This window comes from Balaenoptera physalus (assembly GCF_965194825.1).
Source record: "Balaenoptera physalus genome assembly, chromosome: 5".
NCBI classification, from domain to species: Eukaryota; Metazoa; Chordata; class Mammalia; order Artiodactyla; family Balaenopteridae; genus Balaenoptera; species Balaenoptera physalus.
The window spans coordinates 137,293,782-137,437,960 of record NC_138884.1 but is presented as its reverse complement, the minus strand read 5'-3'; the positions used below and the strand labels follow the sequence as shown (position 1 = coordinate 137,437,960).

At 42.1% G+C, this 144,179-nt stretch overlaps 2 protein-coding genes and 1 pseudogene across 13 annotated transcripts in view; 2 read left to right on the top strand and 1 right to left on the bottom strand.

Moving 5' to 3' along the window:
- The window catches only part of SCLT1 (sodium channel and clathrin linker 1), a 232,580-nt gene extending 199,003 nt beyond the window's left edge, over positions 1–33,577 (top strand). For both annotated transcript variants that reach the window (XM_082462157.1, XM_082462156.1), the window contains exons 19-21: positions 20,970–21,048; positions 29,340–29,435; positions 33,291–33,577. In XM_082462157.1, the coding sequence (XP_082318283.1) occupies positions 20,970–21,048; positions 29,340–29,435; positions 33,291–33,353 (238 nt within the window). In that variant the 3' untranslated portion in view covers positions 33,354–33,577. The remainder of the gene's footprint in view (positions 1–20,969; positions 21,049–29,339; positions 29,436–33,290) is intronic.
- An 11,878-nt stretch (positions 33,578–45,455) lies between these two features.
- Positions 45,456–102,530, bottom strand: JADE1 (jade family PHD finger 1). 10 transcript variants are annotated; one of them, XM_082462131.1, is made up of 11 exons: positions 102,337–102,530; positions 84,925–85,002; positions 75,262–75,347; positions 72,029–72,186; positions 69,934–70,121; positions 67,168–67,379; positions 64,031–64,198; positions 62,704–62,820; positions 58,591–59,112; positions 53,017–53,134; positions 45,456–49,340 (listed from the first exon to the last, which is right to left on the bottom strand). In XM_082462131.1, the coding sequence occupies exons 2-11, from the start codon at positions 84,974–84,976 to the stop codon at positions 48,430–48,432; spliced, it is 2,532 nt and encodes an 843-aa protein (XP_082318257.1). In that variant the 5' UTR covers positions 84,977–85,002; positions 102,337–102,530; the 3' UTR covers positions 45,456–48,429. The 10 variants fall into 10 exon arrangements, with proteins under 10 accessions (XP_082318257.1, XP_082318259.1, XP_082318262.1 ...); XM_082462133.1 differs by lacking the exon at positions 102,337–102,530 and adding an exon at positions 102,026–102,143; XM_082462136.1 differs by lacking the exon at positions 102,337–102,530 and adding an exon at positions 102,099–102,120.
- Positions 102,531–117,353: 14,823 nt separating this feature from the next.
- Positions 117,354–121,045, top strand: LOC309660975 (hsc70-interacting protein pseudogene; annotated as a pseudogene). Its single transcript has one exon. The product of its transcript is annotated as a hsc70-interacting protein pseudogene (transcript).
- Positions 121,046–144,179: the final 23,134 nt, after the last annotated feature.

The window sequence follows — 144,179 nt, the reverse complement described above, 5'->3', positions numbered from 1 at the left end:
CAATTCTTATCATGATCTTTTCCTTTCAAGTTTAAATGAAGTGTTGTTACTACTTTTCCTTCTGCTGTTCTAGTTCAGCATAACACAATTTTTAATAAATTCACAGTAACTATATAGGGAAAGAATCCTTCGTTGAATGCTCTTATTAAAGACAAGAAAAAAGAACTAGATTTTTCCAGCTATCACCTCTCCTTCTGTGGCAATGTGGTATGATCTTTGTTCCACCGTTTTTTTTTGTTGTTTTTTTTTTTTATCAGCTGAGATGACAGCTAACCTGACAGCCCTAATTCTTTTTTTTTTTTTTTTTTTGTCTGTGTTGGGTCTTCGTTTCTGTGCGAGGGCTTTCTCTAGTTGTGGCAAGCGGGGGCCACTCTTCATCGCGGTGCGCGGGCCTCTCACTATCGCGGCCTCTCTTGTTGCCGAGCACAGGCTCCAGACGCGCAGGCTCAGTAGTCGTGGCTCACGGGCCTAGTTGTTCCGTGGCATGTGGGATCTTCCCGGACCAGGGCTCGAACCCATGTCCCCTGCATTGGCAGGCAGACTCTCAACCACTGCGCCACCAGGGAAGCCCCTGCCACCGTTTTAATTAAATTTAAAAGAGCCCATGTCCTGTGACATTTTTGGTAGATTGAGGAAGATGACTTAAAATGGTTATCAAAAATAAGTAGGTCATTTTTTACATGCTTTGAATGTTTAGATTTAGTTATATTCTTTAGACATCTTTTTAAAAGGAATAATTATGCTTAAATAATTGCTTAATTAATAAATAATTAGGCATAAATAATTATGCTTAAATAATTATGTTAAATATTTCTTGGTTATATAATTTTTATAAAATTATTAAAATGTGAGAAAATATTTTCTAAAATATATAAAAGGTTTAATTGTATATATTTAGGATTTTGCATGGGAAAAATCCGGTTTGCATAGGGTATAGTTAACCTTGCGTTACGTTGGTTGTTTAAGCCACGGGATTGAAAATGGAGGTACATTCCAATATACTAAGAAAACTTTTGGCATGTCTCTACTATGTCACTAAAATTGTGTTAGCATGCTCTGACATGTCAAAACTAAAATGTTGTCTTTCAAAGTAGAAAATATTTTCACAAGATTTTGCATTAAGATTATTTCCTTTCATGAAAGGATTATATATTTAATAATGTTGAGAAACAATATAATATTTTTAGTACATAAGGAGGCAGCACGGTATTACAGATAAAGAGCACTATCTCAGGAGTCAGTCCAACCTGAATTTGAACCCCCCAAAGGCCCAACCCTGTAAACCCCATGTGTTACTACAGGCTTTATTTATATGGTAACAAATTTAAGGTATTAACTTTAACTTTATGCCTGGCGTGTAAAATATTTAGGAAGCAAACAGCAAACACTGTGCTTAGGGAATAACCTTTATCAATACTAAGAGATTGTTGTATTCAAAGTAAACCAGGATATAGTGCATGAGACCTGTGTATGAGAAGCATACATGCTTATTTCATTTTTAATTGTACAAAAACATTACTAGTTCTAGAAAGCACTAGATTTTATACAAGATTTATATATATGAATTGTATCTCCTTCCTCTTTGGAGACATAAGTAACACTGAGGACTCTATATGAAATCAAGTCAAAATTCTTTTTGCAATAAAAAAGTAGCTACTAAAGTATTTTCACTGACACATCTCTCCTATTGGTCGTAATACAGAATTACATGGCAGCCACAATAAATTTATATTTTTTGAAGTAGAAAATTAAAATTTATACTTATTCCAATGAAAAAAATATGAATATGATGGTCTACGCTAGACATATTTACGGCAGCATCCTTATTGGGCATTAGCAGTTTGATGTATGCTGTGTTGTACCAATAGTACACCAGCTAACTGCTAGATGGTACTTCTCTGTCTCTGGGGAAGGATTCATTTGCTCTCCACAGAAATGGTTTTGTTTTTAGAATGATTCAATGATGCAATCCCAAGTCTTCAACCCAGTTAGGTCTTTTATTAATAATAAATTGCAAAATAAACACAGAGCATACATTAAAAATGCAAATGGCTAATTTTATGCATTTGACTCTCCCAGTAAGGATTTCTCTGTATGTACCATGAATTTATGCATTCTACCATTCATGTAAAAAGTGTTTAATAGCTATCAAAAATGAGCTTTTTCATGGTAGGTCCCAGCATCCTGCTTCCCAACATATTATTATTACACCATATTAAGCATCAAAGTTTTCTTCCTGAAAATCTGCCCTTTAAAAACTTAGTGCTAGTCTGTCTCACCAAATCTTGAAAACACTTGGCTGTTTTTCTCTGTCATCTCTACTTCATAGCAATTAAATTCTTATAAATTGGCTGTTATCTTGTTTACTGTGTGTCCACCTATTTACTACAGTTAGGAGTATATTAGAGACTAAATCAAATACTAAATACCAGGATAGCCACAAAACACTTAGGATGGTAGAGTCCTCTCTGGACTAGTTTTGCTGGCTTTGGAAACCTCTGCTCCTTCCAACAACTGACAATTAAATATGATTACCAGGTACTTGTGATTTCTTAAGATCTACCCATAAGCAAGTATAGCCATAGTTAAATGTAACACAAAATGATTAAATAAAATAATTTTCCTACAGAAGGAAGTATTTTATCTTAGTATCAAAAAGCTTAATGTAAGAAGCTTTTTAAAAATTTGAGCTCCTCTGTGGTATCTTCTTTCAGTTTGAAGTTTGTTTTAATTTGTAAAATTGTATTAATTCATCTCTAATTATTTCCTCTTAGTTACTCTTTTATCTTGAAATGTATACAACACAGAAAATTTTGAGCTTCCAAGAGGAAAGCATTTTAAAGCTTACATATTAACATGTAACATCTATAAATGTAATATAGCTGTACTAATCTTACTTGAATGAGAAACTATTGTTATTTTTATAGATTAAATTTTAAAACTTCTTATGGGAAAAAAATGAGATGAGATTTGCCCTACCAGATATCAAAATATAGAAAGCTGTATGGTGGTATTGGCACAGGAATAGATAATTTGAACAGAACACGGAAAAACAAACCATGTAAAATTGGAAATTTTGTTCATTATAATATGGCATTTCAAATCAATGGTGAAAAGTTGATGTTGGAAAAATTTTAACTCATTTAGTATACTCTTTATTCACTATACAAAGTAAATTACAGATGGATTAAAAAGCTAAATTTAAAAAAAGTATTAAAAGAAATAAGATTAATTTTATTATCCTAGAATGGAAAAGTCTTTCTAATCAAAACACAAATCCAGAATGCAAAGATTGATTAATTTATTTCACCATAAAAATTAAAATTCTGTATGAAGAAAGATGCTAAACAAAGATAAAAGACAGGGGCTTCCCTGGTGGCGCAGCGGTTGAGAATCTGCCTGCCAATGCAGGGGACATGGGTTCGAGCCCTGGTCCGAGAAGATCCCACATGCCACAGAGCAACTAGGCCCGTGAGCCACAACTACTGAGCCTGCGCGTCTGGAGCCTGTGCTCCACAACACGAGAGGCCGCGATAGTGAGAGGCCTGCGCACCGCGATGAAGAGTGGCCCCCGCTCGCCGCAACTAGAGAAAGCCCTCGCACAGAAATGAAGACCCAACACAGCCATAAATAAATTTTTAAAAAAAAGGAAAAAAAAGCATATTAAACCAAATTCAGCCACACCATACACTAAAGAAATGCAAATTTAAACAATTTTGCCAAGCAATTTAGCAAAAGTGTAAAAGATGGTTAACATGCAGCATCTGCAAATATATGAGGAAACAGGAATGGGGTATACAGTATTGGTGGAAATGTAAACTAGCAAATCCTTTGTATAAGGTAATGTAACAGTAGCTAAAAAAATTTAAACTATGCATATCCATTTGCAATACCTGGTATCAGAATCTGTCCTGCAGAAATGCTTGCATGTGTGTAAATGTGCAATAACATACTTGTCCCTGCCATCGGTCAGGCCTTTTCATATCTTTAACCATGGCTGTCAAAGTAGCCTGGATCACCCTGGTTTCTGCCATCATTTTTTTTTCCCCTCTGTTCCATCTTTCACACTGTCTCAGAATTATTTTCCTAAAAAGCAAATACAGTCCTGGCCCTGCCTACTTAAAAATTTCTGTTTTACTGTTGCCTATAGGTTTTTTACGATCTTTCCTCCCCCTGTTATCAGCAGTCTGCCTGTCCCTACTTCATGAAGGGCATGTCCCAGCCACACTGAACAGCCGCCCCAATAAGCCAAACATTGGTAAGGGCCAGCCCTTTTACCACTCCTAGTCTTCACTCCATTCACTCATCACATATTTACTGAGTGGTGGCACTATTCTTTAAGTACTAAGGATAACAGCAAAGCCCAAGTTCCCTCCGCCTTTCTTTTTAAGATATTAGAGTATTGATGGGAAAGTGGAAATTATCGAACAAATAAATACATACATATAAAATCAGATAATAAGTATTATGCAGAAAATTAAAATAAGCCAATGTGATAATGGATGGGTGGACACCTGAGACTGGTAGATGAGGAAGATCCTGTGAGGAAATGAACCTTAAGATCTAATGATGAAAAGGATCCTATCATTTAAATGTCAGGGGAAAGAGCTGTTCAAGCAGAGAGAACAGCTAGTGCAGTGACCCCAGGGCAGGAATACACTTGATGATTGAAGTAAAAGAAATAGTATGCTAAATGAAGGCAGTAGTGTAAGATTTAGGCAATGTATTACATAAAGTAATGCCAGCCACCACAGCAAACAATCTCAGGGGCTTAACACAACAAAGGTTTATTTCTTGCTCATATTACATGTCTAAGGTGGTTTGGCAGGAAGGCTCTGCTGGTAGAGGTTACATCATCTTGAACACATGGTCTTCTAAGATCACTGGAGCAGGGAAAGAGAGGAATGGAAGAACACTGGGTTTTAACTAACTCAGCTCTGAAGTGACTCACATCACTTCCTTTTACTTTCATTGGCCAAACTAGGCATATGGACCCAATCTAACTGCATAGGAGCCTGGGAAATGTAAATGGAGCACGTGGCATGTTTGGTGAACACTCTCTGCTGCAGACAGGGACCTGATCTTGTAGGGTTTCATTAGCCAGGCTAAAGAGCTTTAAGTGTGAGTGAAGGCCAGTGGACAGTTTTGAAAGAAGTCACCTGATCTGATTTTTTTTTTTTAAAGATCACTCTGTCTCCTGTGTGGAAAATGGAAGTGAGTAAAAAGCTGAGGAGGGACTTAGAAGGCTCTCACGAGAGTGTTAATAAGAGATAGTGGTGGCTTAAACTGAGAAGAAAGAGAAAGGTGGATTAGTTGGGAGTCTTTTTATTTTTAGAGGTAATAGAAGGTGCTGATGGATTGGATGTAGAGTATGAAGGAAAAGAAGGGAATCAAGGATGATTCTAGGGGTAATTGGTACATGCTGTTTCTTTCTAGGGATGTTCTTTCCCAACTCCCCACCTGAAAAAATTTTCTTCCTTCCAGGTACCCAACTCAAATATCTTTTTTTCTATAAAGCATTCTTTATACCGCTGACAGAATGCATCTTTCCTTTTCCTATACTCCCATACCATTCTGCTCATTCTTCTTTATGACATTTACTGAACTGTAGCATAACTATCATTTACATCCATCTCTTCTACAAAACCATGAGCTAACATCTTGCCTGGCATATAAAATTGTTCAATAAAATTGTATTGAATAAATGAATGAATGAATATACAATGTGTAATATTTTCTTCTCTTGTCCAGTGACAGGACAATTCATATATATTTATATGAATTATACAGCATTCGAGCCTAAGGAATTCTCTTCAGTCTCTAAAACATTATTCTTGGCTGTATATCTGTAATGTTTGGCTGCCATAACTGCTTTTCTAAAATTTTTTTTTAGTTTTTTTTTTTTTATTAAATTAACAGAATGAGAGGCAGCTGCAGGTACTGGCAGATCACAAAATGCATAATTACTAAAAGTAACTGAAGCATATTATAGTATAATTCAACAGAAAAAAAAAACATCTGGCACATGCTATGTTAATTTGTCATAAGAGAGTTTCAAAGAAAGCATTTGCTGCAGCTGGCAGATCCATCATTTCCCTGAAACGAATAGTACACCTTTTGTTTTTAATTGTCTCGTATGATATAGAATAGAGCCTTATGTGATTTAATCTTTAGTCATCACTAAAGGATTTCATGCGTTGAGGAAATTTTCCCTTACAGTGTATCAACCAAAATATACATGGCCCATCCTTAACTTAAACTGTGCCTCAATAATAACAAAATGATCTAAGCAATTATAGTAATTAATTATGATGCCTGAGATATTGGCCCAAATTTCAAACTCTTATCCCTTGCCTTAAGGAACCATAACTTCTCTTATTTTATTTAAAGTATTTGTGGCATTTTCAAAGAGACTAGTGCATTGTAGGGAAAACTTTGCTCTTAACTTCATAACCGTACCTTTTCAGTTATATATATACCAGTGATATTGAGAATTGAAGTATGTTTAGAGTAGAAATTTTCTCTTTCAGCATGAGTTAGGATATCTATTTCTATGACAGAGACAAGCAGAAAAAGGCTAATTATTGTTATAAAACAGCTTCTAATGCTGACCTTTTTGAAATAATGTTTTTCCAGCTGTCTGCTGAACATTTCCGTAGGTACCTCACACTCAATATCTTCAAAACTGAACTCATTATTTCACACCTAGCCCAAGTCTTTGTTTCATCCTGTATTTTCCATTTCCATGTGTTAATATCTACCCACTTGCTCAAGCAAAACTCTAGATGTCATCCTGAACTCCTCCTTTTCCTCACACCCCTAAACATCAAGTATTACTAATGCTACCTTCTAAATAACTCTTGAATCTGTCCATTTCCCTCCAAGAGTTAGGCTATCAACATTGCTCACCTAAATTACTGCTAAAAGCCCCTAATTTACTACAGTCATATTTACTTACTATTTTTCCTGCTGTAATCAGCAAGATTTTCTGATGTTCAGATCAATCATGTCACTTCTCTCCTTAAAATACTTCAGTGCCTCCCCAGTGTACTGATGGTGAAGTCTCAACTTCCTATCAAGACATGTACGATCCTTGTATTTCCTTGTATTACCTTATACATATAAAATCCAAGCTGTATTTCTTTGTGATTCCAGCTTCTTCCTCTCTCATCCCCACTCCCATATCCTAGTAACACTCCGTTCCATTCATACGGAGCTTTCTTTCAGTTTCCTAAATTTATTATCCCTTCTTATTTCCTGGCCTTCACACATGGATTTGATTGTAACGTTCTTCGTTACCCTGTCTTTGTCCATCTAACTTCTATTTATCTTTCATGTATCGGCTTACGAGCCTACTTCCTCTGGAGAGACAGCTCTAATCCCCTGATCCTCCATATGTGTTCCCATAGCACTGTGAATTTTTTATAGCATTTACTACCTGTATTTTAAACCTCGTAGCTTTTCAGTATTTCTGGTAGTTCCTAAGTTTCACTGTGGCGGAGACTGGATCTTGTTCTTCCTTGTCTCCCGAGCACCTAGCAAAGGCACTCACTTCAGTATATATTGAACGAATGAACTTTGTAATTCCCTCAGTCTTATCCTAAGATTAAAATTATATGTTGTAAAGAAAATACACACATTACTTTGAAACTTTGAGTTCATTCTTCAAGTAACTTAAAATAAGCTTTCCATAAATGATTTCTATAAATAGAGCTCCGTAGCACATTGGTTTTTGTAGTAGTAGTCTCCTGAATTTATTACACAGTTTGACGGCTACTTTAAAATGTAATCACTGAATTATGGAATTAGTTGTCATATGAGAGCAAGTAGACGAAAACTTTGAAAAAGCGAGATATAGGATATTAGAAATGTTCTTTTTGAATGGACTAGTTAAGTGATTCTGTGGAATTAACTAAAATTTATCTAGACTAAAAACCACCTTATGTGTGCCAGGCACTGTTCTAAGCCCTGTGAATGTAGCTTCTCTTTTAGAGCTTTCATTCCAGGGTGGGGAGAGAAATAATAAGAAGGTAAACTAACAAATAAACAAGATAATTCTATGTATTTTAAATGGCATGAAGAAAACAAATGCGATGATGTGATAGTAACTCGGACAGGGTGGGAGCTGAAAGGGCTGGACCGTTTCTTAAAAAGTAGTCAGAAAAGGTGAGATTTAAACTGAGGCCCAAATGATAGAAAGAAATCAACTCTATGAAAAAGCCAGGAAAATATTCCAGGCAGATGAAAGAATAGCAAGTACGAAGGTGCAGTGTTAGGGAGTAGCCCCATGTAATTGGAGTATAGTGAGTGAGGAGAGAGAATGCTGTCAGGTTGAGGAACTAGGCAAGAATCAGACCATGAGAATCTTGTAGGCTATTTTAAGTAAGCTGTTTGTACTTACTTTAAGCAAGATATTTAAGTAAGTCTATTTTAAGTTAAAGTCCAAAGTGCAGCAGTAGGAAATCATTGGAGAATTTTAGACATTCCTAGGTCTTTAAAAGACCACTTTAGCTATTATGTGGAAAACAGACTAGAGAAGGGGCAAAAATGGAGTCAAGGAAACCAGATATTAGATTATGACAGTATTCTAGGCAATAGATGATAGTGGCTTAGAACAGAGTGTTGTGGGTGGAGATGGAGAGAAATGGGTAGTTATGAAATATATTAGGGAGGTGTAGGGTGGAACTCATAAGTCAAATATAGGGGATGAGAAAACGGAAGGAATCTAAGATGACGTCTAAGCTTTGACTTGAGCATCTGGGTGGATGGTGACGATGCCCTTTACTGGGAGGGAGGAAACTTGGGAAGGTGTGGATAAGAAGTAGTTGCCATTTTGAACAAGTTGCATTTGAAGTGCTCATTTGTGTTCCTCTCCAGTCATGGCCTAAATGAGATCACTTAGGGGGAATGTGCAGAAAGGGAAAGAACGAACCTGGGCCTGTGACCAAGGGTGCTTGAATATATCTAAAGCTGGCCTGTAACCTGTGGTACTTTTAGTTAACTGAATAAGATTTGAAACCTTAGGATGAATTTCCTTTTTTAGTAGTCAGGTCCTTTGAAGCCACACACGAAGTCAAGGTCACAGTCTTTGCAATTACTGACCATTCTGCTTCATACTCATTATTAAATTTTTTTCAGAGAATCTTCACTTTGCCTTTTAGATCTTGATATTATATAATGCCACAGATATGCTTTACTAACATCTCTTGTAAATGATTGGGCTTAAGGTAAGAGGCAGTGTGATTTAGTTGAGAGAACGTTTTGATTACAAGACTGGGTATGAAGCCCATTCAATCATTGCCTGACCGTAGGAACATTAAATAACTTTTCTGAGTCTTAATTTCTTTACCTATAAGATGAGAATAATAACTACTTTGCAATATCAAAGTAATAATAAGGTACAGTATTAATGTTCATGTGCAGTAGAAAACCCTCTTGGCTGATGTCCACTTCATTGTGGGCAACGTCAACCAGTGAAGTTTCTGTACAAAGCATGCTGACCAGGGCCCGAGACTTTCTCTGTGCCCTTACCTAGTCAACTTAGACACTCTGTCACTTGCTTTACAGTATCAGTGTGATTGTTCCCAAACCAGGTTATGCCAGTTATACCTGTTTTAGAAATACATAGTTTAATTAAATAAACCAGTGATATGTGAGTACAAAGAGAAAGTTATTGTTTCTTTTTAAACTGAATTGTATACTTTGGAGAATTTGCTGTTGAATTAAGTCTGGATAAGCAACGATAAAATAGAGGGAATACTGTAAAAATCTAGAATAATTCTGTATTTGGACTGCTTGCCAAGTGCCTTTAAATTCTTGTACCACCTTAATGAAAGCAGAAGTGGAAATAATTATAGATGAAACATTATGGATGTGGTTTGTGTAGGAAAGACATTCAACACTGGAACACTCCAATCAGTGTGCTCATAACGTTAAAAGAAAAAATTCTCTAAAAACTTTGTATATTCCAGGCAAAAAGCTCAGACAAAAATCCTTATCCTTCCTTAGGCCTCAGACCCCTTAAAAATCTGAGGAAATATATAGACCTTCTTCCCAGACTAGGTAAACACACAAGATATTGTGTATAGTTCAGGGTATTTGTGAACGTACTACCTGAAGCCTGTCCGTGGACCACAGAGGAAGGGCTCTTGCCTTCCACCTCCAGCTGAAGAATTGGATGACTTCCCAATGTTGATTCTAATATTTTTTTAATAGATACAGCATTAATTATTTTGTTTATAATTTATTTTATAAAATTTTACTTACACAGAAGGTAGTAAATCAGTTAGATTTTACAACTAATTTTTAAGTTATATTTTGTAGGCATGACTAGGATTTTCTATCACATACACATGAATTAATATAAGTGAACTAAAAATATTTAGGGCACTGCTGGGCTAAGCAATTCCCAGTGATAGTATAAGGAATTCCTTGTTCTTCTATAGTTACATGGAAATCGGTAGAAGATAATTTTACCTTAAACCTTATGATATATTCTGTAATATGTTAGAAATTATAGAGAACTTGGGTACAGTTCCTTTTGAAGTCTGTAATTAGTATAAAGTGCTCTTTAACTGCCATAATGTCATATAGAAACTGGAAATGTCATCTATCTCTGTACCTTCTGGCAGGCTACACTTAAATCATTCCCGATTGGTAAGGATGTTTCTGTTTTTAAAGATTTCCAGTGAAGAGATTGTATAGCTTTACTTGGCAAGTGTTTGAGTGTAATACCACTGTGAAACTTTCTGGAAAGTCTTATTTTATGTTTATCCTAAATTACTAATGACATAGGGAACTCTCAATTATATTCTCTAATGAAGAGACATTTTCTCATAGATAATGCAGAGTCAGATCGTCCTCCTGGGTCTTTCCGTTATCCCTGCAATGAAATATCCTGACAGAGAAATAAGGAGTTGCAAAGTACTGACAGGCAGGCTCTAGGAAAGCCTCGGGGGATAGAGTTGGTGAAATCACTTTTCTCTCCACCCTTTAATACATTCTAAACTTTCATTCAGGAGTGAGATTGAGGGAAATGCTTAACTGAAAAATTACCTTTTCTTAGGCACTTCAAATCCTTTGGAGAAAGTAGTAGACTATAAATAAATCTAGATAAATGTTTAAAAATTTTTATCTAAAGTATGTTTTGTGGTAGATTTCTCAGTAACTGTTGAGCAAATAGAGAATAAAATTTTCTAACTGCTAGGTTTCTTAAACCTGCAAATATTTATTAAATCCCTATGTGTAAAGCCCTGTGGTGTATACTGTGGAAACTAAAAACAATCCCCTTTTTAAAAGTTTCCATTATACTTGGGGGCCTGTGAGTATGTGTGTGTGTGTATGAGTGTATATGTATATAAACACATGTAAACCACTAATTAGAATTATAATACAGAATTGTTAAATGTCTTCTACATAAAATAAATATCAACGCTTTGATGCGAGAAGAGAACCGTCTGGATTAAAAGGAACTGGGAAGGAGGCATGGAAAGAAGAGGAACAAGGGTGGAATCTTAAAGAATGGGCAGAATTTTAACGCAAAATCTTCAAAAGAGGGTACAGAAAGTGATACAAACATGAGCCTAAAGATGATACATATATGATTTACTGGTGAGACGGTGAGAGCCTAACTGAAGTCGAAGGCTCCTATGGAGATAAGGTTGGAAAGATAAATTACACAGAAATTTGGAGGCATTTGAATGCTGTCTCAGGAATTTGGACTGTTTTGTCCGGTAGCAGAGAGCCACTGGAAATTATTGCTCGAGGAAACAAATTATTAAAGTGGTGCTTTAGAAAGAGAAATATGCTAGTGATGTGTTAGTTAGGGAAAACTGCTCCATCAGTTGAACACTTCTGTGTGCACTGGTGGATGCTTTACATACAATTTTTCACTTGATCCTGAGAAGCCCGAGCAGTTGGCTACTGCAGTAAATCTAAAAATTAAGTTATAAGAACTTCAGTTGTGATGGTAACACTGAGTAGTAATGCAGAATAGGGAATTCCCTGATTAGGGTTCTTCCCTGAAGAATAGGGAATTCAGTGGTTAAGACTTGGTGCTTTCACTGCCGTGGGCTGGGGTTCAATCCCTGGTGAGGAAACTAAGATCCCGCAAGCTGCGCAATGCAGCCAAAAAATATATATGTATACATATACACATATAAAGGAAATGAAGAATAGATGCAAAAAACACTGCAAAGGAAGAATCTATTTAGGGGCAAACTAGATGTTGCATTCAAGAGAAAGTGAGAAACAGAGTTGACTTTAAGGTTTTTAACCTAGGCAGTGAGGGCAGAGATGTTGTCAGTATAAAAACTGAGTAGCAGGATGAGAAGTAGGTTTTATCTTAGGACTTTAAAAAAAAAAAAGAGAGAGAGAAAAGTAGGTTTGCAAGGGGATGCAAACAGTTTGATGTTAGTCATGTTAAATTCGAATATAGGACTGAACCTTTAGGGAAGAAATCAGAAAGATGTAACTTGTCAGGTTTCCAAGTACATGTGTAAATATTTCTGTTCCTTACAGTTTCTAATACACACACTCACATATACATGCTCTTTCACTTATTCATCTAACAAACATTTAGCAGTTGCCTGCCATGGTGCACAGTACAGGGCAGTGGTGAAGAGCACAGACTTTGGAAACAAAGGGCCCGGTTTTTCAATTCTTGACTCTCCAATTGACAAGCCGTGTGAGTCTAGGCAAGTTACTTAACTTTATTTTTAGATGCATCTGTCTTTTAATTTTCTCATATGTAAAATTGGGGATCTCACAAGGTTATCATGAGAGCTAGATAAGGTAGTTTCCATAAAGCATCTAGAGCAGTGCTGGGCACAGAGGAAGCGCTGGGGGATTGTTTGCTGTTATTACCACCGTCACCAACATCTTCACTGTCTTGATGAATAGCAGTGTTGCTCGCTTTCCAGTGGGGGTGACAGCGCTTGAAACACGACAGAACAGATATTTACACAGATAAAAAGTAACTTAGAGTTAATAATTTGTATCTTTGTGATCTTAAATTTTGTGGGAAATTATTACTATCTAATAGTAATTATTAGGATTACTATTATTCAGATAAATTGTCATGGGTAAATGAATAGCTTAGGCATCAACTTATGCAGTAGGTGTTTTCTGATAAGGTTTTGTATAAACTGAGCTTTGGCTAACTTTATAAATACAGTCATTCTATCATCTTCCTCTCCATAGTACTCAAAGGTTATTTCTCATCAGCACTAATGTGCATAACTTTTACCTTTAATTACATTTGGCCTAGAAGACTGGCCACGTTAGTCACTTTGCTTTTCTTTGTTATGTTATGTTGAGGAGCAGCAGTAATTTAAACTACACAAGGTACTTTGAAGGAAGCACAGTCATTTATCCCGCATTATTATTACCACCAAAATAAAGCTAAGGTAGAACATTTGCGTTTGTCTGTCACGCAATCAGTGATAGATACTCAAGCTCCTCAAAGTCAGTGACATGTATAGATGAAGCCACTGAGTAGGAATAAGTCATTTCCCCTTAGTCTGTAAGTTCTGTTGTGGCAACGTCCATGTGTTTACCACCGCATGCCTTGCACTTGGCCATAAAGAATGTTCGTAGATATTTCTGGAATTGATTTGTGGACATTATTTTTTGTTCTCTTCTATGTATTTATAACAAACTGCTTGGTGATTTTAACAACTATCCACTCAAATATAGGACACGAGAGGGACTTACCAGGTTTTTAGGTTCACTTGGAAAAAATTCAAGGCTCATAATTGGAAGTGTTAATCTATCGATTTACTTTAGAAGCAGAAGTTAAGGTCAAAGGATAAAAACCAATCCTGAATTAACTATTTTAATACTCAGAAATTGATTTGATCTTTTTTAAAGTTATTTTAAAGACTACATTGTATCTGCTTCTAACCTGGGACTCTTGAAATTATCTTTAGCCAAAAGCAATACAATGCTTATATGTTGAACAACAACAGCAAAAAAGACAACATTTCTGTCTTCTGTGCATAAGATTATTCCAGCTAATAAAGCATAAAGGATATGAATGCATAAAATAAGGCAAATATACAACCAACCAAAATTTAAATTTTAATCCTGAATGTACTACATTGAAATGATGTTGAGTGATTAACATTACCTTAAATTTCCAAGAGTTGAGCCCCACTAAGAAGCACCATATATGAATCTTAAAAATAACAAAACACTGTATCTGTTTCACATGAATATACTTTCATTTTAATGCCAAATACTACCTCAAGATACTGATATTAAGGACACTTTGGCACTTTTAAAATATGTGTGTGTGAGTTTTTTGCTTTTTGTATTGTGGTAAAATATACATAATATAAAATGTACAATTTTAACCATTATTTAAATTGTGATGTAAAATTTACAGTCTTAATCATTCTTTTTTGACATCTTTATTGGAGTATAACTGCTTTACAGTGGTGTTAGTTTCTGCTTTATAACAAAGTGAATCAGCTATACATATACATATATCCACATATCCCCTCCCTCTTGCGTCTCCCTCCCACCCTCCCTATCCCACCCCTCTAGGTGGTCACAAAGCACCGAGCTGATCTCCCTGTGCTATGCGGCTGCTTCCCACTAGCTATCTATTTTACATTTGGTAGTGTATATATCCATGCTACTCTCTCACTTTGTCCCAGCTTACCCTTCCCCCTCCCCGTGTCCTTCAGTCCATTATCTACGTCTGCGTCTTTATTCCTGTCCCTCCCCTAGGTTCATCACAACCATTTTGTTTTTTAGATTCCATATATATGTGTTAGCATATGGTATTTGTTTTTCTGACTTACTTCACTCTGTAGGGCAGACTCTAGGTCCATCCACCTCACTACAAATAACTCAATTTGGTTTCTTTTTATGGCTGAGTAATATTCCATTGTATATATGTGCCACATCTTCTTTATCCATTCGTCTGTCTATGGACACTTAGGTTGCTTCCATGTCCTGGCTATTGTAAATAGAGCTGCAATGAACATTTTGGTACATGACTCTTTTTGAATTATGGTTTTCTCAGGGTATATGCCCAGTAGTGGGGTTGCTGGGTCGTATGGTAGTTCTATTTTTAGTTTTTTAAGGAACCTCCATACTGTTCTCCATAGTGGCTGTATCCATTTACATTTCCACCAACAGTGCAAGAGGGTTCCCTTTTCTCCACACCCTCTCCAGCATTTATTGTTTCTAGATTTTTTGATGATGGCCATTCTGACCCGTGTGAGGCGATACCTCATTGTAGTTTTGATTTGCATTTCTCTAATGATTAGTGATGTTGACCATCCTTTCATGTGCTTATTGGCAATCTATATATCTTCTCTGGAGAAATGTCTGTTTAGGTCTTCTGCCCATTTTTGGATTGGGTTGTTTGTGTCTTTAAAATTGAGCTTCATGAGCTGCTTGTATATTTTGGAGATTAATCCTCTGTCAGTTGCTTCGTTGGCAAATATTTTCTCCCATTCTGAGGGTTGTCTTTTCATCTTGTTTATGGATTCCTTTGCTGTGCAAAAGCTTTTAAGTTTCATTAGGTCCCATTTGTTTATTTTTGGTTTTATTTCCATTTCTCTAGGAGGTGGGTCAAAAGGGATCTTGCTGTGATTTATGTGATAGAGTGTTCTGCCTATGTTTTCCTCTAAGAGTTTTATAGTGTCTGGCCTTACATTTAGGTCTTTAATCCATTTTGAGTTTATTTTTGTGTATGGTGTTACGGAGTGTTCTAATTTCATTCTTTTACATGTAGCTGTCCAGTTTTCCCAGCGTCACTTATTGAAGAGGCTGGCTTTTCTTGCCTCCTTTATCAAAGATAAGGTGACCTTATCTGTGCATGGGTTTATCTCTGGGCTTTTTATCCTGTTCCATTGATCTATATTTCTGTTTTTGTGCCAGTACCATACTGTCTTGATTACTATAGCTTTGTAGTATAGTCGAAAGTCAGGGAGCCTGATTCCTACAGCTATGTTTGTCTTTCTCAAGATTGCTTTGGCTGTTTGGGGTCTTTTGTGTTTCCATAAAATTTGTGAAATTTTTTGTTCTAGTTCTGTGAAAAATACCATTGGTAGTTTGATAGGGATTGCATTCAATCTGTGGATTGCTTTGGTTAATAGAGTCATTCTCACAATGTTGATTCTTCCAATCCAAGAACATGATATATTTCTCCATCTGTTTGTATCATCTTTAATTTCTTTTGTCAGTGTCTTATAGTTTCCTGCATACAGGTCTTTTGTCTCCTTAGGTAGGTTTATTCCTAGGTATTTTATTCTTTTTGTTGCAATGGTAAATGGGAGTGTTTTCTTAATTTCTCTTTCAGATTTTTCATCATTAGTGTATAGGAATGCAAGAGATTTCTGTGCATTAATTTTGTATCCGGCTACTTTACCAGATTCATTGATTAGCTCTAGTAGTTTTCTGGTACCATCTTTAGGATTCTCTATCTATAGGATCATGTCATCAGCCGTGACAGTTTTACTTCTTCTTTTCCCATTTGGATTCCTTTTATTTCTTTTTCCTCTCTGATTGCTGTGGCTAAAACTTCCAAAACTATGTTGAATAATAGTGGTGAGAGTAGGCAACCTTGTCTGGTTCCTGATCTTAGTGGAAATGGTTTCCATTTTTCACCATTGAGAAGGATGTTGGCTGTGGGTTTGTTATATATGGCCTTTATTATGTTGAGGTAGGTTCCCTCTATGCCTACTTTCTGGAGAGTTTTTATCATAAACGGGTGTTGAATTTTGTCAAAAGCTTTTTCTGCATCTATTGAGATTTTAATATGGTTTTTATCCTTCAATTTGTTAATATGGTGTATCACACTGATTGATTTGCGTATATTGAAGAATCCTTGCATTCCTGGGATAAATCCCACTTGATCATGGTGTATGATCATTTTCATGTGCTGTTGGATTCTGTTTGCTAGTATTTTGTTGAGGACTTTTGTATCTGTGTTCATCAGTGATATTGACCTGTAATTTGCTTTTTTGGTGACATTTTTCTCTGGTTTTGGTATCAGGGTCATGGTGGCCTCGTAGAATGAGTTTGGGAGCGTTCCTCCCTCTGCTATATTTTGGAAGAGTTTGAGAAGGATGGGTGTTAGCTCTTCTCTAAATGTTTGACAGAATTCGCCTGTGAAGCCATCTGATCCTGGGCTTTTGTTTGTTGGAAGATTTTTAATCACAGTTTCAACTTCAGTGCTTGTAATCGTTCTGTTTATATTTTCTCTTTCTTCTTGGTTCAGTCTCAGAAGGTTGTGTTTTTCTAAGAATTTGTCCATTTCTTCCAGGTTGTCCATTTTATTGGCATATAGTTCCTTATAGCAATCTCTCATGATCCTTTGTATTTCTGCAGTGTCAGTTGTTACTTCTCCGTTTTCATTTCTCATTCCGTTGATTTGAGTCTTCTCCCTTTTTTTGTTGATGAGTCTGGCTAATGGTTTATCAATTTTGTTTATCGTCTCAAAGAACCAGTTTTTAGTTTTATTGATCTTTGCTATGGTTTCCTTCATTTCTTTTTCATTTATTTCTATTCTGATCTTTATGATTTCCTTCCTTCTGCTAACTTTGGGGTTTTTTTGTTCTTCTTTCTCTAATTGCTTTAGGTGTAAGGTTAGGTTGGGGTTTTTTTTGAGATTTTTCTTGTTTCTTGAGGTAGAATTGTATTGCTATAAACTTCCCTCTTAGAACTGATTTGCTGCATCCCATAGGTTTTGGGTCATCGTGTTTTCATTGTCATTTGTTTCTAGGTGCTTTTTGATTTCCTCTTTGATTTCTTCAGTGATCTCTTGGTTATTTAGTAGCGTATTGTTTAGCCTCCATATGTTTGTATTCTTTACAGTTTTTTTCCTGTAATTGATATTTAGTCTCATAGCGTTGTGGTCGGAAAAGATACCTGATACGATTTCAATTTTCTTAAATTTACCAAGGCTTGATTTGTGACCCAAGATATGATCTACCCTGAAGAATGGTCCATGAGCACTTGAGAAGAAAGTGTGTTCTGTTGTTTTTGGATGGAATGTCCTATAAATATCAGTTAAGTTCCTCTTGTTTAATGTGTCATTTAAAGCTTGTGTTTCCTTATTTATTTTCATTTTGGTTGGTCTGTTCGTCGGTGAATGTGAGGTGTTAACGTCCCCTACTATTATTGTGCTACTGTTGATTTCCCCTTTTATGGCTGTTAGCATTTGCCTTATGTATTGGGGTGCTCCTATGTTGGGTGCACAAATATTTACAATTGTTATATCTTCTTCTTGGATTGATCCCATGATCATTATGTAGGGTCCCCTTCTTTGTCTCTTGTTATAGTCTTTATTTTAAAGTATAGTTTTGTCTGATATGAGAATTGCTACTCCAGCTTTCTTTTGATTTCCATTTGCATGGAATATCTTTTTCCATCCCCTCACTTTCAGTCTGTATGTGTCCCTAGGTCTGAAGTGGGTCTCTTGTAGACAGCATATATACGGGTCTTGTTTTAGTATCCATTCAGGCAGTCTGTGTCTTTTGATTGGAGCATTTAATCCATTTACATTTAAGGTAGTCCTCAGTATGTATGTTCCCATTACCATTTTCTTAACTGTTTTGAGTTTGTTATTGTAGGTCTTTTCCTTGTCTTGTTTTTCCTGCCTAGAGAAGTTCCTTTAGCATTTGTTGTAAAGCTGGTTTGGTGGTGCTGAACTCTCTTAACTTTTGCTTGTCTGTAAAGGTTTTAATTTCTCCATCAAATCTGAATGAGATCCTTGCTGGGTAGAGTAATCTTGGTTGTAGGTTTTTCCCTTTCATCACTTTAAATATGTCCTGCCACTCCCTTCTGGCTTGCAGAGTTTCTGGTGAAAGATCAGCTGTTAACCTTACGGAGATTCCCTTGTATGTGTTTTGTTGCTTTTCCCTTGCTTCTTTTAGTATTTTTTCTTTGTATTTAATTTTAGATAGTTTGATTGTTATGTGTCTTCTTGTGTTTCTCCTTGGATTTATCCTGTATGGGACTCTCTGCACTTACTGGACTTGATTCACTATATCCTTTCCCATGTTAGGGAAGTTTTCAACTATAATCTCTTCAAGTATTTTCTCAGTCCGTTTCTTTTTCTCTTCTTCTTCTGGGACTCCTATAATTCGAACATTGTTGCATTTAATGTTTTCCCAGACGTCTCTGGGACTGTCCTCAATTCTTTTCATTCTTTATTTTTTATTCTGTCCTCCGGTTGTTATTTCCACTATTTTGTCTCCCCCATCACTTATCCGTTCTTCTGCCTCAGTTATTCTGCTATTGAATCTTCTAGAGAATTTGTAATTTCATTTATTGTGTTGTTCATCATTGTTTGTTTGCTCTTTAGTTCTTCTAGGTCCTTGTTAAACGTTTCTTATATTTTCTCCATTCTATTTCCAAGATTTTGGATCATCTTCACTATCATTACTCTGAATTCTTTTTCAGGTGGACTGCCTATTTCCTCTTCATTTGTTTCATCTGGTGGGTTTTTACCTTGCTCCTTCATCTGCTGTGTGTTTTTCTGTCTTCTCATTTTGCTTAACTTACTGTGTTTGGGGGTCTTCTTTTCGCAGGCTGCAAGTTCGTAGTTCTCATTGTTTTTGGTGTCTGCCCCCAGTGGGTGAGGTGGGTTCAGTGGTTTGTGTAGGCTTCCTGGTGGAGGGGACTGGTGCCTGTGTTCTGGCGGGTTGGGCTGCATCTTGTCTTTCTGGTGGGCAGGGCTGCATCTGGTGTTGTGTTTTGGGTATCTGTGAACTTATAATGATTTTAGGCAGCCTCTCTGCCAATGGGTGCGGTTGTGTTCCTGTCTTGCTAGTTGATTGGCATGGGGCGTCCAGCACTGGAGCTTGCTGGCCGTTGGGTGGAGCTGGGTCTTAGCGTTGAGACAGAGATCTCTCGGAGAGCTCTTGCCGATTGATATTACGTGGGGCCAGGAGGTCTCTGGTGGTCTAGTGTCCTGAACTCGGCTCTCCCACCTCAGAAGCTCAGGCCTGACACTAGGCCAGAGCACCAAGACCCTGTCAGCCACACGGCTGCCACGTAAGCAAATCTTCTCTCAAGATCCAACTCTTTTTGACAGATTTGTCAGTTCTCTAGATGAATTCATTTGTGAACTACTGACGTCCTAGTGTTACCGAGCCTGCTTGGTTTTGCCTGACAGGTAGCAACCAGAACGCTGAGTTGTCGAGGTTTGCAGCAAACAGAGGGCTTATTCAGTAGGCAGCCAAGCGACAGGAGAGCCAGTCTCAGATTTACCTCCCTGAAGACAAGGGCCTCAAGCTATTTTGGGAATAAAGAATAAAAAAGTACAGCAGTCTGAGGTGTGGTGAGTGTGAGGCACGCAGGGATAGGAAAAAGGTGCAGAAGTCATCCTTCTGCGCAGGCGTAACTAAGCTCGAGTGGTCTATTCTTGAGGGGTCCTCAATGCCCTCTTGCTGCAAATGCAAACAGGCTTGCCAGGAGTAGAATACTTTGGTCCTTGCCAGCCAAGAGATGGCTTTTTATCATGCAGAATGTTTCTCTGTTGTTATTATTATTGCTGTCTTCTTTCTCGTTTAGCAGTTTATTACAGGTTATACTAAAAGATACACATGAACATCCAGTGGACAAGATGCATAGGGCCAGGCATGAGAGAGGGGCACGGAGCATCTTTACCCTCTCCAGGCCCAAAACTCTGCCCAAATTTCCACGTGTTCACCCACCTGGAAGTTTCCCATTCATTTTTAAGTCAACAGTTCAATAGTTCTAAGTGTTTTCACACTGTTGTACAACCAATGTCCAGAATATATGTGTATTTTATAAAGAAATGAGTCGTTTCAGATATGGTCTATTAAGAAGCAACTTTTATTTTGCACACAAGATATTTTTGTTCAAAACATGAACATGTATCTCACTAATAAAGATTCTATTTTGTTAGATTTTTGAACAGTTATATTAATGGCTTTTTCTTCCATTCTTTTTTTTTTTTTTCTTTCCTCTCTCTTGATTAATAGGAGTGAGCTGAGTCGACAGAAACTTCATACCCAAGAGCTGCTTTCTCAGCTGGAAGTGGCAAATGAAAAGGTAACTGAGGTAAGATAATGACCCTCCTGGGAAGTGCTTTCTGCTGCAGCTTGATACACATGTTATAGAATTTTACCTGAGCCAAGTCCAAATTAATTCTCTACTTGGAAATACCATACGGATGTGAGTATTTCTTGTAGAAATCATACATAACCCTAAAAGTGCACACTTAATATAATATGAATAAAAGCTTTGAAAGTTAGTGATTCATCATATTTAAATGACAAAGATAGAGCTCTTATTTCAGTTTTACCAGTATACCTTGTGCTTTTTCAGAATTGTTAGGATCCCCTTTATTTCTGTGCATGTCTGACTGGTTTTTTTAATCCAATTCCTCTAATATTTTTTTTAACATCTTTATTAGAGTATAATTGCTTTACATTTTTGTGTTAGTTTCTGCTTTATAACAGACTGAATCAGCTATACATATACATATATCCCCATATCTCCTCCCTCTTGCGTCTCCCTCCCACCCTCCCTATCCCACCCCTCTAGGTGGTCACAAAGCCCTGAGCTGATCTCCCTGTGCTGTGTGGCTGCTTCCTACTTGCTATCTATTTTACATTTGGTAGTGTATATATGTCAGTGCCACTCTCTCACTTAGTCCCAGCTTACCCTTCCTCCTCCCCGTGTCCTCAAGTCCATTCTCTACATCTGCGTCTTTATTCCTGTCCCTCCCCTAGGTTCATCAGAACCAATTTTTTTTTTTTAGATTCCATATATATGTGTTAGCATACGGTATTTGTTCTTCTCTTTCTGATTTACCTCACTCTGTGTGACAGACTCTAAATTCATCCACCTCGCTACAAATAACTCAATTTGGTTTCTTTTTATGGCTGAGTAATATTCCATTGTATATATGTGCCACATCTTCTTTATCCATTCATCTGTCGATGGACACTTAGGTTGCTTCCATGTCCTGGCTATTGTAAATAGTGCTGCAGTGAACATTGTGGTACATGTATCTTTTTGAATTATGGTTTTCTCAGGGTATATGCCCAGTAGTGGGATTGCTGGGTCATATGATAGTTCTATTTTTAGTTTTTAAAGGAACCCTCCCTACTATTCTCCCTAGTGGCTGTATCAATTTACATTCCCACCAACAGTGCAAGAGGGTTCCCTTTTCTCCACACCCTCTCCAGCATTTATTGTTTGTAGGTATTTTGATGATGGCCATGCTGAATGGTCTGAGGTGATACCTCATTGTAGTTTTGATTTGCATTGCTCTAATGATTAGTGATGTTGAGCATCCTTTCTTGTATTTGTTGGCAATCTGTATATCTTCTTTGGAGAAATGTCTATTTAGGTCTTCTGCCCATTTTTGGACTGGGTTGTTTGTTTTTTTGATATTGAGCTGTATGAGCTGCTTGTGTATTTTGGAGATTAATCCTTTGTCAGTTGCTTCATTTGCAAATATTTTCTCCCATTCTGAGGCTTGTCTTTTCACATTGTTTATGGCTTCCTTTGCTGTGCAAAAGCTTTTAAGTTTCATTAGATCCCATTTGTTTATTTTTGTTTTTATTTCCATTTCTCTAGGAGGTGGGTCAAAAAGGATCTTGCTGTGATTTATGTCACAGAGTGTTCTGCCTATGTTTTCCTCTAATAGTTTTACAGTGTCTGGCCTTACATTTAGGTCTTTAATCCATTTTGAGTTATTTTTTTGTAGGGTGTTAGGGAGTGTTCTAATTTCATTCTTTTACATGTAGCTGTCCAGTTTTCCCAGCACCACTTACTGAAGAGGCTGTCTTTTCTTGCCTCCTTCATCAAAGATAGGTGACCATCTGTGCATGGGTTTATCTCTGGGCTTTCTATCCTGTTCCATTGATCTGTATTTCTGTTTATGTGCCAGTACCATACTGTCTTGATTACTGTAGCTTTGTAGTATAGTCTACTATAGTCTATAGTATAGTCTGTAGTATAATCTAAAGTCAGCGTGATTCGTCCAGCTCCGTTTGTCTTTCTCAAGATTGCTTTGGCTGTTTGGGGTTGTTTGTGTTTCCATAAAAATTGTGAAATTTTTTGTTCTAATTCTGTGAAAAATGCCATTGGTAGTTTGATAGGGATTGCATTCAATCTGTAGATTGCTTTGGATAGTACAGTCATTTTCACAATGTTGATTCTTCCAATCCAGGAACATGGTATATCTCTCCATCTGTTGGTATCATCTTTAATTTCTTTCATCAGTGTCTTAGAGTTTTCTGCATACAGGTGTTTTGTCCCCTTAGATAGGTTTATTCTTTTTTGTTGCAATGGTAAATGGGAGTATTTCCTTATTTCTCCTTCAGATTTTTCATCATTAGTGTATAGGAATGCAAGAGATTTCTGTGCATTAATTTTGTATCCTGCTACTTTACCAGATTCATTGATTAGCTCTAGTAGTTTTCTGGTAACATCTTTAGGATTCTCTATGTATAGGATCATGTCATCTGCAAACAGTGGCAGTTTTACTTTTTCGTCTCCAATTTGGATTCCTTTTATTGCTTTTTCTTCTCTGATTGCTGTGGCTAAAACTTCCAAAACTATGTTGAATAATAGTGTTGAGAGTGAGCAACCTTGTCTGGTTCCTGATCTTAGTGGAAATGGTTTCCATTTTTCACCACTGAGAACAATGTTGGCTGTGGGTTTGTTATATATGGCTTTTATTATGTTGAGGTAAGTTCCCTCTATGCCTACTTTCTGGAGAGTTTTTATCATAAATGGGTGTTGAATTTTGTCAAAAGCTTTTTCTGCATCTATTGAGATGATAATATGGTTTTTATCCTTCTATTTGTTAATGTGGTGTATCACATTGATTGATTTGCATATATTGAAGAATCCTTGCATTCCTGGGATAAACCCCACTTGATCATGGTGTATGATCCTTTTAATGTGCTGTTGGATTCTGTTTGCTAGTGTTTTGTTGAGGACTTTTGCATCTGTGTTCATCAGGGATATTGGCCTGTAGTTTTCTTTCTTTGTGACATCTTTGTCTGGTGTTGGTTTCAGGGAGATGGTGGCCTCATAGAATGAGTTTGGGAGTGTTCCTCCCTCTGCTATATTTTGGAAGAGTTTGAGAAGGATAGGTGTTAGCTCTTCTCTAAATGTTTGATAGAATTCGCCTGTGAAACCATCTAGTCCTGGGCTTTTGTTTGTTGGAAGATTTTTAATCACAGTTTCAATTTCAGTGCTTGTGATTGGTCTGTTTATATTTTCTCTTTCTTCCTGGTTCAGTCTCGGAAGGTTGTGCTTTTCTAAGAATTTGTCCATTTCTTCCAGGTTGTCCATTTTATTGGCATATAGTTGCTTGTAGTAATCTCTTATGATCCTTTGTATTTCTGCAGTGTCAGTTGTTACTTCTCCTTTTTCATTTCTAATTCTGTTGATTTGAGTGTTCTCCCTTTTTTTCTTGATGAGTCTGGCTAATCGTTTATCAGTTTTGTTTTTCTTCTCAAAGAAACAGCTTTTAGTTTTATTGATCTTTGCTATCGTTTCCTTCATTTCTTTTTCATTTATTTCTATCCTGATCTTTATGATTTCCTTCCTTCTGCTAACTTTGGGGGTTTTTTGTTCTTCTTTCTCTAATTGCTTTAGATGTAAGTTTAGGTTGTTTTTTTGATTTTTTTTTTTGTTTCTTGAGGTAGTATTGTATTGCTATAAACTTCCTTCTTAGGACTGCTTTTGCTGCATCCCATAGGTTTTGGGTCATCGTGTTTTCATTGTCATTTGTTTCTAGGTATTTTTTGATTTCTTCTTTGATTTTTTTCAGTGATCTCTTGGTTATTTAGTAGCGTATTGTTTAGCCTCCATATGTTTGTATGTTTTGCAGTTTTCTTCCTGTAATTGATATTTAGTCTTATAGCATTGTGGTCGGAAAAGATACTTGATACGATTTCAATTTTCTTAAATTTACCAGGGCTTGATTTGTGACCCAAGATATGATCTACCCTGAAGAATGGTCCATGAGCACTTGAGAAGAAAGTGTGTTCTGTTGTTTTTGGATGGAATGTCCTATAAATATCAATTAAGTCCCTCTTGTGTAATGTGTCATTTAAAGCTTGTGTTTCCTTATTTATTTTCATTTTGGTTGGTCTGTCCATTGGTGAATGTGAGGTGTTAACGTCCCCTACTATTATTGTGCTACTGTTGATTTCCCCTTTTATGGCTGTTAGCATTTGCCTTATGTATTGGGGTGCTCCTATGTTGGGTGCACAAATATTTACAATTGTTATATCTTCTTCTTGGATTGATCCCATGATCATTATGTAGGGTCCCCTTCTTTGTCTCTTGTTATAGTCTTTATTTTAAAGTATAGTTTTGTCTGATATGAGAATTGCTACTCCAGCTTTCTTTTGATTTCCATTTGCATGGAATATCTTTTTCCATCCCCTCACTTTCAGTCTGTATGTGTCCCTAGGTCTGAAGTGGGTCTCTTGTAGACAGCATATATACGGGTCTTCTTTTTGTATCCATTCAGGCAGTCTGTTTGTTTTGATTGGAGCATTTAATCCATTATCATCTAAGGTAGTCCTCAATATGTATGTTCCTATTACCATTTTCATAATTGTTTTGGGCTTGTTATTGTAGGTCTTTTCCTCGTCTTGTGTTTCCTGCCTAGAGAAGTTCCGTTAACATTTGTTGTAAAGCTTATTTAGTGCTGCTGAATTCTCTTAGCTTTTTCTTGTCTGTAAAGGTTTTAATTTCTCCATTGAATTTGAATTAGATCCTTGCTGGGTAGAGTAATCTTGGTTGTAGGTTTTTCCCTTTCATCTCTTTAAATATGTCCTGCCACTCCCTTCTGGCTTGCAGAGTTTCTGCTGAACGATCAGCTGTTAAGGTTATAGGGATTCCCTTGTATGTTATTTGTTGCTTTTCCTTTGCTTCTTTAATATATTTTCTTTGTATTTAATTTTTGATAGTTTGATTAGTATGTGTCTTGTTGTGTTTCTCCATGGATTTCTCCTGTTTGGGACTCTTTGCACTTCCTGGACTTGATTGACTATTTCCTTTCCCATATTAGGGAAGTTTTTAACTATAATCTCTTGAAATATTTTCTCAGTCCTTTTTTTTTTTCTCTTCTTCTTCTGGGAGCCCTATAAATCGAATGTTGTTTCATTTAATGTTGTCCCAGAGGTCTCTGAGTCTGTCCTCAATACTTTGCCTTCTTTTTTCTGTTCTGCAGTAGTTATTTCCACTCTTTTATCTTTCAGGTCACTTATCCGTCCTTCTGCCTCAGTTATTCTGCTATTGATTCCTTCTAGAGAATTTTTAATTTCATTTATTGTGTTGTTTATCATTGTTTTTTGCTCTTTAGTTCTTCTAGGTCCTTGTTAAATGTTTCCTGTATTTTCTCTATTCTATTTACAAGATTTTAGATCATCTTCACTATCATTTCTCTGAATTCTTTTTCAGGTAGACTGCCTATTTCCTTGTCATTTGTTAGGTCTGGTGGGTTTTTACATTGCTCCTTCATCTGCTGTATATTCCTCTGTCTTCTCATTTTGCTTAACTTACTATTTGTGGTCTCCTTTTTGCCGGCTGCAGGTTCATAGTTCCCGTTATTTTTGGTGTCTGCCCCCAGTGGTTAAGGTTGGTTTAGTGGGTTGTGTAGGCTTCCTGGTGGAGGGCACTGGTGCCTGTGTTCTGGCAGGTTGGGCTGGATCTTGTCTTTCTGGTGGGCAGGGCCTCGTCCAGTGGTGTGTTTTGGGGTGTCTGTGAACTTATTATGATTTTAGGCAGCCTCTCTGCTAATGGGTGGGGTTGTGTACTGTCTTACTAGTTGTTCGGCATGCCGTGTCCAGCACTGGAGCTTGCTGGTTGTTGAGTGGAGCTCGGTCTTAGCATTGAGACGGAGATCTCTGGGAGAGCTCTTGCCGATTGATATTACGTGGGGCCGGGAGATCTCTGGTGGTCCAATATCCTGAACTCGGCTCTCCCACCTCAGTAGCTCAGGCCCGACACCCGGCCAGAGCACCAAGACCCTGTCAGCCACATGACCTGGTACGTGGAGACTTTCCTGCCTTTTTGGAAGTCTAAGATCTTCTGCCAGCATTCAGTAGGTGTTCTGTAGGAGTTTTTCCACACGTAGATGTATTTTTGATGTATTTGTGGGGAGGAAGGTGATCTCCACATCTTACTCCACCATCATCTTGAAGATCCTCCTCCAATTTTGTTTTAATCCATCACAGAAGACATGTAGAAAATACTTTTTCCTACTGGAATATATTAAAACGTTCCTTTAGATTAACGCTTTAGAACTAAATATAGCAAGGGTTTATCATTTTTTTTCTTTGAAGAAAAAAATTTAAACAATTTCCAGATTATTATTAGAACTTTCTAGAACTCTAGTTCTTTGATGAGTAAACTTCGAAGGTATTTGTTGGAATTTCATTAACAGGTTGTATGGTCCACTAGCTCTCTGTGGCCTTCTATAGGAGCCATAGTGAAGTCATTACACTTCAGTTTTATAGCATTGTAAATTGACATGAGCCATTTAGAAAACAATTAAACAGTAGCCTTTCAAAAACTCTTTGATGCTGCTCCCACTTCCAGGAATCTGTTCTAAGGAAATAATTTAAAATTTTAAAAAATTTAAAGGGTCAACACAGTAATTCAACACAGTAATGTTAATTATTTTGGAAGATCAAAAGCAACTAAAATGATCAATTTAAAAAGAACAGTTGCATATATTATGATTTATCTAAGCTGGACTGTGCCTTAACCATTATGGTAGCAGCATAGTAAAATGTACATTATATATAGTCTGATTATAACTATGAAAATGATTATTATAGATGATGGCAGTTTTTCCTCAGGTTTTCCCTAGTGTTAATGATGTGTCTCTTAAATTTAAGACTACGTATTTAAACATCTTGGTAAATTGGAAAAGCCAATATAGTTCTCTTCATACAATTTAATTTTGCTTTTGGGCACAATAAGAAATAGAATAAGCACATTTTAGCAGGATACTGTTAGTTCAGTATTTTGTATTACTAGGCATGACGTGCATTCTTATCACTTCTATGTTATGACATGGGAACCATCTAGTTCAAAGAACTGTATAACAATTTAACATGTGCAAAATCTTTTTTTAAGGCTAGTAAGTATGGAGAAGGCTAATACATTTTTTAATTGATAGATTCTTTTAACTTGTCTGCATGACACCATATTGTGACAGATTTATATTCATGATGCCTATGTAGTTGCCTGAGGCTGCTCTAACAAAGTAATACGGACGGGGGTGGCTTAGCCAACAGAAACTTATTGTTTCGCAGTTCTGGAGGCCAGTAGTCCAAAATCAAGAAGACAGCAGAAATGGTTCCTTCTGAGGGAGAATCTTTTCCAGGCCTCCTTCCTAGCTTCTGGTGGCCTCGGGCATTCCTTGTCTTGTCGATAATGTTCTCCCTGTGTCTTCATGTGTTCTTCCCTTTGTGCATGTCTGTCTCTATGTCCAAATTTCCGCTTTTTATGAAGTCACCAGTCATACTGGATATGGACCCAACCTAATGACCTCATCTTAACTTAATCATCAACAAAGACCCTATTTCCAAATAAGGTCACATTCATAAGTACTAGGGGGTTGGGGCTTCAACATCTTTATTTTAAGGGACATAATGCAGCCCATACCAATGCCTTAATAATGCTTTTGACCCTAATACCTTCTGGAGTATACAAATGTATTGGGAAACATGTAGACTGATTTCTTCCCCTTTTAAATAATACCGTAAGCATATAAATCATTTAAGATAAGTCTAACTCTGTAAGAATCAGGATTTCTAGAATGAATATTTTCTGTTTCTTGACCTTAATAATGCGTACACTATGTCACAGTTCCCCTGGAAGCTTGTCTAGCACAGTGGTTCTAAATACGCTAGCAGACAGCATCGACACCACCCAAGAACTTGATAGAAGTGCAGATTCTCAGGACCATCCCACCCCTACTGATGCTCTGGTTGTGGGGCCCAGGTCTGTGTTCTCACACTCTCCAGGTGATCCCAAAGCAGTGATATAGCATCTCAAGGTTAACAAATCACAAACTGAAAGCCTTGGTCTTAACTTCAGATTCACTTTGCTTTTAGATTTAATTCACTTTCTTTGGTGGCATGTGGTGGAGGGTCAGGGGAGGGGAACCAGTTTAGTCATAATGTAAAACCAGCTTTGAACCTTGAAGTTCATGACTTGAAAAATGTAAATTTGGAGATATATTATCTTTGCATTTTGTAAGTGGTAAAATGATGTCCAGATTTTTCATTGATTATTCCATAAAACATCTCCGTGCCACGTATGGATTTCTAACTTGTTTGTCTTATATTTCCCCTTAATAGAATGAAAAGTTGATTCTAGAGCATCAAGAAAAATCCAACAGACTTCAGAAACGACTAAGTGAGGCGGAACAGAGAGCTGCTTCAGCCTCCCAGCAGGTAGGGCGCTTCCTCATTATCCCTGGATAACAATAGTCTGAGTAGAGTGGAGATAAGAAAAGTTCCTCAGAAGTTTCCAGAGAACTAGTAGTTTTATTTTCATTTGATTAAACTACTTAAAATTAGTCTCTTTAATGTTTAAGGTTGAAAAAGTAAACTTCAGAATCAGAAATAAACATCAGCCTCCTCCATTTGACACCTAAATCTGGAACTGCACTGTCCAATACGATAGCTGCTAGCCACAGGCAGCTGTTTAAATTTAAATTAATTAAAATTACATAAAATTAAAATTGAAATCTTCAGTCACACTAGTCAGATTTCAGATGCTCAAAAGCCACATGTAGCCATGGCTGTCATATTGGACAGCGTAATATAGAACAACTCTGTCACCCCAGTAAGTTCTACTGGACAGCACTGCTCTAGAATTATGTTCTGTCTAAAACTAGGCATGTATTCATTGACAGATTCGGAAGTAAATGACATTGCTTTGAATGTAGTGTTTCAAATTGCACTGTTTTTATTGCAGTTTTTAAGTGGAAAAAAATTACCTGGCTTATAGGTTTAACTTCATTTAATGCACATTTGTATATGACCATATAAATCTAAAATACCATATAAAAGTTGTCCAATGGGAAATTGAGTAAAAAGTGCAGAACATCAATGAAATAATAAGGGGCAATTACTCCTAATGCACACGTATCACATAAATGAAATGGGCCATTTGTTCTAAAGTAGGAGCAGTAGTCTCTCCTGTTAGGATCAAAATGAAAAGAGTTTAGTGATTATAAAGATAGGCTTGAGACAGACAGTTTAGATAGATAGAGAAAAACAAACCAAGTTACTATATTAATAATTATATAATATTTGGTTATAAATGTACTGTTTCAATCAAAATTAACATTATTCTTAGATATTATTACAGCAGTAACTAACTCTAAATACTGAATTCAGTTTGTGTTCATGATGTTTATAGATTTCTTTTTTGAAATCTACTTCTGATATGAACATGGCATAGCACTTAAATAAAATCCAATCATAATTTGCCCTTCAATTTTCCTCCCTCTTGAAAGTAATTATAGTTTTACCATGTAAGTTTAATTTCTTATGAAATTATGGATTACTGGATGAATTAATTAATTATTCAAGAATTCACTTATTCATTTAGATTATAAAGTAACAGGAGCCAAGGTGTACGGGACAGTATCTTGAGAGGAGGTGTTTTGGAGTCAGGCAGATAGCCTGGTGCCATTAAGTAGCCATGTGACTTTGGGCAATTTCAACTTCTCTAAGTCTCAGTTTCTTCCTGTTTAACGTAGGATAATAACACCTCCCCAATAGAGTTATTGAAAGATCAAAGGAATGAGCACATACAAAGCACTTAGCATAGTCATTAAGTGGTAAATAAGATACTTATATAGAGAAATTAAATTTCTATATCACAGTCTTTAAAGCTTCAAGTTTACCTTTTTCAAGGACTGTGGTAAAGAAAATGCCTACTTAAAATCAACTACCTGCACAAGGGTACAGTTAGAGAACCTTAACGATATAATCCAGTTGACCTCTAGTTGTCTCCTTCCTGACAGAATTAAACCTAAGCAGTCCAACAAAGATGTTTCTCCTGTTATTTAAACTCCCTAACGGCAGAGATTACACCATTCTCCTTGTGAGCCTTCTTTTTATTGTTTTGTCAGTAACCACTTCACAGACTTTTCCCTAAGTTTTTTTCCTTCCATTCTGTTCTCATTTGAAGATGGAAAGTAATCATTCAGCATTTTCCCCATACACAAAAAGGAATTTATTCCCTGGAGTTAATATTTTTTTCTATTTTAAATGTGTCCAAGTCATAAACTTTTTTATAAGACATATATTCAGTCTTTTTTAATCTTTACCTTTGCCTTCTCTGAATCCTTTCTAATTTTCCCATTTTCTTCCAAAAACTGGAAACTCCTGTTAAAAATAATATCCTGGGAAGGGCTTGATATTTAATGAAGTAAAGGCGTTAAAACAGGGATCCCCAACCCCTGGAACCCGGCCGCACAGCAGGAGGTGAGCAGCGGGCGAGTGAGCGAAGCTTCATCTGCCTCTCCCCGTCGCTCCCCGTCGCTCCCCGTCGCTCCCCATCGCTCCCCATCGCTCCCCATCGCTGACAGTACCGCCTGAACCACCACCCGCCCCTCCCCCATCCGTGGAAAAATTGTCTTCCACGAAACCGGTCCCTGGTGCCAAAAAGGTTAAAGACCGCTGCATGAAAAGATTATTATGGTCTCTCACATGTCATTCTTACCAGTGCAGCCCAGCATCATGTCATTGGTTCAGCACAAGCCCTGCAGTGTAGTCATTCAGTCACGCTCGAAATGTGCTGTTCTGATTAACTTTTTCTATATCTTCTTCATCCATCTCTGGACGACGGTTAGATGTTCCAAGTATATCATTCTAAACTATTGAATGCCACACTGTGTTCTTTTGACGGTATGGGATTTTAAAAAATCAGTATGGTGAAGCCCTTCTCTGCAGGACACAAAACCTAGAAACTATGAAAAGAAATTAATAAATGTGACTGTTTAAATTTCAGATTTCTGCATAGAAAAGTCGTAAAGTGAGTGACAAACAGAGAAAAATATTTGCAACACATATGACAAAAGGCTCGTATCCTAAACACACATAGCGTGGCTAATCAACAAAAAAAAGTGCTACAGTACAATAAAGTGAATAAAGGATAAAAGAGAGATGGCTTTTGAACATTTTTTTAAAATGCCCAACTCATCCTCACCCAAAAGGCAAATACAGATTTAAACTGTAATCACATATTATTTTTCACCTGTCAGATCATGAAGTTTGATAATACATTGTGCTGGCACTTGCATACATCACTGACATAAGTGTGTATTGGTACAACCTCTTTGGCACCCAATTTGGCAGTATCTCTCAACAGTTGTAAATGTACCTAACCTGTGACCCAGCAATTCTAAGAATTTATTCTGCAGGTGGTGTACTTGCACCTGGGCAAGTCTGTGCAAGGAAGCATGTAAAAATACTAATTGCAACATTGCCTATAATTCTAAAAGATTAAAGACCATCTAAATGCCCATCAATTGGAAACCAGTTAAACTATGGAGTACCCATACACGGGAAATTTTGCAGCTGTTAAGAGGAATAAAGTAGATTTAATGTGGAACTATTTCTAGGGTAGGTCATTTATCAGGAAAAAAATATGAAAAGTGTGTATAGTACTTTATCATTTTTTAAATAAAAAAGGGTGAGGAAATATGTGCATGTATTCTCACTTAGAATATTTCAAGAAATATACTTAGAAGCTGGAAATAGTGGTTTTGCCTGGAAAGAGGGATGTGGAATGAAGGACAGAGATGGGAAGACTTCCTTTATGCTGTATACTCTTTTGTACTGTTAGATATGTTTTACCATGTGTCTGTATTATCAATTCCAATTTAATATTTAAAGATTATTTTCTTATTAGACTTACTATGATCTGTCATCATCTTTTTATTATCAGCCCTGCATTGTGCTGGCTCACACTTAGTTTGTGTTCTAGCCTCTTTCCTGATTAATTTTTATCTAGATGTTTTTCATTCATTTGTAAAATATGTTTTGGAATTCTCAGTGTATCACTGAGCTATATGGAATGCCATATTTGACATGCATATCTCTAGGGTAATACAGGCATTTTAAAGTCTCAAGAGTAAAAGAGAAATGAACACAAAAAGCGACCTCTAACAAGATCCCTTACAATAAGATTATTTTCAGTAATTGTAAGTTGTGATGCATTATACTTTGTATTAGTCTAAGATTTTTCCATAGAAAAAGTAGCTACTTACTGATTGTTTATTTCAATTGCAGCTCAGTGCGATTACAGTACAGAGAAGAAAAGCAGCCTCCATGATGAATCTGGAAAATATTTAAAAATATTCATAGTTCACTCACAGAACTTTAGACTTGGGAAAGCTGTTGGACTAGAAGTTTATTAAAACGGTAAAACCTGCATAGAATGGTTAAGGCTTGTGTCGTTTTGCATAAGCATTTTCCATTCTGTTTTGAGGGTTATTGGAAAACAGAACAGCTTCCTGTAAGTAAAGAAAAGGTAATCCTATATTGAGTAGAGAATAAAGCCAGCTGGGAAGAGCTCATTGCCTTCATCAACGTGTCTATTTTTTAATTCCTCCTTTTTCCCTTGGAAGAGCGTAACAGTTTTCAAACTATGCTAATCATGAGAAAGAGTTTTAAGAAATTGCTAGAGTTTTAATATTTCAGGTTCCAGAATTTGAGAATTTTACATCTGTTACTCGTAACTCATTTTTAAAGTTCCCAAGTATCCGTTTTATTATTAACTCACATGTAATAAATTATGCACTTTCTAAAATGATGCTGTCATGTATTTTATTTTATTTATTTATTTTTTAATTATAAATTTATTTATTTTTTATTTATTTGATTGCATTGGGTCTTCGTTGATGCACGCGGGCTTTCTCTAGTTGCAGCTAGCAGGGGCTGCTCTTCATTGCCTTGCGCAGGCTTCTCGTTGCAGTGGCTTCTCTTGTTGCAAAGCACGGGCTCTAGGTGCACGGGCTTCAGTAGTTGCAGTGCGTGGGCTCAGTAGTTGTGGCGCACGGGCTTAGTTGCTCGTGGCACGTGGGATCTTCCCAGACCAGGGATCGAACCCATGTCCTCTGCATTGGCAGGCAGATTCTTAACCACTGTGCCACCAGGGAAGTCCCTGTCATGTATTTTAATGTATAATTGTAGTGATTCATTTTTACCTTACACGATTTTCAGTATTTATCAAATATTGATTTAAGAATTTGGGAAGGTTTTCATTTGCTTGTGGTTTTGGGGGTTTTATTTTGTTTTGTTTTTGCTATTACTCAAAGCAGTATTAATCAAATGGAATCTTAAGTTCTGAGACTGCATGGGCATTGAACTAGTGCAGTCCTATTGATTTTCATAGATCCATGTAGTTAGTTACTCTCTGCTCCTAGTTTGAACATGGTGTACCCTGCTTTCTGGTGACTAGGGTAGATGGGTTTGCATCTGGACAACAAGTTAGGAGACCGTTGCAGTAGTCCAGATAAAAGATAATGAGTTGAGTTTGAGGTGACTTGAAAATATGCATGTGTAAGTATCCAACCAGCAGTCAAAAGTTTAGGACTGGTGCCAACAAATTGGGATAGTCATGAGGTCTTTGGCGTGGAGCTGAGATTTGAAGCCGTGGAGTGAAGGGGCTTGCCTCCGGGCCTCGTGTGATGTACTGACTACCTCTTCCCCGCCATTTCTCATGCTGTATCCCTGATGATGGCCTTCTTTATCTTCCATCATTACGTTATCCTCCCTCCCCACATAGGGCCTCCGCACATACTTTACCATTTGCACGTTCTTCAGATCACTACTCAGACACCACTGCCTCCGAGAGCCTTCCCTAGCCTCCAGACTGGGTTAGGTCCCCTTGTTGTACTGCTCTTAATATATGCTATATTTCTTTCCTGTATAGCACTTACCAAAATTTGTAAATAACTGTTTTTGAAATTTTTTTCTTTAATGTCATCTCCTCCCCAGCAGACTACAAGCTCCTTGAGAGTAGGACTCAGGTTTACTATCATTCATCGTTGTATTCTTAGCACTCAACACGGTTCCTGGGACATGGAAGGTATTAAGAATTGTTTGTTCAAAAACTGAAAAAGAGTCTTTAAGGACAGGCCCTTAGAAAATGTCTTCGTTGGTTGAATGAGCTCAGGAAGAAGAGTCACTGGAGGAGACTGAATAGGAGCAGTGAGAGGCTGGTAACCAAGAGAATCCAAGATGACAAAAACTAAAGGACGGATGAAATCTGACCTTATAGGCAGGAGGGGGCAAATGGTTGCTAGTGTCAAATACAACGATGAGACCAAATAACACAGACATGACAGTTAAATGGCAGAGAGGCGCTTAGCTTATTTCCATTTCTTAAAGCATTTTTCATTTGATTCTCTAAATTCCTTCCCATGTCATTCACAGACTGATTTCCATGTAATAAGAGTTATGTTCGTATTTATGTTTATAGAATATAGTGTTTATTTTTTAAAACTTTTAATTAGAGGAAATGTTAGAATTATATCTGACCAAAAAATGAGACTGTAAGAGAAAGCACTTCAGAAACTAACATTGTAGACAAATGAAATATAAGTATTATTATCCTGTTTTAAAAAGAAAATCTAACTTTCCAGACTTATTTCTTTAAGGTAAAATCTTTCAACATAAGCACTTTCTCCAAACTTTGGCCAAAGGTACCTACTCTTTACATTTTAATACTAATAACCTCCCCCCTCCAGTTGGCTATCTTTCTTGAATACTTAGATATTCTCCAAGAAAAGGATAAGCTGTTAAAATGCCAATAATAGGCCCTTCTGACCTCTGTTCAATTCGAAGAGACTTCAGCTATTAGCAACAGAACTGAATGTGTATGGTTATTTTTCTTCCAGAAAAGTTTGTTAGCTAATGATTTCTAATGTAAAAATGTAGTAGCGTTTTTGACATTCCTCATATTGGTCAGTCTTAACTTCATTTACACAGACAGTAAGTATCATTTACTCTGTGAGCTTTATTTTAGGAGACAGGGGAAATGAATAGGAAAGGGAGAAAAGAAATGATATAAATCTGAAATTGGGGGTAACATAGCTAGTTCATTTTATTTATTTGTGTTTCTTTATCGTGTCTCCCTGAGGAAGAAAAGAGATATGATTACCTCTTCTTCACTTTGTATACAAATATGCAAATTGGGACAGCCAACAATCTTCTAATTTCTCCTCTGGTGTGAGAACTATGGGAGAACATTAGTAACAATTCAGTCATTCGTTTATTCAGCAAATATGAATATTTCATAGCTGCACAGTCTGCCAAGCCAACTCAGACAAACCAAGGAAGAGCGAAAATACACTTTTAAACATTTTATTATAAATTCTGTTCTTTAGCCATAATGTGTTTTATCAATTTTTCCAAAATAAATCTGTAATAAGGTTTTTTTGTAAACCTCTTAATCAAAAATAATGACTAATATTTTTAGCTTACTTTAAAATGTATGTATACATATAGATATGTATACAGAGAGGAGACAGACACTGCAACACCCCAGTGTTGCCTATGAAATCTGTCCCCTACCAACTTTTTTTTTTTCCTTAATTTTTTTTGGCTGTGCTGCACAGCATTCAGGATCCTAATTCCCCAACCAGGGATCGAACCTGTGCCCCCTGCAGTGGAAGCGCGGAATCTTTTTTTTTGTTTTAATTTATTTATTGTATTTATTTATTTTTGGCTGCATTGGGTCTTTGTTGCTGCGCGTGGGCTTTCTCTAGTTGCGGCGAGCGGGGGCTACTCTTTGTTGCGGTGCACGGGCTTCTCATTGCGGTGGCTTCTCTTGTTGCGGAGCACGGGCTCTAGGTGCACGGGCTCAGTAGTTGTGGCTCGCGGGCTCTAGGTGCACGGGCTTCAGTAGTTGTGGCGCACGGGCTTAGTTGCTCCGCGGCACGTGGGATCTTCCCGGACCAGGGCTCGAACCCGTGTCCCCTGCAGTGGCAGGCGGATTCTCAACCACTGCGCCACCAGGGACGCCCCGAAGCACGCAATCTTAACTGGACCGCCAAGAGGAGTCCTCACTGCCAGCTGTTAAAGCTTAGAAAATGTGTAGCTTTTTTGACAGTATTAATGTTCTTAGTATTTACGTAAGGACGAACTAAGTAAATATGTATATACTTAGATAACAAAAATCATAGGGTGGAAAGGCATTTTTAAAGTAATTTTTTACAACACTGACACCCACCCAACCACCAAGAAAAAAATCTACACTAAGTAAGTGGCCTTGTAGCCCAAGGGTTCACCACAAAAATTCACACGTGCCCCACATGCCCGTAGACACTCCCAATGCACTAGCTCTAACCCTACACTTATTTCTTCCGCTCAAAAAGTATTTTGGAATGTAAGCAAAGGAGGAAAACATTATAGAGATAACTTTGAACCTGCTCTAGTTTCTTCCTTTTTAAGTACACGTTCTTGTAGCTCACTCCTTTATTTTTAGTAACAAATTACCAGTGTTACTGTGCACAGCTGCTGAAGTTCACTGGGGCGGGGTAGGCAACTCCCTCTCCCTCGAGGTGGCCCAATCCACTTTGCAACAGCCTTGACCACTAGAAAGTTCTTGCTGATACTGAACTGAAATGTGTCTCCTCCCTCCGTTCTGCCTTGTACAACAGAGTTAGTCTAAACCATCTTCCACATGGCAGATCTTCAGCCTTTTAAAAATAATTATCATGCTCTCCCTGTACTTAGTAAGCATCTCCATTTCCTCAGAGGGCTTGGTTTTGAGTCCTTGCACCAGCCAGTCACTGGTCTCTGAAAACATATATATCTTCTTTCACTCTTTCAATAGCTATTTACGAGCACCTTACTTTATACCAGGTATGCTTGGGATGCCTCAGTCTTATGCCCAGAGCCAAACATTATTTTCTGGGTATAAACTATTAATTCCCTTGTTCTGGATCATGACTGGGAATGGTGGGGAGAGGGTAAGTGATACCTGCCCAAGGGGGGGAGAGGGGGGGACAGCTTATTAGAATCTCCAGGGAACTGTGGCTTCACAGTACATACCCTTCCCCTTTCCCTCACCCCAAGAAGAGTGACATATTCTCTTACGGAAGCCTGCTTTGACAGTTACTGAGTTAGTGATTCAGGAAAATGTTCATATAATTTCTCATTAGTATTTAGGATGACAGAAAAATGAGAATTACTGGTCTGGAGTCTACGCCATCCATTAATTCAGCTTAAAATCATGTAAGTTTTTTTGGAAGTTGAATCACACTGTTGGACAGATATTGAGCATACTGTTGACTGAAATCTTAAGTTTTTTCTAAAGGTTTTGTTGCTAAGCCAGATCTTTGCCCCAGAAGCTGGACTGGTCATTTATCGCTTTTCATTATATTATTACAGCGTGCTGAAGTCATTTTACCTCCTAATTCTGTCATCCAGTTTGTTACCTATAAGCATAGGAACTGTGTCTAATTTTGTTTTATTGCTATATTTCTTGCATCCATGACAATTTTTTATTTACAGTGAATTCCATCTACAGCTTTGATAAACATGCCACCCATATTTTCATGAAAATCACTGAAAAAATGAGAACTTGACAGATCTGAGTACAGTCAGTCTCTTCGAGCATACCAACCACCACCTCCCATGACAGGTTATAATCAGGACCCATGAGGCATGGTCAGTCAACCTGTTTTTAATCTAGCCCATATTGCTGCTTCTACACTATCATAAAAACATCAAGAAAAGACCTAGGCTTCTGCCTAGGAAAGTTCATTTATGCTGCAACTGTCATACTTCCCAGACCTAATCTAGTAATCCTGTCTGAGAAGACAAGTTAGATGGGTTTCTTCTTAGTAAATCCATGTAGCTTCCTAGTAATCACTGCTTGTTCCTTTTACGTTTATTTAAAACCCTTTCAGTCCTTTAGTATGGCATCATGGAAACTCTCGGTCACGATTTTTATCCTTTTTTCCAAGAATAAGAAAGCCATCAGATCATAATATGATGTATGAGGAAATCTGTTGGCACTTAGATCTGTGAAGATTAAAAATATGAGACCAGGATTTCCTTTCATGTGAACCGTGCTCTAGGGGATAAGGGAGAATGAGAGTAGCTACAGTCATGTTTCTGCAAATAACCGAAAGAATCCATTGGATCCACTGGAGAATCTTCCGCTGGATCTACAATAACCATGCCGATCTGTATTAATAATGTCCATTTATTGAGCACCTACCTTATACAAGCATTGTGCTAGCATTTTGCATTTATTATCTTGTATAATCCAACAACCCTGCTAGGTAGGTGGTGCCATTCCTTTTCCGAACATATAAGGTGTCATAAAAGTTAAACACCTGGCCCAGGGTCACATAGATGGAGAGTAGCACTGCAGGCTTTCAAACCAGGTCTCTGCAACACCAGATTCCTTCTGCCAACACTGCATCCTTAAGAGTCTGCGGAATTCGTGCTTTTGACACCTCCCCCATTTGCTGACAGTGACTGAGCAGTCGCCTCTACAGGTTCTCTGAGTGCCCCCGGGGTTTTTTTGTTTGTTTTTACATTTATTGTGTACTTTACTTCTATTATTATTGCATTGTAATATATAATGAAATAATTATACAACTCACCATAATGCAGAATCAGTGGGAGCCCTGAGCTTGTTTTCCTGCAACTAGATGGTCCCATCTGGGAGGGATGGGAAGACAGTGACACCGAAGTGTGTTGCTTATGTCCAGTCTGCTCCGTGATCTCGTTTTGGTCACTGTCACTGCAGAAGACCCTGCTTCACAAAGATAGGACGTTGGAAATGGAAGCAGGCTTTTCAGTGCTTTGGTGGCAATCTCAGGATATTCTGCCTTGACTTTAATGCAGAATATACGGAGATTTGAAGTTATCTCAAACATACTTTTAAGGCCACCGTCATTTGTGATCTCAAGCAGTTGATCCTCTTCTAGCACGGACAAAGTTGATTCACCAGGCTTATTTACAGATGGGTAGCAGATCCATTCCTTCCCAGTTCAGGGGTCTTTTGTGGTTGGGAAGTAATGCTCAAAGTCTTTTGAAAGCTGAGATAGGTGATCGTGCACCAGCTCAGAGAAAGAAGGCCCTGGCTTAGTCTCTTTCAAAATCTCTGCTAATGTTTGAAACATGTCAAAAATCCCAGTGTTCACACATCTTCTCTTATACACAGAAGTGAGATGGCTTTCTAAAAGTAGATCACTGGCCAGAGCTTTTGAGTTACAAGAGCCACTTCAAAGATTTCTTTTAGAAAAACAGTCACCACTGGCAGCACATTTCAGTAGCACAGAATGGGTCGCAAAACTTGCTTACTTGTGTGGCATATTCAACCTGCTCAACAAACTCAATCTGTCACTTCAGGGGAGAACGGCAACTGTGTTCAAGTTGGCAGATAAAGTGCCTGCATTCAAAGCCCAACTGGAATTATGGGGGCCCCGGGGTTTAATTCCTCTGCGTCACGAGGCTCGAACTCACTGTAAACAGCTCGGTACTCTCAAACAAGTGCTTCATCCTAGACTTCAGGTAGCTCTTACTAGTGTCCATTCTTTCCTTTTCAGTTCAAGGATTCGTGTTCTTGATAGAAAATACAGACACAAAATAGGTTTTGAAAAATTCTGCGTTCACTTTTTCATTCATCAGCCTTATTATAACGAGTCGGAGCTGTGACCGAGTCTTTCTTTGCCTTTTCTGACTCTGACTCTAACCCAAAAAGCCCTTTTGGTTATCAAATTATATGCATTATATAGAAAACTTCCTAAGAAAAGCATCTTCATATCTAGTGGGATTTGGGTATTTTTTCAAACCTTGAAAAGAAATTGGCCATAACCTAAAAAGTCAAGTAACTTTAGTGAAAAATATAGATCTAAGCAAAGGAAGTTATATAAATTAGTGGGTTACCTCTTTTAAAAGTTTCCAGATTTCTTTACTTTTTTTTTTTTGATTGCCTTATAAAGCTTTCTTTTTTTTCAATTGAAGTACAGTTGATGTGCAGCATTATGTTACAAGTGTACCATATAGTGATTCACAATGTTTAAAGGTTATAAGTTATAAAATATTGGCTATATTCCCCATGTTGTACGATATATCCTTGCAGCCTATTTTATACGTAATAGTTTGTACCTCCTAATCTTCTACCACTACATTGCCCCTCTTCCCTTCCCTCTCCCCACTGGTAACCATTAGTTTATTCTCTATATAGGTAAGTCTTCTTCTTTGTTATATTCACCAGTGTGTTGTATTTTTTAGATTCCATATATAACTGATATCATACAGTATTTGTCTTTCTCTGTCTGACTTATTTTACTTGGCATAATACCCTCCAAGTCTATTCGTGTTGTTGCAAATGGCAAAATTTCTTTCTTTTTCGTGGCTGAATAGTATTCCATTGTATGTATATGTGTGTATATATACACATACATAGACGTGTGTGTGTGTGTATCTATCTATCTATCTATCTGTCTATCTATCTATATATATATATATATATATCCTTTATCCATTCATCTGTTGATGGACACAGGTTGCTTCCATGTCCTGCCTGTTATAAATAATGCTGCTGTGAACATTGAGGGTGCGTGTGTCTTTTTGAATTAGAGTTTTCGTCTTTTCCAGTTATATGCCCAGGAGTGGAATTGCAGCATCATATGGTAGCTCTATTTTTAGTTTTTTAAGGACCATCCAAACTGTTTTCCACAGTATGGAATTTACATTCCCACCAACCACATCCTTGCCAACATTTGTTATTTGTGTTCTTTTTGATGATGGCCATTCTGACAGGTGTGAGGTGATACATCATTGTGGTTTTGATTTGCACTTCCCTGATGATTAGCAGTGTTGAACATCTTTTCCTGTGCCTGCTGGCCCTCTGCATTTCCTCTTTGGAAAAATGTCTCTTCAGGTCTTCTGCCCATTTTTTAATCAGGTTTTTTTTTTTTTGATGTTGAGTTATATGAACTGTTTATATATTTTGGATATTAACCCCTTATCAGCCATATCATTTGCAAATATTTTCTCCCATTCAGTAGGTTGTCTTTTCATTTTGTTTATGGTTTCCTTTGCTATGCAAAAGCTTTTAAGTTTAATTAGGTCCTATTTGTTTATTTTTGGTTTTATTTCCTTTGCTTTAGGAGACAGATCCAAAAAAAATACTGACAGATTTCTTTAATAGGTGGTGACAATTTCACCAAAAAAAATTTACCAAATATCTACCAAAAAGTAATAAATATGTTAAATTGTGTTTAGCAATTATAAAGTGGTTGATACTATATTATATGATTTTCCTGTGTCGAAATAAGCATGGTATTTTAAAGCAAGGTATTTGAAAAGTATTTACTTACTTTGAGTATTTGGGACTCTTTGAGGCAAAGATATGACCACAAGCATTTGATATGAAAAAGAGAAGCTCAAATGATTCAAACTGTAAAGCTGGAGCAGAGCCAAAATGAGCAAGCAAAGAAGGAAGGCACCTTTGAGGCTGCTACATGGAGGAGGGAAACACCAGAGAAAAAGATTTGCTTCATGAAGAAATGTTCTCACACTGATGAGAATCTGGAAATTAAGCCATCAGCCAGATTAATAGGTAAACTAACCATAATTAACCCATAATTATAAATGTACTATTTAGAACTCAGCCATATAAGCCAAGTAGTAGTGAGAATATCAGGATACTTTAGTGATACATTAGGAATGATGGTATGCATTTTTTTCTTTTATCTTTGCTATTTAATTTGCTTGACTTACTTATAAAAGCTAACCAGATTTATTATACTTTATATCACAAAAATACTGAATTGAAGGTTTTGCATAGCATCAAAGTTTTAAGACATTAGTCCTAACTGCAGATTCATCGTCAAGAAACAATGTGATTTTAAATAATTCTCTAACTTTCCAAGTAACGTGTCAGGATATAGAGAAAATTATTCTTTGAGTTCTTGATAGCAGTGCTATTTTTTTATCATAGGCATATATTTTATATCTGTAAATACGTGTGTGCATGTGTGTGTTACATAAATGTATAGGACACTAAATTAACTAATTACATTCTCCCTAGAAGAAGGCAGGGACTAACTGACTACAAGCCAACAATATTGCTCATTACCCATTAGGTTATGTTCATAGTCATTCAAGCAGTACATTAACATAATATTTTAAACCAAGATAATTAGCTTTACTTTACAGAAATTCATTGAACTAAAAGTTCACACATATACTCCTCCATATACTCAAAAACACATGAACTACTTTATGTGAACTCTTTTTATATTCTGAGAGGCAGTAGAGCCCAGAGGGCTTAGCTGCAGCCTGGCTAGGATTGACGCCCAGCTCTACCACCTACTGACCTTGAGCAAATTACTTAATTTCTGTGCCTCCGTTTCCTCATCTGCAGATAGATAATAGTGCCTTCCTTACATGCTGTGAGGTTTAAACAAATTAATATGCATAAAATACCAAGCAGTGCTTTTGCCATTTGATAAGCCTTTTGTAATCATCTACAGAAGCCTGGAGGTTCTCTGACGAGCATGTGGAATAACAAAGTCAGTTTTTATTGTGGAAGTTATCACTATGGAGATAGCGCTGGCAAGACTGCAGCAAACTGGGAGGAGTGATTAATTTCAGCAAGACTTGAATCAAGGAAACCAGGTAAGAGGCTGCTGCAGTAATCCAGGCCCGAAATGATGAGGCTTGAACACTATATGGCAAGCGGTAGTGGGATTAAGAGAAGCAAAAGATGCTGAAGAGGTATTACATATAATACATAGACCTAGATCACCATTTGGCTACAGGAGTTGAAGAAATAAGAACAGGTTCCAGGCTTGGATGGCATTCTCTTAAGGCAGGATATAGAAAAGGATGAGTTCCAAAATCTCAAGTACCTGCATACATCAAAGAGGAAATGCCCAACAAGCAGTCCACCAGCACTCAGGAAAAGCTGGATTGCAGCAACATGAAACTTAGCAGCATAGGGAATGGTCAAAGTCAAGGAAGGAGATAACAGATTTGCTTTTACCCTCTTTTTCAGTCAAAGTCTGGAGCACATCATCTAATGCAGTTCTGAGCACTGAAGGGAAATCATATTGAAGATTTCAACCTTGAAGTTAACTGCGAAGTTTGCTGCAGATGGCGAATGTTTCAAAGGTAGAAACCGTTTTCTAAGTGATCTGGCTAAAAACACATACACGAGTCCCTGGTGCCACGTTTCCCATCACATGTTGCAGAGTTGCCAGCAATAGGCCCTACCTCTGGCTCCTGGGGACTTAATTTCCCTAGAGAACTATCTTGGTTATTCAACTTTAGACCTTGTAGGATGAATCACAGTTATTTCTCTCTGGGGTCTTACTCAGAGCAAGCTATGTGGAAGTAAATAGTCACTAAGGAGGAACAAGGAGAAATAAACAAGCTTTTAGCCAAATGTATGAACAATTCATGTTTAAAAAAACTGGCCATATATTTACAAAAATTGTAAATTAGGGACTGTACCGCTACCCTGTTGTGACTCCTGTACATTGTAATCTAAATGAGAATATGTAACCCTCCCAGCTTTTGCTGTTCCCAACACAAAGGTGCATTTCATTATATGCTAATGCCTGCATGTAGTGGTTGAGTAAAGCCTCTTTCAGGCAGGGAGAACACCAAACTAGAAATTAGAACTAGGGCCTTGGCCCAGTCCCGCCAATGCCTAATGCTATGATCTGGGACATGTCTTCTTTGTAGAATAGAGATACCTCTTCTTTGCCCTAATGTTCCAGAATTCTGTGATCAAAAGAATGCATTTAATGAAACTGTCCTTTGAAAATTATTTTTTAAAAGCCTTATAAACACAGTCTCCCTGTCATTCAGAAATAACATTTTTTTGCCTCAGAAGGCTTATCAGTCAACATTATGTTGAAGAAGTCAGTATCTTGTTCCTAATCATAAAAATAATAGCCAAACATTTACCAAATGCCTACTACATGCTTTATATGAGATGCTCTATGAGCTTGCTTTAAATATTACAGCAACCCCAGGAAGATAGTAGGATGTCACTGTCTTTTCACAGAAGGGAAAATTGAGGCTTATAAAGGTTAGGTGACTTGGCAAATGTCACACGGCTGGTGAACTGTACTTCAGCCTTTAAACCCAGGTGTCTCTAACCCTAATGTGTAAGTTGCTTCAACTGGTTGTTTTCAGATCTAAAACTGTATTCTGGAAAGAACTCCAGGTGGGGAACCCTAAAATCAAACCATTATCATATGTCAGTGTCTCACCATCAAAGCTGAGCCAGAAAGCAGCCTAGTGAACCTGTGCTCTTACACAGTCTTGTCCCGTTCCCTGCAGTGCGCGTTCCTGATCTAAGCTGTGAGACTGTCGACGTGTACCGTCATGTGAGATGTCACACACGTATGCAGCTAAGTCATATACATCTAAATATTTAGCAAAACCAGATTTCAAGACACTCTCAAATGTATTGCAAAATGTACAGCATTTATTCACATACAGACAAAAAGGCACAAATTCTACTAAATAGTTCAACAAAAAAATACAGCTGTCCTCAACTAGTTTTATAAATACTTTCAAAAAGGGGGTAGAAATAAATACAGGATTGGGCCATGTCATATAAAATAGTCATCTCTACATATACTTTGTTTAATTCTGATTTTTAACTCTTCATGCACCTTTTTTTTTTTTTTCAACTTTAGCTGAATGGACACCAAGCTAGGCACATAGTGAAAAATCCTCTGTACAAGGTTACAAATGTAATGACAAGTTTGTCCATTTCAAAATAATTAAGATCTGTACACAACACATATAACCCTTCAATTTAGATTTTTGTGTTTATAACCTAACAAATGACATTCCAGGCAACTTTACAAAAGTTTAACTAGCCTACATTTTGACATAATACATCATTGATCATAATCAAAGATATTTCTTGGTCAGGATGCACAAGGAAAGATAAAGCTTTAAAAAAAAAAAAAAAAGAAGAAGAAGGAGAAGGAGAGAAGAAGAGCAAATGGTTCCATACTCAGAGGGCAAGTGGGCAGGTTTTGCTGGCTGCAGCTCATGCCGCCTCGTACAGAGTTCCCAGCAGGACATGAAACTCACTCACTCACAGAGCTGCCATTACACTGTCAGAGAAACCGAGCTCTGTACCATTTGCATTTCAGAGCAGGAATTAACAGTGTGGGCTTTTTGTTGTTGGGTGTTTTGTTCTTGTGTGGGGTTTTTTTGTTTGTTTGTTTTGTTTTGTTTTGTTTTTGGTTCAGCATAACTTGGAACGTTTGAAAGCTTTTCAACCTAAATGTGGGGAAAAAACAGGTAAGGCATTATTTCTGCACAAAACTAGCATTCCTAATAGTGCAAATGAATCTGGTACCTCTTATAATGGTGAGAGGTCATACACTTACTAGAATTTAGATTTTCTTTCTATGGCTTGACAAATTATCCCTCTATATATTCTACTCTCACCCAGAGCTGTTGCTGTAGTCAAAAGATAACTGTAAATCGAGTCCACCTTCTCCTGTATCCAGCAAAAGGTTTTTTGCTCATATGCAGAAAAAAAAAAAAAAAATTTTTAAATTATGCCAAGTTAATGTACAACTTGGATTCATAAGAAACTTCTAGTATCTGCAGCAACAGTTTATCTGGACAACAGTCTTTGAAAAATGAGCCCCATAGCTCAAAAATAGTCAATCTAAAAACCTGGGTCATTCTTTCCCCTCCCCTGAATTAGCTACTAAAATGTATTCGAAAAGTTAAGACTTGGTTTGAAAATGTCATACATACAATGGGGATGTATCAGATCTACTATTTGATCATCTGATAAAACTTGCATAGCAAGATGGAATTCAATAAGCCTTTTTCCTTGTTGACAATCATCTGGAAGACTTGAAAGGTAACTACAGAACTCAAAGCATTACTCATTAAGTATCAGAATGTCCCTGCCACATGGAAACAAATGTATAAATGAATCAGGAATCTGGATACTGATATTAACAAACTAAAGGATAATTTAGGGGAAGTTGGGCTTGTTCCAAGTGCCCATAATTCTAAATCTCATTGCTACTTAAACTTTCCTTAAGTTTGATTCACAACTACATTGAATTCCAAAAAAAATTAACAGGACCTTAACACTACCCACTGTCTTAATACATAATGCACTGCAGTGAGTGCAAGAACAGAACATTGTACTGAAATTTAATGCTAACTTTGTTATTGCTGATAACTTCCTAGTTATTGCCGTTTGCAATTAGAAAGTCCAAGTTACGAACTAGAGCTTAGAACTCTGACTCCAGAAAACCTATTACACTTCAATCTCTTTCCTGTATAACCTTGGTCAATCAATGTGGTAAGAGGTTATCGCAACTTATTGCCTTTCTATTTTTTTTTAAATATAACCTATTTTGCTTTTTTTTTTCCTTTTTTTTTTTTTTTAAAGGAATCCGTTCATGTTGGAAGGCCGGATTCCCCAACATATGCACTAGTGGTCGGCTCTGGGAAATATGAGTCACCAGAGTCTGGAAGTTCATCACTTGAACTTGAATAGCCATTGTATTCTTGGAAGCCAGATGATGGCCAGTTTTTGCCAATGGCCAGCGAAATTCCAAGCTGGCCCAAAAGGCAGTGGTTAGGGAAGAGAAAGGTCAAGAGGACTGGTAAAGACGGGACCTCAACTGCCCTTTCTCATAGATGGAACTTTGTAATGGCTTCACTCTCCACCAGCCCTATGTCCACAACACATTCAAGGGCTTCCGGCAGCAGGACCTTGCTTACATTTACCCTAAATCTCCAAGCTCCAGCAGCTCTACCCTGTCCCTTCAGATCTTCCAGTAATGACTTTTAAACTTTCTCTTCCCTCATCTGCTATATTTACACATGAATTCCCTAGAGTTACTGAAGCTTCAGAGCTACTGCCCGTATACTGTAATGCAACAAAAACAGCCTTGTGGGCCAAAGTATAAATACGATTTCAAGATCCACCACAGTCCTAGAAAATAAGTTTTATGGGCTATTAAATGGTACGTGAGCGTTTCTCAAGAACCATATCTGATTCTGTATATTCAGGTAACCAAGAGTTTGTGCTTTGGGAAGAATACAGAGGGCAATAAAAACTCATGAGGCTTATTTAAAAGCCTTGCCCTCTTTAGAAACTTGTTTCATCCATCCTTATTTTAGTGTTTCATTCAGCCTCTAGTCTTAGCAGTGTCTTACGGTTACAAGCTAACTCTTTGTGTTTCCTCCACAAGTTGCAAATAACACACTTCTCACAACAATGATTTATAAATGACTCTGAAAAAAAAAAAAATTCAATCTGAATTGCAAGTAAATGTGTTTGTTTGTGTAGCTCAGGAGTGATGGGTTTCTGCTCGTCCCCCGTGTCCGAACTCTCGCCTGCTCGATGACAAGCCCGTGGTGCTCCCAAGCCGTCTCTGTTTCATCAAGAGGCCAAAATGCTTCTCCTGATAATGTCTGTCCTCCTGTTGATAGTGCTGCTGGCATGCATACATTTCTTTTCCGATGCCTCGCTCTCAGAGTCACTCATTTCGACATCAGGGACGTACCCGTCGTTCTCACGGTCAGATTGCAGCTTGCTTTTTGCCCTCTCCTTGGCTGGAACTCGGCCTAAGCCCAAATAGGGGTAGTCTGAGTGCTGGCGGCAGGGCCCCTCGCGGGCCTCTCCCTGCTGCTGCCGTTCCCCCTTCTTTGGAATCCGGAATCCTCCCCAGTTTTTCACTGGGCTAGCAGGTGTTGTAGGCACTTTGACTGCAGTCTGGTTATAGTTTACTTTGATTAGGGAGCCGTTGCACTTGGGCACCATCTCCTTCCTCGTGCCGGGTGCTGACTGCCCCACTCCAGGGGAGGTGGCAGCTCTTGTGTTGTCCACATGCCTCTGGGACACGTCTGTGGACCTGAGAGGCTTGTGACTCTGTTTGAAAGGTCTGTCCTTCAAGTCTCCCTTACCAAGATCACAATGAAAACGGTGGTCTCTTCTGTTCCCGTGGTCTGGCATCACCACACCGTTCTTCTGTTGTGCTGATATGAGACGTGCTTCTGCAAAGGTCTTTTCAAAACTCAAAAAGCTCTCTGGGACCACCATCCCCTCCCTTCTACTGCACAGGTCTGGCTGCTTTAGCAGGGTTTTGCCTTCACTCCCAGCACTACTCTGCAATGGATCTCGCTTATGGGGCTTTTTCATCGCGTGAACCAAGGAAGTGCCCATTTGCTTCCTGAAGAATGCAGAGTGCCACCTCAGGTCCTCTATCTGGGGGGCGTCGGGGCCCACAGAAGGACTGTTAAACAGAAGCATGTTTTCCAGTGAGGAGGAGGAGCAGGAAGAAGAAGGCACACCTACGAACATAAAACCACAGATAAAGAAAAAATTACAGCAGAAGCAAATCCGGAATAATAAAATTCTAGACCCTTAGCAGGGCCTACTAATGCAGACTTCCCACCCGACAGTAAAACATACAGCTACCCAGTTTGTAAAAGTTTGGTTTTTATAGTAAAGGTATTACCTGCCGTGAGAATCTGAATACTCAATATGCTCTATTTTCTAAAACAGCTTAAGTTCATGTACTTTTTCATGAAACAATGTCTTTTCAAGGAATACATTTTCCGTCAAACAAAATAACTGATCTGATTTTCAAATGGGATTCACTGCGGAATCCGTCTGCGGTGAAGCAAGCACTGCTTCCACCCGGTCTCAGAGCAGCGCCTGCCAAGAGCTGCCACCTGCCACACCTACAGATGGGGGCGGGGGGTGGGCACCACAGCCACGGGGCGGGGACTGGGGCTCTTAAGGTTCTTTCCCCAAATTATCTGCACCCTCACAGGGCTACATGGCTATGATGAGGATAAATACACGTCAATTGTGAAATGAATAAAGGAAGGTGTTTGAAATCATTCTTGACACAGAGTACATCTGTTTACTCTCATATGTAAAACCCATTTGTGGAATTAAACTGAATTGCCATCCAACACAAGGATAAGTTAAACTGGTGTTTTTCAAACATTTCTGAGGCAAATCACAGTAAGAAAGAACTAAGTTTCACAATGTAACCCAGTAAAAGTTCACTTTTCATGCAATCATATTAGCCTTCATCTCCTGATAGGCACTCTGACAGTTTCTATTCTATTTCACTTGTGTTAATGCTAGTGATGACCTGCTAAATTCATCTCACAACCCGGTAATAAATTGTAACCCTCAGTTTGAAAAATACAGGGTGAACTCATAACATACTAGAGTTCATCAGAAGGACCACGTTCCTGCAAGAGCCTCCAGGGCATCTACAAAGAGCAGTTCTCATGTTTTCTGAGTTGTTATGAACCACCCGGAAAACAAGGTTCCACCCCAGAGTAGCAGGCAGGAGCCCGTGTGAGAGCTTAACTGCCGAGCGGAAACGGACACTGCACGTAAACAGAACAGAGCTAGCAACTCTAAACGTAAAATTATCATGACCGTAGGGGAGGGCGTTTTACAATCTGCTGGTTTAGAAATGCCTGCTTTCTCAATAATCAAACTCAGGGTCAACCTTCACGCCACACGTCTATTTCTTTTATTCGGTCACCTACTGTGGGAAAATAGGAAGGTAAGAGGGGCTGACATCTTCCGAGCTCTGATTTCTCTCTTGACTTGGGATCCATGTCTCTGAAGAGCCTCTGACTCCCATAAGTATTGTCTCCACTGAGTACACTCACCCAGCAGAAGGGCCCTGCCCATTCTCGGGACCACGGGACAGTTTAAACCGTGGACCCTAGGGACACATGTAAGTCAGGGCCATCTCTGCCTCACTCGGAATCACCTCTCTTACAAGGTAGATCAGTGTGAGGCACGAATGACACAACTGAAAGTCTGAAACCGGAAGAAGAAAAAAGGCACCCTAAGGGGTTTCCACTTCATTCCCTGGGGCAGTTCACAGGAAGATTACCATTGCTTCCAACCCGTCATACCTAGTATAGGTCATTCCTCAGAGGGTGGGGAGGACCCCTTTTCCTGTTCTGAAACAGCAGTAGGACTTCTGAACGTAGATCTGCATTACAGCTGTTACACAAAACACTTCCTAACCTTGTTAAGAAGCTCGACCGCTTACCAAAAAACCTCAGCCATGAAATACAAGGGAAAAAAATAAAAAACAACTGCCTGCAATAACCATGAAAAACGACTCAAGTGAAATCAGATGAAAACGTTCTTTTTACAGCTTATCTTCATAGGTAATCACTCATTACATAAGGACTTTTAACAAGAGTCGCAGAAAGCCCTCCACTGGCAAAGCTCCACAGACACAACCTGCATGAATGATCCCGGGCAACAGCAGCTCGGCCTCTGCAGCTGGAGGCTGGGTGATCCGCACCAGACAGCCTTGGGCGGGGGGGGGGGGGGGGGGCTGCTGTTTACACAAGGACACACGGGCAAGGGAGGAAACAGGTCCCCTATTTTATTTGCATTCAAGTAGGAATAATGAAGAGACAGAAGTTCACCTTAAAGAATCCGAGTCAAGCTGCTCGTACTTGTGATACCCTAACTCAGAAAAATTTATTTTAAAAGTCTGACAACTAAACTCTAAAGTCTAGCTGACGATATACACTTGATATACCTGGGAAATATTTACTCTTGGGAAGGAAATTACCTAGGATAATATTATTAATACGTTAATGCTATCAAAACAATGTAACACACTTGAAGAATATCATTTAAAACTCCCCAAGCTTTTTTTCTCTTTGTCCGGCTGACCAGTTTGCCTCTAGTCGCACATATCCAGTTAGTTTTAGGTAAACCCAGAATTTGCATTTCAACATCATAGGTTATAACAACTTCTTTGTTGTATCCGTGTTTCCTAATCTACAGAGACGAAAAGCCACAAAAGCAGAAGGGAAGAGTAAGCCGGTTGACTGTACAAAAGGCAAGCAGTGCAGACATTGCTGCTGTAACTTCAAAGGGCAGCAGACACGAGGTCCCCTAAGACCTGCCTGCTCGTGGGTCACGGTGCTGCCTGATCCACACTCAACAGACTCCCTCCTCCTCCTCTGAAATCCTTATAACGCCTGCTTTCTGGGGCTTCTGATCACAGAATGTTAGTGCTGAAAAGCACTTCAGAGGGCAGGATTCTGGACCGAACCTCTTACAGACCAACAGAGTCCCAGAGAGGTTAAACAACTTGCCCTCCTATGCACTTGATCTCGAAGTCACTGAAGTGTTCTCTGGAGCGGGAGGGGGGAAGTCCCTGTCTTAGTTTTCTTTTTCTCTTTTCCAGAGCAAAGCAAAATAGGCAGCACTAAATAAATACGTTGTGCTGAATCTCAAAAGTATTCAAAATTCCAACTACACCAAAATAATCCACTGTGAATGTTGTCTAAACATGGATATGTGCCTTTAGTACACAGTCTTAAGATATATTTACCATATGTTACAGGTAGATCCAGAGGCTAGATAATTATAAATCTTTTTCGGTATCCCCATGATACTTTACATTTATCAAGTGCTTTGCAATATGTAAGTTACTCTTTCGAGTCTCACAGTAGTTCCCAGGAGGTAGCTGGAGATCTCATCCTCACATTACATGTGAGGAAACGGGGGAGACTTAGAAAACTTAAGACTTGCTTGTGTTGAGCCTTTAAGTAGACAATATAGGATTTGACCCATACATGAGGCCCTGTGAGGAAACGGGGGAGACTTAGAAAACTTAAGACTTGCTTGTGTTGAGCCTTTAAGTAGACAATATAGGATTTGACCCATACATGAGGCCCTGTGAGGAAACGGGGGAGACTTAGAAAACTTAAGACTCGCTTGTGTTGAGCCTTTAAGTAGACAATATAGGATTTGACCCATACATGAGGCCCAATTCATAGCCCTCTCCTCTAGACTATGGTGCCTCGAAAGCCTAAAGATTTTCTTCAACAACGAAAGCCTTTGCTTTGATTCTTCTACAGTATAAAAGAAAATTAAAGAAACTAGCATTTTTTTCCCTTAACAGAGGGCTTACAAACCCCTGCCCTATTGTTTGACCTACCGGGGCTTAATGCATACCTGAAACTCTTTCTTGCTCCAAAAGCTTAGTGTAAAGATTGAATATCTGTTCCTGGACTTTGCACACAGATCGTTTAATCTTTTCCCTGCGGGTCACCATGTAAGTGAGGTTCCGAACCTAGAACGTAGAGAATAAAGATTCTAAGTAAGCAATACATTATAACAGGACTTTGGTGTTTTGTTTTGTTTTGTTTTCTCTTTACCTGAGAAAAATTTGTCCTACTAGGTCCTTGAGTGACTTTTGATATCCAAATGTACTTTAAACATTTTATCTAACCTCTAAGCCTCCCTCTGGGGTGCTAACAAGTATTCTGCGTATACCCCTCAAGGTGGGTAGCAGCACAAAAGAGGCTGTAAGAGGAGGTCCTGCCCCTGCACCACACCTGGCCGTAGGCTCCTCCTGGTGAAGAGACAGACAGACGCCCATCGGTGTCCAAGTCCAAACGTGCCAGCTCTTGCCAAAGGACTCTGCTTATCACCCCTCAGTATCTTCTTCCCATGAATTCTATCGTCAGAGGCTTCAGAGCAGTTCAGAAGCCACCTCTGCTGCACTTTATCAAGCATCTTCTGAAGATGGAACTAGATAAGCATTATGGTCAAGGGCCATCAGAGGGAGGAGCCCCTCACAAAAAATGTCCCTACACAGGGCTCTCACTAGAAGGCCAAGTAGTCACCAGGAATCCAAGTAAACTTCTTTTGTTAACTGGACACTGAACTCTCTGAATTACCTTGGAACTTAAAGGTCGCTAATGTGTTCCTACAGCATGTGAACACCTAGGGAACATCCTTCTTGCTTTGCCATTGACTTGCTAGGTCAGCCTCTCAAGGCCAGCTTTCTGTATCACCATTTGAAAAATTGATACTGCCCTCTTCCCGATTCATTGGTCAGTAACTGAGAAGACCCCAGCCCTAGAAGCTCCACTTTGCGTCTGATGTGCAACCACTGGGGAACTGCATGCATATGCTCATTAACCAGTAGTAACTAATCAACACTTAAATTTGTTCCCCATTTTCAAAGCCACCTGTGATCAGTCAATACAGAATCAAATTTTAATGACTTAATCAATAAACCCCCTTAAATCTCTCAGTCCTAAAACCTACTGGTAAAACCTGATTAGATTGCATGGGCCTGACAACACAAACGTCAAATGCAACACACCAGATAACACAATTAAACCTTTCTTCAGGAAGATGTGGACAAGACCACCCCAGTAAGCTCAGTGGGAAGACTGAAAACAGTGACTGCGTATCCCCATCAGCTCCTACACCAAAGGCATGACTGCACTCTCCTAACGCTTGGGCAATCCCTTCTCCTGCCACCTTCCCCGAAGGTCACTAACCTTTTGGCAGCGAGAGTGGCAACAAGTGACACACACAGCCCTGCATTTTGGCTTATGTACAGATACACCACCCCTAAAGAACCCTAACAATTCCAGCTGTTCTTCCCCAGTTGTGTTCAAGGCAGCCTCCTTTCCAAGAGGACACGAGGCATTAAGAGGAACAGGTCAGTTGGCTTTCACATTTGCATTGTTCGCGTTGTAAGTGGTGTAATTTCCTGGCCTAAAGCAGGACCACCAAGTCAGGCTTCTCTTGATCCTAACCGATTCACTATTTGTTTAAGATCTTCCTAACACTTCTTGATAAAAATAAAAATTATCTTAAAGAATTGAGAATAAAATCACTCTTCCTGTCTCAAAGTAAATTTTATTTCAGTGTCATTCACCCTGGTTAAAGCACATTCTTTCTCTGACAGCCACACACCCCCAGGCCAGGAAGTAGGTGTCCTTTATAAGAATTCTGACCAGTTTGGGGATGGAGGTAGCTAATAGGCGACTCTCTTTGATAAATATTGTTCCACCCAGGGGAGATTAAGAGTAGAAGGTCAAAAAGAGGAAGGGGCCGAAACTAGATCCTTATCACAGGCTCAAAACAACTGGAAAACATACAGAACGGTTTTTACATTACGACAGGGAATCCAACTTGTGGAATAGGAAATGGAAACCAACTGTCTGACACCGTAGGAGTGGACACGGTTACTCTCCTGTTCAAGTCAGATGTACAACAGAGATACATCTTTTTTACTTAAAATTGTCAATGGAAAGAGCAGAGCCAGAGAACCTGAACTTTGTATATTACTCACATTTAATTTTGGTGTCTTCAACCACTTCCCCCAGGAAAGATTTCCACCCTGGCTGTTAGGTGGGAAAATCCCACTTCCATTCCCCATGATTTCTGATAAGAGACATCTGTGACCCCAAGAAGCAAAGGTCGGGGTTTTCAATTGGAGCAAATCAGCCCCTGAATAAACCAGGCCGGCTGACCACATTAGTATAGTGAGTGCCCCAAACCTTACCTCTCTCATGCACAGAACACCCCAAAGGGCAACGTCCATAAGCAGCCCCTGTATGTAGAGCTGAACTGAGGCTCTGTCCTCAACACACACCCTGCTTGGCCCTTCCTGTACACTGCTAGACGGCTAGACCTAACCTCCCCCCCAACCCCGCTTCATCTTCTCCCAATTGCCAGCGAGGTGGTATGCAAAACAACCAGCTCTCGGCTGCACCCTCATACCACGTTAAACCCAAGAGTCAGGCTTTCCCCAAAAGCAGTGGTTCCCAAACAAACACGTAGGGGCCCTAAAACACAGAATGCTGGCCTCCACTCCAACCCCACCGTTTCTGGAGTCAGAGGTGGGATCCAAAACTCTGCAGGTCATGTTGCTGCTGGTTGAGGACCACATGCTAAGAACCACTGCCCTCAGGAACTCAATAATGATCTCAAGTTTTCCTGAATCCCAAACATTGCTTGCAACACTAAAGCTTAACATGCCTCTTGTTCAGGGACAACTGTAGCCTCTGTCAGACTGTCAAGAGGTGACCATTCCACCAAATGTTGAGTAAAATGGTCCCCCGGGACCTGGCCCCTTTCGATGCCCCAGCCGGGAGTGCAGAGGTAGCATGTTTTTTATCTGAGCAAGCACTCATTTGCTGAACTCGTGTTTATTGCATCCTTTAGAAGACAATGTTTGGGGGAAAGGAATCCCACCAGAGTGAAGTGGCAGCCCTGGGAACTTGGCATGGCACCCGCCATATATCGGCAATCGTGTCTTCAGGTTCCCAAACCCTGCTAAGTCCAATTCTGTCATCTAACTTTCTGATCCAGAACTGGAACCCGGGTGTGCAAAATGCCCCACGGTGTATACCTGCGGGAAAGAGCAGCTACCGTTATCACTCCAAGAGTTGTCTGCCTCTCTAATGAAGGCTGCTCACTTGTCAGTTCTGAAGTGACCACATGCCTTGACCACAGTCCCACATGTTAACCTGCTACGAAATGCTGTTGTGTGAACTGGGCAGGACTTTAAGTTACTTGAAAAACAGACTTATGATTTATTCTTATTGTCACCCCTGCCCTGATGAGTCTTTGGCCTAATACACCTCTTGTTTATAGTTACAAATGACTGTGCATTCTGGGGCATGGCGGCCAAGATTTCCACTTTTTAAAGCCTCCACCATCGCAGGCCTCGTGGAAAATTCTGGAAAACACATTTTTCATTTTAATAAGCCCATTTTAAACTGACGCTAAATGCCCTCAAATCTCTTAGGCTCTTTAATACAGTAAATATAAGTAATACCACACACACAAAAATCCTGATTTATTCCCTGTTTCTCATACATCATTGGCATCATTCTACTTAAAACGCAACAGTGATGACTCCAAAAAAAAAAAAAGTTTAGAATTTAATCATAAGTGCGTGTTAATCTGAGTAACTTAAGTACAGAAAAGAGTTAGTACACCACAAGCATTTTCTACACTTTTATTTTGTGGTGATTGCGAGACAAACACAGTCCAAACATGAGACTTTTCGTCCTCCCTCCTGAGGACTATCTGACTCCAAAGCTCATGCACCCCAAGTACAGCAGTTGTCAGGCTGGGATAAGGCTTCTCACCAGGATGCGAGTTCCTCCCTTCTGAATCCCTTTCTCATCTCTAACAAAAAGGCCACACATACATGTGGTTGAGAGGCGAGGTCTTCTTTACACTCACCACCAGGGGGGGCACGGGAGCACAAGAGCTTCACACACCCTCTTCCCGCCTGGCCTCCGCCTGAATCCGCCTGAATCCGGAATCTTAACCTGGTGCCGGAAGGGGCGTCACAAGCAGCCCGCACTGTCAGGTACGGAAAGGGTCTCTTCTAAGGAACACTTACACACACTCTCACTGCCACGCCTTCTCTACCAGGGCAGTGCAGGTCTCTTTTGGTTCCGTACTTCTCCCATGTGTCCCTATTCTCTGCCTGCACTCTCGCTGCAAATCACCTCTGAGTCAGATTCTCTCCCAGGCAGGTGCATCACCGCCCCCATTTAATAAGTCAGGCGCTTGGCGGAGATGCGTTAACCGTTTCAGGCCACCTAGGTGCCTTTCAGCACGGGCTGCTTTGGGCCCGAAGCCTTAGTTCCATCTGTGCACTAATGAATTTAATCACGGTCGGCAGTCGGGGCGGTCAGGGGAGCTGACGCGAGAAAGCGCTCTAAGACACATCCCCGACTAGCAAGCTTCAGTCAGAAACTACCTGCAGGGAGCAGGGGGCCCCGGGGAAGAGACAGCCCGCTCCTAGAATTATTCCTGTAGCACGAAGGGAGGTCCAGACTGGGACTCCAGAGGCACTGGAGAGTGGGAGAGACGCAAACCAGCAAACAGCTGAAGGAAAGTGCCACCCGCCGAGGCTCCAGGCAGCCACGAGCCAGCACGTGGGCCAATCCAGTGGTGGGGGCGCTCGTGGCGCGGGACCGGGGGCTCCGCAGTCAGACCGGAGGCCCCTGCGCACCAGGAGTCCCGCCCCACGCCCACTCCAGACACAGCACACAGACACATACGGACACAGACACACATGCACACACGACATATACACAGCCTGAGTGATGACTTAGCACCTCACTGCCGGAGTACCCTGGGGAACAGAGACGCATGTGTATGGAAGTTCATGCACACACAACAGCACCCGCGGCCTGCTCTGCTCAGTGACTGTACCGGGAAGGCCCCTGTGAGTTAGACAGGAGGCAGAGCTGGGTCAGAGAGGCAGTGCTTCCCTCTCCTTAATGAGCCCATGACCAGCACCTAGTAAGTGTTTCCCCAGGTTCAGCAAGAGACTGCCCTACCTCCGCCCGCCCCACCCCCTCACCGGCAATTAAATCCACTCTGGTTTTCTAACTCAGTTTGTAAACAATTCTGAGCCCACCCCTTGGCCATTTTCCTGGGGCTCAGTTCTCTCTAGCTCTAGAATGAAGGGGGGAGGGGCGAGGGGAAGACACACCCCATTTGATCTTCCAGAAGAACAGTAAGAACTAACGAGAAAGTGTTTAAAATTAAATCAGAGAAGCTCCCCACTCTGTGGCCGTGTGTGTACGGTAAGTTTACCAGCCCATAAACAGATGTGACCGACACAACCTCATGCTGAAGTATGTACAAGGGTCTGAGAGTAAATGAACTGGCTACCACTCCTTGCTCTGGGCAAGCGGTCGCCTCTTTGCCATCTTCTTCTCTAAGTCACTACAAGGTGTCAGTGTCAATCATTACCCTCTCCAGGTCCTGCCGCAGGTGAGTGAACAGCTGCAGCCTCCTAAACAAGACATCCTGCTCCCGCTTCGCGAGATTGTCCTCTTCGTCTTTTTTTGGGGTGATCAGGGGCTTGTTGAAGTTGCCCTTCCTCTTCAACTTCCAGTACTGGTACAGGAAGTCCACCAGCTCCTCGGGCAGCCGCAGGGCCCTGGCAACATCCAGCAGGTCGACGAAGGTGTAGAACTCATCCTCCAGCTGCTGCAGCTTTTGCTTCCGGACGCTCACCCGGCGGGCCTCCTCTGGATTCTGCCCGAGGCTGCCAAAGGGCTCCAGCGGGTCCCGGGGGGAGCACTCAGGGGCCCCATTCTCCTGAGCGGCCCCCTCACCGAGGCTCTCCTCGGGCTTGCCATGTGAGCTGTGCTTTGGGCAGTAGGACTTGAACTTGACTTCGTCGTTCTCAGCCAAGATGGTCTTCATCTCCAGGCCCCGGTCGAAAGCACAGGTCACGTGGAAGGCTGTGCGGCAGTTCTTCACAGAGCACTGGCAAGAACACGCAGACAGCAAGAGGAGAGAGATTAGGGAGTGACAGTGACTGAGGCCCTGGGTGCCAGGCACCCCCTCCCGACACACGCACAGGAAGAGCTGCACTTGGGGCGCGTGCCAGGACAGAGAAGCTTCACGAGGATTAACCCTGGCAGATCCAGTCGTGTTTTAAATAAGCTACAGCTTGGGACTTAAGGGAACTCTTTTTCATAAACCGAACCATAACTCTCCTAGAAAAGCAACTGCACCCAAAATCGCCTCCTAAAGCAGACACAATCATACAGATGGCACGTGTAGACAAAGGGGGCCCTGGCACTCCGATTATACTCAAAAGAACGTGTGCTCAATATGCAGAGTATATTCTGAGGCATTCATTTGTCTTTTCTTATAGGTCTGGGCTTTTGTAATGTTTATATAAAAGGCCTGAGTGGTGAGAATCTCCTCAGGAAGAATGACCACTCGCCAGAGTTTTTAAAGGAACGTGGACCCTCCTTTCCAGCCCACAGCCAGGACGAGTCCCAGCACCAGTGGGAAAAGAAATGGCACACCCCTCCTCCAGCAGGGAGGGCTGCTCAAGACGGAGGAGGGTGAATTAAAAACTCCCGAAGACTGGAAAGGAAGAGGAGGCCAGGACAAGCCAGGACACGAAGGACGGGCCTGGTCTCCGCACCCGAGGAAGCTTTGCCAGACGCAGGGGCTTCCAGGCCAGGGGGCACCAAGCTCTGAGATCTGTGTGCGCTTCGCCTGGCAGCGCAACCGTGAGCGACCTGCTGCCTGTGGGTCGAAGGGAGGTCAATCTAGAGGCCAGGCCTCACCCAGCTCTGCCCCGTCCTTACCAAACGCCTCCCCCCACTCTCACCACCACCCCCAGGGAACCCCGTGGTGCCTCTGATCCAGACGGCAAGCCAGAGGCCTAGCAGGAGAAAAGTGATTTCTCCCCATCTGATCTTGCTAGGCGAATTCCTGGAAGGAGGCTCCTTGTGGTGACTGAAGCCAGTCCCTTAAAAAGCAACACTGTATTGTGTGAGGCCAAGGGATCCCGGGCACGCCAGGGCTGCAGAGAGGAGCAGAGCCGAGTGGCCCCAGGCCAGCTGACAAGCTTCATTAATTAAACTCATTCAGTAAGACCCCTGCACGGCACCACCACACATCGCAGAGGCGTGGGCTGGGGCTTCTTCCCCTAATCATTTCAGTATTAAGAGGTGACTCATTGCCAGTCATGATTTCTTCCATTATTAAAAAGTCGCTTTTACCCAGAAGTACAGAAAATCTAGCTCCCTTCACAGAAAATCAATTCCCCCACTGAAAACACTTAAAGCGCATGAACTAACATAAATCTGTAATTTTATCTATAATAATAACCTCAATTCCAAGAAATGTGTGAAATCAGCTTTAGTGGCAGAACGAACACACACACACACACACACACCTGGTCACTATCAGTACAAGACAAAGTGCTCCTCCCTCCTAGCAGGCAGCCAAGTGGGAAGTAAAGTGGGAACAGATGACGGAGACACTACCAGTGTTGGCTTAAACGACACTTTAACTCGGCGCCCCGACCTGAAAAGAGGAACTCGCCACAGCAGAACATTTATACGGGGCTTTGTAAAGACGCCAAATGGCCTTCCTCTGGGTTTTCCTATTCAGGTTGACTCAGCAAACAGATGTTACAGAAACGTAAGCCAGAGCCTCTCCAGCTGCAGACATTTCAGACAGGAATTCTTTAATAAAATCGGTCTATTCTGTGAAGATATGAAAAATCATCAAACACTTCCTTGGCCTCTCCTCCTTCAAATTCATGTTCTGGGAAAAAGAGGTCAACGGCAACAAAAAAGTCATTTTATCGTCTCTCTTCAAAAGAGACACAGAGATCCCAATCGACTGCCTCCTGGAAACATCAGTGAAGGACCTACTCAGTAAAGGGCGTAATTTCTACCCTCAGAAGAACATCGGGTAACTTGGAAGAAAACGATTTCCATTTTCCTTGGTTTGCCCCAGCTTGTTCCCTGCAAGTGTTCACATGGGTCGTCTACACACACACACACACACACACACACACACACACCCAGCTCTGTGTCTTTTTTTATTTTGTGGCTTTTAAAAAATTTCTCCTCCACTCCCTCCTAACACAACTCTCAGGCCAGAGGCTTTTGTCATGTTTTAATTTTAAGCAGATTCCATTCACATACAAAAATCTGCACTATTTTCAAGGTCCACAGCCAAATCCCACCAGCTGTCTCATGCCTCACCCTCTGAATATTTTGTTACATTTTGGATTCTTGAACACCAGTGGAAGTGATAACGAAGAAAAGCACAACAGCTTGGCGTGTAAAATGAAAACTTTTAAAAAGAAACACCAGTCAGTGGATACCTTACAGAGAGGAATATTTATCAGCCAAAATACAAACTGAGTTTGCCAAATGAGGTCATTTCTTTAAAACCCACGACTGGCGGTGTGAGTGAGTGAGTGTGAGTGAGTGAGAGTGTGTGTGTGTGTGTGCGTGCACGTGTGTGTGCGTGTGTGTGTGCGTGTGTGTGCGCGCACTGAGCTGCCGCTGCGCGTCCTGCAGCAAGAGAGAAGCCACCCCAAAGCGGCACCTCTGCCCACGGGCTGTGACGTGGGGGCCGAGGAGAAGCCGGTGTCCCTGCGCTGGCGCCCCCCACAGACGCAAAGGGCCAACGGCAGCCACAGACAGCGTCTGGAGACGGTGGTGGGACAGCACCTCAGGCCTCCGAGGTCACGACTGTCTAGACGCCAAAAACGTGAGGCCCGGAGAGGAACTGCTCAGGCAGCGCTTTAGATAACACCAAGAAACAGCGCGCCGTCGACAGTCTCTCCGTGATTCTGTCATCTGCCTCATGGCTGTCTACACCTGCCTGTACGTGGACATAGAAAATGCAGGGCGACTTCTTACGTACAAGCTCCCCTCCCCCAGCCCCACCCTCCCCCAGCCACACGGTGCCGTAAGAAAATCAGATATTCAGACTGGGCAGAACCCCTGGTGCAGCACCTCATGGGTGTCCCTCTACCCAGCCGGTCGGTGCTCCAAGGAGTCCCCGTTTTACCAAATGCAAAAGGGCTGGCGTGCCAAGCTGATTTCCAACACTGGCACCAAGACAAGACACCCCACGCGCACACCTCTGAAACCAGCGGCGCCGGGGGCGGCCACAGGGGCAGGGCTGCCGCTCGGCAGGCGAGAGGGTGACTGAGCCTCCAGTGCCGAGACTCCAGCTCTTCCCCAGAGCTGTCGGCCTGTGGGAAGAGCTGCAACGCCAGGCCTGGGGCAGGGAGGGAGAAACCAGACACAACCTGGAACTGCCTTGCAGCTCAGGCGGACTTCCGCGTTGCCCTGTGATGGTTACAGCTGGGCTTCCGGCCACACTGGACACTATCCACCAATAAAGGTGTGTATACGGGGCTGGAGACGCCCCTCAGCAGCCTCAGAAGGGCCGTGAGAAGCTCGTCCTGCTTCCTGGATTCTAGCCCCATCTCCAAGCCCTGTGACGGTTAGTTCGCAGAGCCCTCCCCCGTCCCGCTCCCTGGAACACGAGGAAGGGTAATAATGCCAGCCTGACTGAGCTGATTACCTGTATGGAGGCCCCAAACTTCTCATTGCAGAGGCTGCACACCAGCGCCCACCGACTGCTGGGGATGTGAGACACCTTCGTGATGGGCTCCATCTTCTCGGGGCTGCCGATGCTCACCTAGAGACCCAAGACATGACGAGACAGGGTGGCAGAGGTCGTCAGACAGGGGCTGAACACAGACAGCAGAAACTTAGAGCTCCATTCCTTCCCCACGGCCCTCCTAGCAGAGGGTGCCAAGGGGCACTCACCCTCCGAGCGCAGGTGAAACCCCACCTTAAAGCACCAGGACGGCACGGGGGCCGGCTCTGGGCCGACTCCACGCCCTCCTCGGGGGGCCATCCGACACAGACGTCCTGCTTGTAAAAACGCTCAGACACCCCAGTGTTCACTGCTCACCTGAGTGACAGCAAAGACAAGGTGATCTACTACACCTCCGGTCCACTCCGAAGTGGTCAAGACTGGAAATCCATCTTGAACATACCACAGTCAGTTGTGACGATGGAGCAGAGGTAAATATTGACCACTTTTAATCTCGCTCTCACTAAAGAAAACCATTCTCTTCAGTCAGAAACTACCACTACATACAAAGCGGAAAACTACCAAGATAAATAAGGTCCCCTCCCTCTCCGTATTCAGCCTGGATCACTGAACTGCATCCCTGTTAATACCAAACCGTGAGATCCCATGCTACCAAGACCCAAGTCGTGAAGCCTCAATCCAAATCACTCCCAGATACTTTTCCTCAGGAGGAAAATGCACCAAAATCATATGCCAAAAAATGCTGAAATCTGAATCACAAATGATAGTCTCAGAGTGAGCCAAGCAAATTAAATTAGTCAAGGTCTGGGACTTGAAATAAATTAGACCAGACCTGAAATTAAAAAGGTTGAGGCTAAGTAAGAATTTTAATAAAAAATCACAAAAATGTGACCTAGAGCAGTGGTTCTTTAACCATGACTGTGCTGTATGCATGGCTCACCAGGCCCAGGAGTTTACGGCCCATCCCAGGGAAAGGACAGAGCCACACCCAGGCCGCAGCGTGCACGCCCGCCGTGGGTCCGCTTCTGGGAGCGTGACAGCAGCGGAGGGTCAGCTGCAGTGGCATCAGAAGGGAAGTCTGAACACCTCCACCCAGAGTCCAACTCACTGCTGCCTCCAGTTAACATTTGCACAAATTTACACACCACTGACCACATGACAGCATGCTCGAGATTCAATCTAAGGTGGAAAAAAGGGTAGCAATTCAAAGGTGTCTTTTTACTCATCAGCTACAATGTGGCCCAGTGATGAATGGCTCCCAAGGTGAACCACCAAGAAGGGCACCCACCTCGGGGATCCACAGCGCACAGCTGACGTGGACCCACTTGGTCCCACTGCGGGTGGGCTTCATCGCTCCGCCTTTCTTGGGACACAACAAACACTTGGGCTGAACCCCCAGGGCACACGTCCGGCACAGCCAACTGCCCTCTGGGACCTTGAGAATTCCGTAACAGGCCTGTAAAGCCACAGCACATCCCCAAGGAAAAGAGAGAAAGAGAAAGAAAGTTATTTTTACCCTGTGTGTCTACGAATTTTAAAACGCCTAGAAAGATTTTAACAGAAGCACCCCCAAAATAGAGGCACTCCTTTCAGGAAGAGTGCCAGGCAGCCTCACAGCAGCAGTCAGGAGGTGGGTACAAGGCACAACGTACTTACCTACCAGAGGGTGGTCCTGAAAACTACCTGAGGACAGAAAGGTTTGTAAAAGATCTGCCGTGTTGCTACAGATACCCATCTATACCAAGTTTCTAAATACTGGGCAGTAAATCCTCAAAACTCTCTCCAGGGCTAGATGGCGGAAGGCATTCCTCTCTGATTTACTGATGTAGGTGGGCTATAAAGTGAGGGAAAAAACACAAAGTGGTTGAGAGCCTCCCAAAGCTATTACACGAGACACCAGTGAAAACGAGAAGCAGCTAAGGAGCAGCCTCGCTCCCTGGGCTAAGCAAGCTCTACTAACCAGGTGCCGACACCCCGCCTGCCTCCCACACACAAGTGAGCACAACAGGCACAGAAAAATGAGACATTCTAGACAAAGAGAATGTGGTCTCTTTGGCGGATACTTAAAACAAAGCCTGCTTGGCATAAGATGGTAAATTACACAAGACAGCAAAAACTGCAGGAATCAAGGCAACTTAAAGTCAATAAGAGGGTTCAAAGAAAGAAAAGGCAAACGTTAAAGAAGTGAAGAAACAAAACCATGATGGTACCAGGAGCACATTCAGAGCCTTTTAAAAACACCAAACTGTTCAGAACTTTATCCTTGAATGAACTACAAGTCAGGAAGTGGAGAGACAGAGTAACATAGTTCCAATTCTCCAGACAGGAAAAACACAGCCGCTATGCAATCTGAATATCCAGGACACAAAAAGAAAACCACAGGATGATAGTTCAGGGAAGTTAAGTGACACTAAGATTGGAGCTTAGGAGCGCTGTGTCGGTGCCATGAATGAGCCACTGTCAACACAGACTTACTGAAAAAAGAAAAAAAAAAAAAATTTTTTTTTAATAGAGCTGACACTATTAAGGTTTCAAATATCAGAAAGGTCTGTATCAGGCACTCTAGACAAAGTCTCATTTGAAGTGGTTATTTTTTTTTTTTTTTTTTTTTTTTACTGGAAAAGCAAGTCTAAGTAAAATAGAAGATTAAATAAAGGATGCCTGAAAGACAAGTCATGAAGAACATCTCAAAAGAAAAAGGAACCACAGGAAATGCTAACAGGCAATGTGGCATGGCTGAAAGAACAGGAGACCAGGCACGGGGCGTGGGGGCAGGGGCGGGGGGTGTGCGGGGGGGTGTCGTCCAGAGCTCCCCGAGTTCCAGTTCCAACTCTGCCACTAACCCGCAGTGGGACGCTGAACAGCCCACCCTGACTTGAGTTAACTCATTTATAAACAGAGGGTTTGAGCACTTTTCAAGCAGAACCCTTTTTTTCAAACAAGATTTGTCTCGTGGGGGGGAAAAAAGTAAAATGGCAGGAAAAAAACTGAAACGTCATCCAAGTAAATGGCACCAACAACATAAAAGCAACAATGGCAGTCACACTGCTCATGACCTTGAAACAACAAAATCTCTATAAGAATTCTCCATTATCCCAAGGAAAGCGCCTAGATAATTTGAAAATCCAGAGCTACAAGATGGGCTATAACATGACTTCATAAGCAAGAGACTTGTGGTCTCCCCATCAGGATGAGATGGGACAAGGTCACCACTGGTAAAGTCCTCAGGCAGAAGGGAAACCCAGGAAGCAGACACATTATAAAGAAAACAACAGTCAGGAACTTCACAAAGCAAACTTGATTCTTCTTCCCAAGAGGTCACCCAAGCCACTGTCCCACACAAGCCTTTAAGTTTGTTTTAAATCTCAGCATCAACAGGTGAATTCAAAGAAAGTACCTCTGGAGAGCCTATTAACTAAAGAGTGTATGTGAACACATGTCCCCACAGAAATAGCAATTACTTCATTATTGCATTAAAAAATAAATGAAAGAGGTAAGGGTCAAGACTAAGATTCTCCCCCAAGCTTTTTAAATTACCCAGTACCCAACCTTACTGAAGCAACCGCCAAATCCTATTGACATCACGGAGGACAGGAAATAACTTTCAAGAAAAGGGGACCCTTTCCGCTTGTTCAAGGGCTCAGTTTATATACTAACATGTTAGCAAATGTTGTGTGTTGAATAGTGTCTGAAAAGTATATGTTAAAGTAAGTCCTAACCCCAGTACCTCAGAATGTGACCTTATTTGGAAACAGGGTCACAGTAGATGTAGTCAGTTAAGATGAGGTCACACTGGAGTAGGGTGGGCCCTTCATCCAACGTGACTGGTGTCCTTACAAGAAGATGGCAACATGTGAAGACACAGATGCATGGGGAGGGCACAAAGTGACGGCAAAGCCAGAGACCAGCGTTGTGCAGCTGCAAGCCAAGCAACGCCAACAACTGCCAGCAAACCACCAGGAGCCAGGAGAGGCGAGGAAGGATTCTCCTTCGGGTTTCAGAGGGAGCATGGCCCTGCGGACACCCTGACTTCAGACTTCTAGTTTCCAGATAGCAAGACAATAAACTTCTGTGATTTTAAGCCATCCAGCTTGTGCAACGGCAACTAACACAGCAAACTAACCGCCTTTTCAAGAGTCCCCCCGCCAAGGTTCTCAATAGCTAAAGCCAGGTGTTGGAGCAGGGCAGAGGGGCTCATACAGTCTAAGTAAACCTGACTTCCGTGGATAGGAATAAAGATACTATGCGAAGAAAGAATGAGGTCCACAGAGGATCCTATTCTCCTGGTTGTAAAAGTAACAAGAAATCCTTCAAACACTAAGAACCCATCAGGAACAAAAAGATGGGCACACGTCTTTAACTCATGGACCCCGTCTGGAGGAACCACCCCAGGGGGCTTCCTTCCGGGCCCCGCTGCCCACATACCTGGTGCACACAGATGTTGCATTTGTCACAGAACACCATCTCATTGCCGTCCTCACCGTCAGGCGACTGGCAGACGTCACAGACAACGTCTTCGTCATATTCAATCCCCAGGCCTTCTTCAGTCTCTATAGCATGATTCATATTATCGTAGCATCGCTGTTCAAATTCCTCCAGGACCCTTTCCATGGTGTATTCATCTAACTCAGGCATTCCTGGAGGGAAAATGCCACAAAACCATTTTAATAAACCCATACTAATAAATATAATACTATTTATACTAATAAAAATGCACAGTGAATAAATAACATTATAAACAAATCTATCCTGAGTGCCCACAAATATTTTCTATTGGATGTCCCTCAGACCCTTCCAAGGAAGGGTCTTTAAATCCAAAGGCAGAAAGAGACTTCCACCCAACAGTTTGTTCCTTACGGTCAGGCACTGAAGATGGAGTGCTTGCTGTAAAAAGATCAATCCCAAAAGGGTTCCAGGATATTAAATACATATATTGTTAGACTGTCATTTCATTACAATATTATATATAACAACTAGCATGTAAGTGACTTCAAAACCATGACCACCTATTATGGTTTGGGTATTTTTTCCAAAAAACATTTCCATTCTTGCTACTTAAAATGGTGCTCTAAGAACAGATTTCACTGTGAACACTCAAATGTTTTTTACCTGGTTTATCCCTCCTCACCCTCTGAATTTACTAAGTTGAGACGCATAGTTAGTCAGACACATGAAAGACGGAAACACAAGGGACGTCTCAAGCAAAGGAGACAGACAGCTCCTGGTGAATCAAAGAAAATGCATTCTTATGCAAGAATGGCCAAAAGCAAACTTCAAGCGGTTATCATGGTATGGTTATAGCTAGTGGTGGGGATAAGACTTTTATTTTCTTCCATTTGTGGACGTGTTCCAAACTTCCTACAATGAAAATACTCATGCAGAAAGAAAAAACAGCTTATAAAAAATATTCAAACACATGTAACTGGCAAGAAACAACAGAAGTGTCATTAGGGCCAACAACAACTTATATGCATTATCATAAATTTAATTAACACTTTAAGTTTTTGAAAACTTGGAGAACACATTAGCGCTGACACTGTGATAAGCCCTAAACAAGTATTCAAAAAAGCCACCTATCATCTCAAACCTTATTTCATGACGAGATCGTTTCCGCGTGGCCAGGAGGCTTCATCTCAATTCCTCCTACCAGTTCTGAAAACACCACTGGCTTTGAAAATACAGTCCTATGCCCTATAATTAATTTTTACCATTAAAAAGACCAATAAAAGCTAAGACAAACGTCTTTAAGCACGCGTTCAATACATGTTCTACAACTGCCTCGCTTATCCTGCCAAAGGAGCCGGCACCGCCTTGCATTCTGATCAGTCAGCCCAGCACTCACCACCTAGACCATCCACTGAAGCCCCCGGTCCCTGGCCGTCTGTCCCTCTGCCTTAACACCGGACACCCAGTCGGTCCAGTGTGTTACAGTTGTCTTTACAAAGTAGGATCTTATAGTCTCTGAAGCTAAAACATAGCAGTCAGTTCCAAGAGAGCACTGAAAACTTCTGAACAGATTCCCACCTCCTAGCCTGCCAACATCCCGGCCACTAACACCTAAAACCAAGGACCATAAGGAAGGAAATCTTCTTTAATCAAAATATCGGAGTAACAGCTTCCCCAGCTCCGTCCACACCATCATTCCCATTCAAAGGCTGGGGAGCGGCATGCACGGCAGCCTGTTACATGCCAGGCCCTGTGCTAGGCTCAGGCACCCACACGAAACAAAGTCTTAGTCCTGCACAGCTCTGACATCCACCATGAAACACTCTGTAAATATTTACCATGTGCTAGACTGCAAACAAACAGCCTGTGCCACCACTTCCCGACCCTGACCTACAGCACAATGCTAATTAATCCTCACAGCCTCTCACAGGAAGCCCAGACTTGGTCTCACTGACTTGCCATCACCACACTTCAGGCAACCCTTAGCAATCAGAAGTGGTGTGTGGGCCGAGATCCAAGCGTCATCCTGGTCGTGACACAAGGAGATGCAAGCAAACGCGGTACTCTGAGCTGTACGTGCACAAGAATGGTTGACTTGCAGAAAAGATCGCAATGGGCAGGGCACCCAGCTAAGGTAGGGCTCCACCAAAGGAAAGCCAGGACAGATCAACGGGTGAGAGGAGAAAGCACTCAGGTTTGGAAAAGGACTTAAGGGGAATCACCGAGGTGAAAACACGAGGGATGTGTTTGGAAAACGGTGAGCTTGGCTGGAGTGGAGTTTCCTGTGAGAAACTGCAGGCCACGGCTGAAGAAGGCGGCATCCGAATAGCACCGCCGGAGGGGGAAGAAACACAACACTGGGGCAGGAAACTGTGGACCAGACCCTTGTGCGATCTTGGGGAAGCACTGCATTTCTCTGGGCCTCAGTTCCCTTGAGGTAACTGGCGGGGCTGCGGGGTGTAGGTCAGGGCAGGAACTGGGAGCCCCGCTTTCCTGCCCGTGGAAAACACCCCTCCTCAATCCCACCGCTCTGTCCACGAGCCGCACGCAGACTGAGTCCCTCTCAGCACACCTGCCGCAGCTGGACATGTGCGTCTCCAACAAAGAGCCCATGATCCTGAGACCGGACTGAGGCCGAGACGGAGCTGGCGTGGCCAGCGGCGAGGAGCCTCTCCCCCCCGCCGCAGGCCTCGCGCGCTCGCTGCCCATCGTCCGCAAGCGAGCGGCAGGGCCCCCGCCTCTCACCCATCTCCTTCAACTCCTCGTTGGTCAGTTCCAGCCACGCAGCGTCCATGTCGTTGAGGTCGTAACGACACACGCTGTCGGCCAGCGTCCGGAGGTCAACGTAGCCCAGCTCTGGAGGCTCGGAGCCCGAAGAGACGATGTATTTCTTGGGTCTGATGAACATGAGGGACTTCTCTTCAGACACGACCCTGGTTAACAAGAAGACAAGGCAGCCGGGTTACCCTTCCTGCCACAAGGAAGGAAGTCTGCCAGAAGGCCCCAAGTGAGCTTCCACCTCCAGCCCCCAAACCCTAGGCCACTGCCAGGTTCAGAGAGTTAAAACCCTAACGCCACTGCTGATAAAGCAAAGTAGGAGTCGTTAAAACCCCTACAATAGAAATAGATGCAAGTGAAAACGCTGCACAAATCTTCAAAATCAGCCTCCCCCACGCGGCCTCCCAGGACGCTGCCGTGCCCAGCCAGCAGCTGTGACAGCAGTGTCAAGGGTTAAAGATCACAGCACTGTCCTCTAACCAGGCCTGCCCGCCCCTGCTGGAGGCCACCAAGCCCGGGTGCCCAGGGACACGGAGGAGGCAGGAGCAGCCACACGGGCAGGGCTCACACAGCAGAAGGCTGGGGAGCCGAGGGGAGAAACCGCCACCTCCGGCTCTAGAGCCCAGGCCTCGTCCATCGCTGAGCAGTCTGAGAGCCAGAGTCCCAGCCACGGGCGGGATGCTTCCAGCACAGCTGCGGACCCAGGGCAGGAGCGCAAGTGCCCTCTGCTCCGCACTCCCACCCTCGCCCCCCACCCCGGGAACGCCTGGAGAAGTGCCGTCCCCCGCAAAAGAGAGTCCGCGCGGGAAGAGGGCGAATCACTGCCGACGGGGAGCGAGGGGCCTCAGGAGCGCCACACGGCCCCACGGCCCTCCACCCACACGTCTCAGTGTGTCGGCAGCTCGCGTTAGCACCCAGCTGTCCAGAGAGGCTGTCAAGGTGTGTCCGTCACCCTATGATTACCAGGGTGGCTTTACCTACAGGACACGGAGACAGGCACGTTTAAGAGAGTTATTCCTCCGACTCAACTAAGGGCAGGGTTTCAGCCGACACTTCCATGAGCTGGGTTAGCGTTTACTCGTCTTGTGCTGGGCTCGTAACCCCTGGACTAGGATCACCAGCGCTGCACAGCTAGTCGCTGCTGTGCCCCAGATGCAGCCCTGAGGCAACCAGACCGTGCTTCCCCTACAGAGCCCAGGGAAACACTCCGTCCACTCCACACCTGCAGCCTGACCTGTGGAGGCATCGGAGCGGTCATTTCAGCCTGCATCTTTATGGGCACATTTGTCACAGAGATCCCAAACACAGTAACCAGACTCGACCACCGCCGGTGCCGGGGGGACAGGACGTGGGTGAGGGCCAAGGGGTAAATTCAGTCCACACTCGGCAATGGCGAAAGAGGTCATTTCGCAAAGCAGGCAGGTGACTGACAACGCAGCGGCGGCAAAGCCGGCTGCCGGCCGAGCACAGAGGGCACTCAGCTCCCTCTCCCTGCGAGGAGCCTCAAGGCCAGTGCAGCCGGCCGGCGAGGAAACGAGCAAACCGGCCCTGCTTCATGCTGAAGCCGGTCGGCGAAGCGCCGACCCTCAAGACCCTTAAGGAGAAACGTGGTTTGAAGTAAATCCAGAGACAGCCCCAGAGCGCCCGGACGGAGTGCCCCCGAGGGGCACTCATCAACACACACCTCCGGAAGCTCCCCGCCCGCAGGGCTGCCCACACCCGTCCTCCCCAGAGGCGGAGGGGCTACGGCAGGACCCAACAGACAGACGCCTCTCTCCAGCAGCTGTGCCAACAGCCAAATGTCCCTCCCCCAGCCAGCCGCTTCCCAGGAAGCCTTGGCATTTACCTTCCTCTCTAAGAGAGAGGCACCTTCCCAAGGGGGCTGCAGTGTTAAGTTCGGAGGCCCGTGGCCCTTAAGAGCGCTTCCTTCGGACCTGAGGTGTGTTTCTACTGCATTTCTCTCTCCCCAGAAGCCGCACCGCTAACCCCAACACTGCTGCCCCTCTCAGGCGCCCGGCTGCCAGGGCAGAGAAGCGGCACCCCTCCCCTGGGGCACGCCTACCTGGCCACGGGCTGAGGGATGGTCCCAGGGCTCACCGGCACCTGGACCCCTTTCTCCCACTCCTGTCTCCAGGGATCTGCCAGCACATAGTACTCATCCGGGTTCAGCTGGTAGGAGTCATGCAACTTCATGGCGGTGATCAGGTCTGTCCTAAACACCTGGAAAGGGAAAGAAAGGGTCACTGCCACTGGATATTTGCATTCTTATTCAGAGCGCTGACCGCTGCAGGGTAACCATGGAGCTGCCACGTAACAAGGTCACTGTTTCAACAGAGACCCAGTCTGACCTATTACAGGAAACCCCTCGGCCCGCCACGCCCTGGGCCTCGCTCAGGGCCGGAGGTGGCAGCAGCTCGCACACCCTCCCTCCCTCGCCAGCTCCGAGAGATGGCAGCGTCTGCACCAGCTACCGCAACACACGAGCCTCGCTGTCGTCCCCGGAAAAATCTTCTAAGAACTCCCAACTCACCAAGCGGGCTGCTGAAAACACGCGCCTAAAAAAGCCCTGGAGGGAGCTATTTCACTCAAGGGTGCCTTTTCTCATAAATGTTTAAGAAATACAACTCCACTAACCACGTAACAACTCCAAGCCAAAACCCAGAGCCACCAGGGATCCCTCTTCTCTACTCAGACTGCCTCTCCCCAACCTCCGCCTGCCCAGGCACCCGGGCTTACAGCAAGGTGTCTGGGGAGGGCGGGTCCTGGTTGGCTAGAGCCAGGCAGAGTACAGGATGGAAACATCTGGGAGAGAAGCAAAGACACACCAATGGAGGGAAGGTAGAAAATGGGCTGGTAAAGAATGTGTTTGTTTGCACACCTTCACCTGGCATAACTTCTACTAGGAAAGCAGCATTTGTGGGGAAAGGAGAGGAGGGAAGGAGGGGAGGAGACAGAGAGGAAGAAAGAAGAAAGCAAGCAAGCTACCACCCTCTCTTCACCCTGCCACAAACAGACGCACAAGACTCAAAAGTACCCCTCGGCCAAGAGGGCCCCTCAGTGCCTCAACTCGGGCCAGGAGGGGAGCGCCACAGAGGCGGCCCCGCGGGCCCGCTCCTCCTGACGGGGCGGGACGCGGCTGGAGCCCAGGCCACTCCTGTCTCAGGGCCACACGAGGAAGCTCTGACCCTGGCACTAGCGCCGGCCCTAAGTTGTATTTGGCACCAAGTGTGCCTGCATCTGTAAGCTACACTCTCTGTTTACACAAGTCACAATGCTGAACTCTCTCTTCTCGGGACAGGGAGTTCTTTCTTGTGCTGCTAAGCTCAGTTCACATTATATGCCTGCTAATAGGTCCGTATTTGTTTTTCCTGGTGGCTTTTCAGGCTGGTGATCACTTTAATGAACTTCACCGCCGTAAGGAAGTCTGAGGCAGTGTCTGACTAAGAGGGCCATGTCTCCAGCCTGCCATTTTGGGCCCGACTTACCCCCAGTTTGCCGCTCCTCATCTCTAAAGTCCCAGTAACAAGCAAGACCCTGGCTGGGCACCTCCCACAAAAGCACAAGGTCAGGTCCCCCTGCAGCACTGAGCCCTGCAGCAGATGCCTGTGCCCCAGGGAGCATTAACTTTGTCAGCCACGCCCTCCAGACCCCTAAAAAGTCCTTTCAAACAAAGTCACAGATCTACATCTTCAGGAAGCACATCAGTTAAAACCACATTCCAACTAAGTCTGATAAGTAATAAGTAAGGGATTTTGCCCAAGAAGAAGGAAAATCAAACTGAAGCAACAAGATGAGAAAAGGCAGCCCAACGTTCCTGCACTCAGAGACTTGGATGAGGATGGTCAAGGACAGAAACGGATGCCCTCAAATGGACGTGAGCTCCTGAGTCCCCAGCAGGGCTCAACCTTAGCACTTCAAGTACAAAGTAATTTCAACTCAGAAATTTAAAAAAAAAAAAAAAAAAAAAAACCCTGGAACAAAACACAGGTCAGGGACAAGACCGGCGCCATCCACACTTCCCAGTGCCGACTCTGGGAGGGGTTCTGGCTGCACCAGGGGCACTGGTGCTCTCACACAGGCATCAGCTCCCTGTGGGAGCGCCCTGTATTCCTGCCCTGAACTAACAGGAGTGCAGTGTGGACATCAGAAAGGTATTGAGGGGGCTGTGGAGGGAATTAGAGAGATAAAAAAGAGCAGCAGAGTCACTCCCGATACCAGAGGAAAGGAAGGCAGCACCGCAGATTCAGAAGGACAAAGGCCTGGAATAAATCAAGGTGATAAAACGGCCACCTTCTCGTGAACATCTGATCTAATGTTTAAGTGTCCCCTGGGATGGTTTTCCACAATTCTAAAGTATATTATATACTACTTCCTCGTGGAGGAAGTTATTCCACAACTAAATAATCCTACGCTCCTCAACACAGCGCCCCGGCTTCCCCGCTACCGGCGAAGAAGTTCCTCATGGATGGCGGGCTCTGCTCAGTCGCTACAGGATGAAGCTGTCTTTGAAGTCACCCCACTAAGAGGCAGTGCAAAACCAAGGGGCTGGACCGAAAACTCTCTTCCCCATAACCTGCTCACCTACACACTGTGACAAGCTAAAATGCCTGTTCTTCAATCCGTCAGATCCTCAGAGCCCAGCCCAAGGCTTTCACAGCGCAGATCTCAGGAGCGGGAGGGGCCCCTAACCAACAAAGGCCACAAAGTAACTCACCCCAAAACAATTCTGGACAGACAGATGACAGATAGGTGGATTAGTAACAAAATGTGAGGGAGCAGGGAAATGTAAGATGAGAAACAAATTTCAAAAGAAGGGGAAAAAGTCTTAAGCATGATCCCCTAAACAAAATCCCAGAATTACATTGGGTTTTGCCAAACAAGCCACAAATTCATGACTAAAACTAACTTGAGGCTGGCAGTGACCGGCAGCAGCTGAACATGCTGATCTCCAGGCCATAGGAAAAGTTGTTGGGAGCCAGCAAAGGTGAAACAGAGAAGGAAAAAAATAAATAAAAAGAATTAATAATAATAGCTAACATTTACTGAGCAGGATTTACCTTCTACATGTTAACCTCTGGGTATTAACCCACTTAATTCTCACAAAAATCCTATCAGGTGAACACCTGCATTATCCCCATCTTACAGATTTGGAAACTGAGGCACAGAGAGGTTAAGTAACTTACCCAAGAGTGCACAGACTGACACCAATATCAACCAACCAGGTGTGTGTGTCAACCACATGTACTCATGCACACACGTACGACATGCACAGTCACGCCAGCATTCAAGAAATACCTCCGAAGGCTTTCGATCTTCATGTCTGGAGCATGAACTTCTCCTGTGCTGGGATCTGGAATTCTGTGACCAAGTAGTTGACAGGCCTAAAGAAACAAATAGCCGAATAGGAATAATTAAAAGTACACAAATCACTGAGTGTTCACAGGGTTCTTCTTTTTAACCAAACTCAGCAAGGCTCCCTTCCGCACCACCCCAGGAGACGGCCCGACGCTCTGCCAGAGCTCTCCTCTCTCCCCTGGAGCTCCTCCACTCCCATTACTCATTTAAACAACACTCACTGCCCACAGCAGGCCAACAAGACCACTCCGTACACAGTGTGTTCAGGGCTGCGGTGTCACAGGTACAGCTCACAGGAGGCGAGAGGCCTTTCAAGAACACCATGCAGGTAGGGCCTTCATCCGTAAGCCTGCACTTCTTAAGAGGCTCAAAGCCTCGCACTGGTAAATATAAATTCAGAAACTTCTTTTTTAACTTTCAGTAACTTTTTAAACACTAACATCATTGTGCTAAATCCTAAAGCCATCCCCCAAAAGGTCTGACTCCACAACAGAACTTAGCAATCCCTGAAAAAGGGAAACTCAGACCCGCCGTAGACTAGGTGCTCCGGCCAAATCACCTTTAAAATCGCCTACTCCCCCTTCCCAGAGAATGCCTGTCAGCTCTCTTCTGAGCTCTGAGGACAAGATGTTCTTATCCCCTGTCGCGGGGCCTTTCCCCCCCCAAGCCATGGGAACTGGAAGCCCCACCAGGCCACCTATGTCTCTTAACTGCCACCACGTCTGAGCTCCTCTCGCGCCTGAGGCCGCTCTGCAGCACCGGCTCCACCCTGCTCGAGGTGCTCCCTCGGCCGCAGCGGCAATTCTCCCTCCTGGTGTCCCCACTCTGTGGGTCCCTGTCTTCCACGCGTGAGCTCTCTCACCTCCTTGCTCCAGTGCCCTCCCCGGGGAGCGCCCATCCACGCCCACAGTCTTACCTGGCGGGCCCAGGAGACTGTCAGACCTGCGTTCCCACACTAACCTCCCTCCCAAGCACCGGGTCCGTGTTCACCTTCAGATCAGACATCAGTCAAGCCCACGGCGTTCCTGAGATCAGTCAACCCAGCACAACAGCAACTGGGCTAGACATTTTACTGAAACCTGCTCTTCTATTCCTACTTTGACGCATATCACCACCATCTCTACCTGAAGTCAGAAATCAAAGAGTCGTGCTAGACTCTCTTCACTCGGGACACACCCACTCAACGGCCGAGTCCTATCAGTTCAACTGCCCAATAGCTCAGAACCCAGCTCCTCTTCTCCGCCTCTGCCACCGCCTCCTGTCTGTGGGTGCCGTACTGACACCAGAGATCTGAAACAGCCCTCCTGACGACCTGTCTACCTTCCCAGTAACTTGCCTCCATGGTGAACAAACTGTACCATTTCCCAGAAATGAACAACTCCCCGCCCCCAAATAAAAGCTAAAAACTGAGGGAACTGCCATTCTACCGGTAAAATCACTTGCCACTCAAAACAGGAAACCCTTATCTCTACAGATTCCAGAGACAAGGGACACAGATTCAAAGCATCCTTAAGACCTTGGGGACATTAAGAAGTAGGTTCTGCCCATACGCCTATCATCAGATTTGCAATGACAGAGACTAAAGGGGATTGCCAGGCTTCCCTCTGACACGGAAGAGCACCACCCTTGATGGCCAGTTCTGAGGCTTGTTTACTGGGTCAACGGACTGTCTGCTGCTGGGCCAGCGGAATTAGATTTCCTACTGGTGACCCTACTGCACTGTTCAGTAACAGTTTAGAAAATTCTTCTTTAAAAAACAATCCTAAGTATATCTCTTTAGACTCCTAAATGAACAAGAATAAAGTTCACTCCCACGCTGAAAGAAATATTCTGGGCACACTGGGGTGAGCCTGACTTGTAGGAAGTTCTGAATCTGGTCATCACTGGAAAAAGGAAGACAGAAGCCAAATTAGGAACCTGGTGAGGAAGGCAGCTAGGCAGCTCACGTCTCCGGACAGGCCTCTCTTCCACCCTCCTCCAGTCCTGCAGGCCATCCTCCGGCCAGCCCACAGGCGGAAAGAAGAGGTGGGGAAGAGCACGAGACAGCTCTAGATGGGACGGCCCAGGGGCGCAGGGAGGGGAAGAGATGCAGGGCAGAAAGGGATGTCCCCTCTACTGTGAATCACTAGGTAAAGGGTTATAAATGATCAGAAATTTTAAACCATTCCATTGCTGTACTTCAGTAACTAACATGGGGTCGGGGGACACAAGCGCTTACGTCAAACACTTTCAGAGTTAAAACAGCAACAACAAATTCATGCACTCTTAAGTTTTATGACCCTCTTTTGCCTCCTTTTGGGGATCTGTCAGGATCCCTCCAGGGTAGTTTCCAAGGTTGCCAGGAAACTTGCAGCTTTGCTGGCATAGGACACATCCAAGTAATGGCAATCATTTAGAAACTTTTTCTAGGGCTGCTTTTATATTCTTGAAAAATGTTGACTGCTTTTAAAAACAGATATTCAAAAATGCTACAAATTTGGTATCTGATTGTATTACCCAAGAGAAATTCTGGTCCACCCAGAAACAGTCTGTTCCTCTTCCTTTTAATTTGCCTAATGCAAAAAGAGGAAGAGAAAAATTAATCTTATTAAACTCACTTTGCAGAAAGGGAAAGACTGGGGGAGAACCTAAGTTTAAATTATCACTGACATAAGGAATGTTCTTAGCTTATTTATAGAACCACCCAAGCATCCACTGACAGAGTGAATAAATAAACAAACAGTGGCCTATCCATACCACGGAATACTACCCAGCAATAAAAAAGAACGAGCTGTTGATACACACAACACAGATGAATGTAGGAATAATTATGTGGAGTGAAAAGATAAAAAGAATATGTATTGTATTATTCCATTTATATAAAAACTCTGGAAAATATAAACTAATCTATAGTGACAGAAAGTAGATCAGAGGTTGACTGGGGAAAGTGGAGAAAGAAGGATTATCATGAGTTTTATGATTTCATGGGTGTAAACGTGTCAAAATGTATCAAAGTGTACACTTTAAATGTGTGCAGAAAATCATTGATGATTTTCTACCATCCATTAACAGTAGAGGAAAAGAAAATGCTCCGTTTTACCCTACACAGGTGGTTTGTGTTTTAACCTAAACTTTGCTGCTGAACAGTGAGAAGCTGGACCCTCCCATGTCCAGCAGCAGACAGTTGTCGATGGTGATTTCCCCCTTCTAACTCACTTTAAAACTGTGTAATAACTATTTACAACATACAGTATAGCTAAGTCAGCGCTGCGCACACAGCAGATCCTCAATTTTTTAAAAAACGTCTCTAAGTGAACAAAAACACAGCGCCGTTGTTCGGGACTGTGGCTCAAGGGCTGAAGGTGGCGGGTACCAAGAACGTACCCCCGTTTCACCTATTAGAAGACGTGCTTTTGAGCCCGAGGAAGATGCGGCCATGGAAAACAAAGCACTAACGCCTTTCAAGACAGCATGGCGGGGGCACTGCTCCCTGACTGGAACACACCTCCATCTACAGAGACATCCACGGCAAGTCCACAGGAGACTCCAAGCAAGTGCCTCGACGTTCCTACGCCAGTTCTCCTCCCTCATCCATGTTCCCTCTGGATACGTCCCAGAATATGATCCAAGCAAAACTAATTCGCACCCATTTTAATTTTAAAAAGTTATGTCATAGAACTTTTTTTTTGAAAGTATGTTGGAGAAAAAAAAATTTTTAACCAGAAATTAAGAGTATTTCAAACACCAAAAGGACTGGGAGATTCTGATTTACGCTATAGTAAAACACTGGCCACCTGTTAGTTCTTAAAAACCACGTGCTAAGATGATGCTGGGTTGGTGCTGCATTTTGTTGTTTTCAGAATGCTAACATTTAATGACAAGCTAAGTTAAGAATATGGCAAGTAAAATTCTGTTTTATTTTCTTGTTGCTTTCAGGAGAAGTTAGGAACTCTAAAAATTTGGCAATAATATCTAAAATTATTTTATTGCCCACACACAAGATATTACTACCTAAAGTTAAGTCCGCTCTAGTGACAAGTGTACGTGACTTTTAAATTCTTGACATATACGCTGTTTGAGTATCAACAATTAATCTCCATGAAACACTGAGAAGAATTAACAGAAAATAAACCCTTGCTTTGTTTTACTATCCCCAACTTCCCTTAAAACAGAAATGTGGCGGGAATAATCAAAGTTATAAAAGGCGCACAGGTCGCAGCATCATGAGCGCGGATCCTGTGCGTGCACTGCGTTACGAACCCTGCTTTCTGGTGCTATTATGCATTTATCTCGAACACTCTCCTTTGAAATATTAAAAATAGTCACGCTGTCTTGCCCTAGATCTAAAATAAGGAAAAAACCTCAAGAGTAAATCGAATACATATTGCACACACCTCCGACATTTGGTAGTTCGTGTGTGTTAAGCCTCCCAGGTGGTGCAGCGCATGAAAGGTTCAGAAACGAGAAGGAATGGCAGCTGCTCGCATCACCACAGATGCAAACTACAGAAGAACCTCACCACTGACCACATGGCGAGTCTCCTGTGTCTCAGACCCGCTTCTAGATGCTCAACGCTACTCTCCTGTCTTCAGGAGTGCTAAACCGGCTTAACAAAGGAAGGTGCTCAGGACCAGCAAGCGGGGAGCCGGGCGGGCCAGCCGGTGCCGCCAACACAGAGCAGACTGCAGAGAGCAAGGCGAGGCCAGCCCCGTGCCAGTAAAGCGGTGCTGTGCAAAGTCCTATCTGAAAGAAGAAAACAAATGTAATGTAGTTCTATTTGCCTGAACTGCATGATAGAAGACAAGCCTCTCACACCACTGCTGTTTCTATCAGGGTCTGACCCCATGTCTCCCACAGCCCAGCCCTTCCATCCCAGCATGGCTTAGCTCTACGGTCCAACTCACTTCCACCTTCCAAAAAACAAAGCTTAATGGGTACATTAAGAGAACTGGCCCAGGAATGTTTCAACATACTTGGGCCTTTGACCAACTGACACAATGTTTCATGGTCACCCAGCCCTTCTGTTAAGTCCAAGTCCACAAACCAGATCATGTTGTGCTAGTTACTCCTCAAGCCCAAGATGATGCTCTGCCCATCAATGTCAAGGACAGGCCACAAGTCGGGTTTGAAAAGGGGTAAAGCCATCTCCGTGTGCCTGGAGGAGACATGGGTACAGCCCACATTCTGCAGTACTTGAGCCAAAAATTCCACATTTCAAGAATTCCTACACAACTCTGCGGTGTCACAAGATGCAACTGATGGGGGGAAAGGAGCAAATTAAAGGTATAGTCAAACAGGAAGAGAAGTGGAAGCAGAGTTAACTTTTATGCAAAAGAGAAACCACCAAGAAACCTCCAAAGACTTGCCATGAAGGAAACCAAGCACAGCCAAACCAAAAAAATGACAGCAAGTTATTTAAAAATGTAACATAAAGGGTCCAAAGCAGAAAGTATGTTTCATCCACTAAAAATTCTGGTCTTTCTTCATTTTTTATCTGTAAGCTGGAGAGAGCCCAGAAAAACAAAAGTCCTCACAAAACTTCATGTTTGCCCCTCATCGACCTGCATTACTAAGTGCAGAATTAGTAGGTTTGAATTTTACTCAGCTACTCTCTGTGCCTTCGTTATCACCAGTGATGGAGCAGAGGCTGGCTGGGTAACTGGAGAAGACAGAAGTGTTTCAGGGTCAGCGCAGGTGTGGAAGCCGGGAGACCAGGCAGGGCCCCCACAAGGTGCCGGGCCCCGGACCCCTCGCCGCACCCCAGGCCTTCCCACAGGGAGGTCAACACAGCCCTGAAATTTAGGGCATTAGGCAGGTGAAAATGGTTCCCAGACCCAACTCCAACACGTGCTTGTGGAAGCTTCCCCACACCAACGAGCAACTGTCAGACACCAGCAGCGTGTCCAAGAATTCAACTCCATTCTGACTCGGAGATAGAATTAGATTCCAGGCTCAGTCCCGTGAGACCAACTTCCACTTCAGATGCCAGTTGCCAAGCCCAGGTTATTACCTGTGCTTCTGACTGGCAGAGGTTCCCATGAGCCCCTCTCCTCGGGTTCAACTACTTTGTTAGAGCGGCTCACAGAACTGAGAGAAACATGTGACTTACTAGATCACCAATTTATTCTAAAAGGATATTGAAGGACATGAGTCAACAGCCAAATGAAGAGGTATGCAGGACAAGGCACGGGGAAAGGGCACAGAGCTTCCGTGCCCTCTCAGAGCGCACCATTCTCTCCCAGTCACCACGCGCTCGCCATCTGGAAGCTCTCCGAGCTCTGTCCTTTTGGGTTTTTATGGAGGCTTCATTACCTAGGCGTGATTGATAAAATTATTGGCCAATGATGACCGATTCAACCTCCAGCTCCTCCCTCCTCCCTGCAGGCTGGATGGAAACACCAAAAATAGCTGGTGGACCCACTGCCACATTTGCCAAAACCCCTAACACAGAGGACCATGGACTGGGAAGCAGGAAAGAAAGTGCTTGTTTCCCCGAGCCACACCCTGGCACAATGCATAGCTTCAGAGACCGGCTGAGCCAGCCACCCAGCCCCAGGAGCCCAGCAATTACAGACACAGCTTGCAAACACCCCAGTGCTACTGCATCCAACTGCCAAGGCTGGCAGTCCAGGGCACCTGGAGAAAGGCTTCAACAACTATGACCGCAGCTGGATGAGGGCTTGCACTGGCACAGAAAATGCCTGTCCACCCCCAACTGTAAATACCACACCAGTATTCCCCTGGGCCAGGCCAGAAATCAAAGCAAAGGGCTCCAGCCCAGGAGGCCAGCGGGGCCTAGCCGTGACTGTGGCTGGTGCTGGGGCCGCAAGCTGACGCCCACAGCTGCCTCTTCTCCACTTGGACATGCTCTGCATTGGGCCGGGAGCTGCTGCCAAACTTCCGTCGGGACTGCAGGCTGGAAAGGCTGGGGAGAGGCCACTGCACGGACCGCCCACCTCACGAGCAGGGCTGCCAAGTACTCAGACTCAGCTAAGGGCAGGCTCGGTTCTGTGCACCTGACTGCAGGGGCAGAAGGTGCCTACTCACGCCCACCACGTGCCTACACAAGAGGATGGGCTCCAGCGCAGACAGGCAGGCTGGTGGCAGAAGCCCACGCTGGGGAGCAGCTGCCCTCAGAACGGGGAGAAAGTGTGTTCCGCGGTGCAGATACGTACACGTGTTCCCACGGCTTGGCATTCTAGGGGTCTTACTGAGCTGTTTACCACGACCATCATCCGCCATAATGACCAAATCATTCGGCCTGGAGAGACAGCACAGCCATAGTGTGTCACCACTCGCTTTACACGGAATCAACGATACGACCCAAGGCCAGCCCGCCTCCTTTCCACTAGCAGCTATCATCGTCATCCTCTACCACCACCACTCTATTTCCACGTGTAGCCTAGGGTAGAACAAAACCCAGGTTGTACCCTGTAAGTATTTACCTTCGTCCTCCATCCCTGCCTTCTTCAAGGAGGCCAGCACAGACATAAGCATATTAGCTGGAGGACGAAAAAGGCCCATTACCGGTAAGGTGACCTGATGGATAGACTTTTGGTGGGGACTTTGGGTACTCTCTTCCCCTAGAGTTCTGGGTGGAAATATAGGTTTAGATGAAGCATTTGGTCTTCTAGGGCTGTTATGGGCTAAACTGCATCCCCCAAAATTTCATATGTTGAAGCCTAACCCCCCAATACCTCAGAATGTGACTGTATTTGGACATAAAGCCTTTAAATTGGCGTTTAAATTAAAATAGCCCTAATTCGATGTCACTGGATTTCAGGAGGACATTTAGACACACAGAGACATCAAGAATGCACACCCTCTAGTCCAGAAGGGGGAAGCGTCTGAGTCTGAGAGAACATTCCAGGAGAACCTTTTCTAACCCAGCTCTCCCACAGTGGATGTGAGGCAATGCTGAGAGTCAGCAAAGTGAGCCCGGACCTGCTCCTCAACCCAAATCAGAGGAAAACAGGACTCTCAGCCTTTTACCAGGCACTATTAGTACACAAACATAATTCATGAACCCTTCTTCTGATTAATTCTGAACTTAAAAAGCAAGTTTTTTTTTTTAATTGCTGCAGAACAAATTGTGTACACGAGCTAACAGCAAGTGTTTATTGAGTGCTTATAACTCCAGAGGACACTTTGATAGGCACCACAGGGGGCAGAAAAGAAATACCTAAGCATGTTTTTGCCTCAAGGAGTAAAAAGCCTAAGTAAATAGAGAAAACAGGTAGTGAGGGCCGTGAATAGATAAGCGCTAAGAAGTTCAAGGTTCCCGAAGGCTCCCACAGGCGGGGTACAGCCCCTTAATACCGCTCCCTGAAACAGAAGGAACGCCCCTCTCTCTGGAGTGCGTACCCAGCTCACTCCTCCCTCATGCCAAACATCAGCTCCCACCATCTGTCCCAAGAGCTCCCAGCCCTTCACCATCCGGTCTCAGCTTACTTCGCAGGTACCCCCAGCACCCAACACCCTCCCATCACCACCAGTTCTCCTTCCCACCGCTCCATGCCTGCACCCAACGCGCCAGTCAAACTGCTGTGTTTGAGTTCTTCTGTTTTTAATGTTTCCGGTGGCTGTGAGTGTGGCCACCTACAGCAAAGCTTTGCTTTCTAATTTGCCGCTTTTAATCTGCCGAAAACCTGGAGCGCGGAAAAACAACCCTGTTTGCCTAGAACGATTTCATCCTTCAGGACCTGCCCAACTTTTATCTCCTCTGTAGGTTTCCCTTGCCCTCCCCTCCTGAGTTTGTGTCTACATATATACATTTCCACAGTGCATCAAAAAGGCATCTCCGACTGTCCTGATGACTTTCCATCGGAGCTCAATTTTATATATGCCAAAGACAAGAGTTCCTTGAAAGCAGGCCCAATACTTTTCCCATCACTCAGCAGAGCAAGCATTCTTTCAAGGTTTCCCAAATTTGATCTGTATTATAAAACATAAGATAACGGGCCGGAGCTCAGGCACTGTGCTAGGTACAAAATTTCCTTGTTATCTGAAGGGAGCTCTTCCCCGGATCGTCTGTTAGCTTCCCAATACACAGACGCTGTGTGACATTTATTTTGACTGCCTGGAAGCCAACTAACTTCTGGTTCTCAGCTGCACTGTGAAAATATGAGGATGCCAGAGAGCTGAGATGCATACAGTAGTATTATTAAATACAGTCATGCTCAAGTCAACTGAAGAGCGCTGACTCGTGTACTTAATATTTTCACATCACACTAGGCAGTCCTCAGTCTCCCTTTGTATCGGGGTTGGACTAGTTAATAATTAACTGGCTTCGATTAAGTTCCCTTTTCATAAAGAGCAACTGTGAAGTGCTGTAAATGATGTTTAGGAAAAACAGACACACCAGTGACTCTTGAAACTGGATTATTCATCTCTGGAAAACAAACAGGAAGCCTGAGGAATGCCTGCCTGCAGTCAACCTTACCCAGAAAGATCTGGTTACAGACCTGCAGTATCACACTCAGATGTGTTTCTCAGGCCTTGGCTCTTCGCTGACCTCCCTGATATTCGAAGGGCCTCAGCTATTTAAAGCATTACATTAAAGAACCATGTTTTTACACTGACCCAAACCCTGATAGGTTCCAAGAACAACAAAGCAGGACTTACTGCCATTGTCGTCAGAATCCTCACTGCTGCTGGGAAGGCGACCTCGTTTCATGATCTCCCCGGGAAACAGCAGGCAGCCTGCAAGGCAATGAGACAGCACTTAACCCAAGATGATAATACACAATCATCAAGTTGTGCTTCAGATGGCAGCCCAGGATTTACAGCACACAAAAGCAAACAATCGGCTTTAAGTAGCATTTGAATTACAAGCAGTAAAAAGACCAAAGATACATAATTAGGTGCAATTATTAACAGAACAGGTTCAAAAAGGAGGGGGAGGGGTGGAGAAATCACAGATCAGCAGGTCTCCCAAAGGTGCCAGGCCTTCTCTCTCATTCCTGTGACATTATCACTACAACTACTCCAGGAGAGTCTCTTTAGCTGACTGGCAGCAAGCTCTGCAGAAAAAAACCCATGGCAATGAGCACAGCGCTTCCTCACCACAGACAGATGCGTATTTTACGCGCGTGTGTGTGTGTGTGTGCGCGCGCGCGCGTGGGGATGAGGCTGTGCCAGGACGTGTGAATATTTACACCGTGCTGGGCATGATTATGCTTGTCGGGCAAATTTTGCTAAAAGAACCCTAAAAGCTGAATACCTGGAGTCCTAGGAACAAAACCAGTGGGACAACTGGGAATGCAAATGTACCCTCTAGTCATCTCCAACCCCTCAGCGATTCATTCCGATCCAGACCCCTCCCCTTTACTCATTAGGAAACTCAGGCCAAAAAAATGTTTAAGCAGTGACTTACCCAAGGTCACATTGTGAGTGGGGAACTTCTAATCCCAAATCCAGTTTCACTACTCTTCACCCCAACCCCTTACAGGCCTTGTCCAACCTAACTCAGCCAAACTAAGAAAGCAGTTTGTGCAGACACCCAGCCCACCATGCCAACTCCTGCCAGGTGGTAACAGGCCTCCAGCACCACGGAATCGAGAAAGACTGCATTTAGGAAAGAGGGCGGTGCACCGAGATTGAATGGCCAGTCACTGAACTTAACACAGATGAACTCAAGGTTATATTCACACAGGGCTGCTTTCTAAACAAACCCAAAACGCTTTTCCAAACTAAAATCACTGATCACCTGGACATCTTCAGGGCCCTGATCTTAGTGCCGCATCAGCGGTTCCCGATGAGGGAGGAGGGCTTGCCAAGTCAGAGTACGGCTGGCCATCCAGCCCTACCCATCCAGCCCCTCAGAAAAGTATATCCCAGCCCCCCCCTCACTGGACATCACAGCATTACAACGTGATGAGCTTCTAAGAGTGTGGCACACAGGACCGGTGTGGGAAAAAAGGTGGAGAGCCACTGTGCTCCAAGGAGACAGACACTGTTCTACAACAAGTCGGAAATGAAAAGCCCAAAGGTCCACTCTAAGCGGAACTGTAAAACTGAAGTCAAAAGAAGCAGAAAGCACACCATTTTGCAGTCCGCTCACACCTACAAAACAGACCTGTATGATTCTTTCAAATATTCAGGCCCCTAATCTCTAGTTTATATTTTCTTTCTGAGACACTCACCAGGTAAAGTTGGTGTGTTTTTACCAAATGATTCTTCCAAAACCATTAAAAGAACTTCCACGAGGAAGCCGGGACGTTGTGAGTCCTGACCCGGGTCATGGGCGGGGTCACAGTCCTAAAGTCCACCCTCACTGCCCCTCCCCGGCTTTTCTGCAGAGCCCCGTTCACCCATAACTCTGACACCCAGCAACCTACAACTCGGCCTGGGGCGGGCCCACCCCAGAAAGACTTCCGCAGACAACACACTCCTGTGGCCCCCTCCCCTCTTGAAACGATTATCTTCCCCGCCCTGTCACCATGTGCCAAAACACCAACTGCTGACAGCTGAACTCTCCTCCAGCCTCCTAGAAGGCACCCCTGCTCCCCGCTCCGGACCTGACCTGTCAGGACGTACAAGGAGGGGACGGAAAGGCGAAGACCACTCGTTCCCAACAACAGCTTCAGCCCCAGCTCCCTAGGGCCTACGTTACAAGAGAGCTTTAACACAAGAAAAAAAGAAAAGGAAAGTGCTACCGAAAGAGGAATTCCTTAAAAGTAACAGCGTGAAGCATCAGGGCAAGAAGAATGCAGTTCTCACCTCCGGAGCGGGTGTAAGAACCGCGAGGAAGAGGCAGAGGCTGAGAAAGCGCACGCACACACGCTCCCCAGCTAGAAACGAGCACACAAACGCTGGCCACAGCTTCGTGGATCTGGACAACTAACATTTACCTGAAGAGAAGCGTTTGGAAAACTGAGAATCTTTTAAAATCAAAATGTTTTCCTGCTAGCTCTCATACACAGTTTCCCAGAGAAAGCACGCACTTCAGTCACTACATGCAGAATGCCAGCACTGACCAAAATGGAACGATGCCCCTACACACACACAAATACTCTCACGCACAATTACGCAAGTAAAAGAAGAGCAAAAATAGTACTTTTGTTTTAATAAATTCCGTTTTCACCAGCCCTAAAAGATCTTGGGTAAAGAAGGTTGAGAATGCTGTGCTGTACTTCTCCACGGAACCTGGTACAGTAACGGGGTGAGTGCACGCCAGAATCGCCTCCTCTGCGGCTCTAACGTACTTAATCCTTGACATCAGCCTGATGTATCTCACCTGGGGTTACTTACTCCATCAAGAAATCCAAGTACGGGCTTCCCTGGTGGCGCAGTGGTTGAGAATCTGCCTGCCAATGCAAGGGACATGGGTTCGAGCCCTGGTCTGGGAGGATCCCGCATGCCGCGGAGCAACTGGGCCCGTGAGCCACAACTACTGAGCCTGCGCATCTGGAGCCTGTGCTCCGCAACAAGAGAGGCCGCGATAGTGAGAGGCCCGCGCGCCGCGATGAAGAGTGGCCCCCACTTGCCGCAACTAGAGAAAGCCCTCGCACAGAAAAAACGAAGACCCAACACACTCATAAAATAAATAAAAATAAATAAATAAATAAATAAAAAGAAAAAAGCCCCAAAGTTTAAAAAAAAAAAAATCTATAAAAAAAAAAAAAAGAAATCCAAGTACACACATGTTACTATCTTTAAGACAGACACTACAGTGGTTGCATGCTGCAAACATCTGTCCAATGAAAGCCAGTGAGAGAAAGCAGAGGGCCCTTAGCATCATTTAGGGCAATCACTGATTATTATCTAGATGGTAGTAGGATAAGTAATAATCAATTAAAAGGGCTACTTGCAACACTCCAGAGAAAGCAGCAAGAAAATATAATAGCATATGATACATCCCACAAACATTTGAATACCTAATATATCAGGAGGTGCTGGAGCAAAATGACTACCCCTGATCTTACGGAGTTCCTGGTCTAGTAGAGAAGACAGACAAGTCAACAGGAATTCAGTATGGTTCGTGCTTGACAGTGGTAAACACAAGACTCTACAGAAACACAGCCTGACTGAGTCAGTAAGATTCTGAGCCGAGTCCTGAAGAACAAAGGGGAGGTAACAGAAAGCAGCAGCACATTTTGGGCAAAACACTGTAATACTTAACGTACATATAACCTAGCATATTCCTCTGTGCAGCACCTTCCCATTCAGAATCTTGCTATTTGCCCATTTATTTACTAATATACATCCCTTCTTACCTCTCTATTCAATTGCCAAGGCTTGTCATTTCATAACGTATGACCCTTTCCAGTCCCCCTACTGCCCCACCAGGTCTTCAGCCACCTGTATGGAACATTACTTTAGGCATCACCCTTCCGTCCTCCATGCCCACAATTTTTTACCCCTTCCAATTGTTACAACAAATTAAACCATCCTACGAGGTGACCTCATCAAGCTGTTCCCTATGCCAATCTCTCCCTCCGTTCCACACTGCACAAGGGTCCAGCCAGAAACTCAGGTTTTCCACCACCTGGCCCCTCCCTGCTCTACCCAAACATCTCTCCTAACAAGCCTCTGTAACCAGTTTGCCTGGCTTCTATCCTTGAAAACACCTCTTCTTTCCATCCTCAGTCTCTGCTGATGGTGGTCCTTTGGCCCTTTCCTCCCCACTCATCCATCCCAACCCCACCTCTTCTCCAGGGCTCAGCTCAAAGTCACTAAGTACCCTGTCAACCATTCCAATTAAAAGCATTTACATTCTATACCACTCATTTCACATTTTTCCTTCTTTTAGAACTTTTTCACCCTACTTTTTAATGTACTATTTTCTTTAACAGCCTATCAACTCCTGCCTTGCATTATCACTTAAATGTTTTATATACGTGTGTCTCTAAAAGGTTAAAGTAAGTTCCAGGAAAGAGATTCTCTCGAATTCAATGTGAAATAAAGACATCACAGAGAGGGGTCTTGAGCAAAACAAGACTTCAAAGGGCAGCTACAACAGATACCCCCAGAACTCTGGGTCCAGTCCTCAATAGGGCATGTCCTGACATCCTGTCTGATTTCATCAAAACTGGCTCAAAGTGATGCAATTTACAGGAGCCTGGAGTGTCCATTTGCCATGAGAAGCATAACAGCTAGGCAGACAAAACACTAATTATTGGGCATTTGGGACTTTGCCCAAAAAGCGAAAGATTACCTAGGAAGCCTGATTATAATCAGAACACTGCCTGGAAAGGCCAAGTAAGAGGAAGTCACTGGCCAAAGACCCTGGCTGGATCAGTCAAGTAACAATCCTTTGGCAGCACGCAGGGACATGCCAAGACAACCAGGCACGAGCGGTAGCTGCTAAGGGCACCATCTCCTCAGGAAGCACAGGTAACATCCTACATGCAGATCACTCTCCTGCAGCCTCTTCTGTCACACAGGTTAAAATGCAGTGGATTAGCTAATATATTAATTCAATTAAAATTGTATCAAGTTAGATGCCAAAAATACGGTGAACAAGGTACGGAATGGCCCACAGGGAGACATAGTAAGCAAATAACTAGATAAGTAGCCTCAGTGTGATAACTACTATAAAGGTTACAGGATTCATGGATTATAGCGGGACATGGGATATGTATGTGAGATGGCAAGGTACCTCAAAACTTTCAAATTTAAGTTTCCTCAGACTGAAATTAGGGGGGAAAGTCAGCAGGCACTAAGTTAAGAGCAGCCATTAGCTGAAGGAACCCATCCCCAAGTGGTTCAGGAATTTGTAAGGGAGCAAGTTCAGTGACCTGGGTGTGGTGCCAGGGAGGCATGACTGGCACGCGACTCCAGCTAAGAAAGAATGGGAAATGACCTGGAGGACAAAGAGAGAAGAGCTTTTACAAAAGAATAAGATGATGAAGAATCTGAGGATGTTTGCTCAATGCTACTCCTGGGAAGAAGACAGATGTGAGGAAAACAAACTGTCCAGTCACTAGAATTACTCTCTGTGGTGGAACAGGGACCATTTATCAGGCCATAAACTCTACAGCTACAATAAGGACTACACCCTAGTGGTTTTAATTATCTTATGGTTTATATGCAGAAAGGCTGTTTTTTTCCTTCAAAGTATCAATTTTGTCCACTCTGTTTTCATTCTTATTTATTTCACTCTCAAGAAGTTCTAGAACTTCAATTAAAGTTCAGTTAAAGACCTCTACATACTACCTCTCTATGTATTACCTAATGCAATGTAGTGGATTAGCTATGTGTTAAAATAACCTATAGGATGAATGACTGAGTTCCTGTACATAAACTGTATCCTATGCTCACTCAGCTTTATGGAATTTAAAATGATTCACTTTAATATCTAAATGACCTTTAACTGGAGTAACTTCCACTACTTTATTTTCAAATTTATAGGTGCCCTTCCATTCTCTGTCAAAGTTAATGATCTAATACTTAAATGTACTATATTTTAAAATGTATTTAGAAAATGTATAATATAAAAATGTACGTTAAAGAATGTATTTTCAGACACCAAGTAGTCTTACATAAAGAAAAAGGTATTTTATAATGAGCTAGTTCTGTTTGCTAAGTTCACACAATTCAAATATTATTTCTAAATACTATGCAACTGATAATTTTATTGCTAAGTTATTGGTCATAGACTATTACCTCCCCTATAAAAAATGATTTACATTTCCTTAATATGTCTTCTTTCTGTCTTCTATGAAGTATACAGTACCCAAGGTAACAAAATACCCAAATATAATAATGACCTATACTTCACAGTAATCTCCTATCCCTAAGTGAATGTGAAGGAAATCCAGCTGGTTTCTTACCTCAGTTTTTAAAGCAAACATTAATCGCCTAGATAGTAAGTTTTCAAATTGACAACACTATCTAATTCATATGCTCAGAGCGTAAAAATACTAGTGTGACTGTAACTCAAACCCAGATTTCTCACTTTAACCAAAGGGTTATATCTGGTCAAAAAGATAGTCACAGATTTGATTTAACTGACAAACTGCTTAGATATTAAATGTTGAAGTTTTAACCTTGTCTAAATATTTCAACCCAGAAAAATGGAACTTTTAAAAATGTGTCCTTTATAATGTCGTACATCAAAATGTGTTTAAAGGGGCTTCTCTGGTGGCACAGTGGTGAAGAAGCCACCTGCCAATGCCGGGGACACGGGTTCGAGCCCTGGTCCGGGAAGATCCCACATGCCGCAGAGCAACTAAGCCCGTGCGCCACAACTACTGAGCCTGTGCTCTAGAGCCCACGAGCCACAACTACTGAGCTCTCGAGCCACAACTACTGAAGCCTGTGCGCCTAGAGCCCGTGCTCCGCAACAAGAGAAGCCACCGCCATGAGAAGCCTGCGCACCGCAATGAAGAGTAGCCCCCGCTCGCCGCAATGAAGAGTAGCCCCCGCTCGCCGCAACTAGAGAAAGCCCGCGCGCAGCAACGAAGACCCAACGCAGCCAAAAAATAAACAAATTTATAAAAAAGAAAAAGAGAAAGAAATGCTGCCCAAGCTACTATAGAGCCTTTGCAAAGACATCATACTTGAAAATATTCAGCTGAAAAGTTTATATTAGCAATAAACAACCACCTCTCCCAAAAGATAAGATTGTAAGAACGGACCAGATAATCGTAACTGCAATATTTACTCCTATGAATGTTACTAATAAAGTCCAAGTGCTACAACACATTAGCTCACCAGAAATTCTTTATAAATTATTTTTAAACTCAGACTTTAAAAGTTAGTAAAACAATTTTTCAAGATTTTAAGGAATTCATAAGTAAGAGCGGTTCTGAATGAATCAGGCAGCTTCCATTTGGCAATTTATAAATAATCCAATCTCTGCCTATGAGCCCTAAAACAATCTATTAAACCCTTCCCAGGTCTCCGTAATTGATGACTCAATTAGAGTCAACACCTAAAGAGCAGTTATGACAAAACATTCCAATCACTTGTATTTGTAATGTACCTTTGTTAACTTCCCTTTACATGAGAGTAAATGAACTCACCCCAAACAATAAAAGCGATCAAGCACCTTGGCCTCCAATTCTGAGCTTCTATCCCTATTTCCATCTACCCAAAATTCCTTTCTGTTAGATCTATATGCTCAGATACGGAAGATACCAAAGACACATCAAGAAAGAAACACCAGCAAACTGCAGGGGGGGAAAAAAATGAAATATCAGCCCATTTACATATAAAAGAGGAGAGAAGAGAATATATACACCAAATGCTTGCATACTCATGGAAAATTTCTGGAAGAACATTAAGGTTAATAGTGTTTATCTCTGAGAAATGTGACGGAAGTGTTCCAGATAGAATAGGTTGGGAACTTTTACCTCCCTTTATGACCTTTTATATGTTGTTAATTTTTTACCATGATCCTGTACTACGCTATTTATAACAGTAAAGATTTAAAATCCAAAACCTTTCCTCCCTGCTCCTCACATTATAGAAGACCCTGGGAACACACCTTCTTGGCCCCTGGCAGGCACCAGCCTAAAATGAGCAGCCATCAATAAACTATATATATATTCCACCTCCTTCCTGAGATGGGGTATCAAAGGCTTGTCTTGTTTCAAAATACCTGATAAAATAGCACAGGAGGAAAAAAAATAGAAAAGGTAACAGGATAATGCTGTAAAATGCTACCATCACTCATTCATTATTTACTTCAAAAGTAAAGGTTTCAAAACATAAGAATACCCAGTGCCAGTAGCAGGTCACTAAAAACATATGCAATTAGAAAAACTAAGGCAGACAGGAAAACTAGGGTTTAAACTACCTTTAAAGAATATTCAACTTCCTATTCACTTTAAGAGCAGTACTATTTCGGAAAAAAAAGTTAAAAAAAAAAAAAAAAGCTACATTCCAGAGATGGTTACCAAACACACCATTTCCTCTACCCATTGCAGGCATGGTTAATAAATTAGGTCATTCTCCGCCCCCCCCACCCCGCCCCGCAAGCCCAGGCGTGACTTCAGAATCCTCCTTAACACATAGCTATTAGTCAGAATTCATATGAAAAACAAAGCCTATTTGCCCTATAGGTCCTCTTTTCACACTTTTCTTTTGACAATTTACCAGGGAAAACTAAGGGAAGACCAATCTCTTCAGAATATATTCTTGGGATCTCTGAACCAAATTCTAATTTATAACACATACACAAGCACATCTTCAGATCAAACTCTAAAACTTCATTGAAGAATAACACTTGAGAAAAAACTAAGTGTAACTTAGCTAGCAGGAGACAGTTCTGAATGAACCAAGGTAAGGATAGGATGGAAAGAAGTCTACAACCCCTTATTCTACCCTTGGAAGAATAAGCCAATAAATGCCAAGTGATACAGGGTAATTTTAAAAGATTTTTAAATGCTCAAACCAGATGTTCTTATACAGGATATACAAAGCAGCTTCTGCAGAAAGCAGACTCAACCAGCTAATGACAATTACACTGTGCACAGACTGAAATGCAGCTGTTTTGAGGAACTTTGTTCCCTGATTATAGCCGGTCATCAGAAACTATCAGTTACCACTAACAATGTTAAGTCACCAAAACTTTTTAAAGTACTGTTTAAAAAAAAAATTCAGATTCCCAGTGTTGTACATTAGAAGACCTAGATGGCACACTTAACAAAAACTGCATTTACACATCATCTGAATTACATACGAAAACAAACATTTCATCACAATTGTACAAGTTTTGTTATTATGGTCATGGAAACATAAGACAGTCTCAAAGCCAAGCAACAAGGTCTGGAAAGTATTCGCTGAGGCTAAAGCTGAAGAGTCTCACCCTTTTCATGGATTGTGTCTACAGGAAATCCTCCCCAAAGAAACCCATAAAATCATAATTGCGGAACTAGAGCACATTTTAGAGATAATTTACCTTTCCCGACTTTAAAAAGACAAGTACATACAATAAATTCCGGCGAGGTTAAGCAGCATGAGCAAGGACACACAGACAGGTAGGTCTAGGGCAAAGCCAGTGGCTGAACCAAAGACCAGTTCCCAAGATGCGTGGCCCTCCTGTGCCATCCACCCTCCTCCCAAGTGCCTGTACCACAGGCTTCCTGCTCCTGGACACCTCCTGTGATTTACAAAGAGGTCATCTCAAAGATTAAGGCCATGGACTATATGTTACCAGGGAGCCGACAACTAAAATGTACTCAGTAAGTAACAGTCTGTTAACTTGGAACTTGAAAACACGGTTTCCTGGAAGCTGATGTGAATATGGTCGCAAATGCCATTTTGCCTGGTGGAGCAGAGCATACAGAAGGTAGAGCTGGAAGGCGAGTGTGCTAGTAGTTCCCTGGACACTATCACAGGGGTATGAGTCCTCTGAGCAGCTGGCATTAACTTCTGATTGGTGACACACACACCCTACTTGGAGAGAGGTTATCTTCCTCTGGATCTATCTCCCTCTGGATATATTCCCAGGTTATAATGTATATCCCCAGGTTATAATGTATACCCCCTTTTTGGCCTGGTCCCCTTGGAGGGTGTGACTCCCTAGCTGTGCTTTCCTAGGTACACAGGGTCCTGTATTACACATCCTATCTTCAAAGGGGATCTAGGAATCAAAGAGTTAAGAGCCACAGCCCTCAGACTAGCCAACTCCCTCCATATTTATCAAACAAACTTCTGATTTCAACTTGCTATTTCAGATTCCTATCAGAAAGGGAATTCAGCCCCAGCAGAAACAATCTGGTGACTAGGTGATGCTGTTATCACTATACTATACTACAGGTATATACTATAAGTACATATAGTATAGTAAGGCTGCATCACTATAAATCAGAGGTCCATAGCCTGTTTTTGTCCAGCCCCTGAGCTAAGAATGGTTTTCACATATTTAAATGGTTTGGGGAGAGGGCATCAAAAGAACATTTCAGAACACCTGAAAATTACACCAAATTCAAACTTCACTGTCTGTAAATAAAGTTTTATTGGGAGACAGCCACATTCATTCATTTACCTCTTGTCCACTGATTGCTTTCCCAACAATGGCAGAATTGAACAGCTGTAATAGAGACCCTCAGGCCCACAGAGCCTAAAATATTTGCTATCTGGCCCTTTACTAAAAAAGTTTACTGATCCCTGCTATAAATCAACAGACTGGCAGTAAGCGGGTGAGAGGGAGGGGCGGGGGGGTGGGGGTGGTGGTGTTCTAAGCAACTTAAATAAAGGCCAAGAAACCCATGAATTTTTCTCAAAGGAAACCCCTGAGGCTCCTACTTGGGGCCAGTGTACACTAAGTTATAAAAACTTCTAACACGCTTATCTGATTTTCAAGTCAGTGACCAATAAGCAGAAAAATGACTGTTCTAGACAGGCATTTTAACCACAATACATGGTTAACAGCGATGTAAAAGGATCAGAGAGAAATCATAAAAAGAAGTCACCAGAATTTAAATGCTAAACTGAAATCCCAGGATGCACTTAAAGGTATTCATCCAAACACTGAAATGACATGCAAATTTCGGTGCAACTTGCTTTTTCTGTGGGAGAGATTCCACAGGTTTTGGATCTCAAGTATCCTTGACCTTAAAAAAGTTACAAGCCACCAGAACTCAGCCTACACATCTTTAAGTGCATCATTTTATTTCAACACTGAAATAGCTGATGCTCATAAAAATGACCATGAGTCATTAAGAAAAACCTTAAATCATGTTAAGTGTACTTTGTGCTAAACAAATGCAAACCAGGTAGCTCAAACTCCAGCAACTTGTTAACCTTGCCAATTCTTGCTGCTTACCCTGGAGTAAGGAGTAAAAAAAAAAAAAAAAAAAATGCTCTTTTATTCTTCAGTTTGGACCCTCAACCATGAAACCTTCACTTAACTGCTTAGAAACTGTCTTAGCAGCTGTCACGAATTCTCAAATTAAAATCTCCTGTGCAAACATTAAATGCTCAATATTAAAAAGTATATATTATTGCCAATTGGAAGAGCTTTCAAACCAAGAGAAAACTGTGGATTAATTCCTTCAGCAAATAAGCCCAAAAGAACCTGAAGTTTTAAAAATGAACTTACTTCAACTGTCCTCAGTCACCTTATGTCTTAACTCTACCTGAAGAACCAAAAGCAAAAAGTTAATATCTGACTTGTTTTAGAATATTCATCAAAAGCTTGGTCCTTGAACATTTGTTAGGCGCACATAATATACCACTGCTCTAGAGTTAATAAAGGACTCAAAAATGGAAATACCCAGTCTCTTCCCCAGAGACTAGGCTTTCCATTCCATTTCTGGCAATCTATTTTTGTTGCTTTCAGGTGAGGAAGACATCCTTAATAATCATTCAAGGTCTAGGCTAGATAAAGGCCAGGCCACAATAACATGGCCAGAGTCACGATGAATAATATCCTTAGACTAGATTTTCTCTGTTCCATGACAGTTAACCCTAGCTAAACTTAAAGACAAGATGTCACTTCCACTCAAAGGTAAAAAGGCCCTCCAGGGCCACTCTTCCATTTATTAGGAATGCAGAGTAAACTTATTCCATCAGAGCCCACCAACTGTGAAAACATCAAAATATATACCCCTCACAATCACAGAACAGTATTTTCGTATAAGTACACCAGGCAAATGGCAAGACTCTTTCAATTAAGTCTCAACTTTTTGAAGTATTATATACTACAAAAATAAACATATTAATTGTCCAAATTTTAATTCATAACCAAATAAAGTGCTGCCAGGTCTTGAAAAGAGACAAAATAGACTGAACACTAAAACATTCAAGGAAACAACTTACTGTCTCAGGAACTAAAACTTTCCCAACTAAGGTTCCTACCAGGCTTCTGACACCGCCTAAGAAACTAACAAATTCCAAACAAAGCCAGCCTTTATTTGAAAAAAAAAAAAATTTTTTTTAAGGTATTGTTAAACATGGTGACAGTTCTAGCTATCACAGGCTTGGACAAGGAGGGGAGGAAAAACTTTAACTCCAACTGTTTGAACAATTTTTAATGCCAATCCAAATAAAAAGCAAGGTATTGGCTAAGATGTCATATTTTCCTCCAGAGGGTAAGTCTTACTGTTATTAACCATGTGGGAAAACTGGGTTTATAACGCAAATTCTGACTGACCATTAATAGTGTAACAGATGCCCCGTATTACTAAATGAGGAAAGAGCTTCCCCAACAGAAAGTAAGGCAGCAAACCGAACTGTGACATTCATATGCCTCCTCCTCACTCCTGACAAACCCTAAAGATAAAGCGTTTGGTCAATGCCTGATGTCTTGATGTTTGCTGTTCTAACCACCTCAGTACTGGAACACAAACAGTTGATAATTCTTTTTCCAGCAAGTCTGTGGATAAAAACATCACGCAAATGTCTTTAAAGTAGTTTTCAAACAAATAATCTCCAAATTGAAGACTTCCAAATCACAATAAAATGCTAGTTTAATTCCAACTCTTTCAAATCCAGTCATGATTAATTCCAAAGGCATGCCTTCTCAATGTCAGAGGTTCTGTCAAAAAGTTACTACACAGACTAAAACCTACTTACGGGAAATAACCAGATGCAATAAATGATCTCCGACTGGACAGTGTTTTAGACAAAGCTGCTCTGTTATATTTTGGGGCCGAGTGAGGAAATCTGAATATCTCCCAATAAGAGACAAGCTAGCTAACAGGGAAAAAAAAAAAAAAACCAAAAAGCAAAAACTCCTTACACAACTGTATAGACAGTATGACTCATTCTGATTAAAACATACATACGTACGTGTACACAATTATCTGGAAAACGATACAATGCTGACTTCTAGGTGGTAGGAATGTGTTTTTATATTTGCTTCTCTAATTTTCAACAATGTACACGTAACACCACTTCTGTAATAATACTTTAAGCCACTAAGGGCTCCTTGAAGTCAAAAATGAGTATTTATGAAGGTGAAACACATGGAGATCTACTTGTATTCTCACCAAGTCCTCCAAGTTCTGTTTCTGTTTTTAGTTAATCCTTCTGCCCAAAGTGTCTGGGCTAAGCAATTGTTCATTTCTAAAATACAACATTTTCTTAAATTCCAAAAAGGTTTCTCTCCCTGGTCTCTCCAGCACACTCATCATTTCTCACTATTTTCCCTTTATAGCTACTCTTTCAACCTCCGTAACGCATATAAAACTAAAATACTAATTTATAGGCTGAAAACCTGTCAAGTGATGGAGGAGGAACTTGGGCGGGGGGGGTGATCTTTTTCTTTCTAAATGAACATATATCTAACCTTTGTCAAAAGTTAAAAATCTCTGTGACAACCCACTCAACTTTTCTTCTTGGAAAACAGCCTATGACCTTAAGATGGAATCAAGTTCAAGTTCTACTGCCTTTATCTCTGGCTGGTGTAAGGAGGAAAGGAGATGTGTAACACTTAAGTAGCTGGAAATGCCAGGTCATCAAATACACATAAAAAATACACAAACTTAAGGAAGAAAGCAAAATAACCAAACAATCCGAAAGTCATCTGATTTAAAAGTGACATTAGATGAGACTGAAACCTTTGGGACAAAAGAACACTAAGAATTCTCAGTTCCAGGCATCTGCTAGAGTGTCACACACAGAACATCCTGTTAGCTCTCCAGTGTGTGTTGCCCACTCTACTACCACACATTATTGTATCAAGGGTGTTGTCTGTGGAAGTACGGTCTAGTTACACCGAACGCTTCCTTCCTCCACCTAAAAGCGATTAAATCTTGATTAGCTATGATTTGCTCAAATACCACTTACTAAAGTAATCTCAAACCATTGGTGGATCACTACCTAAATCAGCTTTCAGGGAAATAATTTCTCTGGATCTTAAAACTAGTTCATTAACTTCGAAAGATTAGCCTCGAGCTACAGGTAACTAGAGAGCTAGTCTTTCACAGCGGGTTTTCTAAAAAGGAAAAATAGTTCCCTAATAAAAACCTTTGGGAAAGAAGCCCCTAAGCATTCCCATTAATGGAAACTTCAGATTCTCTTGCAATTTCCTAAAAATGTAGCCGTCTGAAGTCATTCAACTGCAGCTATCACTTTACAAAAAGAAAATTTAAATTCCCCCTAGGCTGTGGTAAACAGAGGGCGGCAGCCCCTCGCCGCCGCCGAAGCGAGGTGGGCGCCTCCCTCCTCGTTACTAGAAAACCAGCCCAAGCTGCTTTTAAACGGTCTCCGGGTGACGACGCATTCCTAACGGGTTTCGAAGGCACGTTTAAATCGCCCGCTTTTTTGTTTGCACGCTGCATTCACGGGGTGCCGGGACTACGGCCGCCCCCGCGCGCCGGGGAGGGGGAACCCAGGGTGGGGAAGCCGGGGCGGGGGTGTACGACAGGGGAGGGAGCACCCGGGGCGAAGGACCCGTGGATGCGGAACCCGTGTGGGAGGGGGGAGGGTGCGGGTGGGCTGAGAGAAAACTGAGGACCCCAGGAAGGGGGTGGGGGGATGCTGAGGAGGGGAGAACTGGGCCGCCGCCCCGCACCGGAGAACGCACCGCGCGGCTCCCGCGGCCCGCTGGGGTGTGCGCAAGGCCGCGGCTTCGCGCGGCGACGCTGCCCCCTCCCTCTCTCTCTCTCCTCCTCCTCCCAAGGCGACAGAAACAACAGCGCGGGAGGAGGGGAAAGTAACTCCCGGCACCTCCGCCGGAATTAGCCCCGGTGCAGTGATGACACCTTCTCGTGGCGCAACCAAGCCCCGCTCCCTCCGCAGCGGCGTCCCCACCGCCGCCCTCTCCATTTGAAAGTGGCCACCCCCCGCCGCCGCCGCCGCTCCTCCCGCCCCGCCGCCGCCAGCTGCACCAATCCGCTCGGCCCCAGTTGCAAATCAAACGCTCCCTCGCGTGTAGAAGCCACTTGCGCCGCTGGAAACGGCCGCGCCGTCCCCCTCCCCGAGTCCCTCCCGGGCGGCACCTTCGGGCTGGGGCGGGCGCGCCGGCGAGAAACGGTTGTGAGATGGGAGCGGGAGCAGCGGCGACCGCGAGCAGCTCGGAGAGGGTTCGGCTCCCGCTCCCGCCCCCAGACAGTTCTGGAAACTGTGTATCACCTCTGTCACAGGAAGCCATCCGACGAGGAAGGCGGCGCGGAACCAACAAACAAACGCCTGCGGCCGCCCGCCGGAATCAGCGCGGGGACGGCGACGGGCTTCGGGCAGTTCCCCAGGCGGGAGCGCGGTGGCCGCCCCCGCGCCTCGGGCTTTGTGCGGGGTTCCCGCGGCGCGGGCGCGATGGGCCGGGCGTCCCCGCCCCCGAAGCCCCCCACCCCGGGCCCGGCAGCTCTGCTGGGACCGTTAGGTGACGCTCCAGCCGCGGCCGAGAAAGCAGCGCCTCAGCCGCCGCCCGCCCCCATTTCCACATGGAGCCACCTCTCCTCCAACGCCAAAGGCGGGCCACAAAAGTTGGCCCCAGGGCCACCCAGCACCTGCCCACGTGCCGCGGAGGCTCGCTCCCGGGTATCCCCCGTCCCCTTCCCCCCGCCGCCCTCGGCCGCCAGGTCACCTATTACCGGTGGGAGGGGAGAGAGGCTGCTATTTAAACGCCCGCGGAAGTTGAGGCACCCCCACTGGCGGGTGCCGTGCACCTGCCTCCCGCCGCCGCGCTCCACCACTTTGAGCAGCAGCCGCGTCCTCGGCCCCGCCTCCAGCCCGCAGGCGGGCGGGGGGAGCGGGAAGGAGGTGGAAGGGATCGAATTTCTCCAGCAAATGGGACCGTTCCGACAGGATTCGGTTCCCCGGTCAACATTCCACATTCCATCCCTCTCCCGCATTTGCAAGCCAGCGCCAACAACCCGGAAAGCCTGCTAGCTATAGAACAACAGCCCCCAACTCACAAATACACACTCGCAGGCACAAAACACGTGCACTGAAGGGCTTTGCAACTTGCAGTCCCGGGGTGCACACTGCACGTTCATTTCAGGCAGCGAAGACCTAGCGATACCACCTCCACAATTTGCAGATTGTGCCAAAGGTTGCAAGTTGCAATCCGTTTTAAGTTCATGGTTAATCGGTAGTTTGCTCTACCAGTGCAACTCCTTCCTAATTTCACCGATAAAGGGTTTTACACTTCATAGGCAGTCTCGCTATAAGTAAAAGGTCTGATCATTGGAAACCCAATTTGGAAGAATCTAATTGCTAAACTGTCCCTCCACCCCCCCACCCCTCCCTCATTGCCCTTGAATTGATGCAATGAATATTTTGGACATGTGGTGACGCGGTGACAAGAGCTAAGGCTGCGGCCACCCTACATAGGTGTACCTATACACACACACCTATGTTTGGACAAATACAGTCGTCGTCCCTTCCCCCCGCACCACCACCATCACCACCACGGTCACACACACTCTGGATTCATATATGTACACGGACCTGTGTTCTGCCATTGCCATCTGTCTACCAACTTGCTACTATGCTTTCCACTTTTCATGCAACCTAATGCACTTCGGCTTTTTAAAAAATTCTAATAAACTAAAGCCAACTAAACTGGGCTTCTGCTCCTGAACGCGTTTTAATTGATGATTCGCCTGAAAACCGCATGTTCTTCACAAACCCAAAAGAAGAAAAAGCTCTAAGTCTTCAGTTCCCCAAAATTGAAAAATAATCGTAATAAAACTTACTAATCCAACATAGATCAATTCTCAGGATCCAAAAATCATCCTCTCCTCCTCCTCCTCCTCCTCTGGCCCCCGCCCCGGCAATGCCCAAGTTACTGGTGGGATAGTAACGCTGCACTCGGCGGCTGCGTGCCCTCCCTCCTCGCTACATATCGAGAACCCAATCTTTTGGCGCCATATTAATGACGTACTATATTATTTCCACTAGGCAGCGACCTTCGGCATTAAATTACTCCCGAGAACTCCCGAGCAAAGCAACAAAACCATCAAATATGGCTGAGCCTCTCTGCTCGTCCTGCCGCCGCCGCCGCCGCCGCCGCCGCCGCCGCCGCCGCCGCCGCCGCCGCCGCCGCCGCCGCCGCCGCCGCCGCCGCCGCCGCCGCCGCCGCCGCCGCCGCCGCCGCCGCGCGATCGGGACGCGCACACAGACCCACACGCGGACACGCGCGGACTCTCGCCCGGCGCGCCCTCCCCGCGCGCCCCCCGCGGCCCGCGCGCGTACCTGCTGCGGAGGGCTTCGGCCGCGGCGCTGGGCTCCTCGCCGCTCGCTCCGCGCCGCATGAGTTCGGGCCGCGGCGGGCGGGCGGACTGACTGGCGGGCGGGGAGCCGGGCGGGCCCCTGCTCTCGCCCGCGCGCACACACCCGGCGCTCGCGCAGGGAGGCACTCTCGGACGGGCGTTTGGCTGGTTATGGAGGAAGGACTGTGTGAATCAAACTCATTTCTGGGTCACTGCTGCCACAGGGGGGAGCACTTTAATCCCTTGCCAAAACGAGAGGGTGGGGACAGGAGGGCGGGGGGAGCGCGCGGAGAGCCCGAGGAGAGGGGGGCTCGGTCCCTTGTTAACTCTTCGCGGCCCTCGCCGCAGCCGGCTCGGCCTGTGTCCGCAGGGGCTTGCCGAGAGCAGCACTCTTGAGCTTTTAAAATCTCTTCCTTCGTCTCCCTTGTGAGCCTAGAAATTCTTGAGGTGTCTCCAAGCGCGGGGAGGGGTGCTTTTAAATTATCCCCTTCACACTGTCCCAGTTCCAACTCCTGTCTGACATCACTGCGCTAAAATGGATTCTTTCAACTTAGCTTAAAATTATGTAGATTAAAATGTGGCTATTAAGGAGTGTAGTTTGGGTGAGAGGTTTTATTTTTAGGCTGAATGGCATAGTTCTTTCGTAGTAACAGTTTTGGGGAGTTGCGAATTAGAATGACATTTTTAAATACAGAAAATCCAGTTTTGGAGCCGGAACCCATCTTTACCGAAGTTTGTATCGAAATGATAGTTGTAAATGAGCACTAATTCATTAGAAGACAGTAATTATTTATAAATTGACACCACCTTTATGTTACACAGTGTTACAGAACTGGACATGGCCTTCCAAATATGAGAATTGGGCTTAATTCTAAAACTGGAGCTGCAGACTAATATAAAATTAGTTACCAGAGATTAATTTAGGAGTATAACTTACTTTTTCATTGGAGTTTAACATACGTCTTTTGTGGGTCCCCAAAAGAAATAAGAGTATATATGACATTCAGCTTCAGAAGGGAAAAGACCTGGGTACAGATTAAAAATCCCATTCAGTAAACAGGAACAGAGATCACTAATTACAAAATTCAATATCAAACCCAAAGGCATATTTATCCACTGGGAGAATTCTTCTGAACATATCAGGTTTGATTTCACACAATCACACACCAACCCATCCACCCACATCAAGAACATAATAATCTGATAAACGTGGCAAAACAAAACTAATTGAGCCTTCCAATTATTTTTCAGAAAGCAAAGTAAACCAAAGGAAATCTTAAGTATATGTCCTCTTTCTCCCTTGCCTGCTTCACTAATGAAGAGTACACAGACACCCTATCAGTCCTGTTCATGTGCTCACTTAATCCCATTCAAAGAGAGCACATAGGTAAAGCACTATGCTATCATTATTACTGTTATTAATATTGCACTGCAGTTACTGTTATTTTCATTGGTTCACCTTTCACATACTCTACAGCAAAAGTAAAAGGACACAGGCTTCGCGGCCATACAGACCCTGCGTTGAATCTGACTCTACAGGTTATCAGCTGTGTGACTGTGGGGTAAATTAAAAAACTGCTCTGATCCTCAATTTCTTCATGAGTAATAAAATGAGGTTAACAGGCCCTATACCTAAAGGGGTGTTAAGGGGAATGAGATAACTCCATAAAAGTGCCCAGCAGAGGCCCTGGCAGTAGGAAGGCCATCCCTCCCATCTCTCTTTCTTGGCCTTCTCTCCATTGAAAATTGCAACTTTTCTGCATTCCTGCCAACCTTACTTCACTCATTCCCCTGCAAAAAAAATAAATAAAAATCAAAAATAAATTAAATCACGTTTGCCACTTAGCTTTTAACTTGTTTTTTTCTGACTATCCCCACTCCCGAAACATCAGGCAAGAAAATGAAAGTGTATTGAATAAATGGATGAGAAAAATAAAGAGGTAAAATGGCAAACAAACTCCCAACACTGATAACATTGATCAAGACTGATGGTCCCAGGAACATCCTCTCAGTTACGCCACAGTTTCAGAATACTGATCTGCTGAAGTAGTGCCATGTGCCATAAATAGCCCTGGACTAAAAGTCTGGAGACTCCCATCAACTCACACTGTAACTCTGGAAAATTTCTTTGGATCTTAGTTTCCCCACTGAGATGATAGACAAGATGATATCCAACATCCCTTTTCTCAGTAATTTCTGATTGTTCTTACCAAACTTAGAAGGTAATGATTATTTGTAGAAATGGAGGACAACTTGAATCAATAAACAAGGTGTAAAAACATTTCGTCATTAATGATCAGCCATTGACATTTTTTAAATAATAGGTGTCTTTTGCCTGACCACAAAGGAAACTTTTATACAACCTATTTCTAAAATGGGACCAGCAATGTCATTGTTTGCCTTGTGGCAGCACATTTAATACAGTCTAGAATAAGAAGTACTAAGCTGGCAATTAGAAAAATGAGTTTCTGGTTCTACTCTGTCACTTACTGTCTTAACTTACCAAATCATTCATGATCACCATTTCCTGGTCTCTAGAATGGTCCTGTTAATTCACACTTTATTATCAGAGATAAAAGGACATTCAAGAAAATAGGTACAGAGTAGTCAGTGTAGTTGAAATATCAAGATTCTAGTCTTTCCTGGTCGGATCAGTGTGCATGGTGATAATTAAAATTTTATATATCCCTTTCATTTTGCTGTAGGCATACAGTTTAATTATTTTCTTCCATAATAATAGATTTTTATAGAAAAAAATTGAATATATATTCATATTCCTGATTTTGAAACCATACATGATTAAACCTGTAAATGTTTAGTTATTTCATTTGTTTCTACTCTGTACGTAAAGAATTATAAGGCCTAGACACAAAATTCAGAATTGTTCATCTTTGAAATGAAGTAGATACATATGCCAAAGTCCTATATATCTCATTCCTTTAAAGAAATGAGCAAGAAATTCTTCCTGGCAAATACCATTGCCAGCTGGTATATGTTACAACAAATAATGTATACACAATTTTTAGTGCACAAGTGCTCTCATGGATAAAATGGGTTGTGTTCTAAAAGTTTATATGTACTTTAACTGTTTGGAACTTTGAATTTATGCCCCAAAGAAACCTTGTTATTAAGAGAGCTTAAGTTGTCAAGTAGTTTTTTTTAAAAAATAATTTTAATAAATAAATTACAGAAAAGAATAACTTTTTTGAGTGATATTATTTGGCTGGGAGGGGATCTAATTCAAAGAGGGATAAGTAGGTAGAACTCTGTACAGGAAGAGTAAAGTTGGGAACCATCCTCAGCACATGCCTGACCCCATGAGAAGAAACAGGAGGTGATGGGTAAGAGATTAGGAATAGAGCTCCCTGACTGACCAGTCGATGAGGTCACCAGTCATGAACAGCCTGTCAGGCAGGTGGTTACAACCTTCTAATATATAGAATGATTGGAAGGCCAATGACCAAGATACTTTCTTGCTGGTGTCAGGACTTACTAAATTATTTCTCTTCTTGAGGTCCTTTCTTCCTTTTCTTTGTTTTCTTTTGCTTGTCTTTGATTTGATTATTTTAATTTTGTTGATTTTCATACTTCTGCCACAATTTAAGATGTCAAAGAGAAATAAGTCTGACAGAGGGACAGAAGAGGAAATAATTTAATTCAGCCAGATGGAAATGCCCAAGACTGTGGAGGTTCAAAACAGGAGAAGCTTTCCTCAGTCATGAAGGGAAAACAAGATGATGGAGAGAATTTTCGAAATTTAGAAAGGCGAAGAAAGGTGATAAAACTCACCCATAGGGATAACTATTATAAACATTGCCATATCTTTTCAGGTTTTTTCCTAGGCATTTTTAATAAAATTGGAATGATGGTACATATTTCATTTTACAATCTTCCTTTTCACTTCTTTCATCTTTATCATTTCAGTATTTTACTTTTTAAAGTAATTTTTTTCCAGGTCTTTGCCAGCCTGCATATCATAACTTCATTTACAGGCCACTTCAACCATGTATTCTCATAGTTACTCCCTCAAACCTGTCAACTATTGGGAAGTTTTGCCAAATTTAATATCAAATTCAAATAGCTCTATTTTAGCCACTACCTCCAAGACTTCCAAAGCTTGTTTCCCACCCACCTTTCTTCTTCTCTGAAAAGTCGCTCCAATCTACCCCTCCAGTCTTCTCTAACTAGATGCAGAGCGGTGGTAACTCAGAATGTAATCTCCAACCAGCAGCAGCAACTGGTCCTGAGAACCTGTCAGAGATCCAGTATTTCCATCCCCGCCCCAGACCTACTGAACTGGAAAGGGGGATCCAGCAATGTGTGTTTTAACTAGCCTTCCAGGTAATTCGGATTCACGCTCAAGTTTGAGAACCACCTGAGTAGATCTTGCTTCCATCCACCACATTCGAAGCACCGGAGACAAGGTTGCAAGTAAAGAGGCAAATAGGTCTATTCTCTGCCCGTAGGGTAGTTAAAAACATAAACAGGTGATGACAATTAACTACAGGGTGCGGGGGAAGCATACACCTGAAAGATTACAGGTGTTAGCCAGGTTGGGGTTGGGGTGAGGATGGGGGTCTAGTGGGGTGTTGTTGTTTGGAGTTTTGGTTTTAGACAAAACCTCTGGCTTCTGTGTGAGGAACGGATGGTGAAGGTGAGACACTAGGCAGGAGGCTTTCTGCAGTTACCAGGTGAGGGACGGAGGCGTGGAGGACAGCCCCTGATCACGGAGGGGAGACAAGCAGGCAAAGCAGCCTGTGATGGAGGCATGCTGAAGGCTGTCCCGGTCCTCCGGGGGTCTCTAGCGCGCCCAGTTCAGCGCCTGCTCCGGGCAGGGGTGTGAGAGCTTCCCCAAGCCATCTAGGTGCCCAAGGGGTGTCTCTGGGGCTTACGGGGTCCCTGTGGCGTCCCGGGAGGGAGCAACGTCTAGGCAACCAAAGGAAGGTCCTGTTGGGCAGTGAACGGGTTGAGCTGCCCAAGCCCTGTCCCTGCACGCAAAGCCGGGGCGGACAAAGAGCCGGCCGCGGTCAGAACTCGGGCCCCTCGCAGGGTCCTTCTCGGACCCCCTTCTCGGAAAAGTCTGGGTCAGATCCCAGGCCCCTCCTCCCTCGAGTCTCGGGGTGCCCCTCCACAGTCTTTTTATCCCTCACCGGAAAGCTCCATTTTCCTCTTTTCTTCCACAAAACACCTTAATGGTCCATTATAACCTGAGCCCAAATCATTAGCAAATGAAAAACTCGCTCCCACTTTCTCTAGGGCTGCAGGGTGCAGAGGGGGAGAGAAAGCAGGGAGGGAGGCACCCCACACACACTGGTTTAGTTCCAATTTTAAGGAAGCAAAGAAAAGGAGTTAAAGCCAACACTTAAGTTTCTTTGTTAAAATTGTTTGATAATTCACTTTTTTCTCTTTCCTGCCATGAGGCACATTTAGTTGTGGACACGACTTGTGTGTGATGGATTGGATGTCAGAGGTGAAGAAGTGGGATTAAAAGATGACTCCCAGGTCTCTGGCTTAGAGAACTGAGTGGATTCTTCATTTGAAATTCCACCAGACATTCACTAAGCGCTGAGAGGCTTGCGTGGTGAAAACGACAAACCCCTGGCTCCCGGAGCAAAGGAAAGGAAGGAAATTGCTGAGGAAAGGAAATGCGAGAGTGGAAATATGATGAGTTCAGCTTGAGGAGACAACCAACTGAAGATGCCCGCAAGGCAGATGGGGTTGAGATTCTGCTGCTCTAGAGGAAGGCTGGGTTGCAAATATTGGTTAAGGATTCATCAGCATAGAGAGGTTAACTGAGGCCATGGGAGTGGATGAGATCAACTGGAAGTGTCTATAAAGTAAGAAGAAAACAGAGCCTAGGCTCCAAACTAAGGAGTCATATTCAAAGGATGGCCAGAGGGAGCTGCAAAGTTTCAGTGGTTTCATTGAGAACAGTCCAGTTTACTTGTCCTCATGCCTAAATCAGGACTTCAAAGCACCATAGGAAAAAAATCACAGACCTGTGCTGGTTGTTTCCACGAAGTATTCATTATCCTCACCTCCACCATGTCCTGAAATCACTCACTATTTCCCCAGACAGCTCAATCTCCCATTCTTACTGGGATCTTACTCAGAACTTTCTCCCTGTCCTCAGTCTGCCATCCTGCCACTTACCTAGGCATTTTCAGCAGAGCTCCTAGCCTTCTACATCACAGATGTAACAGAAGCCACTGGAGAGGAATGCCTCTGACCTTCTACCACCAAACTTGCCTTCCCTGCAGGCTCACCTTCCCCCTTTTCTATCACAATGGGAGGCATGTGACCTTCCCTTCACCTGGGCTCAGTCTCCTGAGACTGGCTTCACCTTTTTCTGGTCTCTGACTCAAGATTAGCCCTTCTCTTTCAGGTACCTTCTACTTCTCTGGCTACTAACTCCTTCCTAAACATATTTCATATACTTCTGCCTCCCTCTAAAATGAAACAGCCTCAAATCTCCCTTCCCCTGCCTTCCCCTTTATAGTCACACTTTTTGAAAGAATGGTCTGTACTCACTCAAGCCTACTGAAATCTGACTTATGCCCCCCAATCACCCCAGAGAAACTGCCCTTGCCAAGATCACCATTGACATTCTTACTGCTAAAATCAGGGGCAATTTCTCATCCTTGTTTTACTTGACCTTTCACTCACATTTAACACTGTTGTCTGTTCATGCCCTGTTTCTTGAAATACTTTCACCTGGTGAAAGTCTTCTTTCACATAACATCAACACCCTTCTGGTTTCTCTCTCTGGCCTCTTCTGATTCTCTTGCAGGCTCCTCTTTCTCTTTTGTTACAGCAATGCCTCAGACAAATTGTTTTTGAGTAAATGAGAAGCTTTTTAGAAAATTCAACTGTAGGAGTAATTTTGGTTGAGACATTTTATAAGAAAAAAGGAATGGTTCACCAGCCATGTTTAGAAATGGATACAAAAAAAAAAAGAACATCTGGTTAAAGATTATTAGGCTAGTCAATCAGCTGGATGGGTAACCCTAGCTTCCCAGAAGGAGTTCTCAGTCTTATTAAAGTCTGTCAGAAAACTGTTCACGCACTTTATCAGGAATGCTAATTGCTTCCCAGAAGGAGTTGTAAATTACATCACACAAAAAATTTCTGTCCCAGACGAGCTTTGAGTCAATTTGCTTTCTCACTTTCAGTCTCTTAAATGTTGGTTTTCCTTAGGGTTCTGTCCTAAGCCCTATTCTCTTCTCATTCTACATGTATCTCTTGGTGTTCTCATCTACTCTCATGACTGCCCCCCAAAACATACATTTATACTTGTATCTCCAATAACTTTCTGAACACCCCCATTGGACTTCCCACAGGCAGTCCAAACTCGGTGTAGCCAAAGTGAACTCATTTCCCCTCCCAATTGGTGCTTCTGCATCTGTTCCATATCTCAATTAGTGGTACCACCATCCACAATTTGCAAACCCAAGAGTAAACATCATCCTTGACCCTTGCTTTTCCTTTGACATCTCCTCCACCATCATCACCACCACCACCAATCCAATCTATCACCAGGTCACATCTACATCAGGCTTCATCTCTCCATCCCTACAGCCACTACCATCTTCTCAGTGACTTAAACCACCATCTAACTTGTCTCCCTGCCTCCAGTCCTGTCCCCCTCTAATTCATTCCCTACTCAATAGTCAGTGTGATCTTTTAAAGCAAAAATATGATCTTAGCATTCTCATTTAACACCATTAATTGCCCTTTCTTCTGTGTTTACTCTTAAGGATAGAATGTGTGATCAACATAGTTACTTAACTTTTGCTAGTTCCCCTTCCAAACCCTCCCCCTGCTCCATGGCTTTTCACATTTCTTCATCGGTTTCCATTCAGAACCTTTGAAAATGCGTAACCCTAAACTTGGATCATTCTTCCCTATCTACACCCCTGCTTTTGGCTCTAATTCACTCAAGTTCTACCAAACAGGCTTATCCTACCTCCCTAACCCCACCTTTTTCTAGGCTTCTATGACACTCAGTATTATCACTATATTCCCTCACTGTTGTAATTTTTTGTACCCCTCACTAGACTGTGACTCAAGGACTTTGTCAATTGTTCTCTCTGTTATGTTTCTAGTACTAGGTCTAACTGTTGGTAGGCAGTTAATAAATGTTTTTAATGCAATGGATGAATGATCAATATATTTGTGTAATTAAATAGTCTCCAAAACACCATTTAAAAAACAGATAACTTTCATTCTTATTTTCTTATGCTAAAAGTATTAAATACTATATTTTAGAGAAGCCAAAAAATCACCAAAAGACTATTACTCAAAGACAATTACCACTAAAATTTTGGAGTATATTTTTCCTGTCTTTTGTATATTTATGTGTCTCTAAATAGACATACATTTTTTAGACAAATGGGATCATACTGTATTTCTGTTTTCTGACAATATTTTATTTAACTTATCCATATAGTTGGGGGTTTAGGCTATTTCTATGCTTTTACTAATATAGACTGCTTTAGTGAATATCCTTATATCCTTATAGTTCTATAATCCATGATTAGGAAAATGGAATTTTATTGACAGTGTAATAATCTACCATATAAATGGAATTTGCATGATTCCTGATTCTTTATTGTTACACATTTATGTTTTTCTCTAACCCATACTTTTACAAATAAGGCTGTAAGAAATATTCCTATGCATACATTTTTGTTTAACTATTTGATCATTCTTAGGATAGATTTTGAAAAAGTAAATTACTAGGTCAAAGATTTTAAGGCTTTGGATTAATTTTGCCAAATTGCTTTCAATGAAACACGTTGTAATTTATTTATTTTTTTGGTCGCATTTCACTGGCATGCGGGATCTTGGTCCCCAAGACCAGGGATCAAACCCGTGCACCCTGCATTGGGAGCATGGAGTCTTAACCACTGGACCACCAGGGAAGTCCCAAACATGTTGTGATTTAGATTCACCGCTACCATTGTACTGGGGACTTGCTGAGTGTCTGACAGTTACCCAGCACAGAGCTAGACTCTGTGGAGGGCTGGGAACACCCCCTCAAAGAGATACATATTTGGAAAAATACATAATACATACATGAAACAATAAAGGTAACCTGACCATATATATAAATACCACAATAATTTGGAGATAGGAAATTCTACTAAATGCTAAAATAGGTTAAACAGGTTTCATAAAAGAAGTATAATGATTAAGACCAGGAGAGGTAGAAAGAAAGAAATGGAGACTGTGGGGAAGAGTGAGTTGGGGAAGGTGCCTAGAGAATCTGCACAGGGAGCAGGAAGGAGAGCAGCTAACAATTATTGAATGTTTTCTGTGCACGTGCCAGGCACTGCACTAAGCATTTTATACCTAATATCTCATTTTCTTCTCGCAGCAAATCTGAGAAGTAGGTATTATTATTTTTACCCAGATCTGAATGACGTGAAAAACTGATGTTCAGAGGGATTAAGTAACTTGCCAAAGATCATAAAGCTTTTGAGAGGTGGCACCAGGATTTGAACCCAAACAGTCTACCTGCATAGTTCATGCTTTTAAGTATATCACTCAGCTAACTCATTACAAAGTCAGGATCATGTACCCAGTCAGGAATTGTATCAGTGACTTGAGTCAGTTGGCACTCAGTAGATGCTTGAGAAAGAAAATGAGGGCAAAACGGATTCCACATGCTCAGGCTTATTTCAGACAGCAGAGAACTAAAAACTTACTTTAAAATATGTGGCATGGACTTAAATGTAAAATGTAAAATTATAAAGCCTAGAGAAAAATATATAGGAGAAAACTTCAGGATCTAGGGGTAGACAAAGAGTTCTTACACTTGACACCAACAGCAGAATCCATAAAAGGAAAAATTGGTAGACTGGGTCTCTCAAAATAAAAATTTTTTTCTCCAAAATACTCTGTTAAGAGGATGAAAAATCAATCTACAGACTGTGAGAAAATATTTGCAAACCACATATTCAACAAAGAACTAGTATCTAGACTATATGGAGAACACTCAAAACTCAACAATTTTTGAAAATCAAACAATTCAATTAGAAAATGGGCAAAAACCGTGAACACATTTCCCAAAGAGGAAATACAGATGGCAAATAAGCACATGAAAAAATGTTCAACATCATTAGCCATCAGGAAAATAAAGCAGATTTAAACCACAATGAGATATCACTACACTACTATCAGAATAGCTAAAAAAAAAAAAAAAAAAAAAAAAAAAAAATAGTGGCAACACCAAATGCTGGCAAGGATGTGGAGAAATTGGATTGCTCATACATTGCTTGTGGGAATGTAAAATGGTCCAGCCACTCTTGAAAACTGTTTGGCAGTTTCTTATAAGACTAAACATGCAACTACCACAAGGCCCAGCAATTGCACTCTTGGGCATTTAGCCTAGAGAAATGAAAACTTATGTTCACATGAAAGCCTGTACACAAATGTTCATAGCGGCTTTACTCATAGTAGCCAAGAACTGGAAACAACCCAGATGTCTTTCAATGAGTGAATAGTAAACAAACTGCACTATATCCATACCATGAAATATTACTCAGCAGTTAAAAAAAACCATTGATACATATACAAATCTCCAAGAATTTATGCTGAGTTTAAAAAGCTGATACTGAAAGGTTGTATACTGTATGATTCAATTTATATAACATTCTTAAAATGACAAAATTATAGAAATGGAGAATAGATTAGTGATTACCAAGGGATAATGAGGGGGTTAGGGAAGCACGGAAGTGTATGTGACTGTAAAAGGGCAACATGAGGGATCCTTGGTGATGGAAATTTTATATATCTCGATTGTATCAATGCCAATGATATTATACATGAATGTATCCTACAATAATATTGAGCTATAGTTTTACAAAATGCTACTATTGTGGGATACTGGATAAAGGGCACACAGGATGTCCCAGCATTATTTCTTATAACTGTATGTGAATCTACAATTATCCCAACATGAAAAGCTTAATTTTAAAATACATAGCCAACTGGAAAAGAATTTAAACACTAACATATTCTTAGAAAGTAACCTAAAAGGTAAAGAAATCTCCCTATGTTATTCAGCAGAGCCACATGAATGAAAAATTCACCTGGCCTAAGGTGGTGCAGATGTATACATTCCTAAGACTTCCGCTCTGTTGCAGGAAGGCCCACCTTTTCAATACTAGTAGAAACAAGAGGCTAAGGAGGGTTGCAGAGGTAGGAAGAGAAAAGGAGAACTGAAAGATTAAAAAAAAAAAAAAAAAAAAGGAGTGGTTCTTCCTAGAGCCCTTTATAAATACTCTCTGTCACCTGGTTTTCTGTTTTCCATCTAAATGGCCAGAAGGAATTAATGACTATGCCCTTTCTATGGTAGAGACTCACCAGGGCCCTGAGGGCAGGGGAAGAATCTGAGTCTTGCCTCACATCAGCCAAATCTTACCTAATCTCTCACACATATTTCTCCCCTCCAGTCCCGAGGCTTCGCCCTGGACGCCCTCCCCGCCCTCCCAGAGGCCCATTCCCCTAGCAGCCCCACTACCCAGAACAGAGCATCCATGGAGACATCTAATATATCACTGACTGACTTCTAATCATGGGTCGAGCCCACTAGGTCACTCTGTAACATTCATCTTAGTTTTAAAAACATGAGAGGGACATTGTTGGCAAAAATCCAGGAGTAATGAATTCTATGTTCTAGAAACAGAGAAACTGAACTATTTCAGTTTGAAAGGAAGAGCTGGCAGAAAACCAACAGAGCAAAGTCCTCTGGGGGGAAAAGAAAGCAGGCTGGTTAGTTAACTTGTAGGTCTGTAAGGTGGGCAGATTTCTTTAAAAAGCAAACAAAGCAATTTTAGACTTGAGAGACTTAATTGGCATCCAAGGCCAAGAATATGAATAATGTTATATCAAAACCTTGCTCAAGTGAGAATTCTGCAATCGAAGCATTTTGACTCTAATAGCTAAAATTTAAGGGAGAAGAATATAGAAAGGCTGTTTATTTTTCCAGTCATATATTATAATATATACCATTCATGGTATCAAGATTTAAATCTCATCTTTTTTTTTCATCATCATGGCAACAAAAGTTTGATGCTTTTCAGAAGTTCGATGTCTAAGAAAATAAAAAGTTAAGCTGCTTTTGTAGGTTACAGACAGTGCTAGGATACTAAGATGCATTTGTTCTTCCCTCCATAAAATGAGAAACTTCATTTATGCATATAGGAAAATTAGGGAATTGATAGTAGCTTAATACAATTCCAGATCACTTTGGTAGTGAATAAGGAATAAAAATCTATTTGTTTTAACCCTTTCCCTTTCTTTTAACTCTCTCAGTCCACCTAAAATATTATCAGTGAAAAGAAAGGCACACAGGAAGAAAAACAACAAAGCAAGAGCCTGAGGAAACTATACCTATGTCATCCTCTTTCAAATTATAAGTTTCATTGTAAGTATCATTGGATGGACAAAGATTTATATATAAAAATGCCCATTTCTGGGTTATTAATTTTATTACAGCAAAAAAATGGGAAACAATCTAATGTCCAAAAATAGGAAAATGTTTAAGTATTTTAATGTTTAAGTATTTTACAGTATGTTGATATGGATATGGTGGAATGTTTTACAGCCATTTAAAGAAGTCATACTTTCAAATAGCAAAAATTAAAGAGTGAAATACCTACTAATTGTGGGAATAAGGAGGAAAGGGAACTCTCATACAATGCCAGTAAAAAAGTGAATTGTTACAGCCTTTTAGGAAAGTAACCTGGCAATATCTATTAAAATTAAAGATACATTATCCAGACAAAGAACCTGATGTAGGTAAAGAGTATTAAAAAAAACAAAAGCAGGACTTCCCTGGTGGTGCAGTGGTTAAGAATCCACCTGCCAATGCAGGGGACACGGGTTCGAGCCCTGGTCTGGGAAGATCCCACATGCCGCAGAGCAACTAAGCTCGTGCGCCACAACTACTGAGCCTGTGCTCTAGAGCCACAACTACTGAAGCCCGCATGCCTAGAGCCTGTGCTCCACAACAAGACAAGCCACCGCAATGAGAAGCCCGCACACCGCAACGAAGAGTAGCCCCCACTCGCCACAACTAGAGAAAGCCCATGCACAGCAACAAAGACCCAATGCAGCCAAAAGTAAATAAATAAATAAATAAAATAAAAATTGGGTTTGTTTAAAAAAAATAAAAAAAAAACAAAAGCAAAAGCAGGTAAGGACTATGCCATGGAATCCTCTTATACAAACATAGAATACCTTTCATGGATGTAATCCAACTGAAAGAGCCTACTTCCAACTCCCTAACCACTCATAATGTCTCTGGGGTCCACCACTGTGGGATCCTCAAGCCTTGCCTTTCTCTTTAATCCCAGCCCTCTGGGTAATACTATCTCTCATTTGGCAACCAGTCAACGATGTTCAGGGACCACCCATATTGTTCAGCCCCCTACACGCTTCCCTTTCTTCACTCGCTTCCTCCCACCCACCACATGTTAATTGCCAAGTCTGGTTAACTCTGAATTTACGATATGTCCCCCACTTGTCCCTTTCCTCTTCTTCCTATACCATCTATCCTGACTCAAGGCTGTATTACCTATCACTTGATTATCCAATGGTAAAACTGGTTTTCTTTCCTCCTTAGCCCTCCCTGCTCCAATTTATTTTACACACTGTGACCAAAGCAATCCTTCATGCCACTCTGACCATGATACTCCCCTGCACAGAGCACTTGATGCCTCCCCTTTGGGTGGAGAGCAAACCCCAGCGTCCTCCACATCACAACACTCCATGTCCTCAAGCACCTGGCTCTAAACATGGCCTGAACTTGCAGCCCCAGTACCTTTGTGTGTTGAATGGTATACTGTGTTGAATAGTATCTCCCCAAATCCATGTCCACCTGGACCCTCAGAATGTGACCTTTCTTATTAGGAAACGGGGTCTTTGCAGATGTCATTAGTTTAGATGAGATCTTGCTGGATTAGTGTGGGCCCTAAACCCAATGACTGACTTCTCATCCTAATGAGAAGGCCACATGAATACACAGAGGGACATACAGAGGGAAGATGGCCATGTGAAGATGGAGGTAGAAATGAGAATGATGCAGCTACAATCCAGGGAATGCCAAGGATTGCCAGGAGCCACCAGAAGCTAGGAAGAGTCAAGGAAGTATTTCCTGGAAACTTCAGCAGGAGGTTATGATACCTTGATAGTGGACTTACACCTTCCAGAACTATGAGAGAATAAAGCATTGTGTTAAGCCACCAAGTCTGTGATAACTTGTTACAGCAGCAATAGGAAACTATGCTAAAACCCATGGGAAGGGCAGCAGGGTCAGGCACTAGACAGGTGCCATTTTGAAGAGCAGGGCTTCCTGTGACAAAAAGCAGCCCCTGTTCTGGCGCTCAGGACTGCTGAGGCTCTCCTCAGGCACCTAGATGCCATCCCCGGCAAAAAGCATGAACTGGGAGGTGAACGTTCATGGAAGACACAAAAATACAGTTAATAGGAAATTTAAGAGCATTCCTGCCCACAACCCAGCTGGGTAGGGTGTTCAGGCATAGTTCAGTTATAGTAAATTAAAAACTTCAATGTTACAACCCAAAGCTAAATGTGAGACTGTGCTACCCCATACTAATCAATGTTTGGCTATTTTTTTGTTTTATATCAAAAAGTCATATCACTACAATGTGGTGAATTTGCAGCTTTTACGGCCAGGACCCTCTGATGTTTTTTATTGTACTCTCTGCTTAATACAGCCACAATTCGTCCTGCAGGTCCGTTAGAAGTCCCTTGGACAATCAGAGAGCAAGTTAATAAAGACCATTATACCATGTGCTCAGCTTCTTTGGAGAGAGCGAGAATCATGCTGTGAATCGGTATTAAGGCTAGTGCAGCACTTATCACATGCACAGAGCACAGTGAGATCAAGGAGGTGGGGGGGGGAACAGACAATCCAGGTGGAGGCCAGGCTCCCTGCCCTCCTCCCCTCCCCCACTGGCCCTAGCAGGGAAGAGCTCATATTGGTGGACCAGCTCAGCCATCAGGCAGGAGCAAGAGTCAGGCCCAAGCTTAGTCAGGCAAGACTTGGCCCATCAGCCAAAATCTCTCTTCTCCCCCTTCCCCCACTGCCATCCAAGTGGATCTATTTACTTAAGGTTAACTTTCGTGCATTCAAGGAAAAGTATTCAAAAGTTACTTTGGTTTTGAAAAATTAATGCTTGACTTTACAAAATCAAAACCCAAGGAGATTTTCCTGTAAGCTTATAAATTTATAAAATTTTATAGATATAGCTAAATTTAAACAACCCCTTCTAAAGGGGCTTTTTAAAAATATATATATTTATTTTTGTATTTGACTTGGCTGCGCCGGGTCTTAATTGCCGCATGCAGGATCTTCGTTGAGACGTGCGGGATCTTTAGTTGCAGCATGTGGGCTCTTTTAGTTGTGGCATGCGGAATCTAGTTCCCTGGCCAGGGATCGAACCAGGGCTCCCTGCATTGAGAGCGCAGAGTCTTAACCACTGGACCAGCAGGGAAGCCCCTCTAAGGGGACTTTTGATGAATGTTTGGTCTCAGTTAATTAACCTACTTTAAATATTTTAACTACATTTATAAATTTAATATATTCAATTTATTTTTTTTAAGTTCTTCAGTTGTCTGACCAAAAAACAAACCAAAACCAAAACCAAAAAACACTTTCCAAGTACTTAAGTAATTCACATATATCTAATAAATTAATCTTATAAATATGTTAATTTTAAGTTTTTTAAATGTCTAATAGTGCATTTACATTTGAAAGATTTCCACTTAAAATCACAAATGTAAATCAATTACTTAGTTACACATTTTAAATAAGCATTACACATACAATGTGTCATTCCAATAGGTCATATTCTCCTAAACATTATAAAAACTTGAAACACTAAATATACAGATTCCTTTACACAAAAATACTAATACCATGTGTTTGATTTTTAGAACACTACTGTATTTAATTGTAAGCCTTCTCAATGTTTTAAAAAATGCTTATTGCTTTAAAAAACGTTTATCTTCTCAAATTCTTTTGATGGTATCTTCTAAAGCTGGTTGAATTGCATATGAGGTCTGGAGCCACGAGTATCTAGGGGAATTTTTCTCATACACCACTACGAAGATGAGTCCCTTTATACTACTAATATATCATAAACTACAAAACTTAAAGAGGGGGCTGACACCAGCCTCCAAAATGGCCTCCAACGATGCTCTCCTCCTGTTAGTCACTTCCCTGTGTAGACACTTCTACTCTGAATGAGGCTGACCTGTAATCAATAGGATGTTGTGGAAATGATGGAGAGTGACTTCTGAAGCTAGGACATAAAAGACATTGCTTCTTCTACCTTGCACACTCTTGGATTTTTTGTTGTGGAGGAAGCCAGCTACTCATGCAGCCCAGGGAGCCGTCTACGTGGTAAGGAACTGAGTCCTCCTACCAACAGCCAGCATTAACTTGCCATGTGTATGAATCACCCATCTGGGAAACAGATTCTCTAGCCCCAGTCAAGGCTTCAAAAACTGTAGCCCTGGTCAACATACTGACTGTGACTTTAAGAGGGACCTGGACTCAAGACTAAGCGGCCTCACCCTTCTACGTAGTCACGCTGAGCTAGCGCCCTGGGCTGGAATCCGACCTCAGCCTCAGCCTTGCCGGACCATGGACCTTCCCAAAGTGAACGAGCTTTGAACCTTCATGAAAATGTGTAAGCAGGATGCCAGTGTCCTGAACACTGAAGAAATGCACTTCCTGAGGGAGTGGGTGGAGGTCACTGGAGGTAAAATACCACCTGCTACTCATAAAACTAAATCAGCACATACCAAGGAATAAAAACCAGAAAGTGAGAAAGCAGAGGAAAACATAAAGACAGATGAAACGTCAAGTGAGGAAAGTGATCTAGAAATTGAAGGTGCGATTGAACCAGACACGGACGCCCCCTCAAGAAATGGGAGATGAAAATGGTGAGATAACTGAGGGGATGATGGATGAGGCAAAGGATAAAAATGTGGCTGCCATTGAGGCCCTAAATGATGGTGAACTACAGAAAGCCATTGACTTGTTCACAGATACCATCAGGCTGAATCCTTGCTTGGCCATTCCATATGCCAAGAGAGCCAGTGTCTTCATCAAATTACAGAAGCCAAATGCTGTCGTCTGAGACTGTGACAGAGATATTGAAATAAATCCTGATTCAGCTCAGTCTTACAAGTGGGCAGGGAAAGCGCACATACCTCTGGGCCATTGTGTAGAAGCAGTCCATGATCTTGCCCTCGCCTTTAAACTGGATTATGACGAAGAGGCTAGTGCAAAGCTGAAAGGAGTTCAACCAAGGGCCCAGAAAATTGCTGAACATCAGAGAAAGTATGAGTGAAAACATGAAGAGAGAGAGATCAAAGAGAAAATAGAAAGGGTTAAGAAGGCTCGGGAAGAACAAAAGAGAGCCCAGAGGGAGGAATAAGTCAGAAGACGATCAGGAACTCAATATGGCTATTTTTCCGGTGGCTTTCCTGGGCCAACACCTGGTAATTTTCCTGGAGGAATGCCTGGAATGGCAGGGGGTATGCCTGGAATGGCAGGAATGCTTGGGCTCAATAACATTATTAGTGATCCAGAGGTTCTTGTGGCCATGCAGGATCCAGAAGTTATGACGGCCTTCCAGGATGTGCCCCAGAACTTGGCAAATATGTTGAAATATCAGAGCAACCCAAAGGTTGTGAATCTCATCAGTAAATCTTCAGCCAAATTGGGAGGTCAAGCCTAAGGCCCTTCTGACAAATAAAGCCCATGCTGAAGGAAAGATCACCTAATGGATGTCGCAATAATACAAAGCAGTGTACCTCTGACCTTCTCATGAAGAAAGCTATGGTGCTTTGAAAATAATCTCTCTCCCTCTGTCCCAAATGCAGTTGAAACAATTTACAGTGGTTTGCTATTAGAACAATCATTCAGATAACATTTTCCTACTGGGAATTAAAAGCTTTGTAAACACTTTTTAAACCTGAAAAATATTAAAACAACAACAACAACAATTAAGCCCTTCCTGCTAAAAAACAAAACTCACTAAGCTGTTCCCAAATTCCCGATCCACAGAAACTGTGTAAGATAATAAACATTTATATTGTTATTAATATAAATTTGGGGGTAATTTGTTATGTAGCAGCAGATAACTAACATCCCTAAATCCAAATCATATCATTATCTAATTTTCAAGTCTGATTAGTTCTTAGAAACCTCCAGTCAGGTGACTACACCATTGCTTGGATTAAACTATGTATTGTTTCCTCTCCTCCTCAACATTTTTTTTTTATTCTCTCTATCTGTTGGGTCCACAATCATACAGAAACATTAAAGTATATCTAATTCTGCTTCTCATAAGCCTGTTCCTGACTCTACCACAAATTCAAGGAACTACATTCTACTGCCACTGATCATCACAGCATCGTCCACTGGACCAGATTGAAAGTTTATATTTTAACAATAAAAGATGGAAGCACCTTTTCCAGAAATCCGCTGCTAAAATACCCAAGAAGTCTAATAAACATCTCAGACTTAACATGGTAAAAAAGAGCTCTTGATTTTCCCCTCCCCTAGCCTACTCATCCCAGTCTTCCACAGCTCCGTAAATGACAGCATCACCCATCCAGATGCTTACACGAAAAACCTAAAAGTCATTCTTTTATTTATTTATTTATGGCTCTGTTGGGTCTTCATTTCTGTGCGACGGCTTTCTCCAGACGCGCAGGCTCAGCAATTGTGGCTCACGGGCCTAGTCGCTCCGCGGCATGTGGGATCTTCCCAGACCGGGGCTCGAACCCGTGTGCCCTGCATTGGCAGCCAGATTCTCAACCACTGCGCCACCAGGGAAGCCCCTAAAAGTCATTCTTGATTCCTCTCTTCTTCTCATACAATCAACATTGGGGTTCCCTCAGCTTCTACCTCCAGAATATATCCTGAATTTGTTGACTTCTCTTCATCTCCATATCCTATCTCCACACCATCTCCAATCTTTCATCTCCATCTCCTTAGCCTAGACTATGCCATCGTCTTTCACCAGGACACTGCAAAGATCCTTCTAACTGTAACCCCTGTTGCTTTTCTATATACACATTCACATACAGGTCTTTGTGTGACATATTTTATTTCTCTTGGGTAAATAACTAGATGTGAGATTGTTGAATCATATGGTAGGCGCCTGTTTAATTTTATCAGAAACTGCCGAACTATTTTCCATCTTGCACTCCCGCCAGGAACATCTAAGAGTTCCAGTTGTTCCGCATCCTCTCCAGCACTTGGAATTTTTTTCAAATCATTCTAGTAGGTGTGTAGTAGTCCTTTTTCATTTTTTGAATTGAGGTAAAATCCACATACGATGAAATGTACAGATTCTAAGTGTACAGTGCAAATGAGTTTTGATAAACGTGTATACTCATGTAATCGAGATGTAGCACATTTCCATTACCCTAATAAATTCCCTACTAACCCCCTTCCAGTCAGTCTCTACCCACTAGAGGCAACCATTTCTGACTGTTATTCCTTGTAAGAGGATTAGTACAGTATATATGCTTTTGTGTCTGCCTGATTTTGCTCAACATAATGGTTTTGATATTCACCTATGTTATTGCATGTATCAGTAGTTGTTTTTATTGCTGAGCAGTATTTCATTTGTATGAACATATCACAGGTTGTTTATCCATTCAACTTTTGATTGACATTTGGGTTATTTCCAGCAATTCCATTCCTAGGTATTTACCCGGGAGAAATGAAAGCATATGTGCACAAAGAGACAACAATCACCTGCTTCCTCTCTTGATCCACTAAATCCATTCTCCATATAGAAGCTAGAGGGATCTTTTAAATAAATTACTCAAATCCCATCTCTCCTCCGCTGAATACCCTTCAGTGACTTCCCATTCCCCTTAGGAGAAAATACAAACTCCCTACCACAGCTTGCGAAGCACAGACATCACTGATTCTCAACCCTGGCTGCACAGAGGAATCCCCTGGGAACTTTTGTTGCTTGGGCTCCACTTCAGATCAAGTGAATCAGAATCTCTGGAAGAGGGTCCACATAGTTTTTAAAGCTCCCCAGGACATTCTAACAGACCTCCAGGTTTGCAAGGCCTTGCCCGGTGACCTGGCCTGTGGCTCTCACACTTTATCTCATGCCACTCTCCCCGTCGGGTGCTGTAATCCAGCCACACTGGCCTCCTTTCAGCCCTGTGAACACAGCGATTTTATCCCTACCTCAGGGGCTTTGTACTAGTGTTTCTTCTGTCTGGAATGTTCTTTATATCTTAGTGTAACTGGTTCTTGTGATTCAGGTCTCAGCTGAAATGTCATCTGCTCAGAGGGACTTTTCCTGCCCACCCAACCTAAACGAGCCACTCTGGAGCATGTCACTTGTTCAAATGTTCTATATCACATTTATGTCCAATACTGTTCTGTTCAAGCATTTTTCTTTGTGTTTATTGTCTATCTCCCCCCTCTAGACTGTAAATCCCATGAGAACAGGGACATTGCCTGCCTTGTTCTCCACATATCCTTAGTATTTATAATCATGCCTGGCACATAATAGAAGTTTCAAAAATATTTGTTGGAAGCATGAAAGAATACACTTATAAAATGTACATATTACCTGGGAGAGAGGGCAAAAGTCCATAACGGGTCTTCTTTCTTTCTTTCCCCCAGGTGTTACCATGAGGTAGTTGATTTACAGGAGAATGGAGAGACTCTAAGGGGATTAAACCCAGATACTCAGAGTTCATTAGGTCCTAAAAGGCAGCAAGATTGTTTTCGGCTTCTAGTATCTTAACTTCAGTCCTAACCTGAGGCAATTCACGTTGTAGATACTCAGTGAATATATTTCTATTAGCAGTGAAGTGACTATGGTCTGCTTGGAGGGGCTAGAGGGGATGTGGGAGGAGGTGATGGGAGGTAGAGTGTGTAAGCAGGGATTAGGAGATCATGAGAAAAGGAGACAGAAGTATATTTATGCCTTTATATTTACTTAAGGGAGCTGTCACCAATTCAAGGCATGAAATTCAGTTTAATCTATTCTAGCCAATTGGATTTCAAAACACTGTCCTATTCTACACGTAGTTTCTCTTTGTAAGCAAGGCAGTATGTTAAAACAAAGTTTTAAAGAAATTTTAAAAGAAAGGAGAGAAAAAGGAAAAAAGTGATACAGGGAGGAAGAGAGGAGGGAACCAGGAAAAACGTAGGAACATCTTCTTTGTGCTATACACAGTACTAGGCACGTTCAGGCATTTACTTATTTATCGCAACCCTATGTGAAATAAATATAATTATACTCATTTTACTGATGAGGAAACTGAATGAAGCTTAGAGAAAAGTAACTTCCCTTTTAAATATTCTTACCATTTAACTGTTAAAATAGATAAAAATATACAAGATGTACACAGCAAATATGCAGATGACATTAACATTGGAAATGCCATCTGACGTAAGCAAATAGATCAAAGATTCAAATTCGTCTTGTCAGGCTAGAACACTGGATTAAAACCAAGGGTTAGATACAATGTAGTGGATAAACTAAATCTTGCGGTCAGCTACACAGGTACAGAAAGAAGGAGCCCTAGTTTGCCTGGAGTTTGTCTAAAAAGATCTTATTTAGTTGACTGCTAGTTTAATATAAGCCAATAGTAGATGCTAAAAATGTGAATAGGACACCCCCTAAGTATCTCTTGACAGTTCTTACCTTAAACGACTTCTTTTCAGTATTTACCACTGGAGATATTTTAAAAATTCTCTTCTCTCCTGGCTTCTGTTACATCTGATTATCTTTCCATTTCTGAAGCAGATCCTCATTAATACTAATACTAATAAGACAATAGCCCTCATTTATTAAGGTTCTGTGCCAACTACACAATTACTGTATTTAATCCTCCCTCTTAATAGCACTAATGAAATAGCATAATTATTTCCATCATCTTATAGATGAGAAAACTTAGGTTTAGAACATCTAAGTGATTTTCTCAAGATCAGACGGCTAATAGCGTTCGTAGCGCTCAACTCCAGCAGTCTGACTTAGAGCCACACGCTTCGAACCGCTGTCCCTTCTGCCCCAGGGTTTCTTTCAGAGCTTCCTTTTCCTTTGCTCGTCCCTTAAGTGTCAGTGTTCCTTAGAGTCCAGTCCTCAGGTCTCAGCTCATCTTACTTCATTATCTCTCTGGTTAATCATCACTAGACATGGGACTTTTAACTGACAACTTCTACATTGGTGAATCCTATGACTGCCACCAATAGTTGCCGCCCTAATGGCACTTACCCTTTCCACTGCCTTCCTTGCTAGTAGGTGCCTCTGTAAGCTTCAGAGGAGGCTGGATCCAGCCCCAACCCTGGCCCCAGAGACAGAATCATGATTAGTTTAAACCAGGCATGATGCGTCCCCTGCCCCCTCTTTTCAGTGACTAGTTTAAGTACTGGAAGAGAGTCAGCTGAGAGATTTTTGAGAAGTTATCCTGGCTCTTAAACAGAAATATTCACCGGCAGGTAATCTCTTTTCTATCACCTTGTTGTGTCTGCATGTGCTGTGGAGAACTAAGTCAGCTATCGTGGAGCCTTTAATAATTTTCAAGAGTATAAAGGGCTCCTGAGAACAAAATGTTTGAGAACTGCTGTCTAGTCCGTGCCAGTATTATCTTTCACTAGGTTATTGAAACGGTTTCCTAAATAGTTTTTCTACTGCTAAGCTGAGCATGGCCAACCCCAATAAACCCATTCTCTGCATTGCTACCAAGGTGATCTTACTAAATGCTAATCAGACTCCTACTTAATCCATCAATGGCTCCCTGTTGCTTTCAGTTTAGCACCTAACACCCTACTTCTCTTGTTTTATTTGTCCCTCTCCTCTCACGCATCCGTTCACCCCAGCCATTCACAGGTAATTGCAGTTTCCTATCAGAAATGATACTGTCTGTTGTTTCCATCCCTTCCCACCTTTTTTTTTTTTTGGTCTTTGGAGAAGAAGACATTTATTACAGTGAATTGGTTACACGGGTAATGGAAGAGCTAAGTCAATCAGGATGGTGAGGCAAGCAGAAGTGCGCAACAACGGCAAGCCACCACCAATGGCAAGTTCTGGGCATGGAGGAATAAAAGGAGGAAGTGATGTCACCAGACCCCCAAGGGTCAAGGTTACGCAGGGAAAGCTAGAACCACAGTAGACCTGTTCTGCATGTTCTGGGACCATGAAGGAGCCAAGCCACTGCCAACAGTGCCTTCCAAAGCTGAGCTTCCTAATCTGCTCTTAAGTCCACACTGTCACAACCTATCCCTTCATTCTCTAGCTAGCTAACTTCTACTTTTCCTTTAAAACTCAGATCAAGGGTCATTTTCTACAGGAAGCTGTCTCTAAGCCCACAGTGTAATTTACCTGTCCCTCTCTGTGCTTCCAAAGCACCATTTATCAAAGTGGTCACCAGAAAGTGCTGGGACCACTGGTTTGTTGAAATTCCCCCTAGACAATAAGCTCCTTGAGGACTGGGGCAGCCTCTCTTTTCTTTGTATCATTTGAGCACAGGGCAATGTCTGACTACAGTGTTGGGGGCTATTATATGTGCTCAGAAAATGTTTTGCAAACATATTAATGAATTAACTCTAGGTAATTTGCTTCTGGGATGAGTTTCATTTTCTGAACCATTTGCTTTGTGTGTGTGTGTGTGTGTGTGTGTGTGTGTGTCCAAAGCCTGGACTATTCAGGGCATTTTCCTTCACACACAAGCTTCTTCATATAGCCCTTGAGAGGAAATGTTATTTCATTTCTTAATACCGTCTCTATACTGTGGGATGTATAAAGATGCTTTCTGGAGCCCAAGTCTCACGGTCCCCTTCAAACTGTGTTTCCTGGACTGGAGGCCTCAGTGGTTTCTTCCTAATTCTCACACTTGGAACACTTAATTTTAATTTTACAAACCACCTTCCAAAGAAACCAGAAAACTGTTCTGTCAGTCTTATACATTTTGTGCTTTCTCTTTTTTCTTTTTTTTTTTTGGCTGCGCCATCCGGCATGCGGGATCTTAGTTCTCTGACCGGGGATCAAACCCGTGCCCCCTGCAATGGAAGAGTGGTGTCTTAACCATTGGACCGTCAGGCAAGTCCCCTTTTGTTCTTTTTCATAACCTTTTTTCTTCCACTTTGGATAAAAATAATAGGTAACAAAGACTTAATTATATTTTGGGAATCCCTTCTTTCCTTTTAGAAATGGCCACTAATATTACATTCTTGCCATTTTTTTGAGACAGTCTGTGCATGCACAAGTACCAAGGAAAGCTTTTTGGATAGTAGGAAGACGGTGAGCATGGTATGAGGATGAACAAACTGCCAGCAGACAGTCCTTTTTTTTCCCTTAACAGATTCATTGAGATATAAATCACATACCACCCAATTCACCCATTTAAAGTGTACAATTCAATGGTTTTTAGTATATGCACAGACGTGTACAGCCATCACCACAATTTTAGAACATTTGCATCACCTCAAAAAGACACCTTGTACCCTTGAGCTAATCTCCTCCCCGACACCCACACTTGTCCCTTTCCCCATCAGCCCTAAAACTACTAATCTACTTTCTGTCTCTGTAGACTTCCCTGTTCTGGAATTTCAAGTGAATAGAATGATACAATTCGTGGTCTTTGAGGACTGGTCTCTTTCTCTTAGCATAATGTTTTCAAGGTTCATCCATGTTGCAGCATGTGTCAGTACTCCATTTCTCTGGACAGTCCTTTCTAAACACCAAAACTGGCCTGGCCCAGCACTGTCACTGGAGCCATCAGTGTGAACTTCTTTGGTGAGAAGATTTTCTGCTGTGGTTCCTTGCTGGTGAATCTCATTGGAGCCTGCTACGCGTGCCTCTTTACCTAAGCCACCACTAGCAGCTGGCATTGGGCCTTATATGAAAACGAGGGAATTAAAAATTAATCAGAGGGCTTCCCTGGTGGCGCAGTGGTTGAGAATCTGCCTGCCAATGCAGGGGACACGGGTTCGAGCCCTGGTCTGGGAAGATCCCACATGCCGTGGAGCAACTGGGCCCGTGAGCCACAACTACTGAGCCTGTGCGTCTGGAGCCTGTGCTCCGCAACAAGAGAGGCCCGCGCACCGCGATGAAGAGTGGCCCCTGCTTGCCGCAACTAGAGGAAGCCCTCGCACAGAAACGAAGACCCAACACAGCCCCCAAAAATAAATAAATAAATAATAATTAAAGGTGCTAATATTTAAAAAAAAAAAGACTTTAGCCCATATCAATTTCATTCAAAAATCTCCCACTAAATTAAAAAAAAAAAAAAAAATTAATCAGAATTACAGACAGAATCCGCCAAAGCACTGTATGACTTTTGGGCAATAGAATTCATACGGAAACCACCTTGGACTGTTTCTTCATACAGTCCTAGTGGACTCTCTAGGTGTGTCCAGCAGGGAAGTCCAGGCTAGTGATAGGGCCAAAGCCTATGTGAATGCTGTCAGTTCATTGGTTCTCAGTGTGGTCCCCCAGACCAGCAGCATCAGTATCACCTAGGAACTTGTTAGAAATGCAGATTCTCAGGCCCACCTACTAAATCAGAAACTCTGAGAGTGGGGCCCAGGAAATCTGTTTCAACAAGCCCCCAAGTGATTCTGATCCACACTCGAGTTGGACAATCACCGATTAGTTAACTGGTATAGTACTATCAGCACTGGCGCACGAACACAAATCAATTACTGACTCATACCCTGTTTTGTATCCAGTGTATATACTCCATGGATGAAGAAAAACCGCTGGGGTCTAAGTAGTAGATTATGGTACCTATGCTGAATTTCTATGCATTGATATGACAGAAAACTTATTTTATTACTCCCCATTTCCCATCTTTATTTCCTTTTAAAACAATGCTTTGATAAAAACTTACTTTAAAAAAATCCTGATAGACCTACTAGAGAATGGACTTGTGGACACGGGGAGGGGGGAGGGTAAGCTGGGATGAAGTGAGAGAGTGGCATGGACTTATGTATACTACCAACTGTAAAATAGATAGCTGGCGGGAAGCAGCCGCACAGCACAGGGAGATCAGCTCGGTGCTTTGTGACCACCTAGAGGGGTGGGATAGGGAGGGTGGGAGGGAGGGAGACGCAAGAGGGAAGAGATATGGGGATATATGTATAGGTATAGCTGATTCACTTTGTTATAAAGCAGAAACTAACACACTATTGTAAAGCAATTATACTCCAATAAAGATGTTAAAAAAAAAATCCTGATAAACTTGTTGCCTTTATAGAGTTTATTTCCACTTCAGACTGAGTAGATCTTGTAGGTAGCATCCCTAGAAGGTGGTACTTCTACAAATCTTGGTTCAGGAAAAAATAATTCCTATATGCACTCATATCAGACACAGGTCTCTAGAGGTTGTTTTTCTGAGTGAATATTTTGTCAGCATAGAGACAATATCAGGGAGTGCATTTTTAAAGCAATTGGTAACCTGATACCTGTATTGATAAAATACCCAAGAGTTCGCTTTGAACACACCCAGGACTTTATCTAACCTTTGTTGTTAAGACCAAACACTTTTTAGATAGTCTGGGGAGAGTCGTTATCTCTTTCAGAAAGAGCACAGGAGTGGCTTATTCTCAGTTAATCTGGATAGATTTGACTCAGGGTTAGCAGTTTCAAAATTCTGTTAAAATGTGCCTTAGATACTTAGACAAAAGTACAGTTCTTGATAAAAAGCAATTTTATTTGTCAGTATGCACTGTTGTGTAATTCTTTTGAAGCAGTATTATTTCCTCAGCATCCATTTTCATTTTGCTTTAAATACCATTAAAATTGATTTTTAAAAAGTCTTAGACACGTAGATAGAATCCTGTCATGAGGTGTTTAACTGCACACGGCCTTACGCTGTTAATTATGATTTCATATGTCTCTGTCTCATCCCTCAACTAGATTTACCCTCCCTGAAGGCAATAACAATTTCTTGTACATATGTGTTTGCTCTCATGATGTCTATCAGATATCCTAAACATAGCAGACATCTGTTAAATATGTGTGTATTGATCGATAGCTTTGATAGTAACTTGAAACACCCAGCCCCATTGTCAGGAATAGAAGCTCTCTTAAATTAGGTCAGTTAAGGAGAGATAACAACAGACCACTTCACAGATATCCAAGGACATAAGCAAAGCACGCCTAGACCACATGGGACACGGAACTGGATGTTCAAGACCCAAGGCTACTCCTTTCTTCTCAGGACCCTGGGGCTTCAGGTCTGTGCTTCTACCTGTATATCTCCTTCAGTGCCTTTAGTAGTCTGACCTCCTTTTTATTGCGGTATCTCTATTCCCTGAACATATGAGCTTACATTTGGCTTTGGTTTATCATGGATCTACCCTACTATTTTATGTCAAGAGCCCACTGGCATCTAAGTGGTTCAATTTTAGTGGCCCAATTCCAAATTCCATAGAGACCTCATCATCTGATTAGGGTAGAGTTCAGCTCTAGTACAATCAGCCATGAGTAGGAAGTAGGAGGTGTAGAGGAAATCAGGTAGCATATAAAGCTATTCCTCTCCAGGAACTGTGGGTGGAACAGGTTCACTAAGAAGGGGTCATGGACAAGGAGGTAACAGCTGACATACTACTCCAGTTTATCTACTACACCCTAGAACTCAGACAAGTAAACAAAAGTTAGATATTAGCGGTAACTAGGGTCATGGATAAACTTCTCTTTTGATCTAGATCAGGGTTTGGCAACCATAGCCCTTGGGCCACATCCAGCTTGTGGTCTGCTTTTGTAAGAGTGAAGAATGGTCTTTACATGAAGAAGAATAGGCAACAGAGACTGTAAATGACAAATGCTAAAATATTTACTCTCTGTCCCTTTACAGAAAAATTTTGCCAACCCCTGCTCTAGATGACCTTTCTTTCTTCATTCATTTCACAAATATCCACTGAATATTTACTATGTTCTAGGCACTGTTCTAAGTATTGTAGATACAATGATGTCACGAAGACAAGCATGGTTCCTACCCTGGAAAAGCTTAGATTCTATTGTGGGAGAGAAGAGATCAAGAGTAAGTATATACAATGCTTGAAATTTTCCATGAATTAAAAGTTACAGATGGACTTCCCTGGTGGCGCAGTGGTTAAGAATCCTCCTGCCAATGCAGGGGACACGGGTTTGCGCCCTGGTCTGGGAATATCCCACGTGCCGCGGAGCAACTAAGCCCATGCGCCACGACTACTGAGCCTGCGCTCTAGAGCCCATGAGCCACAACTACTGAGCCTGCGTGCCACAACTACTGAAGCCCTCATGCCTAGAGCCCGTGCTCTGCAACAAGAGAAGCCACCGCAATGAGAAGCCCGTGCACCGCAATGAAGAGCAGCCCCCGCTCACTGCAACTAGAGAAATCCCACACACAGCAACGAAGACCCAACGCAGCCAAAAATAAATAAATAAATTTATTTTTTTTAAGTTAAAATAAAAAGAGTAAGTATATACATTAATAAATAAATAGGACAATTTCAGATTATAAGTGCTGTGAACAAAATAAGCAAAGGATATTAATAAAGGGAGAATAACAAGGGAAGGGGACAGGTTGGGGGGATCCTATCTGTGGAGGTGACATTTATGCTAAGACCTAGAAGACAGGAAAGAACCAGTCATGAGGAGGTCAGCATTACAGCCAGAGGAAATGAAGGCAAAGTCTCTGAGGCAGATAAGAGGTTGGCTTAGTCAAGGAACCCCAAACAGGCCAGTGGTATTAGGGCAGAACGTAATAGGAAATGAAGTTGGACAGTAGGGAAGGGCTAGATCATCTATAGCCCCGGAAGGAAGCCATTGAAGATGACATGACTTCATGAATGGTGTGATCTCACAAATGTTTAAAAAAGATCTCTCTGGCTGCCATGAGGTAGATTATAGAGAAGCAAGAGTGAGTTCTATTAAAGAGGTTATTGTAATAGTTCAGGTGAGACATGACTGTGATTTAAACTAAAATGGTGTCATGACAATGGAGAAAATTGGATGAATTAAAATATTTTGAAAGGAGAATTAATGAAACTAACAGATTGGGTATGAGAAGAGAGGAAACAGCATGAATCCTAGATTTCTGTGCAGCCGGGTAGATGGTAGGTCTGGTCACCTTATCCATATCATCTTCGATAACTGAGTAATTGAGTCTCTGCAACTAAGAATTGTGCTTATGTATTAGAAAAATTTTCAAAGCCAGAAAAAAATTATTCTCTGTATTGAATCTTCTTAACTTTTATATACATACTTTTTTGCATGGGATAATTGAACTAAAAAGCACTTCTATAGCAAACTCCAGACTATCCACTTGGAAAACTGCAAGTAGTTTCCCCCTCTTCAGAATAATAGCTTGTGTGTGCTTTCTGACAGTGGAATGACCTCTCAGGGTTGCCATTTTGTCCCTTGATGTCTTGACTCTGTTTCTCTCTTTGGGAGATTGCTGTGAAAAGGCAGAGAACCATGGGTCACTGTTCAATATGGGACGGCTGGCTTGCTCCCTCTTCCCCATCAAGGGCTGTGTGCAAGATGAGAACTGGCATCAGCCTAGAGACACTGAGATTTGGTTTTTTTTGTTGTTTTTTTTTTGTTTTTTTAAAGATTTATTTATTGATTCATTCATTGATTGATTGCTATGTTAGGTCTTCGTTTCTGTGCTAGGGCTTTCTCTAGTTGCGGCAAGCGGGGGGCCACTCTTCTTCGCGGTGCACGGGCCTCTCACTATTGTGGCCTCTCTTGTTGCGGAGCACAGGCTCCAGACGCGCAGGCTCAGTAGTTGTGGCTCACAGGCCCAGTTGCTCCGCGGCATATGGGATCTTCCCAGACCAGGACTCGAACCCGTGTCCCCTGCATTAGCAGGCAGATTCTCAACCACTACGCCACCAGGGAAGCCCCTGAGATTTGTTTTGAAGCAGTTAAAGAGGAAGCGAATGCTCAGGGGAAGCTTTAAATTTCTTTCTACTTACAGAAGTTGAATTTTAAGAGCTATCTCTCTACCATTAATCACCAGGTCTAGTGTGAAGCCAGCCAACTTCAGAGAGTTAGTTAAAAGAATTGACTAATGACTCAACTCTCTCCTTATCTCACTCTCTCTTCAGGTTTGATCTCACCAGACACTCAGGCTGCACTTACCTGCTCTCACTAGAGCTTTTCCAGTGTACTGCAGTGCCCAGGAAGCTCTGTGTTTGGAGGTCTGTCCTGTAGCACTGTCCAACCGAATGATGGGGAACTTCAGTGCCCAGCCTGGGCCGTGAGTGGAGCGGAGGGTGGAAGGGTGAGTGTGCCAGGTCTCTAGAAATGTCCGAGTCGATGGTGATGGTTTAGTCATGACCTAGAATCTCCGGGAGGTCTTGATCATTTTAGTTTAACAATTGCACCCTTATAATATAGAGAATCTCTTTTGAAGTTAGTTCTTCTAAAGTCTGCTTTGGTCTCCACTCACTGACTCCTGGAAGGATTTATTTTAGAAAATGGTTTCATGGTTATCCCTTTTGTTCCAACTTCAATGATTAAAACATCCAGGAATGTGTTTTGATTCTACTTCTTTGTAGTTATTTTATCGTGGATCTTTCTGAGTCTTAGATTATATTAAGCAGTTATTAGTCTCTTTCAATCCACAGATTCACTGCATAATCCCTGATTAAAACCAATTATTACTCTCTCAACGATATTCCATGAGAGCTAGTTGTTCAATCACACTTATCTCCAATGATGTCCACTCTCCTCCCCAAATAGGGAGCTCCCTCCACTCCCCTCCACCATGGCTGCATGCTTCCAGAAGGTCCTTTGCCAGCATCTAGTCAGATATATCTTAAGTAATGAAGTCAATAGGGAAAAATAAAGGATGGAAATATACCCACTTAATACCAGTGAACTTGTTTAACTACTTAAGGCTGTATCTCGAAGTAGAAGCGTGTTACAGTGTGTTTTGTAAAGCAGCGCTTATAAGCCACTGAGCTTTCAAAATAACCTTTTCCTATTAAGCCTGCATTGAGAAATGGGGTTAATTTGCCCCATTAACTTTTTTTTTTGTGATAATTACAGGAATTGCAGATTAGTATGAGTGAACTGGCAAGGTTCTGAGCTAATAAAAATACACACAAAAATTATAACGTTCAACTGCGTCAAGATTCCTCATGAGGAAAACATTAACCATTCCTGATAGGCCAGTTCTGAGTTCAAGCTAGCACATTAATAAATATTTAGGGAAAAATACCTTTCAAGTGACATATGGTCCAATATTTCCCGTAATAAAAGATACAGTTCTGCTATTCAGAGATTTGAAACTGATAGTAGATGAACTAATAAAAGATAAATTCCATGAATTAGAAGATATTTAATAAATGTTTTTTCAGGTGATAATTATAACATTTTGCCAGCCAGGCTATACAGCTCTTTACTTTATTAGAACCGAATGTAAAATATTGTAATACTGCACTGAACTCTAGGAGCACATTACCATTTATTTCATGAACATTTGCTAAGTACCTACTGAGTGCCAGGCACCATGCTAGGAGTAGGAGATGAAAGCCTCAACAGGTAATCCTGTCTGAACCCTTTGCTCAGAGATCCTACGACTAGAATCACTTATGTTACTTCAGATTGGTTGAAACTATCATTCCAACTGCATGTGGTTGAACTTCGAGGATTGCAAGGGAATGAGCCCCTTGTTCTAACGTTAAGAAGCTGCTGGCCATCAGTGTACACTACTGGTCATTTCTCAGCTGTCTTGGGAATCTCTCCAAGTTCCAACTAATTATGTAGTTATATTATCTACTCAAGGGTTCTAAGGTATCTGCCTTCAACTTTGGCAAGCTCACTCATAACCCCAGAAGTGGGAGAAGAAAAACACTTCCTGTGTCTCTGAGCAAAGATCTCTTCTGTGTTTAGCAAAAAACAAACAAACAAAAAAAAAATAAAACAAACAGACAAATCTTTCCCAGCTGGAATGGAGAAAAGGAAAATTTTACCATGTATTCCATTAACCACTGACTTCATGACCCTTTTTTAAAGAACAGTTTTAGATTTACAGAAGAATGGAGACAGAGGGTTTCTATATTCCATCCCCACTCCACCCAACCCCCAAGTTTCCCCAGTTATTGACATCTTACGTTAGTATGGTACATGTTACAATTAATGAACCGATATCAATACATTATTAATATCTGAAGCCCATTTTATTTAGATATCCTTAGTTTTTACCTAATGGCCTTTTTTTGGTTCCAGGATACCACATTACATTATTTGTCATGTCTCCTTAGCCACCTCTTGGCCGTAAGAGTTTCTCAGACTTTCTTTGTGGTGATCTTAACAGTTTCAGGGAGTACTGGTCAGGTATATTGCAGGATGCTCTTCTACTGGAATTTGTCTGATGTTTTTCTCATGATTAGCCTGGGGTTATGGGGTGTTGGGGAGAAGTTCATTGGGGTATAGTGATGTTTTCATCACGTCATACCCAGAGTACATTCTATCAACATGATTTATGACTCTTGATGTTGCCCTTGATTACCTGGCTGAGATAGCGTCTATCAGGTTCCTCCACTGTGAAGTTACTCTTTTCTCCTTTCTCCCTTTCCCATACTGCCCTCTTTGGAAGGAAGTCATTATGTGAAGCCCACACTTAAGGAATGCAGCGTTATGTTCCCCCTTATTGTGGGTGGAACATGTACATAAATTATTGGGAATTCTTCTGCACGAGAGCACGAGACATTTTTCTCTTCTTCCCCTTTTATTAGTTTATTCAATAATTTATTTATATTAGTATGAACTCATGGATATTTATATGTCGGGTTATAATCCAAGGTACTGTACCTTATTATTTAGTTACTTGAATTGTTCCAACTTTGGCTACTGGGAGCTCTTTAGTTGGCTCCTGTGACCCTTTGACATTCCCCCTCAATATGGTGTTTTGGCTTGGTTTGGTTTTTGAGAACTTCATGACCCCTTTTCAGTCTAAGAAAGAACATTTTATAGTCAGTCTCTAATATTGAGATTCAGGCAGTGGGAGAGATATTTGTTCAGATATTTGTGTCTAGTTTCTCAAATCCTGTGATGAAAGTGCCTGTTATTTTAGGTTCATCCAAGGATATAAACTGTCTCAGCTCTTTACCTCCCACCCCTGCCCCTGCCTGGGCATAGAAGAGAGTTAGCTATAATCCTCAGCCCATGATATATTATCATCAGTAATATAGGCAAGTTTTGCACTTATTCTACTTATTTATTCTCTTTTGTCTCCATACTCCATTCCCATTTTTCCCTTCCTCCCCCACCCCAGGAAACTATTCTAATGTACTTAATGTGAAGAATTTTGATTGTTTAAAAAGCCCTTACTTAATTACTGTTATCTTGGGAATTCCCTGGAGGTCCAGTGGTTAGAACTTGGCACTTTCACTGTCGGGGCCTGGGTTCAATCCCTGGTCAGGGAACTAAGATCGGACAAGCCTCGCGGCATGGCCAAAAAAAAAAAAAAAAAAAAAAATATATATATATATATATATATAGTTATCTTTTACAGGTGCAACGATGGTATTGTGGATACGTATAGAAAATGTGTCCATATTTTTAAGAGTATACTGTGTGCTATGTAGGATGAAATTATATGAAATCTTGGATTTGCTTTAAGATATTTTGACAAAGTAAAAAAAAATTAATGAAATAATGGATAGAAGAAGCAAACATGACAAAATCTTACTACTTTTAAAACCTAGGTGATGGCTATATGGAAGCTCTTTGTTCTATTCTCTCTACTTTTGACATATATGAAATTTTTCAGAATGAAAACCAAGTTCTTTTCTCCCCCTAAGTCACAAATAGTTTTCTATATTTTCTTTTATTAATTTTATAATTTCAACTTTCATGTTTAGGTCTTTAATCCAGGTGTGGCTTTAGGCAGGTATCCAGTTATATTTTTTTCTTATATAATGAGTAAATTTTCCCAAAACCATCTACTAAATTATCTTCTCTTCACTGTTTTATGGTAACTCAAAATTAGCAATAATTATCATATGCACATTGGTGTATCTCTGTCTATTCTATTCTGTTCCATTCATTAATTTGTTCTTTTGCCAGTACTACCCTGTTTTTATTACTAAGGCTTTTTAGTTTAATTTAATATTAAATTAAACTCTTGTTTTTAAAAGTTAAAAAACTCTTGTTTAAAAACTCTTGTTTTTAAAAGTTAAGTTAGCTATTCATATGCCATTTCCATATAAATTTTAGGTATGGTTATCAAGTTCTTTTAAAAATTTTAATAGTTTGATTAAGGTTGTACTGAGTTTATAGATACAATTTGAAAGAATTGACAGGTTTATAATTATTTCACATCTGTTTTCCTGTCATACTGACATAATGAAGGAATGGTCCTATATCTCTTCTATCAAAACCTGGCCAAGCCATGCTATTAACAAGCTAGCATTTAACTGAATAGCAGTAAAAGTAGAATTGGTTTCAAAACACTACGTGGGTGGAAAAAATATCAGAAGTCAAAGTCAGGAAAAGATATTCATTAAACTCATAATTATTCTTGGTGCTATGTACCAAAAAAGGACATAAGTGTGCATATTATATCATTTGGGGGGTTACATTTAAATGGACAACATCAAGTGCATAAAAGTACAAGATTTAGCACAATAAGAAGTCAACTAATTAGTGAACAGACCAATGTGTCTCTAGCATACAAAAGTGCAGAGTAAATGCATATTAGGGGAGACAAATGGGAGAGTGGGAAAAGAAAGGAGAGATAGCCAGGCCAGAGAAAATGTTAGAAGATATCAAGATTTATTGTTGCCTGAAAAAAGTAAGCTAAAAAGTGTATAAAATAGACTGCCATTTGTGTGAAAAAGGAAAGAAAAAGAGTGTATCTATACAATTTTTCTTGTATATACATAAAATATCTCTGGAAGGGTACAAAAAATCTAATAGCATTGGTTGTTTGTAGGAATGGGAATGGGTTGGTTGGAATGAGAACAGAGAGGGGAGAAAGATTTCTTACTGTATACACTTTTATATAATTTAAAATTGAATTATGTAAATTACCTATTTAAAATTTTTTAAAGTTAAACTTAAAAAGTTGTTGGGTCAGAAAAGAAAATTTTCTGAATATTTATAATATGGAATAGGAACAGTAGGCATGCATACATACACGCTTGTACACATACATCAAAAGAATTTTGTCCCACGGTGCCACTAATTCAACCTTATATTAGTAAGAAAAGAAAGGAAGAGACCACAGTAGAAGATCCAAGTCTGTTATCAAGGCCTGTAAGCCACACAGAACACTGACCGATGTGAATAGAGCAGAACCAGGAACCAGGTACGGAAGAGGTGGGTCTAAGTCACCCTCAATGTCCAGGCAATCTTCTGAATTTTGAGTCTAAATGATATTTAACTATGAGCTACAATCTCAGTTTACTCTCCTATGCCACCTGCCACCAGGATGTTGGGAAAGCAACTTGGTCAGTTTCTTCCTCTGCCCAGACAGCTGAAATTTATGTCCTAAGTTTAATGATGGAGTATTGATCTGTGTAATATAAGGATTGATAATTGGACTTCCCTGGTGGCACGGTGGTTAAGAATCTGCCTGCCAATGCAGGGGACACAGGTTCAAGCCCTGGTCCAGGAAGATCCCACATGTCGCGGAGCAACTAAGCCTGCGAGCCACAACTACTGAGCCTGCACTCTAGAGCCCACGAGCCACAACTACTTAGCCCATGCACCTAGAGCCGGTGCTCCACAACAAGAGAAGCCACATCAGTGAGAAGCCTGCACACCGCAAGGAGAGTAGCCCCTGCTCGCTGCAACTAGAGAAAGCCCGCGCAGCAACGAAGACCCAAATGCAGTCAAAAATAAATAAATTAAAAAAAAAAAAGAATTGATAATCACTCAGCTATGCCAGCAAGTTCATTGCCAACCATTAAAAGGTTACAGATAATTCACTGTAAACAACACAAGAGAGACAGATTTCTGTAGCCTCACAGGGGCAAGAGCTAACAGTAAGACTCAAAAGCCTTTTTCTAGCTCATGGTCAAAATCTTATATTTTGCAGGTAATTCTTTCTCTGAGTGATAGATAATTCCTAATTTGGTTTATATATCTGAGTTTTATCCTTGCTACCACTAGCATTGGTAGATTTACATCATCTTGACAACTTACCTATGATATATATATAAATAGCACGTCCGTGTCACAGCTGTATATTTCTGTGTTAAAATTCCCCTAAATTAAATTTTGCATATTGATTTTTAAAATCACTTATTTTCATCCAGTATATACATTCTGATCTTTTAGAGTTTAACCTTAACAGATTCTCTCCTGTTATGTTAACATATTCTGTTATGGTTCTACTTAGAATTTTTCACATAATTTTTCTCTGAAAACTATCATTTAACAATTGTCTTATGTCCCGTAATGCTATTGTTGAAAATTTTGTGCCTTATTTTTAAACACTCTTATTATAACTTAACTGGACACATGGATATGAACAAAGATTTGGAATCTGATCAGGTCCACACAAAATTTTTAAGTTGCCCGTATCTTGAGACTCATTTTCTACTGAAATATTGGAGAAATAAACTTCATTTAAATCTTTATTAATGAAGGCAAGTACAAATTCTATTAAAAAAATCAAAATGCGACTGCAGTTTATTATATGGACAATGCAGCCAGGCTGCTTGGGGTCAAATTCCAGAGCTACCACTTACTAGTTGTATAACCATAGATAAGACATAACCTCTCTGTGCCTCAGTTTTCTCATATGCAGAGTTGGGCTAGTAATGGTACCTACCCCATAAGTTTGTGAAGAAGAGTATAAGCAAATATACATAAAGTACTTAGAACAGCGTTGACGTAGTAAGTTTATTAGTTCTGCCCAAATAAGTAATTTGTGGGTCTACTATCTGGGACTGTTTTACTTTCCTTTTTTTTTTTTTTACAATTTCTTTTTCTTTACTTTCTTTCATATGGCTTTCCCTTTTTAGAACAGCTCTAGATCCCCATCATCATCAAAATATATTATTCAGTACCTGTGCTGGTATACCTAATCTCCTACGGAAAAAGTTAGCTATGACTTTATCAAAGTTCAAGGTCAGTTTTCGTAGGTAACATAGGTCATTTTTCTTCTCATTCTATTTCTTTCTCTGAATCCTTTCTTCTCATCCGCAACCAGATGCCACTTAAGGTGATATTCAAATTGAGAAGCGAGTTAGGAAGGAAAAGGCAATCTGACTTTTAGAGCCCTACGAGAGCTTATGAGCAAAATGAACAAAGAATCCAGACATTATATCTAGTGAATGCCCCAGGAGGATAAAAAGGACAACAACCTCAACCAATAAAGCACAGTCACTAGAGAAGCTTTTCCACATCACAACACATCCTGACCTTATGCTGAGCTTTTTCTACTTAATCCTTTCATGGATGCCTTACGCACTAGAGGGGACGAGAGCAAGAACAGCATAAGCCATAGAGTTTCAGGGAGAATAAGGTTCAGAGATTCAGAGGAAACAGAAAAGGAGAATTTTTGGGTTTTTTTAAGAGCAAGTTTTGACAAAGAGCTAATGGGAACAGGAATGGAGATGAGAAATGCCCTAAGAAAGCCACACATCCAGGGAGAAATCTGGGAATAAATGCAGTGATTAGGAGATGGCAATAAGCGCCATTCTACTCTAAAGTGAAATCAAAAGGAAAAAAAAAAAAAAAATCAGAGAACATGTGGGGAAATAAATAGAAAGCACCTGAAAGGATGAACCTGGCAAGAAGAAAAGAGCTTAAATTCGCAACAACATTTGAGAGAGTGAAGAAAGGTTTTCTTCCTTTTCAAGATTCCCATGCCTTCTGAAAATACAGTCTCTAAGATATATAGACTATCTGTGTGGTATTCACCAGCAGCAGTCTTTGTGGTATTCACGCCTCCAACCCCATTTCCCCCTCTTTTGACATTTATTCTCTTTCAAATAGGCTGCAAATCACTCTTACTAGAAACTTGCCAAATCATATTTCAAAAGTCTGTAAGAGATGAGCTCTTGGAATAGTGTCTGAGGGGTTGGCTGTTAGGTCACACAGCTTTAGGCTCTGCCTGAATAGCCACAGCAGCAGGGGGTAGGTTGAAAGTTAGCTCACCAGGTTAGAGCTAAGGGCTCAGGTTACTTCCTCAGGCGACCCAGTGGCTTTGCTTTCTTTGTGGCGCAAACTGAATCTCTAGCCCCAGCCGTCACAATGCTGCCAATGGCCAAATGATGTCTGGGTTCTTATAGCCTGAGCATTCATGCACAATTTAGCCTGGAGAGCTTCACGGCTTACTGCAGGGAGGGTCAGGATTAGAACCCAGTGTCCTAGCTCAAAATGTACTTTCACTACAGAGGCAAGATTTGTGGAGTCTAAGCATGGCTGTGTAAGGCTTAGTAAAGAGCCTTCATTTACTGGGAGACTACTGTTTAGGCAACTGCTTTGTTCCTTGCTTCTTTCCTACCTCTATTAGATGGATAATATTTTCTGTTTGTTTTTTTTTTTCCCCCTGGTCCTCTGTGTCCTCCCCTGACCCTATACTGGTTTGGAAGCTATGATGTTTCATTTCTTTTAGTGGTTTCCATTAATTAAAAAAAATACAGTGGGATTTCTCAAACACATACAAATAGAGTGAATAGTATAAATTTCCCAATGTATCTACTGCTTAGCTTCATAAGGCATAAATTGCCAATTTTGTTCCACCTCTGATTATTTTGAAGAAATCCTAGACAGTACATCAAATTACCTGCACATACGTTACTATGTATCTCTAAAAGATAAGGACTCTTTCTAAAATATATATATATATATATATATATATATATATATATATATATATATATATATATATAATTACAATACTATTATCACACCTAAAAACATTAAAAATAATCCCTTAATATTATCAAATATCCAGTCGGTGTTCACACTTCCCTGATTGTCTTCACTTGTCTTATAATTTTTTTTCTTTTTTTGCAAGTTATTTGTTTGGGTCAGTATCCAAATAAGGTCCATACATTGCAATTCTTTGATAAGTATTTTAAGTCTCTCTCCCCACCCCCCCTCTGTTTCCCTTCCTTCTCTCTCTGCTTTATCTTGTAATTTGTTTTTTAAATGAAGAAACTTGTTTTACCTACTAAGTTTCCCACAGTCTAGATTTTGCTGATTGCATCCTCATAATGTTTTTTAAGAAAATATGTTCCACTCTCTCTTATGTTTCCTGTGAAATTTTAGTTAGATCTAAAGTCTTGAGCAGACTCAGGGCTTTGTTTGTTTATGTGTGTGGTTTTGTTGGCAAGGTGGCTTCATGGACAGTGTGGCACACATGTATCAGGAGACACATAATGTCCGATTGTCTCTTCTTACGACATTATCAGACACTGATGGTCATTGCCCACAATCAGTAGTTAAGTAGGGGCTACAAATGATGATGTATTTTCCTTTTTGCTTCTTTGTTTATTAGCTGGAAAATTTTTGTAGAAAAAACATTTCCTCTTTCAAATATTTCGTTATACTGAAATGCAGATCATATGGGAAGGACAAGATAAGTTCTTAATTCTGTCTCTCTATTAATCAGATTTTAAATTAGCTAATTGGTTCCCAGCTTCTTCCAAAGGTGATCAATAAGATTGGGAGTCTGTATTTTGGGGCAAGAAGGGGGGGAAATCTCATCACGAACTAATGGATTTAAACATAAGTTGTAAGCAAATAAATAAAATGGTGTGGTTTAAGCCAGTAATTTTGGAGTAGTTTGTTACATGGCAGTACATAACAGCAACAGTCCCCTTTCATTTAAAGAGAAAACTTTGTGAAAAAAAAAAAGAGAGAGAGAGAAAACTTTGTGAATAGAGGTGTTTTTTTTTTTTAATTTATTTATTTAATTTATTTAGTTTTGGCTGTGTTGGGTCTTCGTTGCTGTGTGAGGGTTTTCTCTAGTTGCGGTGAATGGAGGCTACTCTTTGTTGCGGTGGCTTCTCTTGCTGCGGAGCACGGGCTCTAGGCGCACGGGCTTCAGTAGTTGTAGCACGCGGGCTCAGTAGTTGTGGCTCATGGGTTCTAGAGCACAGGCTCAGTACTTGTGGCACACGGGCTTAGTTGCTCCGCGGCATGTGGGATCATCCCGGACCAGGGCTCGAACCTGTGACCCCTGCATTGGCAAGGGGATTCTTAACCACTGGGCCACCAGGGAAGCCCAGAGGTGTTAATTAAAGCATTTTGCATTGTCCTTTCTGCTGCATCCATGAGCTAGCATTCCATCCTTGATGGGCAGGTGGCTTTGCCATTAGTTTTAGAAATTGCTCCCCATTTTGCGCCCATCCATGTGTAGCAGGTTGCCTGATCAGTCCGTGTTCCCCTCATGTCTGGTTTGGCTTTACTGCCTCGTGGATCATGTACTACATTTGCCTCTCGAGAGTCAACCCCTTGCCCATGGCCAGGTTATCTGATTTCTGCCATTGCTTCTAATTCACTGGTGACCCATTTATTACAAATCCAATGTCCAGCAGGCTCTTTTTCTGAAGACAGAACTTTAAGCAAAATTGATCAGTCTCCTTGACTCACACAGAAGCCATGTCTAATTTGTAGGATACTTTTGATATTACTAGAACTGTTTTCCTGTCTGAATGACGATGATTCGCTTGGGATCTCATTTGAGTATGAGGCGCTTACACACAGCTTTCTTAACAATCAGTCTCTGCCTGGGAGCCTATGGACTGATGGTGAGGCGAAATGGAACAATATTTTTACAGTAAAATTTTAAGGGCTATATCTACAGACTTCCTGCGTCTCCAGATCTCCAACATTCAGTAATTAAGACACATCTAGGTTTGTTCACTAGCTAAGTGAATCTCACCCACCAACTTTCGAGGTTGGCTGATTCTTTCCTGCAAAGTACTTTAAAGGCATCATCTCATCTAACTCTCACAAAACGCCTATGAGATAGGATTTCTGATTGCAGACAACAATACACCAGCACCTTTTAGGTCACCTGCATATAGCAAAGCTGTAAATGTTAAAGCAAAGCGTGCCAGGGCTTTGCTGCACTGACTCTAATGTGAGCATGGATCATTATTATCGCCATCAAGGTTTGCTGAACCCCTAACTAGGCACTATGGGGGCTACTAAAAAAGTATAAAACAGAACCTGTAATTTTGGTGGTCTTAGCCCTTCAAATTGTTAGCTAAATGGATGACATATGCATGCTGATAGCTCTGTGGACACTCCCACACTTTTGGTGTGTAGAATTCCCCAGAGGTGAAGAGGAGAAAAAAAAAACTAATCCCAGGCAGAGAAGCTGGGGTGAGAGCAGCAGAAGAAAGAAGCCAAAGAAGAAAGAAGGTTCCTTGACATAATAAGACTTATCCATAAACCACAGCATATATAACTTAGGCCAGAGGGAAATATAGTAGATTTGTATTCTTTCTTGCTATGTGTTTTATTGCAATACCATAAAATAGTACCAACAAAGGAAGAACAACAAGAAAAACACTGAAACACAATAACAGCAATATTCTGACGGGCTGCTCATCCCCCTCATGGTGATGTTTTCTGGTCAAGTTGCTAAGGTTATGATTGTGAGGGAGGGTGATGGGGGTGAGGGTAGTGAGGATACCCGGGAATAGTTCTTAGAAATCCTTGATCAAGTTCAAGAGCACCTTGCTAAATCTCAAGCCTGGTAATTTATACACACTTTTATACAAAAACACAGACCCACTCTTTTGCCCTGGTTCTTTAGCAAAGACAGGGCAGCTTAGAGCTGCAGAGAAAGCTCACATTACAAAGACTTCATTACTTT

Excerpts from the sequence above, each read along its gene's own strand:
- JADE1 (XM_082462132.1), bottom strand. Across the intron at positions 62,821-64,030 it reads GTGCGCTGTGGATCCCCGAG|GTGAGCATCGGCAGCCCCGA; the intron begins GTGGGTGCCCTT and ends TTGGGTCTCTAG. Across the intron at positions 59,113-62,703 it reads AGTTTGGGGCCTCCATACAG|TGCTCTGTGAAGAACTGCCG; the intron begins GTAATCAGCTCA and ends TGTTCTTGCCAG.